This window comes from Schistocerca americana, chromosome 4 (genome assembly GCF_021461395.2).
Source record: "Schistocerca americana isolate TAMUIC-IGC-003095 chromosome 4, iqSchAmer2.1, whole genome shotgun sequence".
NCBI classification, from domain to species: domain Eukaryota; kingdom Metazoa; phylum Arthropoda; class Insecta; order Orthoptera; family Acrididae; genus Schistocerca; species Schistocerca americana.
The window spans coordinates 518,829,783-518,973,961 of record NC_060122.1 but is presented as its reverse complement, the minus strand read 5'-3'; the positions used below and the strand labels follow the sequence as shown (position 1 = coordinate 518,973,961).

Below are 144,179 nucleotides of genomic sequence, written 5' to 3'. Positions count from 1 at the left end.
TTAGCGCATCTGTGTGCTATCATCTAGCAGGACTTTTAATGTAGAGCGAATGGAGATAAAAGTCTGCTGCAGTGTGCTACCACCTGGTGGCACTGACGTAAACTTCTAGCTGAGTGCCCAGAGCTAGCTGTGCGCACCGTGAACTGTGCACATTGCTTGTCAGATCCGTGTGTATTTGGCCCGTAAGGGAGTTACCTCACGCTGGTTGGGCATACGCAAAGGCTCCTTAAAAAGTGCACAACTGAAGGTGTACTCGCTGCCCTGATGCAAAGTTTCACGAAGTGTAGCGGCGCAGATTTAAGTGCCGCGTCTTTCAGATTCAGCATATTTGTTATGTTTAACAGCATACAAAGAAACATAACCAATAAATACGCAAGGTGCCGAAAGTTAGGGTGTTCATGTTCTCCTGTGCTCTTACACAGCAGCCGCCACTGAGAGCAACTACCAGTTCGTATTGCCAACCAAGGCGCTAGAACTTTCACAACAAACCACTATTCTCTATTTCTAATGGTCTCGGATTTGTAATTTTTTTAAACGACAGCGGAGCTTTATGGACGTCTTACGTGACAGAGGACAGGTAGAGGCGGCGCTAGCTCGAGGCCAGCCCGTAACGAGCAGTGCGCGCCAGCGGCATGAAATCCGGTGCCCGGCGCCGCCCGCGCCAGCGCTAGCGCCAGCGTTCATTTGTCTGTCAGCTGCGATTTCGGCGGCACTTCATTAAGCCGTCCGTCAGGGCCCAGCGACGGGCCGCCATTTGTCAGAAACGTCACGGCTGAATCACGGCCGTAGCCTTTGTCAGCCTCTGCGTGTAGCCTCAGCCTCGTAGGTGATTAAGGCGGGCCGCTTGACAGATGATCGCCAACGCGTGTCCTCCAGCGCGGGCGCCGTCGCGGCCCACGCCACGCGTATTGCGAGCCGGCAGGAGCCCGCTCTCAGACCTCTCGTCCGCAGGCCGTACCGGATTCTTCATGATGGTGCGAGGAGCCGGGGTGTAGAAGAGTTTGTACCTCTTTATTTCTGGCGAATTTTGCATGACAACTAGAAATGCACTCGGCCCTCTCCTTACCTGCCACCTAACTCATTATGCGCACAATGGTAACGGAAGGAATTGATGGAGGACCCTGCTTGTTGGTAAAATAAGGGGAGCACACTCACAATAAGTTAATAAAAATTATAATCTACTCAGTATAAATAGGGACGTTTATTATAAAAAACGACAGTGAGCCGCGCACGGCTCGTGTTCATGCCATTTAATGTCGTCAGCTACTATCACGGTACCGCCACCTCGCTTTCTTATTCCATTTACTGGCGTCACTACTTTCCTGCCTCACTTGCCCGTGAGCGGCAGCAGCAGCGCGTATTGATAAGTGCACTGTCGCACCATCTCTGGAGCGATCGATAGTATTTCCGGGTCGTCGCGTGTCTGGCAGTCAGTTCGGAATGGACCAGCAGGCAGTCGGGACGCAGCAGCAGTGAAGTCGGGGACGGAGCGCCGGTGAGGCGCCGACAGCCAGTGCTCGCCGACCGCGGGCGACACACGTGAACTGTCCGACGGAGGGAGATTGAAACGGGACGACCGTTGGTTGGTCGTTCGGTTGGTCGTCTCATCGGCCGACGTATATTTGGTCCTTTCAACGTTTCTGGGCCTGGCAGTTGGTCGGTTGGCGTGGAGCAGCGAGCAAATCGCCGCAGCGCGTTATTTGGCCGGGCCTGCTGGCGGCCTCTATGCACTGTCAGAGTGTGTGGTGCTGTTCCCATTGCTACGAGGTTCGTGGCTCACCGATCCTGGACATGAAAGTTGAGATTTGACTTAATCCACCAGCAAGTCACGGCTGTTCACATTGTGTCTTTTGGAATCCATTGTCGGCTGTTGAGATATCCCCGTAAGCAACAACGTATGATTTAAAGTTGGCAAATTCTAGCCATCCTTTGGTGGCAAATTTTAGCCATCCTCCGATGGAGTTTCACTGTACTTGGTGATTTGAATTGAAGTGCACCAGCGGAATCTTCTGCCTTGTGGCCATTAACGTTCCGGTTACCTGCCGTGGCCGTTGACATAAACTCAGGTAGTGTATTTGCCTCATTGTGTTGTCGCTGTCCAGCATGGTGTGTAGTTTGACAGCTCAATGTATAATTGGCTGTGAGCGCCAATACCTTCTACTTTGTGTAAGTAGGCTGTTTAGGTTTTTATGTTGGTAACGCCACGTAGCGCTCTGTATGAAAATCACTGACTGTGCTGTGTGCAGTCTGTGGCTGATTTGCATTGTTGGAATATTGCTATTGTAGTGTTGGGCAGTTAGATGTGAACAGTGCGTAGCGTTGCGTAGTTGGAGGTGAGCCGCCAGCAGTGGTGGATGTGGGGAGAGAGATGGTGGAGTTTGGAGAGCGGATGATCTGGATGTGTGTCCATCAGAGACGGTAAATTTGTAAGATTGGATGTCATGAACTGATATATATATATATATATATATATATATATATATATATATATATATATATATATATATATATATATAAAAGACTTTTGAACACTATTAAGGTAACTACATTCTTTGTTCTCTATCAAAATCTTTCAGTTGCTAACTGTTCCTGTCAGTAGTTACTGACTTCAGTAGTTAGAATCTTTTATTTAGCTGGCAGTATTGGCGCTCGCTGTTCTGCAGTAGTTTGAGTAACGAAGATTTTTGTGAGGTAAGTGATTCATGAAAGGTATAGGTTATTGTTAGTCAGGGCCATTCTTTTGTAGGGATTATTGAAAGTCAGATTGCGTTGCGCTAAAAATATTGTGTGTCAGTCTAGTGTTGATCAGAATAAGTAAAAAGAGAAATGTCTGCGCACGTTCAGTTCTGCTCAGATGTTTGAAAATCAAATAACGTAAGGGCTTTATCAGCCCAATCATTCATAAATTTTTCTGAGGGGCGTTTCAGTTGTTCCATTGAACTCCCTGTTGTGTGTTGGTCGGGTGAAACAGAGGTTATCTTATAGGTGGGCCCGTTGACTGTCTGTCGGTTGGGTTGTCGTCATATCGACAATGGTTCGGCCAACTGTCTGTCTCACCTAGGAGAGCATCAGTGTTTGAATTCCAGGCTGACCCTGGGAATTTCTGAGCGCCCTTAGGTGTACTGCCTTTTCTTGTTTGTACTTGTATGGCTTCTAGCCGATTTTTACATTAAGGTTTTTTCGCCATTAAGGCGTCAGATGATTTGAGCCTCCAGTCTAATTAAAGAACTGTTTTACGTAAAGCCTTTGGCATTTTTAAAATTAATGTTATTGAGTCTTAAGTTTTGGGCCTTCAGGCGATTTTGAATTTGTTTGCTTTTGCAGTGTCAGATTCCTTGGTCTTCAGCCTAACTAAGGAACTGGTTTTAAGATAAGGCCTTGCCTTTAAATTTCTGATTTTGAATGAGCTTTAAGTTACTGGCTTTCACCCGTTTTTAAATTAAAGTAGTCTTGTCCTTAAGGCATGAGATTGTACGGCGCATTCAGCCGCTAATTAAGTTCCAAAACTAAAGCTGTGTTTTTTTTTAAAATATTTTTGACTTCTGTAAGGTTTGATTAAATAAAAGGTTGTATTTTCGAGTGAAACTGATAGCCGCTTATTTTGGCCCCTTTTCACAACTTAGACTACCTGACCTGTCCTGCAGGTTTAGTAGGGCGTCTCAGACAGGAAATGGGATTCTGCATCTATGTACGAAATGATATGCGGATTAAATATTACACTCAGATTTGTTAAGTCAGAACACAAAGGCACTTGATTGTCAATACAAAAATTAGGCTAAAGGGTAAGGTATACTGAACCATTATGAGAATCAGAATTGGTTCGAGAACAAGGAGCTCCTGCTCTCTGTGATGCAATAGATTGAAGATAATGACTGGAGGTCTTAATGAATCAATTGTTACTCCCCCGCCTGTAATGCAGTATCGCGATTAGTAGTGAGACCTCAAATGGCAACACATGGAGAAACAAACAAGGTGGACTTGTAGAAAAGCGAGCTCGCGTGCTGCTGAGGACTTCAGTATAAGGATGATATATCCTACATTGTCGGAGCCGCAAAATACTGTACCAGTCCTGAAACCTGCACCACATCGTCTGTAGGCAGCGTTCTGATGTTGTAGGCACCGACTCCTGCTGTGCAGTAACTCTGTTTCAACCTGTGTCCTCGAATGCTGCCCGAGAATTTTAAGTTCCGCTCGCGTGCCCAAAGCAGAGAAACTCCTCGGTGCACGAGGATGTATCTCCAAAGAGAGGCACAGCAAAACCGCCTAAACTCGCCCTATCGGTACAGGTGCGAAAACACGGAGTAAGAATCTGGGTCTTAAGTCACTGGAGTTTGGCCGAAGCCATGCAACACAACAATTGCGAAAGAGTTCGACGAAGTCGCAAGGTCGTCCGATTCCGACGAAGATCAGATGCCGAATGCACGTTGGTCGCGCAACGCAAGAGCGAAGCCGACGTTTTTGAACTCCTCACTACCCTCGAAAAACCGAGAAACGGCATTCAGCGCTGATTTCAAAATTCCCCCACTCTATCTCAGAACATCATTCGCGCCAGTTTCGTCCAGGGCTTTATGATGTCAGCTGGCCTCAGTTTAAGTTGACCAATCTTGCGTCTGCTGTTTGGGTAGGGGCACTGGACTTGCGGTTTGACTGGCTATGAAAACAGCATGCCTCAACCACCGGCCGTCTGACGCCATACAGTCGCACCCAGCAGGCAAGAATTCTCAGAATCATGAAGACAGGACAGTGAGTCGGCGCCATCAGTCTTTGTTCCAGACGCACGGGATCGGTAAACACATAAACTGTGGCGACACTCAGACAGCTTGCAGGCCGTTTTACCCTCCATACAGTAGGCAAAACTCGACCGAGGTCAGTCGTCCAGCCAGGCCCTCAAGCCCGTAGTGTACGACCCTCTCCGTGTTCGCAGAAGTGCAGGCCTCCAACGAAAACGCAGTGTGCCGTGTCCTCCAGTGCTTGCCTCACAACAAGCCACACAGGGAAGTAATAAAGAAAAAGCAAGGCCACATACAGTTCCGAGCATGCATAGCAATCAAGTGGAAAGTAATTTGAGCTCTCAGTACAAATACTGTCATCGGAATAACCTTACTCGGCCCGTTCCCACCGTGAAATGACATAAAACATTAATCAGATTGATGAAAATGAGAGGTTACATACAAAAAAAGGCATGGAACTTCTCAATGGTTATTTCAGCTACACTCGTTTTTAACAAGGAGTGATGAACTCTTGTCGCATTATCAACTAAGTAGCACTACAGAAATTATCTTTTCGTCGTCTGATGCGATTTCGCCAGACATTACTGTTAGAACATGAAACTGATTATCCGTGCCAGACACAACACCCTCAAGAAGCCCACAGTGTCCTCCTGGGACGTTAACTTTCACCCATTCCGATTCTTCTTCTACTTTTTTCCGCTTCTCTGCGTGATCGGCGCTGTTATACCAGTTTCAACAGTGTTAACGGCTCGATTCCTCACCTGAGCCATCGCCTTCCTCTTCCCTCTGCCCTCCCTCACTTACCAGGATATCTCTGCACCCTATCTGACTAGTGTATTTCTCATGTTCAAGTGTGAGAACGTTTCCTAAGTGTTTGGGTAGCATGTACCTCCGGCGGGACTTGGATACTAGCCTGGTATTTACCTAGTAGGATGTGCTCGACCAGCTAAAAATAATTTCCAGGCTGTCCAACTCACAGAGCATCGCGGATTCAACCCGGAGTTGGCTCGCCTCCCCATGTACTGAGAGCGTGCACTTCGGTGTTCTCGGCTATTCAGGCAGGTGGGCTTTCACTCACCGCTACTTCCAATATTATCTCCAGATATTTGAAATGAATCTTACATCATCTCTCTTCTCCTTTCATCACACATATAAACTGTATTTTAAAGGAAATAAGTTATTCAAAACTGCAACCAGTCACTTTTTTGAATAACTGTGTTTTATCCCATGAACCGCTTTTCGAACCTTTTCAGGATCATCTTCAGATGGTTTCAGGAAGTTACATCATTATCGCCAGCATACTGCTGGGTGCTGGCTCTATGACAAAAAGATGGAACACCCTTTAATGTATTGCCATGACTATGACTTATCTGTCGATATGGATGGAAATTTAGTTTCTTAATTATTGCGACAGTATAGGTGGATTTTTTCGGTTAGTCTCCATCTAGATGGACACTAACCGATAAACGCCGCCTATACTATCGCAGTAAGTAAAAAACTAAATTGACATCCATATTGACAGGTAAGCAATAAGACAAATATTACAATCGGAGCCATAATATGGCGTTGGTTTTTTGTTGCTAGGTGGGGTCGCGTCAGAGATTTGAAGGTCAACTTTGTTTTTTAAATGGGATGCTATAGTTTGATAATTATTTTTCTGATGGCGGCTACCTAGACGAATCCAATTATGTGTAACAGTAAGTTCTTTGAAGGTCAACGAAGAGCACAAAGGTGGCATGAACGTCCATTTACAGAAGGTGTTCCAAGTGATGGCCATTGGTATCAATGCAGTGCTGCAATCTTTTTATCACTTATTGAGTGGTATTCCTTATCACTTCGGCACTTATCGAAGCACATCCTCTGACAATTCTCTCTCATATATCGTGCAATTAGTAAATATTCGCCGAATACTGCCATTCTGTCTAACGTGCCATTGACATGTAAACACCATTCGATGGTTTCGCAAAGCAACACTAAAAGGAACGGTAAGACTACTATCGTCGAATCAGGCGAATGTGAATGATGTATTCCTTCGAAGAACAAGTCGATACGCTTCTTGTTTACGGAGAATGCCAACGAGATTCGGTGAGAGCACTCCGTCTTCAGGCCACAAAATGGTTCAAATGGCTCTGAGCACTATGGGACTCAACATCTTAGGTCATAAGTCCCCTAGAACTTAGAACTACTTAAACCTAACTAACCTAAGGACATCACACACACCCATGCCCGAGGCAGGATTCGAACCTGCGACCGTAGCAGTCCCGCGGTTCCGGACTGCAGCGCCAGAACCGCTAGACCACCGCGGCCGGCTTTCAGGCCACAAGTGGCCCATCGGGACCATCAGACCGCCGTGTCATCCTCAGGGGAGGATGCGGTTGGGAGGGGCGTGTGGTCAGCACACCGCTCTCCCGGTCGTTATGATGGTTTTCTTTGACCGGAGCCGCTACTATTCGGTCGAGTAGCTTCTCAATTGGCATCAAGAGGCTGAGTGCACCACGAAAAATGGCAACAGCGCATGGCTGCCGGATGGTCACCCGTCCAAGCGCCGCCCACGCCCGACAGTGCTTAACTTCGATGATCTCACGGGAACCGGTGTATCCACTGCGGCAAGGCCGTTGCCAAATTCGGTGAGAGGTAGAGACTTATACGCTGAAAAATATTCTCAACGTACTCACCCTGTAGGTCGTACATTTAAACATGTGTATGATAAATTGAGAACAACTGGATTTTTAAAGCATCGGAAACATATCCGGCAACGGAAAGTTACTAACGAGGAAACGGAAACTGGTACTCTTGCCACTGTGATTCGAGATCCTTGTGTTAGTTTGCGTCAAATCGCAAGACAATCTGACAGGAGCGTCGCATAGAATTCTGCCGATGGGCTCAACTTCAGATTTAGAGGGATGACACATATGTTAATTTGATTTTATCAACTGACGAGGCTACATTCACGAACCATGCAAATGCTAATTTGCATAACATGCATTTTTGGGCAACTGAAAATCCATGTTGGCTGCGACAAGTTGCACACCAAAAACCATGGTCGTTGAATGTGTGGTGTGGGATTCTGGAGGACAGAATTGGAGACCACTATTTCATGGAAGGAACTCTTAGTGGTAGGAAGTACACCACATTCCTGCAGGAAACATTAGGTCTGCGTTTGGAAGAAATACCTTTGGGAACAAGGAACACAATGTGGTATCACATCTTTCGCTGATGGCTAGAAATGAGTTGCAGAGACAGTTCCCAAATCGTTGGATTGGACGAGGAGGAGATGTATCATGGCCGGCTCGTTCACCAGACTTGACGCCTCTGGGTTTTTTCTTGTGAGGATTCGTAAAAGACAGTGTTTACAAAGACGTTCCAACTACATCTGAAGACATGCGAGAGAGAATTGTCAGGGCACGTGCTTCGATAAGTGCCGATATGATAAGGAATACCACTCAATCCATGATAAAAAGATCGCAGCACTGCATTGATACCAATGGTTATCAGTTCGAACACTTTGTGTAAATGGACGTTCATGCCACCTTTGTGATCTTTGTTGACCTATAAAGATCTTACTGTCACAAAAAATGTGCAAATGTGTGTGAAATCTTATGGGACTTAACTGCTAAGGTCATTAGTCCCTAAGCTTACACACTACTTAACCTAAATTATCCTTAGGACAAACACACACACCCATGCCCGAGGGAGGACTCGAACCTCCACCGGGACCAGCCGCACAGTACATGACTGCAGCGTAATAGACCGCTCGGCTAATCTCGCGCGGCTTACTGTTACGCACCACTGGATTCGTCTCGATAGCCGCTATCAGAAAATAAGCACCAAACTATAGCATCCCATTTAAAAAAGTTGACCTTCATATCTCTGAAGCTACCACACCTATCAACAAAAAACTAACGTCATATTATGGCCACCGCTGACCCATGCAACTTTTGTCCCCCAAACTTTTCAGTTCCTATCATACTTTCAGTGTTATTCTTGGTGGCAATAGTGAGTGACTCAGCGTGTATGCTGATAAAATTTCCTCGAGCTTCCAGCTTCCTCATACCGTCCAATATCCACGTACTTTCAGTCAAGTGCTTTCCGACCATAGTCAAATGATGACTGTGCTTCCATAGGGACAGCAGCAGCAATTACTCAACAGTCAGGACATGACAATGATCGAGGAGCAATCGGCATAAGCTCGAAAATTTTTTGTCAGTATTCATACTTGTTAGTTCCAACCTTCTTTGGAATTGGATTTGTTACATTCATTACTGGATACAGAACAGTTATTACTTCTTTCATAATACGGCTTGGAGCGCCTGGCAAATAAACACATCAACAACAGTTTTGCATTGCCCACCTACCTAGAAATTCATGGCATAGAACGCAAAAATTGACTGTGAAGCAGGTGTATATATTCATTTTCAGTGTCACCATACCGAGCGAGGTGGCGCAGTGGTTAGCACACTGGACTCGCATTCGGGAGGACGACGGTTCAATCCCGTCTCCGGCCATCCTGATTTAGGTTTTCCGTGATTTCCCTAAATCGTTTCAGGCAAATGCCGGGATGGTTCCTTTGAAAGGGCACGGCCGATTTCCTTCCCAATCCTTCCCTAACCCGAGCTTGCGCTCCGTCTCTAATGACCTCGTTGTCGACGGGACGTTAAACACTAACCACCACTAACCACCACCAGTGTCACCATGTGATCAGATCAAACAAATAAACATGTGTGTAAAGACAAAATCGTCTTTTTTCCTTGGGAGAAGACGGAGGGGGAGGGGAGGGGGGGGGGGGAGCTATTCACGGTACTCTGGGCAACGTCAGTAGGTGATGGAACGCCTCCTTGCTTGGATGCAGGCTTCAATCTGTCTTGGCATACTATCTATGAGATCATCAAGCCAGTAATGGTACAAATCGGCCGACCTTTCAAAGGCGATTGTGTGTAAGCCACATAAAGTACGCAGTCGTCGTCGACTTCCAATAACAGCTCGTTTCAATCGATCCCACAAATATTCGATTGAATTCAGGTCCAGAATACAGGCAGGCTACTCTATGCTGGTGATCCTAGCATGGTGAAGGAACGTGTTCACAATAACAGCATGCGAGGTGCCGGGGCTAGCAGTGTATTTAACACTAAATTATTCTAGAATATTCATATGTAAGTGATGCTCTAAGCCCCCCATTTCTAAGTCCGACTTTTGCTGTTGCACATGGATTAAGAAGAAACGCGAATTGACTGTAATCGACCCTACAAGTGGAGCATAAAAGTGTTTGGCACCTGCAATAATTTAATTTGATAGAAATTAATTAAACAAAGGAAAGTTTCATTAACATAGTGAGAAATGAAAGGGTTGCTCTACCGATTAACAGAATGAAAGTTCTGTCCAAAATAACGATTTGATTTATTATGGCTAAACTCAAAATAATAAACAAAGCACATGAAACATTTACAATACATCAAATTGGATCAAATTGGATACACAAATAAATGCTGTGACGGTGAAGTTGTCCATAAACAAGACTGTGACATTTATGATGAAGTGCTATGTGGAGCCAATTCCTTGCAACTCAAATCTTAAGAGAAACACCCAGCCAACCCAACATTAATTGCTGCTACAGTAGTGAGAACTCAGACAATGAACACCAAAGACAGAAAAAAAGTTAGAAAAGACGAACAGGTGCGCTCTGCTGAGCTCTGATTATCACAGAGCAAAATTCCCCAATCTGCCGGTGCTGTGGACATACATTACCAAGCTGTCTTCTTAACTGCAAGAACACAATCTGGCGTACCGGAGGCGATGGCTGGTTGCTTCGACGTGCACTCGTGGTGATGATAATGTCGCGAGTATAGCCCAAAACAAATTATCCTGGTCTGGTTGTTCTAGACTAAAGACTTCCTAGCAATACAAATCCGCCTCTGAGGGAGATGAAGAAGGCCCGCCACACAATCACTGACGGTACAGTGATTGATTTTAACAAGCAAAGTCACACAGTAACTCTGATACAATCAGCTTTAGCCAAAACTGCTCAAGACAGACAACATAGGCCGCTTGTACGCAGAATGCTCAATTGCCAACTGTACTCGGAAAGTTACGTTGAAGTCGAAACTTTAGCAACTTCGTCAAACAGTTACAATTAAATAAAAGTATATTAGACAGCCAACGGAAGGCAGGCTGTCCAGAGCAGCGAGAGCTCAGTCTTGTAACCTACTCCGAGCACAAGGCGAGAGCCGACTGTCTCAAGAGTACCTGCACAAGCCGAACACAGATCATTCCCGCCCCCATAACAGTGGCCGTGGTTAAATGTTCCAATCAGCAACTCGAAAACCGGCGGAAAATTCCACTCTATTGCCGACGCACTACTATTCCACCAATGGAGGTACTTGGCGCCAATTCCTGCGCCGATTTTGCTACGTCACAGAGCTATCCCTGAGCCAGCCAATCACAGTCATGATTTTGCAGAAAACGCGGTAATTTGCCCACCAAGACTCCCTGGGAACATAAGTCATTCCCACGCCTCGCTGGTAGCCCGCTAGGAAGTGTGTTCAGTAAATTTCTGCGAAGTAACGGCAACTCTAGCCCAGCCGCTACGTCAGACCCCTGTGGGCATGTCGTTCCCGCTCTTATGACAATGTCGGCGTCTGGAAAGCATCCACTTGACTCCCTCACACCCGTCGGCTTAATCCTTTCAAGTTCAGCAGAACCTGCCTGTCACCAGACCACCTGGGTGACGAGAGACGCTGCGTGGGAACTCCGTGTGTGAAGGAATAGCAACTTTTCACCTCATGCAATTAGAGAGGAAAATCGAATTAGTCAGAGTAAGATAGATATATGAGAGGTGGCTCATGCCACCTCTCAAGCAAGATGAGCAAGCTAGCTATCATCCATCAAGTTAGAACTGTCGCCAAAATGTTGGCGACGTGGTCCCACTATTGGTTACAGTCTCAGAATGGCAGAGCAGTGAGTATGCCCTCAGCAACCAAGAGAGGTGTACAGTGGCCCCATGTAATGCCATCCCAGAACATCAGTTTACCGCCACTTTATTGCACTTGTGGGACTGTGGGACGCAGTGCTGCAGGCGTTCAGTAGTACCTGGTGAGACGCCCTGCTAAACCCACAGGACAGGACAGGTAGTTTAAGTTGTGGAAAGGGGCCAAAATAAGTGGCTCTCAGTTACACACGAATACACAATCTTTTATTTGATCAAACATTACAAGAGCCAAGAATATTTAAAAAAAAACACAGCTTTAGTTTTGGAACTTAATTAGCGGCTGAATGCGCAGTACAATCTCATACCTTAAGGCCAAGACCACTTAAACATTAAAACGGCTGAAAGCCAATAACTTGAAGCTCAACCAAAATCAGAAATTTAAAAGGCAAAGACTTATCTTAAAACAGTTCCTTAATTAGGCTGAAGGCCCAAAGAATCTAACACTTTAAGAGCAAACAACTTAAATTCAAAATCGGCTGAAGGCCCACCACTTAAGACTTAATAACATTAATTTTAAAAATGCCAAATTCTTTATGTAAAATGGTTCTTAAATTAGGGTGAAGGCCCAAACCATCTCACGCCTTAGGGGCAAAACAACCTTAAACTAAAAATCGGCTAGAAGCCATACAAGTACAAATAACAAGAACTAACAAGAAAAGGCAGTGCACCCAAGGGCGCTCAGAAATTCCAAGGGTCAGCCTGGAACTCAAACACTAACGGTCGCTTAGGTGAGACAGGCGGTCGGCCCAACCATTGTCGATCCGACGACAACCCAACCGGCACACAGTCAACGGACCCACAGACAAAATTACTTCCTCTCCACCCGACCAGCACACAACAGGGAGCTCAATGGGAAAACGTAGAAAGTATTGGCGCCCACAGCCAATTATACACGCAGCTCTCAAACTACACACCATGCTGGACAGGGACAACACGATGAGGAAAATACACTGCCTGAATTTAGGTCAACGGCCAGGGCAGGTAACCGGAACGTTAACGGCCACAAGGCAGAAGATTCCGCTGGTGCACTTCAATTCAAATAACCAAGTACAGTTAAACTCCACCGGGGGGTGATTAAAATTTGCCAACTTGAAAACACACGTTGTTCCAAACGACACAATGTGAACAGCAGTTACTTGATGGTAGATTATGTCAAAACTCGACTTTCGTGTCCGGGATCGGTGAGCCACGGACCTCGTAGCAATGAGAATAGCATCACACACTCCGACCGCGCGTGGACGCTGCCAGCGGCATCGGCCAAACTACCGCCGCGGAGATTTCCTCGCTGGTCCGTTCCGAACTGACTGCCAGACACACGACCACCCGGAAATACTATCGGTGGCTCCAGAGATGGTACTACAGTGCACTTATCAATACGCGCTGCTGCTGCCGCTCACGGGCAAGTAAGGCAGGAAGTCAGTGACGCCAGTAAATGAAATAAGAAAACGAGGCGGCAGTACCGTAATAGACGATGACAAACAATAAATGCATGAATACGAACTGTGCACGACTTACCTGGTGTTCTCGGTACATGCTATCTGCGATTATTAGGGTACAACCACATCAGCGTTTCGTTAGTAAACAACACCCGACGCCAGTCATGGGACGTCCATTTTGCAAAATTTCTAGGCCATTAGTAAGAGTGTATTATGTTGTGGTGTACGACGTGTAAGTAGGCTGTTTAGGTTCTTATATTGGTAACGCCAACGCCACCTAGCGCTCTGTATGAAAATCACTGGCTGTGCTGTGTGCAGTCTATGGCTGGGTGGCATTGTTGGAATTTGCTATTTTAGTGTTGCGCAGTTGGCTGTTAACAGCGCGTAGCGTTGCGCAGTTGGAGGTGAGCCGCCAGCAGTGGTGGATGTGGGGAGAGAGATGGCGGAATTTTGAGAGCGGACGATCTGGACGTGTGTCCATCAGAAAGAGTAAATTTGTAATATTGGATATCATGGACTGATATATATATATTATGACTTTTGAACACTATTAAGGTAAATGCATTCTTTTTTCCATCAAAATCTTTCTTTTGCTAACTATGCCTATCAGTAGTTAGTGCCTTCAGTAGTTTGAATCTTTTATTTAGCTGGCAGTAGTGGCGCTCGCTGTACTGCAGTAGTTCGAGTAACGAAGATTTTTGTGAGGTATTAATTTAGTCAGGGCCATTCTCTTGTAGGGATTATTGAAAGTCAGATTGCGTTGCGCTAAAAAATATTGTGTGTCAGTTTAAGCACAATCATGTATAATTTTTCTAAGGGGAAGTTTCATATGGCGAACCTGCCAGGATACCTCACTGGATCTTCTGATTTTTTCTTGTAGTTTGTGTAATTAGTGTAGCTATTGTTTATTGCTAGTGCGTAAGTGTAGAGAGAATCTTCTGTGTAGTTGTAGTTTTTCATTGTTGTACAGTAAAACAGTTGTGGCATGCATGTAGATTTGCACCAATTATTTCGCAGCTGCGCTTGCAATTAACTAGATATTATTTTCAGTGCTATGCTAATGTTTTTTCTTATTTTGCTCTTCAAATTGTGCTTTTCTTTTTTATCGTGTGAAATATTGTGACAATAATGACGTGTGAAAAACGTAACGCTAGGCTCCAAAGTAAACTAAGGAATGACAGTGAAGACGAAGGGAGTGTGTTAGCGCCACCGTGTAATGAATTAACAGACATTCAAAGTAGTAATTTGGTAACTGTGCATAGGGAAATGGAGCGGGCTGCAAATAATGGTGTACACAGTGAAACAATTAGTGAACACGGAAGCATTATCGATCGATCGCTCGGCAACAGCTCCTCTCAGGAATCCGAAATGACAGGACACAATCTTGCAAATACTGTAGATTCAGGTTTTGCGTCCTCACCATTTTCTCAAATAAGTCAAGACACTTTTTCTGCTTTTCAAAATGCGAATATTGCCGGTTCAAATGAACTGCCGAATAGCACTGAGGAACATGTTTCAGACACGAGTGCATTGTTATTACACTTAACGCAACAAATGGAACAAAGGCTACAAAAGTTAGACACAACCCTAGAACAAAATCAGAAACAAATGGGACAAAATCTTCAAAAGTTAGACACGATGGAACAAAATAAGAGCCAAACACAGCAACAGCCTCAAAAGTTACACTCATTGGAACAAACGCTTGAAGAAACACGTGAAGGTTTAACTGCTGAGTTACTTAGACTCGAATGGAAATGTCAAAAAGTCTGTAACGACGTAAAAACACAAATTTGTGAGCATTTTCAACCTATTTTTTCACGTCATGTAAATGCATTACAGAATCACGAAGCAGCCATGAAAGAACTGCAAACTATTGTTCATGAAAATCACGACACCTTGAAAGCTAAAATTGACTAAGTTGCATCTACCGATTCGGTTACGCAACTTGCAAAAACTCAGGAAAACTTAAAAGACACAGTAGATACGATTTCAACACAAATGGACACTCTAAAACTTGGTTCAGAAAAACGCACTGAGGAAATCTGTTCACTATCGGAGAAAGTAGCCGAACTTTCGGATCAATTCACTAACTTATCTACAAAGGTAGATGATGATCTGAATGACACAAGACACAATGACAATCATGTATAATTTTTCTAAGGGGAAGTTTCATATGGCGAACCTGCCAGGATACCTCACTGGAATCTTCTGATAACGAGAATTCACTGACACAGAAGAGTATGAACAAATTAGAAAATTCAAACAAAATCAGAATAAAATTAATACGCAACACAAAAAAGAAATCCGGGAAGTACGAGATCAGTTGGCACAAGTAATACAAGAATTACATATTTCAGAGGACACTCGCCCTCCAACAGGGGAAGAGGGACTTATAAATACGGAAAAGCCACAAAATAATAACACAGGGCATTTCGGAAATTATGAAAGAAATTGGCAAGGTGCATCGAATTTTGAAATGGAACCGCCGACACGACGTAACAATGACCGATATGCAACTCGCCGACACGATGATTTTGACTATAAGCCGTTCATTACTACACGTAAATTCAAAACATATAAGAATCCCGGCAACGACATTCATCCTCAAGCATGGCTCCATCAGTTCTCTCATTGTTTTCCTCCCAACTGGTCATTAGAGTATGGATTAGAATTTATGTGTGGCTGTTTGGAGAATGAACCAGCTGAAAGAATGCGATCGGTCATTCACGATTGTCAGAGTGAAGGAGAATTTTATCATGCCTTCCTCTCAGCATATTGGTCTCAAGCTACACAAGACCGAGTAAAACATAGCATCATAATGATGAAACATTTCGAACAATTTGAATTTTCCAGTCTTGTGTTGCACAAGAATCAGTACCTGTCAAACCCATACAGCCCCTGAGAACTCATCCGCATTTGCTTAATCAAATTGCCTGAACATTTACGACATATTACTTTGGCAGGACGTTGCAAAGGCGACATTGAAGCTTTTCAGGGACTGTTATAAGAATTGGAAACTGACACTGACAGTCACGGGACGCGAGAACAGGAACACAACAATTACAGGTAACATCCGTCACAATTCCGCGATGACAGAAATAATAAATGGCCATGACAAGGCTGTTCTTACAACGTAAATCGTGACCAAAACAGACACCACCCATATGACAACCGTTGGAAGAATAATAGTTATGGAGAAAGATCGCATTTCCGTAGTAATGAATATGACAGAGATAACCATAGAAACAAACAATATGGGAACCAAACCAATTATTATAAAGGGAGACAGAATAACTTCAGACGCAACAGTTCAGATTCAGGGAGAAGTTCTCCACCACGTGACTGGCAAGAAAGAAACTATAGAATCTGCCGACATGACGACAGACGATATAATCGTAACGACAGACCTGAATTTCATCAGGACTTGAGGGATTCAAACAGGGCAGGGCCCTCTTGACAAAGTGAATTTGTAGAAGTTAGGTCTCCTTATCCCAATAACGACGTGTGCCAACAAAGAGACAGACAATGACTCACACCACAGGCAGCCACGTGCGCCGGCTGACTCAGAGAAAAATAACATAGCCGCTAACCTTGAGAAAAATTTAGCATTCCTTACTGATGTGTACAACATGATAATTGGTTTAAAGTTGAAGCTCTGCGCACTAGAAAGGGTAAAAGATTGCACCACATTTCACATGTAATACCGTTTATTGTGAGATAATCTTCTTTTTAACTTAGTCTTTCTCATAAAATTTTTCACTTCACGCTACTAGTACAATTTGTCACACTGAGAAACTGTTAAAATGCAACAATGTTTTGAAGTTAACTATCCAGTCTAGAACCTAGGGAACATATTTAGACAGTATTTACTAGTGCATTGTTATAGTGAACAGATGACACAGTGTTATTGTGTGTGTACATTCTTGCTTGTTAGTTGCACTATTACGTAACGACTCACATGCTTAGAACATGTACTGGTACTGCTAATGAGATTTTAATGCAACATTTTGGTTTACTTGAAAATACATTCAGAATTTAAAGTACTTTCTGAGAGATACCAGATGACACAGTGGTTAGTTTATTTGACAACTACACGATTATATCACGACGCTACTAATGAGTGACACGATTTATATTATTGCTTTTGCGCTGTATCTGTTTTATATCTGCACAGTTTTTCTGAGTTCTTCTGGAAAGTAATACACGTTTTAGTAGTAACTTTTGTGGTATAGCTACAATGAGACAGCCTTTTCCGTAGCACAACAATACGTTACAGTACAGTACTTTCTTCATCATGGCAGTAAGCGTAATAACTACGATATCTATACGCAAAGCATTTCACTTTTGTTTGTGAGGAGGTGAGTACACTGACTACAACAGAACTTTGCTTACAGAGGACGATGACTACGACAGTTCCACAGAATTATCTTACAGCAAAATGCACATTTAGCGCTACAGGACACGCATTTGAGTGATTAATTTTGTACTTAAGACATTTATTTTTAAAGATTTTTGAATAACAATGATACAAAGGTTTTCCGTGATACATTTCATTCCATTGCTGTAATCTGTGACACCTGAGGTTATAATTACATTAATCCTCAGGGGGGTACACGCTTACTTTGTGTACCATGTGTTTGGCAAGCACAAGGAGCCCTAGCTAATATGGTATTCGCTTATACAACTATACACATAGGTAACATCTTTCTCTAACACTGAATTACACAGCTATCTGATTATTTAACAGAGAAACAAAAATTTTTTTACTATGTCAGTGACACATGTTTACGCAATTACACATTTGGATAATTTCACACTTATGAAAATGTATTTTGTCTGTACTTTGTGAACTGTTCATATTTTTTTTAACCATTGTGATACTATGACAGCTTTGAAAGATGTATTTGGTGTGGGATCATGATTTTTAAAGTATGTTTGCGGTAGATGACACTATTGCAATGAGCAGAGAATTTTTTTTAGGTTTTGAAATTATTGGAGGAAGCAATGTCGATTCTGAGATTTGACTGAGGTGCTATGATGTTATTATTACGATGACAATGCGTAATATGCTGCTGAGGTATGTTTATGATCAATAAGCTGATGCTATATGAGGAATTATTATGCTACGTATTCATTATGATGAAATATTGAAGAAGTGTCGATGAATATGTATATGTGTAATAAGGTAAGGAACAATGAGTAGTGGTTACGGACTCTGGTTTGTGAAAAAGGATGTTTGAAACCAAGAATTGTACTTTAAGAGTTATGAAATGTGTGTAAATGCATGAATATATTACAATGCCGACGAAAATTTTTGGACACTTTTATATTTATAGGATTTTGTTTCTACACATTTGTAACGCAAATTCTCGACCTGTGTAATTTTTTATATGAGACTGTCGCTGTAGTGCAAACTGCTGTCATAAATATTTCGGTAAGAAAGCCAAGTGACCTTGACGTAATGTTTTGTGAGCAGCCAGCTGTGCCAGCCACCTGGAGAAAGCCATTAGGTGGAAAAAAAGAGGCCATTAACCTTGCTATTGACATTCCTTTGTAGAAAGCATCGCAAATATGACACGCTATTACTTGGAAACATATGATTATACTGTGGAGCATGTGCTTTGTGCTACTTGCTGATATGCTTATGAGTTGATGGAAAATATTCTTACTTCTGCATACCTGATTATGACAAGTGTCTTTGTACAAGACTTGAGAGAATCTCTACTGACTTATGAAATGCCACATGGCTATTGAATGATGTTTTTAAGCTTTGCTTTACATAGCTGCTTATTTCATTTGATATCTGGTTTCCAGCTGTGTTGCAGCATTGGTTATATAAAATAAAATTAAATGCAATTGCTAATGTGAACACTTTCTGTCAACAGATGTATTAAATAATAATTTTATGATCCACATTCTTCGAAAAAGAAGCACTTGGAAACGAAAGAACAACAAGAAGGGACTAATAACAGTAACTGCATGTATAATTTTCTTTTCAAGTACTTGGTAATTTTTTGTACAATAAGTTTTGGGGTGCACCACTTTAATTACATAGACATTACGATGTGAATATACGTTTCCCTTATCTGCATTGTTGTCTTTAGTGTACTATTTTTTCTGCTTGTGGGTTTGTCATGTTTAGATATAAGTTATTACATTTGCTGCTGCTGTGTGCCAGGCATAGTGCTACTGAATTTCACCTTGTATTACTCTGTTAAGCCAGTTTTACTACTGATTTATTTTTCTTATTTGCTGCACATTGCCTTGTCTTAGTTGTAATGTTGCATTTCCTTTGCTAATTTAGATATACTGCTGCTTGTTTTGCCAATTTCCATTATTTTGTCATTGCTGTTTGTGTTAATTGTTTTGTGCTGCTGCATTGCCTCGTCCCTTAGTTTAGCATCTGAGCTCAATAGATTTAAGTTAGCTTAAGATGGTGTAGGCTACATAAGAGAACGAGTTGTGATGAATTGGAAGAAATGCATTGAGAAGCTATACGAATATGGTTTGGCCAAAAAAAGTATTTTGAAAGAGGATATGAACAAAAAAGTAGGGTTTAGGGACAACGGGTTTAGGTAGGATTTTCTTGGAAATAAATGATGAGGTAAGATAATGGAAAATAAATAATGAGGTAAGAAATATGTGAACATATAAATACAGAAATCATGCTTGGATAGGATTTTTTTGGTGGAAACTAGTGTTGAAATATGACAAAAGATCTATGGAATGAAGTTTTGGGTTGGACAGCAGTACCAAATGATACACTGAAAACAAACCCTGTCCTTTCCTCCTGTGTTATTCTGCTATGTGTTTGTGTACTCTTGTGTATTTGTGTTTCTCCTGTCTTTATGTGTTTAGCTGATAAGATTTATGTTGTAGAATTTTTCTGGTACTAAGCTACACTCACTATGATGAGGAATACTGTTATTCTCAAATATAATTTGCATTAATAATATGTTATTTACTTTGTAAAGATGTTTAGACATTATTAATTCTGTTCTGTTTCAATGCTCATGTGTGAAATTAATGTTTCGAAAACTATTCTCATTATTTTATGTATTTACTTATGTCATAATTCCTGTAACACTGATGTATATGTTTATTTCTATTCTTTTGTGAAGCCTGTGTTACTACAAATGTTATCTGTACTGTTATATTCTTTAATGATGTATTTTGTACCTTTGTAATTGTATTCTTATGTTGTAAATTTATAATTGTATAGACACCAGTTCTTCAAATTAAGTATCATTTCACTGCACACGTTTCTGTTGGTCACAATATATGCACAGTATGTGAGAAGTTGGGACTGTTAGTGGTTGCACGTGTGTTGATAATTCAGCAAGGGACTGGTTAACACCATTGCTGGTTCTAAGGACAATTCCAAAAACTTTGTGAGTGCACAAGTGGTGATTTATGGACTTGCTATATTCTCCGCAAGACTCTTCGATGGTGATTGTGCACCTGCACAGTCGCAACAGATGCCTGCTGGCCGTCTCTACAAGGACTACAGTGGGTCTGAATCTTTGATGGCCCACCAATACCATTATTTCTACAAGGACTGCAGTGGGTCTGCACCTCTGGTGCCCCACCAATACCATAATCTCTACCAGGACTACAGTGGGTCAGCTCTGCGATGAACTACCTACCAGTATTCTTCACAACTTCGACTGACTCTGCTGTGGGTTTGCTCTGTTGTGGCCCATTATCTGTCTGCATGTCAAGAGTCAGCACTGTCTTTCCGCAGGGAGCATGGAGGCTATGTAAGTAGGCTGTTTAGGTTCTTATATTAGTAACGCCACCGCCACCTAGCGCTCAGTATGAAAATCACTGGCTGTGCTGTGTGCAGTCTGTGGCTGGGTGGCATTGTTGGAATTTGCTATTTCAGTGTTGGGCAGTTGGCTGTTAACAGCGCATAGCGTTGCGCAGTTGGAGGTGAGCCGCCAGCAGTGGTGGATATGGGGAGAGAGATGGCGGAATTTTGAGAGCGGACGATCTGGACGTGTGTCCATCAGAAAGAGTAAATTTGTAATATTGGATATCATGGACTGATACATATATTATGACTTTTCAACACTATTAAGGTAAATACATTCTTTTTTTCTATCAAAATCTTTCTTTTGCTAACTATGCCTATCAGTAGTTAGTGCCTTCAGTAGTTTGAATCTTTTATTTAGCTGGCAGTAGTGGCGCTCGCTGTATTGCAGTAGTTTGAGTAACGAAGATTTTTGTGAGGTAAGTGATTTGTGAAACGTATAGGCTAATTTAGTCTGGGTCATTCTCTTGTAGGGATTATTGAAAGTCAGATTGCGTTGCGCTAAAAAAATATTGTGTGACAGTGTAAGCACAGTCACGTATAATTTTTCTAAGGGGATGACGTTTCAGACGTTGTGCTCGCCATGATCGGCGGAAATGGAGATATGCGTCATGTAATCGTATCCTAACTGTTTGATGCATTACATGACGCCCAGAAGTCTCTCCGAATGAATGCTGAATTCCCACAGTTCGTTTGACACAAAAGTCGTAGATATCGATCATCCTGTGCACCTGTCTAACATAGATGACCTATGTGGTGTAACTTGTCAAAACTACCTGTCAGCTTTCTGCACTTAACGTGATGATGAGGACCCGACCACTGCACGTGACTGTTGTTCGTGGGATGATGGGTGTTCACTCTACTGCAATCTATTCGAGTGCGGTGTTGTACCAGTAGATATTGTTTGTATGTTTACAAACAGCGTCAGGGATGACCTTCCGATCGGTGCAGTAACAGCCACAATACGACATGTCAGGAGGTTGCAAAACTTTTGTTAATATGTGTATAATCTCTGTTGAAAAAAAAATGGTTCAAATGGCTCTGAGCACTATGGGATCTGAGATCACCAGTCCCCTAGAACTTAGAACTACTTAAACCTAACTAACCTAAGGACATCACACACGTCCATCCCCGAAGCAGGATTCGAACCTCCGACCGTAGCGGTCGCGCAGTTCCAGACTGTAGCGGTCGCGCAGTTCCAGACTGTAGCGCCTAGAACCGCTCAGCCACTCCGACCGGCAATCTCTGTTGAAACTTGAGTTTCTCTCGACGTATAAAATTTTAAAATACTTACACGGATGCAGCCGGGTAACGTTTTCGATAAACGCAAGACACTATCGAGAGCCTAAATTATATCGCTTTCGAATTGTAGGGCCTATATACAGAAATAAGTCAGTTTTTGCACAACATGAACTCGACAGATTTCTTACGTCAATTAGAGGGAATTTATTATCAACGGTTCTGTTATTTTAGTAAGTTTTAATGTGGTTTCTCTCTTGACTCTCGTTTCACTATCTAATTCGTTACGGTTAATTGAGATTTGTTTTTGTGTTGACTTAACGAATCTATTTCCACCTAGTTTTTCTTCAATGACCAGTACTATAAGCAGACAGATGTAGTTCGATGGACGGCTCGTTGTCATCTATTACTGACTGTTTGTGGAAGTTCTCGAGGAACATATCTTGGAGTCGGCAGCATTGAAACGTGCAGGCTTTTTCCAGACATGTAGACGATACTTTTGTTGTTTGGACCCATGGCAGTGAGAAATTAAATGGTTTTCTAGAAAACCTGAATTCAGTCCAACCGAATATCCAGCCGTTTACATGGAAGCCAACATCGATCTGTATCTACAGGGTGATGGTTCACTGGGCAAACATCATATCGGACCCTAGAAGTTTGTCAGCTGAGTTAGTGCATCTCGAAGTCGCCTTTCGTCAGTATGGTTATTGTGAAAGACAGATCAAAAGCACGTTGGTCACTGGAATTCTGTGATAATGTGACGTGCAATGTGTTTTTAGGCCACCATATAAGATAATGAAGAGTTAATAAAGTACGATCTTGATTTGCGTAAGCCGGGTGTCTGGGTGTCTACAGTATCTCTTGCAATTGTGCTTGTCATATGTTGATCGTACCATCGGGAACAGGGAGAAACGGTGTGTCGACGGTAAGTGTCACGCACAGTTCCAACAGCCGAGGATATTTGCTACTGCCGAACATTGACTGGGCACCGGTTGTGCTGTGAATTGAAACGTCATAGAGCTTTTGGCATGCACTTCTAGATATTGGGATAGTTCTATTAGAAAGCAGTTGAAATTAAATGAACAAATGATCCTGTAAACAGAGATAGAGGTTTTACTCAAATTCTTTGTTTAATCTTTCACTCTCCATGGTTATGTAAACTGAAGGTAGAGGGGGAAAAAGAAGAAAACGGAAGGAATTGTTGATATGAGCTGCATCGGGACTTTATGCGAATGAAGATACTGTCATTTACCGTCTTTTAAAGTCATCTGATGATAAAAACAACTTGGAAAATGATTTAGATAAGATATCTGTATGGTGCGAAAAGTGGCAATTAACCCTGAATAAGGAAAAGTGTAAAGTTATTCACGTGAGTACTAAAAGAAATCAGCTTAATTTCGATTATGCGGTGAGTCACACAAATCTGAAGGCTGTAAATTCAACTAAATACCTAGGGATTACAATTACAAATAACCTAAACTGTAACGATCACGTAGATAATGTTGTGGGTAGAGCAAACCAAAGACTACAATTCATTGGCAGAACACTTAAAAGGTTCAACAGGTCTACTAAAGAGACTGCTTACACCACGCTTGTCCGCCCTATTCTGGAGTATTGCTGTGCGGTGTGGTATCCGCATCAGGTGAGACTGACGGATGACATGGAAAAAGTACAAATAAGGGCAGCTTGTTTTGTATTATAGCGAAATAGGGGAGATAGTGTCACAGATGTGACACGTGAATTGGAGTGGCAATCATTAAAACAAAGGCGTTTTTCGTTGCGACGGGATCTTATCATAAAATTTCAATCACCAGTTTTCTCATTCTGTTGCCTCCCACCTACATAGGGAGAAATGATCATCACAATAAAATAACAGAAATCAGGGCTCGCACAGAAAAATTTAAGTGCTCGTTTTTTCCGCGTGCCGTTCTACAGTGGAACGGTAGAGAGACAGCTTGAAGGCGGTTCATTGAACCTTCTGCCAGGCAGTTTATTGTGAACAGTAGAGTAATCACGTAGATGGAGATGTAGACGAGTGAAAAATGTGCGACGGTCGAGGATTCAAATTCTGAATCTCGTGATTACAAGGCACTTGCGTGAAGCACTGCGCCACCCGGACACAATATTTATCGCAATTTCGCCGACTATCTCGGCACGCATCCCGGCCGTCAAAGATTCCCACACAGCAATGCTTATCCGCAGTCCCCATCCGTATCCTCCATGCTCGCTACTTTGTGACTCCGGCAAGTACTCGAACGTAATTGCGCATCCGCACTGAAGGTGGTGTATTTACACTACTGGCCATTAAAATTGCTGCACCAAGAAGAAATGCAGATCATAAACGGGTATTCATTGGACAAATGTATTATACTAAAACTGACATGTGATTACATTTTCACGCAATTTGGGTGCATAGATCCTGAGAAATCAGTCCCCAGAACAACCACCTCTGGCCGTAACAACGGCCTTGATACGCCTGGGCATTGAGTCAAACCGCGCTTGGATGGCGTGTACAAATACAGCTGCCCGTGCAGCTTCAAAACGATACCACAGTTCCTCAAGAGTAGTGACTGGCGTATTGTGACGAGCCACTTACTCGGCCACCATTGAGCAGACGTTTTCAATTGGTGAGAGATGTGGAGAATGTGCTGGCCAGGGCAGCAGTTGAACATTTTCTGTATCCAGAAAGGCCCGTACAGGACCTGCAACATGCGGTCGTGCATTATCCTGCTGAAATGTAGGGTTTCGTAGGGATCGAATGAAGGGTTGAGCGACCGGTCGTAACACATCTGAAATGTAACGTCCACTGTTCGAAGTGCCGTCAATGCGATCAATAGGTGACCGAGATGTGTAACCAATGGTACCTCATACCATCACGCCGGGTGATACGCCAGTACGGCGATGACGAATACACGCTTCCAATGTGCTTTCACCGCGATGTTGCCAAACACGGAAGCGACCATCATGATGCTGTAAACAGAACCTGGATTCATCCGAAAAAATGACGTTTTGCCATTCGTGCACACAGGTTCGTCGTTGAGTGCACCACCGCAGGCGCTCCTGTCTGTGATGTAGCGTCAAGGGCAACAGCAGCCACGGTATCCGAGCTGATACTCCATGCTGTTGCAAACGTCGTCGAACTCTTCGTGCAGATGGTTCTTGTCTTGCAAACGTCCGCATCTGTTGACTCAGGGATCGATACGTGGCTGCACGATCCGTTACAGCCATGCGGATAAGATGCCTGTCATCTTGACTGCTAGTGATACGAGGCCGTTGGGGTCCAGCAGGGCGTTCCGTATTATCCTCCTGAATCCACCGATTCCATATTCTGCTAACAGTCATTGGATCTCGACCAATGCGAGCAGCAATGTCGCTAAACGACAAACCGCAACGGCGATAGGCTACAATCGCACCTTTATCAAAGTCGGAAACGTGATGGTACGCATTTCTCCTCCTTACACGAGGCATCACAACAATGTTTCACCAGGCAACGCCGGTCAGTTGCTGTTTGTGTATGAGGAATCGGTTGGAAACTTTCCTCATGTGAGCACGATGTAGGTATCGCCACCGGCGCCAACCTTGTGTGAATGCTCTGAAAAGCTAATCATTTGCATATCACAGCATCTACTTCCTCTCGGTTGAATTTCGCATCTGTAGTACGTCATCTTCGTGGTGTAGCAATTTTAATGGCCAGTAGTATATTGCCCATCTAGATGAATCAATAATTATATGAAAGCGTGGTGTCTGTTCTTTGGAACATGTCCGTAAGAAGAGACACCACGCATTTGTACAAACAATTGAAGCGCACAGTTAACGTTGGCCCACTCGTTGGTTATTAATATTCAACGTTGATAACTTATTACGTCGGCCAGCCTTAGTTACGTGATGGCGCTAGTGTTTACAGTGTGTGTGTGTGTGTGTGTGTGTGTGTGTGTGTGTAGCCGGCCGGGTGGCCGAGCGGTTCTAGGCGCTACAGTCTGGAACCGCACGACCGCTACGGACGCAGGTTCGAATCCTGCCTCGGGCATGGATGTGTGTGATGTCCTTAGGTTAATTAGGTTAAAGTAGTTGTAAGTTATAGGGGACTGATGACCTCAACAGTTAAGTCCTATAGTGCTCAGAGTCATTTGAACCTTTGTGTGTGTGTGTGTTTCCTTGAAAATAACAGGTGTTCATTTGTCGAAGTATGTGTGGTTGTCGAAGACGTCAGCCGGAAGTATAATCTGAATTTCTTGTATTTAAGGCAAGTAAGCAAGCTCTCCTGCTAGGTCGCAAAAGCGATTTCGAGTCCAGGAGCGACGATCTCTAGGGTGAAATGCGAGGCAGTTGGAGAGCCCTCGTCGGTACGGCTCGATCTCAAGGCGATGACAGCGCCACGTGGTGGTGGCAGGGTCGCCACCGCCACCGCCGCCGCCGCTGCTGCCGCCGCCAGGTGTCGAGGGCGTGGGCGTCTGCCGGCGTGTATAAAATACGCTTCAATTAGGCATCCCCGCTGGTTAATGAGCACGCAGCGCCGCTAATGAACCCATAAAGCATCGGCGCGCCGCGATCGGCGCCCAGATTGGCCCGGCCAGCCGTACGGCGGCGGCGGTCACTCGGCAGATAGCAGCACGCGAGCCCAGAGCGGGGCGCCGCTACGTTTTTGTCGTGTCGCCCCGCACTGTTAATGCGCCGGTTCTTACACGCCTCCGACTAACGAGTACAGATTGCAGCGCGCGTACTGGCCGCTCCGATGGGAGGCCGCGATGCCCGCGCCCGCCAGGTACCGACCGCATAGTATTTCTTCTTGACTCCTGAGCACTCCTGCTACAGATTATCTCTGCTCTCCCTCTCGCTCTGCCTTGCCCCCCCCCTCTTCCCGCCACCAAAAGCACCCACTACCTGCCCCTCCCCCTCCTACCCAGCGTATGTGTTAGCGTGTGTCGAGGCAGGTGTGTGGGGGCTGAACGTCACGCCAGCCGCGGCGATCCCAGATAAGGACGGCACATTACGCGGCGGCTTCTCGGCTGGCGGCTTACGAGCTGAGCCGGCAGATACGGCTCGCCGAGCAGCGCGTCACCGCCGCCTGTCCGCTGGTCGGTGTCGCGGCCGTATCTGACAGCCCGCCGCGGGTAATGGTCAGCGCAGATGAACAGCCGCGGCGGCCGACGGCCGGATTAGTATGTAGAGAGCCGCCACGTCCCGCGCTGCGATAGAAAAGACTTAATCCAGAGCTCTCACTCCCGGGTGTCTTCTTTTGTGTCTCTCTGGCAGCCTCGTGTCCGGTATATCAAAAGCTCGGACGTTTCTTAAACACCGAGTGACGCAAGACTGTAGGTTTGGCTTAGGTACACATTAACAGGATTTGGGTGGGTGCAGTTGACAAGTCAGACGTGTGTGTCACTGGAGATCAGTGTTGCTCTGTCAGACACGTTAGTTTGACCTCAGAAATGCGTATAATCCTAATCTACATGAATACTGAAGTGGACGTTTCCAGCGTTGCTCTCTCCTCACATATGTACTCAACCGGGCAGCAACGATGTTATCATCAACGAATAACATCCACTGCTGTACAGAAAAGAGTCTCATAACTTTGTCATGTAACATTTTCTTCCACCTTCGCCATCGACGTTCCTTGCGCGTTACTCAATGTCATTTACTCACCTCGCATTCGGTCGTCGTCTTAGAATTCACTAAAAACTTAATTCTGCATAAATCTGGCTACGCGACACTCGAAACTCCTTTCCATTTTAATTATACGCTGAGGTGACAAATTTCGTGAGATACCTCCCACGACGTAGTGCAGCAACTCGATGTAGCATGCACCTAACAAGTGACCTGCAAAAATAATTAGCCATGCTGCCTCTACAGCCGTCCATTCGCGCGAAAGTGTTTTCAGTGCAGCATTTTGTGCAGTAACTGACCTCTCGGTTATGTCCCGTAGATGTTCGACAGTATTCACGTGGCGCGATCTGGGTGGCCATATCATTCTTTTAAATAGTCCGGAATGTTTTCCAAACCAATCGCGAACAGTTGTGGCCCAGTGTCATGGCGCATTGTCATCCATAAAAATTCCATCACTGTTTTTCTCCAAATGGTCTCCAAGTCTCCATACATTTACGGTCAATGGCGGGTACAGATAGACCAGAGCAGTCAGTTCATTCTACAAACAGCAAAAAAAGTTTTGCTTAGCCCCGCTTCACAGAACTACTGAAGACAGACGTTGACTGTGGATATTGCATCCCAGACACTGTCACTTGACTGTTCAAAACTGTCACTAAAACCGGCCAAAGATGTAAACAACCATGAATGAGCAGCGCCTATTAGACGGAGGAACCGGCCGCGGTGGTCGAGTGGTTCTAGGCGCTTAAGTGTGGAACCACGCGGCTGCCACGGTCGCAGGTTCGAATCCTGCCTCGGGCATGGATGTGTGTTATGTCCTTAGCTAGGTTTAAGTCTACGGGACTGATGACCTCAGATATTAAGTCCCATAGTGCTTAGCCATTTGTGCCATTTGAAGACGGAGGGAGTCCGACAGCCGATCAGTTCCAGCCTTTCCACCAAGAAGGAGGTACACGGCTCGTGTTGTCTGTAGATACCTAGACGATCAGTACCGCGGTTCGATCGCATGCTCGTTGTTACTTTGTGCCAGGAAGGGCTTACAAGAAGGGAAGTGTTCAAGCGTCTCGGAGCGAACCAAACCAATGTTGTTCGGACATGGAGGAGATACAGAGAGACAGGAACTGTCGATGACATGGCACGCTCAGGCCGCCCAAGGGCTACTACTGCAGTGGATGGCCGCAACCTACGGATTATGGCTCATAGGAACCCTGACAGCAACGCCACCATGTTGAATAATGCTTTTCGTGCAGCTACAAGACGTCGTGTTACGACTCAAACTATGCGTCGTGGGCTGCATGATGCGCAAGTTCACTCCCGACATCCATGGCGAGGTATATCTTTGCAACCACCATACCATGCTGAGCGGTACAGATGGCCAAACAACATGCCGAATGGACCGCTCAGGATTGGCATCGCGTTCTCTTCACCGATGAGTGTCGCATATGCCTTCAACCAGACAATCGTCGGAGACGTGTTTGGAGGCAACCCGGTCAGGCCGAACGCCTTAGACACACTGTATAGCGAGGGCAGCAAGGTGAAGGTTCCCTGCAGTTTTGGGGTGGCATTATGTGCGGCCGACGTACGACGCTGACGGTCATGAAAGGCTCCGCAACGATACGTGAATGCCATTCTCCGACCGATAGTGCCACCATATCGGCAGCGTATTGGCGAGGCATTCGTCTTTGTGGACTTCAATTCGCGCCTCCATCGTGCGCATCTTGTGAATGACTTTCTTCAGGATAACGACATCGCTCGACTAAAGTGGCCAGCATGTTCTCCAGACATGAACCCTGTCTAACATGCCTGGGATAGATTGAAAATGACTGTTTATGGACGACGTGACCCACCAACCACTCTGAGGGATTTACGCCGAATCGCCGTTGAGGAGTGGGACAATCTGGACCAACAGTGCCTTGATGAACTTGTGGATAGTATTCCACGACGAATGCAGGCATGCATCAAAGCAAGAGGACGTGCTACTGGGTATTACAGGTACCGGTGTGTACAGCAATCTGGACCACCACGTCTGAAGGTCTCGCTGTATGGTGGTACAACACGCGATGTGTGATTTTCATCAGCAATAAAAAGGGCGGAAATGATATTTCTGTTGACCTCTATTCTAATTTTCTACACAGGCTCCGGAACTCTCTGAACCGAAGTGATGCAAAACTTTTTTTGATGTGTGTATGTTAACACAGCCCATATTGCTATGGAGGCACCACCAGCTTGGACAATGTCTTGTAGACAGTTGGGTCGTGGGGTCGGCGCCACAGTCGAACCCTACAATCACCTGTTACCAATTGAAATCGGTATTCAACTGTGGAGGTCACGGTTTTCCAGTCTTCTGGGACGCAACCGATACGGTCACGAGCCCAGGTGAGGCGCCACGGGCGATGTCGTGCTGTTAGTAGAGGCACTCGCGTCGGTCGTCTGCTGCCATAGCCCATTAACTTCAAATTTCCCCGCACTGTCCCTACGGATACGATCGTCTAGATCCCACATTGATTTTCGCGGTATTTCACGCTGTGTTTCTTGTAAGTTAGTACTAACAGTTCGATGCAAACACTGCTGCACTTGAGCTTTAAGTGAAGGCCGTCGATTACTGCGTTTCCGTGATGCGAGGTAACACGTGAAATTTGTTATTCTCGGCACACTGCTGAGAGTGTGTATCTCGGAATGTTGAATCGCCTAACGATTTCCGAAATGGAATGTCCCATGCGTCTAGCCCCAACTACCATTCCACGTTCGAAGACTGTTGATTCCCGTCATGGGGCTACAATCACGTTGAACAATTTTTCACGTGAATCACGTGAGTACAAATGACAGTTCTCAACGCACTGCTATTTTACACCTTGTGTATGCAATACTATCGCCAGGTCCATATATGCAATTCTTGTCGTCTCATTGTATACCGGTGGCCATTAAAAATACAATATAATGAAGGCGACATACAACAAAAGTCAAACTGGCATGAAGTGCACTACACCCTGGAATTGCAAGGAGTCAGCATGTCAGTGCACCGCAAAAAGCTGGCAGGTGTAGCGCCACCTACATTCTGTATATACAGAAACATTACACCGTAGGTTGTTCATTCAGAAATGGTGTTTTAATGTTGGTTGTTTGAGTGTTACGCCTCCTAAAAGAAGGAGAAGCGTTTATCAGGAAGTGTAGGAGATCGACAACGAGGATCGTAGCCTATCATGACTGCGTGTTATGGTTTCGCGATATTGCTGCATGTGTTGATCAGGATTCCAAAACTGTCTTGTGAATATGGAATCGATGGATTCATGAGGATCATTCTTACTACCAGGCAGGAGGTCAACGACCTCACGCGACTATCGCCCGAGAGGACAGACACATTATTCGCTGGACATGCAGGATTAAACAGTCACGTCACGCACCTTGGGTCAAAATGGTGATGTTTCCAGCAAGGCAAGAATCCACAAGGACAATTCGGCGACGTCTGGAGAACTACGGTCTGTCAGCACGGTGACAATCGTTGCTTTCCTTGAGGCGCCACCCTAGATAGATGCGCTGACGGTGGTGTGTCAGACGACACCATTGGACACAGCACTGGCACCACGTCACCTTTCAGACGAATTCCATTTCTGCAGACAGCACCACAATGGATGTAGAAGGGACGTTTAATAAGTAATACAACAAATTTTTTTCTGAAAGCAGGTTTGTTTTATTCACGATTCCAATACACTACGTTATTGTTTTGGCTCAAAAACGCTATTTTTCATCAGAAGGTACGTTCAATATGACGGCCTTACGCCACCTTACTGGGAGGGCCTATATGCCTAGATGGTACCACTCCACTGGTCGACGTCGGATCCAACGTCTTGCTGCATCAGTAATGTCCCCATCATCCAAGTACTGCTCCCTTCGTTGGACCAAACCGATGGAAACCGGAATGTGCAAGATCCGGGCTTTGAATTGGATGAGGAAGATGAGACCAGTGAGTTTTGTGAGCTCCTCTTGGATGTACAGACATGTGTGTGTCTTGCATTGTCTTGGAGAAGAGGAAGTTAGTTTGAGTGTTTCTGGCGACGAACAAGCTGAAGTCGTTTCTCCAGTTTCTTGAGTGTAGCGCAGAACATTTCAGAGTTAATCTTTGCACCATAAGGGAACTACCAACAGAGACGCTTAGTTGAATAGTCAGGTGTTTGGTTGTGATCCGTCGATCATCTCGAAGGAGAATGTCCGCAAGTTCCAACATTGCGGAAGCTACAACCGTTTGCAGATGGCCGGCACGCGGGAGACCGAACGGGTTTACGTGACCTTGTTGCGGTGTTGACAGACGCCTCACTCACTGTGGTTTTGTTCACTGCCAAGGCTTCGTAGACATTCTGCAAGCGCTTATGAGTATCTGTAATGCTGTGGTTTTACACCAGAAAACACTCAATGACAGCCCTCTGCTTGGAACGCACCTCCGTTACAGACGCCGTTTTGAAGGCTACGTACAGACTCGCCATCAGTCGGAATTTCATGAAACTATAAGTACTGAAGCGAGATTATTCCTAGATGTACCTAAAAAAACTGGACATTTTTTCAACCGAAAGTGGCTGAAAAAATGTGTTGCTTTACTTATTGAATGCCTCTTGTATCTTTCTCGAACGTTCGAGAATAGAAACGTTGCCAGATACCATTCGTCATTGTCATACTGCACCAGTCTTTATCAATGGCACAGATATGAAGAAGATTGGAATGACCTACACGTGTCATCCACGGTTAGATCGATTTGATGCCAAGCTGGATTCGATCCATTTATGTAGCCAGAAGTGAAAGTTTCGTGCACTAAATTTCGCAATGTACACACCCACAAGTTTAATCATGTATTATTCCTGCTGTAAAGTATACACACAGTAAGAAAAATTTCATTATAGCTTCTCTTTCCTGGTGTTGCAGATTGACTGGCCAGCTGTGTATACATTCCATTAACGATATATATTTGAATCAGTTTCGTTTTCCTCATAACACTGTAATGTGTTCGGCTCTTCTGCAAGTGAACTTAAATGATGAATGAAAAAATTAATAGAGACAGTTGAAAAATACATTTCAAAGTCAAGCTCGATAAGACTGTGTGGGCTGAACAAGAAGATAAACTAGCAAAACCTAAATTATGTTTTCAAACCAAGGAATCAGACTGATCTAAACCTGAGTTCACAATCAGTGTGTTTTACGAGTGTCAACTAATAGTAGGGGCCATAGGATTTTAAAACGAAAACCATTCCAGAAGTTAGAACGGCTAAATGAAAAATGGAGAAAAACATGTTGAGAATTGCTACAATCGAGAAACAGAAAAGAGAAGAATTTGGAGAAGTAAATGGAATTGTAACATCAATGAAGATGAAACTGAGTAGGACATGTAGCCAAGTGAAGTGGTGACAGATACACCAGACACGATCCTCGCTGTATTCCAGATGATAAAGAAAGACCGAAGCCGCGACCTACTGAAAGAACGTTAGACACTGCGCGAGAACACTCCCAGAAGAGACATGAATGTGTACGGCTGAACACCGCGAATCATGGAAAAGTCTTGAGAAGTCTTTGTTCAGAAATGGATATCAAATGGCTGATACTAGTAAAGATAACAAAATGTTGTTCGAATTATAACTACACGTGTTCTGGTGACGGAACGACATTTGAGTTTAATGGTATACGATATTTGTTTCAGAATTATTAATGACATACAACCCAAGGAGAAAAATTAGTTTCAGAGGAAAGATTGAGTACAACAACTACTTCGATCTGTCCATCGTCCCAACGCAAAGTGTTTACAACCTGGAAACATTTGACGAAGTACTGCCTCTATCTGAACTCATTGTCAGTAAATATTTCAGTTATACTCGTTGTTAACTGAACCAACTTCATTGCTTTGGTTTTCCTGCAGACATGGAAGATAGCAAGGTAAGTATGTAACAAGAACACTAAACCAGAATAAGAGTTTCCAGTATGTAGAAAATTCCAGGTATCAAGTGCGAGATAAGAATTACAACCGCTGTATCTTTAGAGGAAGATTTATCTTTTATGTATTTATCTTTCCTTCTTCTTATTGTGGTATCTGCTTCATTGACGCAGTCTTTCTTTCTCCCTACCAGGACAAGAAATACGGCATGAGACAATGAATGAATATGCACTTCCACATTGCCTTCAAATTACACATGACTGAGTCAATATGTTGTGCTATGTATAATAATATCGTATGTCTCTACAACTCGGCTCGGGTAATCTCGCGCGGCAGAACATCTTCACTTGCAAGTGCTTCGTGTGTATAATGACTGTTCCTTTTGACCCTCTCCGTTCTGAAACAACCAAACTCCACAAAATTCGTGTTTACGCTGGACTACATAGCACCTTACTGAATCTTGTTGCAAGATACGCTGATTGATTGTGTGTAATGTTTTTTTTATTCCTTTCTTTGTCTTCCGTATCGTAAGTTATGTGCTAATGGCGACTTATCAGGTGATATGGATTTGTTATTGAGCATACTTTCAATTTTCACTATGCGAACCTCAGTATGAAACACTTTTTCTGCAGAGAGATCATGACCCATATTCCTTTTTATTTTTACGCTGCATTGCTATGTCCGTTTTATATTTATGGAAAGTGTCTAAAATACACTGACGAGAAAAAAATCGCAGTACGAAGAAGGAGTTGTGTGACACAGACGAAAGTTGGCTGGTGCGTTCCTATATCTGCAAGATTATTTCTGTTCAAATTTCGCGTAGTATCGCCACTATGAAGGTGCAAATCAGATTTGTTTTAAATAAACGCTGTATTGGTCGTGAGCGTTAGTTACCTTTGAGACTGGAGGTGGTTAGTTGATGTTAGTCAAGTCTTTAATGCGACAAACACGCCATCAATCAATACCTCACTGAGTTTGAAAGAAGTCGTGTAATAGGTTTGCGAGAAGCTGAATGTTCCTACTGCAGATATACTTGGCAGGAATTTAGCTACTGTACATAAATGGGCGCAGCTGTAGTTACGACAATGTCGGTCGTAAGAAGACTGGACTCGGGTCGACCACGTGTCACTGCCGAGAGGTAAGGCCATCGTGTTCGGCTTATGGCTGTGGCGCATCGTACTGTATCTGCAGTAGCAATTTGAGGAGTAGTTCACACCACAGTGATACAACAAACTGTTGCAAATCGGCTACGTCAAGACATCTCCGAGGCAGACATGCATTCCACTGACCCTAAACAATCATCATTTATGACGTAAGTGGCGTCAAGCAAGAGCTCATTGGGAGCAGGTGTTTTCTACCTCGGCGCCAGTCATGGCCGTCTGTTGACGTAGTAAGGTCAGGCAGTTTCCTGAAGAATCCACTAAGGACGAAATTTGACTAGCACTCTTGAATAATGTGCTAAACACATTGGAGTTTTGGTCTGGCGTGCGATTTCGTATGAGAGCAGGAGCAGTCTCGTGGTTATCCCACGTATCCTCCCTGAAAATTTGTATGTCAGTCTGGTGGTTCAATCTGTTGTGCTGCCATCATAGCATTCCAAGGGCTGTTTTCCAACACAATAATGCTCGTTCACACACCACTGTTGTAACTCAGCATGCTCTCCAGAGTGTCGACATGTTGCCTTGGCCTGCTCGATCACCGGATTTGCCTCCAGTCGCACACATGGAGGGACACAATCGGACGACAGTTCCAACGTCATTCCAAACAGCATTAACCGTACCTGTATTGACCGACCAAGTCCAACAGGCACTGAACTATCCGACAAACTGACATACGGAATCTGTACAACACAACACGTCTGCCATTCTTGCGTTCAACATTCTGACTTTTAAACCGTTATTAATGTACCAGCATTTCACTTTTGCAATGGCATATCTCGCGCTTAGATTAAAAACATGTGATCTTGCAATGTTAGTCACTTTAATATGTTACCTACACAAATTTATTCCAGTAATTTCATTACCGACATTAATTATTTTTTGGTGTTGCGAATTTTTTTTCCGTCTGTGTCGGTAAGCCACGAGAACATACTCGCTATCCGAGTGAAGATTTTTCAGATTTTGGTTTTCCATGTTTTCCTTAAAACATTTACGTCAAATGTCGGGATGGAACCTCCGATTTCGTTTCCCATTTTTGCTCAAGCCGAGCTTATGCACCGACTATGATAATCTCCACGACAGCGGTGCTTTGAACCGCAATCTTAATTTAAGTATATCAATTGTGGTTGAGTTCCGTGAGTGTGAACTTAATTACTTGAAGATATACAGCAACCCATTGGTCGAATGAAGTGCAGTCTTCCTTTCTACCTTCATTGTTCGAGATTACTATTTAGTGTAATTATGAAATCGTCAATTGGCGGAAGATCTAAAGCTTGGCCTCACTTGTATGTCACTGTAACTGCTTCCTTGTGTAATCGACTTCTCAGTTAGCCGGTATCTGAGTGAGCGACTCAGTCCTTTCCACACTTTTCCTTCACAGTATCCTAACGCCCACAACTAATCGATCTTGATCGTCCACGTCACTAGGCTACGCTGTTAATCACGAGATCACGGAGATGATAACCTTGTTTTGCGAACTAACATAAAATAGAAGCGGGATGACCAGCAGAGAACTCTTATTTCTTTTTTATGCAAGTCTGTAAGTAGCAACTTACCAATTTGAATATTTCGTCAGTTAATTAATTCGATAAATTAACTTGGACTTTGAAACCCTTTGCTTTCTGTACTACTATATAAAGACAAGTCGTTGTTTAACGTTTTTCCAAAGTATTCGAAAAGTTCTCGACCGATTAATTTCAGATTTTTACGATAGTTTAATAATCGTTCGGACGTACATAAACTATAATATTATGAAAAGGGTAGATTGCTACACACCACATAGTGGAAATGTTGGATCCCGGAGACGTGCGTCAAAAAGATTGCCGAACAAGTAAGCATTCCGTCAAAAAGCCTTCTTCCAAATCAAACACACACACACACACACACACACATACACACAGAGGGGAAACGTCACCAAAATATCTCGAAAGTTCTTAGCCGATTTACTCAAAATTTGTAGGTGAAACTCTATTGAATATTTGGACAGACGTAGGCCCTATATTTTTAAATAAATCAATGTACATGTTTTATATGAAGGCGTAAAAAGCTCGAAAAGTACGTTACAAATTTATTTCAAATCTTACTCTAGTAAACACTTGGACAGACATAGGCTATGTATTTTTAAATATATATAATACAGAAATATATATGCAATATATAATACGGAAATGTTGTCAGCAAAAAATCTCGAAAATTTCTTGAACAATTGACTTCAAATTTTCGCACCGTAGTCTATCACACGTTCAGACGCACAGTGGCTTCGTAGTTTTGAATATCTGTGGTAGGGAAATGTCGTTAGATCTCAAAAACTGCATGATCTCTTCACTTCAAATTTTCGAACGCTAAGAAAATTTCAGACGGACATAGGTTACATTTTTTTTCCAGACAACTGTATACAGGTTTTCTATTAAAACCGGCTCGACAAAGAAAATGATCAGGTGTGCTCTGAGGTTTTGTTTTCTTCCTCGCAGTCAGTTTTAACTACGATACCAGGACATTTAAACTATTAGACAAAGTGTGTATCCCACATATATTCTCTATGCATGGTGTTGTGTTTTCTTCCACGTACTCGGTTTAGTGAGAAAACAGGAAAGTTGTATATACGGCTTATCAGCTTACGATTAAAATAGTACTACGGAATTTGAATTTGTAATAACAATAAACGAGCCTAAACTCAGAGAGGAGGAGAAGAGATGAAGAAAGGGGGCAGAGGGAAACGAACATAGTGTCGTCGGGGGAGCAGGTGATAGAGAGAGAAGGCCGGGGGGGGGGGGGGGAGGGGGGGGAGAAGGAGACTGGGACGTACATTCATTCCCTGTCACATTTAGTAACTGTGAGAAGCAATCCTAGGTTCGGTAACGAACAAATATATACAGCACGCATTTGGCGAATGTGATGTGCCAGCAGTACAACGATGAGCACTTTTTCCGATTTAGGAGGATGGATTACCGTTAAGGGTTTCACAGCCGCCAACGGTACGCGGTTTCCCTTCAAGTGTACACAAAAGCCATTTAATGGCTCAACAAGTCCCGCTTATCAGCAGGTATACATCTTGACAAATGAGATTCTAATGTGTGTGTCCAGTTGACGACTTCGGTATCTGTAGATCTGAAAGTGGACGTGTATGACGAGTCAACAAGGAAGCTAAAGTGTTCTTCGCGACAGTTCTGAGTACAGGCACATAATGTACCTGCTTAATGGCATCAAGGGAAATTCCAATGGTAAGCGCAATAACCTTCTGTGAGCAGTGGGTTACTGGACAGGTTGGAAAGATAAGAGACAACGCATGTTTTATAGCTGGTGAATTTAAGTGCCTAGTACTTTCAGGAAAAGTGGGTACAATGGCGAGTGGCACAAATCTATTGATTACGTTATTCACTTACAAATATTTGATTCGAATGAAATGTGAAACATTTTGTATTGTTTTGGTGAACACAGACAGTTTGAAAATTACCTCAAAATAACTGCCTAAAATGAGCTGTGATTAACATATGTGCTGATTTGCAACTATGAAACGTAACTACAAAAAGAAAACTTCTCCGTATGAGTAGATTTCTACTATAAAACTTCTCCCATTATTCATTAAAGATTAGCTACATTATGCAGATCTGAAGTAAGACGAACTAAAATATTTCTCTTCGTTTCAATTCTTATGCTGTACAACAAGCACCTGCGCTTGTCGAAATATGAAGTACATTTTACGATACGTTTCTCCCCTGGAATCCAGTAATAGCAACAGTACAATTACTTTCAAGAGGATATTCGCAGTTTTTATTGGTTAAGCTACTCATTTACGTAGTAAGGTCAGGCAGTTTCCTGAAGAATCCACTAAGGACGAAATTTGACCAGCACTCTTGAATAACTGTAGCCTGAAAGTGTGGTGACAAAGCTTAACAAGTTTTCAGTTAATATTAGAAACAGTAACTAATGAGGCAAGTAGCTGAGCAACAGTGGTATCCAGTTAATCAGGACGCACGAATAACTGTTGATTTAGCAATCAGGAATGCCTGGTCTACTTTTTAAACCATTTTCCAGAATTGTATATTTAACACTGATAGTCGTTTCCTTTTCTTATTTCATGTTAACAAAGCACAAGTACACAAAATCGAATTCAATCTGCAGAGGTTAAGCGATTCTCTGTCACCTGACACATACAGCTTCCGTCCAAATCTTTATTCAGCTTACGGCACAGCGGCGGAACCGTACAAGGTCAGAGAATGAAGAAATGTTATTATTAGTCAACTCCCAGTCGAACAGTGAGGTCATTGGCGACGAAACACAGGCTCCAACTGGACAAGAATGGGGAAGGAAATCATCAGTGTGCATATCATGTGAACCACCCGTCATTTGTCTCAAGCATTTCGGGAAACCAACTGAAAATACAAATCTTTGTGGCCGGGACAAATTATTGAACTCTAGTCTTGCTGAATACAAATCCTAGTCTTCCTACTGCGAAGCGTCAGTGGATTCCAGCCGCAGCAGATCATGACGAATCAACTACACATGAAAAAATTAAGTGCTAAGAAGGGGGAACGGACCCTTGCTTTAAAATTCGTTATAAGATTTATACGTAAAATTATAATCAGTCTTCATGTTACAGGAGGCTGTTTAGTCTGCTGGAAATGATGATTTCACGTACCTTACTTCAGTGATTTGTAGAATATCCAGAAGTACTATAAACACATATTGAATAGTAAAGTGAAATAGTAAAAGTAATGAATGAACAAATATCATCAGATTATACTACATTTCGCAGCTAAGCTCTAGATCCAGACTGGGATAGAACAACTTATAGCAATCTCAATGTATCAATTTTCATCGCGATTGTGGACTTACCTTCACTTCGTTACACAGAAGGAGCTATAAAGAAAAATTGTTTAAAGTGTTCGTGTTTTCAGTAACTACGAGTCAATAGCTCATGGAAACGCTGCGTTATGACAACGACGTTCTTTAGCAACACTTTTCAGAAATGTTGGTCGGATTCATTTAAAGCAAATGGTCATGTCAGCTATTATTTCCGTTCAATTTCATATGAAGTACACTACATCACTAAAGCCTTGGCGTGGACTGAAGAGACTTTTTTTCCTAGTCAGCTGTAAGAGCAAACAAATTCTTACCGTTATGTCATGCTTTCAAATTTACAAAAAATTGAATGGGCAGCCATAATCTGTTGTTAGCGAACATCGTTGTCTTGAAGTCTTGAACTTCAACTTACATACTGTATTAATAATTGACGCGACAATAAACAAAGAGTTGTAGCTGAAACATATATGCACACACGTTTTTATCTTTCACCGTCCATATTATTTTTTCCCTAGTTCCAAACACTGCTTAATTAATGTTCCAAGCTGGTTTGGAACGTGTTTTATTAACCCATCTGCTCTTCTAGTAAATATTTTCTACAGATTTATTTCTCCCCCTGGCCATAGTGATCAAAGGGATACAAAGTAAGAAGCCGCAGGCACAAACTACGCAAAATAAATTGTTTGGAGGACAGAAAACATGGTGAGAAAACCAAAATTTCTGAGTCCTTAACACGACGATGGAGAAAATGAATAAGGCTTTTCGCCCTAGCGATGCATTGTTATTTACGAACTGCGCTCTTGGTTAACTTGGGGCGGATGAAGAAAGGAAAATGTCTTGGCCTATTTCCATATGTCATGATTAGGTAATGCACCTATACTTAATGCAATTGTCATTAAATTTGCAGTCATAGAATAATTTGGAATGATATTTTGTACAGCTACTGATCACTAAATCATATTTAAGTATCATAAGCCGAGACGGGGCATACCACAATAAAATTGGTCTCGATTCCTTCTGACAGTGTCATTCTCGTTCAGGGGGAATCAATGTTAGAAGCTTAAAGGGAGACTTGTCTAACACTACGATATAAGGTAGTGCACAGTGACAGATGGAGGTTTGGATGGAGCTGGAGAGCGGAAATAGATAAAGTGACGTCTCGCGATAGACGGGATATCTATGTTCGAGTCCCGGCTGTGCACAAATTGGGTAATACATATACAACCATTGCTGCTGATGTCACGAAATTCGCATTGCTCAACCCGAAGATAGGTCTGAATATCAGTTGTTTACTATGCATGGTCCTGTTGGAGTTGGTATGCTCCAGTATGCCTCTGACCGCCTTACACATTCAGTTACACAGAGGCCTACAGTACAGCACGATCTCCAAACCATTGTGTAACGTTTACATTTTTCGTATGGAAAAATCATGGCCAGACGTGAAAGAAGCGATAAGTACTAGGGACGAGTGCGTGCTGAACCACATCTTGTCGATTCCTACGCTACATTTATCCACTTAACATTGTTTCATCTCAGTTTCACTTATTCAACGACTGATTGTGACCTTTATGCAATTCACTGACAACAGAATGATAATACATTTTATACGTTTAAGTGTGTCTATTGCCACAGGATGCGGAATTTTTCAGCTGACATTTATCATAAGCCACACAAAACGGATTCGCAACTACAAAACTAGCAAAGGACTCAAAGCTCCCTGTTTGCTGTGACAGAGGTTTCTAGTCTTCAAGGTAACCACAGAGTAAGGATATAATTAATATTTTCACTTAGTTTACGATACCCCTAAAAAGCGATGTCTGCTTCCTCCAGTCCTTCACATTCTTTTAACGAAAAGCTCGCAGTTATCTCTCGTTTTTGTAGGTAAGTACGGGAAGCTGTTTTCGGATCTCGTCTAGTTCTTCGGTCAGATCTGAAACTTTCTCCTACAACAACCCCAGTCCCTTCACATCATCTCCCGATGCATTAATTTTTGGAGGAGTACCTCGGACACGGTGGGCTGCTGTTCAGATGATGGCAGTTCATAGCATACCTTTCGAATTTCCTTCCCTAGATCATTCAGTTCCTTATTCACGTATTCATCTTCGCCCATTTGCTGAACAGCTTTTCTATCCAATATATTTTCCCCTTTCTCAGTTTCTCGAGTGTTTTTCGTACAGCATTCTTTCCAAATTGTTTATGGAGATTAGTAAGAAATATCTTTTGCGTTATACGAACAATTTTGATGGCTTAAATATTTCAGCTTAAGGCTTCGATAGGGCTCCTTTTCAGAACTTCTGATATAAAACCGCACTGACAGCTACGAATTAAAGAGAACTGGTGTTGGTTGTAGCTAGTGTTGCACCAGTATGAAGACCTATCTGTAAGAAATAAATCATGCATTATGCAACCAAAACGCCGACTGGCTAAAAGTCCCAAATGCTTATCTAATACGGATTGATCTCTGTATCTCTTGTGGATGAAGAACTGCAACTGTCATTTAAATTGGCGATTTATGTGGTGGAAATATGCAACAAGTTGTTTTGTTGTATATTGACACACTGCATGGTATCATTAACCAGTTTTCAAGCTACTGGAATTCCATCAGATGAAAGTGTTACAGGTACATTATGTGGACCATGTGAGGCTGAACGCTGGTGTCATGATGAATGCTCTGTCTCTCTATATCCATGACAAATTCGTTCTGATAATGCACATTTTGACAGCTTACACACGCGCACACTCACCCACCCACCCACCCACCCACCCACACACACACACACACACACACACACACACACACACACACACACACACACACACACATTATGTAGCTATTCAGACACAAAACTCTTCGTAAGACAAAAATAAAAAAAGAGCATAGAAACTGTTATCAGATTTCATCGTTTAAACTATTATGAAGATGAAAATTGCAATGTCCCTTACATGGTTGATCTAGAAGCATTCACCAGCCTGAGACATAACTTCAGTATTATGTTGTATTGGGGCTCCCCAGTAGTTAAATTACATTATTTTTACTTTACGTATCTCGGCAATAACGCAATTTTAAGTTTCTGTTTCGTCTTCAACTTGTCACTCATTTACAATGTGTCTGTTTTTTACAATTTATGGCACACTCAGGCAAAAGGAAAGAGATTTCCGCATCTTTTCCCGATGACGCTGGTTGGCGATATACCCGAATGTCGTGCGGAGAGGATTAGTTGCATCATTTTGAAAAACAAAAAGATTAAATTTGATCCCGCTCAGGCCTATTTAAGATACAATCCGTCGTTCGAATCGTGCTACGGATAAAGGAGCTATAAACAGAAGCTGGACTCTCTTTTTCAATATTTATGGTCGGGATTAGTGCGAGGCCAAATACGATACGTGCCTCAGCTGTGTACTAGTCACTTTTTGAAAACTGAAATTCGGGTTAACCCACGTGAATAACACATGTTCCGCTTATCAGTACCGCAAGGGTGAACTCTCAGTATGTGATAAGCTAGAAACTAAAGGGCCAGATAATAGTCTCTCGATTATTAAGTGCTCTCAATTAAGTATGTATTCGAACCATACCGATTAAATACTCGTTCCTGATAGAGAATTTCTTGACATTCAGGACAAATACACTATCCCAGATGGAGAGATTACATCCTAGGCGTTACCAAAGGAAGTAGTGTAGAGAGCAGTTACCATGTCTTTCATGTCTTGTTGTTAAGTTAGTTCTCAGAGTTTAGGAGATGATGCAGTTTCCTTTAACGTTTCGACATGGAGAAACCCAATAAACATATTAAATAAATTCTTGGGTAAGTTTGTTATTAACACAAACGCTGGAAAACATCCTTAACCCTACTAGCATTTGTGAAGTCAGTACGGCTCCATAAGCACAGTGGAAATACATATACCCCGTGTTTTCAAAACTATTATTTTCATAATATATGACTTTCTCCCCCTGAGTCAGTCGTATCCAATTATGTTTTCCTCGGTTTTAAATTTACAACAAATTAAAATTTATTCATTGTCTTTTGCATTGAGAACCACTGGGGTTCGGTCTAAATTTCATTTGTTTTCTTGAATGTAACATTTATGCAAATGGAATGATGACCTCAAACATTCTAATCCATTATGTCTCTAGCATCTCAATGTACACATTATAGTTCACTCTGGTGTTCACCCAAGCAGGGCCTGACTTACCTTTAGAATCATATTGAAACCTATCAGGGCCATCTAAATTAAATTTCTTCTCATAACTGAAAATCACTTTACCCCATTCTGCAGTCCATTACTTACGTTTATCAGTAAAATCCTATCCGACCTGTTTATGTTTGGGTGTTAGAGCAAGTTTCTGCAGTAGTTTCTTGAATGGAAGATTTCATTTGACAAAATTTGTCGTACATGTCTTGCAGATACCGGGAACTGTAAATCAGCAAAAATGTTGAGAAGGATAACGGTTTGTGGCCCTTGCTTTGCGCAAAGCTAACCATTTAGATGCCTCAGATAATTTTCTGCTTCACCGTATTTTGCGTTCTGTCCACATCGAGCGCGAATCTAACTAAATTATAAACCACTGTACTTGAACGGTTCAACTTCTAGGGGATTTGACGCTGCAGAATCGCATTTCCTTCTACGCACCGAATTTTGCTTTTTCATCACATGATAACGGTTTTCCTCGTGGCTATGACACAATCTTGGTTTATGTACACAATAAACACTTTCACTAATGGTGTCCGTTTCTTATCTGCAGAAAAGGCACGTACACACACACTAACGCCACACAGAGCCAACTGCCTTTATACCGAGTTCCACTGTCTCCCACCTGCATCGTTGATGTCTTGCTATATACTGTACTACTGACATCAAATGCGATACTACTTGAATACATTTGTCACTATACTAGATCTCATACTATTGCATATACACTTTGCGCAACTATTCCGACCGACAATGTTAATTTTCCTACAAATATCCACACCTTTATACTGGTTTTTACTACTTTACTGTGGTGCTTGAATTTAAACGTGTATGGGAACTACAGACACATACCTGCAAACAACCGAGAAATTAATTTCGCGCATTTATTCTCTCAATGTAATAACTGAAACTTTATGACTAAAGCTTAACGGGTAAATTACATTTTCAACAGGCACTTGCGCGGTGTTTCCACCGATGTTTTAACAGCTAAGGAAATTCATTGAATTCGTTATTACGAAGAAGACACACAGAGTACAGGAGAAAGTGTTGTAGAACAAATGGAAGAAAATATATATGTAGACAGTTTGTAGTAATTATGAGCGTCTAAAGCGACGCAGTTTTCATGTCTAAATTTCCAATGAACCGGGCGAGATAGTGAAGTAATGACAATGAAATAGTTTCCGTAATGCCTGGGATTCAAACCCCATGGGACCACCTTGACTTGTCTTCCCTTGCTTCCCTTATAAGTTACATCCGCCACAAGCTCCTGGATAATGCGTGGCGGAGTGTCCTTAGTATCAGTATTAGTGACATTTTCTCCCTATTCCATTCGTGAACGGAGCCACAGAACAATGGCAGTCCTCACGTCTCAGTACGTTCCCTGACCTCCCTTACGTTCTCTTACGATCCCTACACAGAGTACACAGCGGAAACAGCAAAACTGCAGCACGAACTTCTTCCAATACGTACCTATTCTCTAATTTACCACCTGAATGTGCGAAAACAGAGTCGACTGTCATGCAGAGAATCTCGTTTACGTTCCCTGAGCATCTCAATTACTCTTTCGCGCGGAATTATACAGGACTGTCAACATTCTAGCAGTGCTTTTTTGTGTTCCTTCGTTGTCTCCTGTCATATCTTCTTGGGTACTATTCTAAACGTTCGAAGGGTACTTCATAATATTACAGTCTTGCCGGTTCCTTTATAGATACCCCGTACTTTCCCAGGACACTTCCCAATGCCCTGGCCCTAATGATGTTAAGTACCCGTCCAATTTAGCCTTTACACTAACTGTAAATTTTTGCGTTTTGGCACCCAGGGGAGGTACGGCCCTGTTGGCCACTGGTTCTCAAACCATTTTCGACTCAACACCATCTTGTCGCCTTGGAATGGTAGCCTGATAACCTTCCCCCCCCCCCCCCCCCCCATCCCCTCTGCACGTCGGGATAATCTCAAATCAGCTGAGTTTAAACGCAGTTAACTGTTACCATTCATATGAATCCACCTATGTACAAAATCTTGTAATACTCACAGCTATAAAAATGTGTACAAATTTTTATACGTAATAGATTTACATTAAGGATACAGTGTACTTTTCCTGCTCAATACTATTTAAAAATCTACACCTATTTCTTTCAGGCACGGTTTTACAGATTTTTTGTTGATATGAGGTAAAGAAGCACACTTTCTAAACAAATAAGAAGTATTTTGAATATTTTCAAACCTGCTTAGTGTTACTGAAAAAATTACAAAGAAACTGAAGCAATATTTTTTTTTCCAAAATGCTTCCTCAAATTGAGGTACCATTTAATCCAATGTTATACATTTGAAGGAGACCAAATTTTTACCAGATGTGCATGACATGATGGCTGAGGTACTACACCTATTTAATTTCACCTATTATGAATATTACAAGAATAAAAAAGTATCACATCTTATATTTTGATTTTTATAGTTTTTTCCTAATAAAAATGATATTTTTTTATAATTTAGTTGATTCTGCAATAAAGCTTAGGTGTACTACGTAAGTATGGACTGTTGCAAGCTACAGAAAAAACTTAGAGCAATGCTTTATGAACTTTAGGAAATATTTGTACCTGAATTCTGAAAAATACAACTTCCGGGAAACTGCAAATGAAGATATGAGTCCTATTAAACTGTGCCTCAGAACATTCCTGATGCATATTCTTCATCCTCCACCATTTCGTCAGCTTCAATCTCCCTCTTGGCGTCCCTTTTAGCACTTCTTGCTTCATTAGTAACTTGAAGAGCGAATCTTTCAGCTTCATGCACCCGTTATCTGTCACATGCAAGCAACTGATCTTCCATATTAGAGCCACATTTCATGTCTAAATTTTTCAGGACTTTCAACTTTCCTATAATTTCAACATTGAAACATATCACTGCATCTAGTACAACAACTTTTAATGTATTTAGTTCTACAAAAAAATTCTTGGGTAATCTTTCCCATACGCAATGGTTGAAACTTTCATTTGTATTCTGAGTGTCCCCGTGAAGCCATTTACTAAGCAAAGCAGGGTCACTCAGGCCTCTAAAAATTGGTTTTATTTCATTCATAACAGGCTCAGGAAGGGAATGGTTATGATGGTATATTTGACCACGTTCTTTTGATTTTTGGTAACCACATCAAGAATCTGCTCCTTTAAGGCAAAGTCCGTGAACAGGGTGGTCATCTGTGGACAACTTATGAAAATAAGTGGCCCATACAGCTTTTCTCATTTCTGTAACGTCATTCAGAGGTGCAGTTCGTCTAATGGCCAGTCCATAATAACTCTGAAGAAGGTCTATTTCATTTTCTGTCAGTCTGCCTCGGCCAGACAGAGATTTTCCATCTTATAGCATCTTTCCTTTCAGTTCTCTTCGTAGCCTCCTCAATCTAGCACCCATCCTCTTTTGCACATGTCCACAACACTCCAGTTTTGTTACCAATGTATCACCATAAACATTGAACTAATTAATTTTATTGAAGGTCTAAAGTCCCCTTCACCTGTGTACTTTGTGTAACTAACGTTATAAACGGGCACCGCCTTCTGAAATATTTTTAGAGGCACATCTCACTCCATACTTCCACTGTAACCATCATAATTCTTAAAACACTGATGTTCAATATGTCCTTCATTGTTACCATGACACGTGTGGCTGTACTTAGATAAGCACTCAACATCAACAACTTTTCCATTCTCCAGAGACATAGCACTTACAACACCATTCAAGAAACTAAGTCTTTGACGTTGCCGTGCCCCATCAACTGCAACAGCAATGTCCCTGGTTCCTCTATTTACAGTTTCTTCTACTGCAAGTTTCATTGATGCTTTAGACACAACCGTCAAGGCTCCTAAAAATATTTTTATGTACTTGATCAACCTACTGGGTGGAAGAGGAAAGTCTATCAAACCACAAAACGTCTGAGCAGCCTTTTTTCCTTTTCCTGTTACACGCACTGCATACACGAACTTCAAATTGCCATCATATGAATCATGCACAATGTTCGGTCTCATTTTCGAGGTAGATATATCGCAGTATCTACACAGAACAACTAATTTTGACGCTAAACCCTTCCTGCTACTTCATTGTTCAGTTATTTCCAGACAGCCTACACCATCACATTGTTTACATTTCGCCACTTCCTTTATCAAAGAAGATAAGATGCCCACACCAACAACAACAAATCCACTAACAAACAGCGTCATTGTTAACACAAAAATTTGAATCACCAGGAGGCGTTCCACGTGGGAGTTTCTTCCCTGAAGAACTGATACATAGGTTACTTTCAACAGTGCGGCTTGCATTGTTTGTGAAGTGGTTACCACGGAATTTCCTTTTATAGCATTTCTTGTTGCGTGGCATAGTTCCTATATATTGCACACTAAAGGATATATACTTCCACAAATATATGTATCACTTGGGTAACAAACATTCAGCAACACATGAACAAACTGCTTCAGCGAAACAAAAGTAAATACCAGCAAAGATAATCATTTACAGACACTAAAAACCTGCACTATTACCTCCATTACAATGTATCATACGTATAATCGCTGGAAACAGAAAGTTCACAGTTCTTTTCGAAATAATACTGGTTTTAGTAACAGAAATAAAGGAAGTGTGGAGGCATATATGACCGTAACTTTAAAATTTGGTATACAGGCTGGTCCATTGATAGTGACCAGGCCAAATATCTCACGAAATAAGTGACAGACGAAAAAACTACAAAGAACGAAACTCGTCTAGCTTGAAGGGGGAAATCAGATGGCGCTATGGTTGGTCTGCTAGATGGCGCTGCCATAGATCAAACGTATATTAACTACATCTTTTTTTTAAATGGGAACCCCAATTTTTTATTACACATTCCTGTAGTACGCAAAGAAATATGAATGTTTTGTGTGACTTCTGAAATTTTGCCGGCGTATTTCTTCTTCTAATAATTTCCGGGTATGCAGCCGGATCCCGTCGACATTCTGCCACGATATTTCGGCCCAGAGACGTCCGGCCATCATCAGGTGAGTACACAACTACTGAAGAGCCCAGGTGCAGTCGCGGTATTTATGCCGAACCTCGCGCATGTGAAATGTACTGGCATCCTACAGCGCATGCGTCAGGTGTTGACATGCGCAGCATAGCCGAGTTGTACGTGCTGCCCTCGGTGGTGGAAATAAAGGTTCATCTAGTCATTGAGTATCGAATGACACTGTCGATTCCGCTGTGATTGTATAATTTTAATAACAGGATTCCAATTTTTATCCAGCTGAAAGCCGTTGTCACGATTTATAAGATTATTGGCAAGACGTATTTCCACTGATTCCTTGATTACGGAATCCCAAAAACCGGAAACCGGGGATAAAAGTTTTGTTGCATTGTATTCCATTGAATGTCCCAAAGAAATATAGTGCTCTGCTACTGCCGATTTTGACGGTTGCCGCAGACGGGTGTATCTTTCATGTTCTATACATCGTTCATGGACAGTTCTTGTCGTCTGGCCAATATACGCAGCGCCACATTCACAGGGAATTTTGTAGACGCCTGCCTTCTTCAGTTGTAAATCGTCTTTAACGGATCCAACCAGGGCCAGGTTCTTTGCTGGTGGACGGAAGATAACCTTGATTTTATTTTTCTTCAGTAATCGGCCTATTTTCGACGACACATTCCCGGCGTATGGAAGGAACGCAGTTGATTTAAATACCGCGACTGCACCTGGGCTCTTCAGTAGTTGTGTACTCACCTGATGATGGCCGGACGTCTCTGGGCCGAAATATCGTGGCAGAATGTCGACGGGATCCGGCTGCATACCCGGAAATTATTAGAAGATGAATGTTTTAGTCGGACCACATTTTCGCTTTGTGATAGATGGCGCTGTAATAGTCACAAACGTATAAGTACGTGGTATCACGTAACATTCCGCCAGCGGGGACGGTATTTGCTTCGTGATACATTACCCGTGTTAAAATGGACCGTTTACCAATTGCGGAAAAGGTCGATATCGTGTTGATGTATGGCTATAGTGATCAAAATGCCCACGAGCGTGTGCAATGTATGCTCCTCGGTATCCTACACGACATCATCCAAGTGTCTAGACCGTTCGCCGGATAGATACGTTATTTAAGGAAACAGGAAGAGTTCAACCACATGTGAAACGTCAACCACGACCTGCAACAAATGATGATGCCCAAGTAGGTGTTTTAGCTGCTGTCGCGGCTAATCTGCACATCAGTAGCAAACAAATTGTGTGAGAATCAGGAATCTCAAAAACGTCGGTGTTGAGAATGCTACATCAAGATCGATAGCAGCCGTCCCATATTTCTATGCACCAGAATTTGCATGGCGACGACTTTGAACGTCGTGTACAGTTCTGCCACTGGGCACAAGGGAAATTACGGAACGATGACAGATATTTTGCACGCGTTCTATTTAGCGACGAAGCGTCATTCACCAACAGCAGTAATGTAAACTGGCATAATACGCACTATTCGTCAACGGAAAATCCACGCTGGCTGCGACAAGTGGAACATCAGCGACCTTGGGGGGTAAATGTATGATGCGTCATTATGGGAGGAAGGATAATTGGCTCCCATTTTATCGATGTCAATCTAATTGGTGCAGTGTATGCAATGTATGCTGATTTCCTACGTAATGTTCCACCGATGTTACTACGTTTCGCTGCATGACAGAATGGTGATGTACTTCCAACATGATGGGTGTCCGGCACATAGCTCGCGCGAGGTTGAAGCGGTATTGAATAGTATATTTCATGACACGTGGATTGGTCGTCGAAGCACCATACCATGGCCCGCACGCTCACCGGATCTGACGTCCCCGGATTTCTTTCTGTGGGAAAAGTCGAAGGGTATTTGCTATCGTGATCCACCGACAACGCCTGACAACATGCGTCAGCGCATTGTAAATGCATGCGCGAACATTACGGAAGGCGGACTACTCGCTGTTGAGAGGAATGTCGTTACACGTATTGCCAAATGCATTGAGGTTGACGGACATCATTTTGAACATTTATTGCATTAATGTGGTATTTACAGGTAATCACGCTGTAACAGCATGCGTTCTCAGAAATGATAAGTTCACAAAGGTACATGTATCACATTCGAACAACCGAAATAAAATGTACCTACGTTCTGTATTTTATATTTAAAAACACTATCTGTTACCAACTGTTTATCTAAAATCGTGAGCCATATGTTTGTGACTAGTACAGCGTCATCTATCACAAAGCGAAAAAGTGGTACAACTAAAACATTCATATTTCTTTACGTACTACACGAATATGTAATAAAAAGGGGGGGTCCTATTTAAGAAAACACAGTTGATATCCGTTTGACCTATGGCAGCGCCATTTAGCGGGCCAACCATAGCGCCATCTGATTTCCTCCTTCAAGCTAGACAAGTTTCGTTCTTTGTAGTTTTTTTCGTTTGACGCTTATTTCGTAAGATATTTTGCCCAGTCACGATCGATTTTTCATTTGAAACCCTATAATGTGTATATCAATGTAGTCAGGAAAGACTACATAGAATTTAGTTAAGCCATAAAAAATTTCGATTTTTCCACCATTTATAAGTACACTGTATCCTTAAGATAAACTTACCATCATCCGAAAAATATATCCTTTAAGCATTTTGTTGAAATTTTTCAGCATGCTTTTAAGTATACATTTGTGTCTACAGTCACAGTTAATTTATCTTGCCTACTGGCTACGCTATCCCTTAGCACGGAGTCGCTACGCTTGCTTCCCAAGTAAGTGTGGCAAAATAAATAAACTGCGACTGTAGACACATGTACTTTTACAGTTCTGTATTGGTCGCCGTTCCACCGGCAGTATGTCGGGAATATGTAATACTTTTTAAGACGATGTCATAGATTTCATAACACCTTTTGTAAAAAGACATCAGCGTTAATATCGGAAATGAACAAGGAAATATTTTAATCAACTGAGTAATTAAAAATAGGTCTGTCTGGGACACAATAATAATTAAATTTGGATGGAGGAGACGTTGTCTGAAAAGATTGGGTAATTCAAACTTTAGTTACTACCTAATAGGAACGTGAGACGAAAGAGGAAGTAGACGGTACAGATTAATCTTTAATTGTCAACAGAATTTTACAAGATGTGAGAGTAGTAATAATTATAGTTACAATAACCACTTGAACCTATGCTAATAGCAGTTCCCTTGAGCCTGACGAGCAGATGCCAGTTTCGCGGTATCTGTTTCAATCTTTGTGAATCATAGTATCAGGTCCTTCCTTTCACAGACTCTCATTCTCATTTGCTTAGTGTTGAACCCTCCCTAGTCGCCGAATATGGGATGTCTAGGAAACCTGGTTTCTCGGATCGCTTGACAACAACTCAAGCAAATCGTATTAATGAATTTTATTACAAAAGGAAAAGATTGCAATACTTAACTTTGTATTTACACAAATGCGTCACAAGCAAAGAGCGACATGCAAAATAAGAAATATACACAATTCTTAAGTCGCTTGTCTGAAAGTACCTAATGTTGATGCAGGAGCAGAGCTGGGCCGCGGCTAGTCGGGAGCGGCGCTTAATGTTCCCTTCGCATAGAGGCCGCTGCTGTCGCGTTGTCGTCCTGGGGAGGGGTCGGTCAGCGCGTACTTGGCTCACGTCTTCTTCACATCCCTCTCTGCTCTCTCGTCCCCGACTGGCGTGCCGGCGCTTGACTTTACGCCGTAACACTTATGTTAGGAGGTGGTGCATTACACTTGAAACGTCCCCTTAGCAAAATTGTGTATGACTGTGCTTAAACTGACACACAATATTTTTTTTTAGTGCAACGGAATCTGACTTTCAATAATCCCTACAAAGGAATGGCCCTGACTAATATTAACCTATACCTTTCACAAATCACTTACCTCACAAAAAATCTTCGTTACTCGAACTACTGCAATACAGCGAGCGCCACTACTGCCAGCTAAATAAAAGATTCAAACTACTGAAGGCACTAACTACTGATAGGCATAGATAGGAAATGAAAGATTTTGATAGAGAACAAACAATGTATTTACTTTAATAGTCACAATATATATAGCAGTTCATGACATCCATTCTTACAAATGTACTGTTTCTGATGGACACACCTCCAGATTATCCATTCTCAAAAATCCGCCATCTCACTTCCCCACATCCACCACTGCTGGCGGCTCACCTCCAACTGCGCAACGCTACGTGCTGTTTACATCCAGCTGCCGCTGCCCAACACTACAATGGCAGACAACAATACAAACTAGCCACAGACTGCACACAGCACAGCCAGTGATTTTCATACAGAGCGCTACGTGGCGTTACCAATATAAAAACCTAAACAGCCTACTTACATAGCCCCCATGCTCCCCACAAAAAATTTTACAAATAGTCTTGGGCAGTGGCCAATACAGATTTGAAAAAAAATTTTCATAATTACAATAACAAAGAAATCAAATGCACAAACTTATCGATACAATGTTGGTAAAAAGCTGAAATTTTCTCACAGTCGATAAAGACAGTCCTGATCATTCATCACACTAAAATTGCAGTGTTTTTCTCAAAGTCTGAGCAGTAAAAGAAAATGCACATGGAAGTAGTGGATTTTCATGCAGTCTTGAAGAAGTAGTCTTGTCCTTCCAATGGAAAGACGGTGCTGACTCTTGACATGCAGACAGGTAATGGGCCATAACAGAGCAAACCCACCGCAGAGTCAGTCGAAGTTTTGAAGAATATCGGTAGGTAGGTCATCACAGAGTAGTCGCGCTGTAGTCGTAGTAGAGAGTATGGTATTGGTGGGCCATCAAAGGTGCAGACCCACTGCAGTCCTTCTAGAAATAATGCTATTGGTGGGCCATCAAAGGTGCAGACCCACGGCAGTCCTTGTAGAGATGACTAGCAGCCATCCGTTGTGACTGTGCGGGTGCACAGTCACCATTAAAAAGTCTTGCGGAGAATATAGCAAGTCCATAAAACACCACTTGTGCACTCACGAAGTTTTTTTTCTACCTAAACCTGTTGTCCCTAAACCCTACTTATTTGTTCATATCCTCTTTCAAAATACCTTTTTGGCCAAACCATTTTCTTATAGCTTCTCAATGCATTTCTTCCAATTCGCCCAACTCGTTCTCTTATATAGCCTACCCCATCTTAAGCTAACTTAAATCTACTGAGCTCAGATGCATAAACAATGGACGAGGCAATGCAGCAACACATAACATATTAACACAAACAGCAATGACCATACAATGTAAGCTTAAGTGAAGATAAACAGCAATGACAAAAAATGCAAATTGGCAAAGCAAGCAGCAGGAAATCTAAATTAGCAAAGCAATTGCCATATTACAACTAATATAAGGCACTGTGCAGCAAACAAGCAAAATAAATCAGTAGTAAAACTGGCTTAACAAAGTGAAATTTAGTAGCACTATGCCTGGCAAACAGCAGTAGCAAATGCAATAACTTATATCTAAACATGACAAACCTCAAGCTGAAAAAATATTTCACTAAAGACAACAATGCAGATAAGGGAAATGTATATTCACATCTTAATGTCTATGTAATTAAAGTGGTGCACCACAACTTATTCTACAAAATAAATTACCAAGTACTTGAAAACAAAATTATGTACACAGTTCCTGTGAAGGGAAATGTCTTTTTGTGCTGCCTCGTTTTTTTTGGAAGTATATCATAAAATTATTATTTACTGGATCTGTAGACAGAAAATATTTACATTAATACATTTATTAAATTTTATTTTAACCAATGCTGCAGTGGAGCTAGAAACTAGATATTAAACAAATTGAGCAATCTCTCAACTAGAAAGACAATAGATGTAAAAATGTTTCTCACCATTTCATTAGGCATTTTAGTAAATATCATAAATTAAGAGCTCCACAGTGTAATCATATGTTTTCAAGTTTGAGCATGTCGTATTTGCGATGCTTTCTACACAGAAATGTTAATAGCGAGGATAATGGCCTCCTTTTTTCTCCACCTGCACCTCTGAAAGGCACACACTAATGGCTTTTTTCCAGGCGACTGTCGCGCAGCTGGGTGCCCACAAAGCATTACGCGAAGGTGGTCACTTAACTTTCTTACCGAAATATTTACGACACCTGTTTGCACTACAGTGACAGTCTCATATAAAAATTTCACAGGTCGAGAATTTGTGTTACAAATGTGTAGAAACAAAATCCTTTAAATATAATAGTGTCCAAAAAATTTTCGTCGGCATTGTGATACATTCACGCATTTACATACATTTCATAACTCTTAAAGTACGCTTCTTGGTTTCGAACAACCTTTTTCACAAACCAGAGTCCCTAACCACTACTTATTATTCCGTACCTTATTACACATATACACTTCTTCAATATTTCATCATAATAAATACATATCATAATAAACATTCCTCAACAGCATAATACACATCGTCGTTGTAATAATAACATCATAACACCTCAGTCAAATCTCAAAAACGTCGTAGCTTTCTGTAATAATTTCAAAACCTAAAAAAATTCTCTGCTCATTTGAATAGTGTCATCTACCTGAAATGCACTTTAAAAACCATGATCCCATACCAAATACATCATTCAAAGCTCTCATAGTATCACAATGATTACGAAAAAAATATGAACAGCTCACAAAGTACAGACAAAATACAATTTCATAAGTGTGAAGTTTTCCAACTGTGTAATTACGTAAACATCTGTCACTGATGTAGTAAAATAAATATTTGTCTCTCTCAGTTAAAATGATCAGATAGCTGTGTAATTCTGTTAGAGAAATATGGTACTAATGTGTAAAGTTGTATAAGCAAATACCATATTAGCTAGGGCTCCTTGTGCTTGCCACACACATGGTACACAAAGTAAGCGCATACCCCCCTAATCATTAATGTAATTATACCCTCAGGTGTTACAGATTACAGCAATGGAATGAAATGTATCATGGAAAACTTTCTTTGTAATTCAAAAATCTTGAAAAACAAATGGTTTTAGTACAAAATTAATCTCTCAAATGCGTGTCCTGTAGGGCTAAATGTGCGTCTTGCTGTAAGATAATTCTGTGGAAGTGTCGTAGTTATTGTCCTCTGTAAGCATAGTTCTACTGAAGTCAATGTACCTACCTCATCATAAACGAAAGTGAAATGCTTTGTGTATAGAAATTGTAGTTATTACGTACCTTACTGTGATCAAGAAAGTACTATAATGTAACGTATCGTTGTGCTACGGAAAAGGCTGTCTCATTGTAGCTATACCACAAAAGTTACTACTAACACATGTTTTACTTTCCAGAATAATACAGAAAAACTGTGCAGATATAAAACAAATACACGGCAAAAGCAACAATGTAAATTGTGTCACATATTAGTAGCATTGTGATATAATCGTGTAGCTATCAAAGAAACCGAATGCTAAGTCATCTTTAATCTCACAGAAAGTATTTCAAATCCAGAATGTATTCTCAAGTAAACCAAAATGTTGCATTAAAATCTCGTAAGCAGTACTGGTATATGCTCTGAGTATGTGAGCCTTATAGTCGTTACATAATCATACAACTAACAAGCAAGAATTTACACACACAATAACACTGTGTCATCTGTTCACTATAACAATGCATTCGTAATTACAGTCTAAATATGTTCCCTAGGTTCTTGACTGGATAGTTAGCTTTAAACATTGTTGCATGTTAACAGATTCTAAGTCTGACAAAGCATACTAGTAATGTAAAGTGAAAAATTTTATAGCAAAGACTAAGTTAAAAAGCAGATTACCTCTCAACAAACGATTTTACATGTGAAATGTGGTGCAATCCTTTACTCTTCCTACTATGCAGAGCTCCAGCTTCAAAGGAATTATGAGGTATGTGGTAGATTGGTAAAGAATGCTCAAATTTTTCTCAAGGTTAGCATCTATGTTATTATTCTCTGAGCCAGCTGGCGCACGTGGCTGCCTGCGGTGCGAGTCATTGTCAGCTATCTCTTTGTTGGCGTGCGTCGATATTGGGATTAGGAGACCTAACTTCTACAAATTCATTGTGCCGACAGGGCCATGTTTGCAATTCAGGTCTGTCCTTACGATCATATTGTCTGTCATCATGTCGGTAGATTCTATGGTTTCTTTCTTGTCGGTCACATGGTGGAGAATTTCTCCCTGAATCGTAACTGCGCGCTGGACCATTGTGTCTACAGTTATTCTGTCTCCCCTGATAATAATTATTTTGGTTCCCATATTGTCTGTTTCTCTGATTGTCTCTGTGATAGTCACTACCGTGGGGAGGTGATATTTCCCTGTAATTATTACTACTCTGCCAACGGTTGTCATACGGGTGGTGTCTGTTTTGGTCACGATTTGTGTTGTGAGAATAGCCTTGTCGTGTCCAGTTATTATTTCTTGCATCGCGGAATTGCGACAGATATGACCTGTAAATGTTGTGTTCCTGTTTTCGCGTTCTGCGATTGTCAGTGTCAGTTTCTAATTCTTGTAACAGTCCCTGAAAAGCTTCAATGTCGTCTTTGCAACGTCCTGCCAAAATAATATGTCGTAAATGTTCAGGTAATTTGATTAAGCAAATGCGGATGAGTTCTGAGGGGCTGTATGGGTTTGACAGGTACTGATTCTTGTGCAACATGTCTTCAAAATATTTCACAAGACTGGAAAATTCAGATTGTTCGAAATGTTTCATCATTATGATGCTATGTTTTACTAGGTCTTGTGTAGCTTGAGACCAATAAGCTGAGAGGAAGGCATGATAAAATTCTCCTTCACTGTGGCAATCGTGAATGACCGAGCGCATTCTTACAGCTGGTTCATTGTCTAAATAGCCACACATAAATTCTAATCTGTGCTCTAATGACCAGTTGGGAGGAAAACAATGAGAGAATTGATGAAGCCACGCTTGTGGATGAATGTCGTTGCCGGAATTCTTAAATGTTTTGAATTTACGTGTAGTAATGAACAGCTTATAGTCAAAATCATCATGTCGGCGAGTCGCATATCGGTCATTGTTACTTCGTTTCGGCCGTTCCATCTCAAAATTCGGTGCACCTTGCCAATTTCTTGCATAATTTCCGAAGTACCCCGTGTTATTATTTTGTGGCTGTTCCGTATTTCTATGTCCCTCCTGCCGTATTGGAGCGCGAGTGTCCTCTGAAATACGTAATTCTTGTATTACCTGTGTCAGCTAATCTTGTACTTCCCGGATTTCTCTTTGGTGTTGCGTATTAATTTGATTCTGATTTTGTTTGAATTTCCTAATTTGTTCACACTCTTCTGTGTCATTAAAGACTACCGGTTTTGTGTCATTCAGATTATCATCTACCTTCGTAGATAAATTATTTCGCTGATCCGAAAGTTCAACTACTTTCTCTGATAATGAACTAATTTCCTCCATGTGTCTTTCTGAACCAATTTTCAGAGTATCTACTGTGTCCTTTAAGTTTTCCTGAGTTTTTGCAAGTTGCGCAACTGAATCGGTAGATGCAACTGAGGCAATTTTAGCTTGCAATGTCTCATGATTTTCATGAACAATAGTTTGCAGTTTTTTTATGGCTGCTTCGTGATTCTGTAAAGCATTTTCATGCCGCGAAAAAATACGTTGAAAATGCTCACAAATTTGTGTTTTTATGTCATTATAGACATTTTGACATTTCGATTCAATGTTATGTAACTCAGTAGTTTAATCTTCATGTGTTTGTTCAAGCATGGTGTCTAACTTTTGAAGCTTTTGCTGTGTTTGTCTCTGATTTTGTTCCATTATGTCTAACTTTTGAAGCTTTTGCTGTGTTTGTCTCTGATTTTGTTCCATTGTGTCTAACTTTTGAAGTTTTTGCTGTGTTTGCCTCTGATTTTGTTCCATTATGTCTAACTTTTGAAGCTTTTCCTGTGTTTGTCTCTGATTTTGTTCCATTGTGTCTAACTTTTGAAGCTTTTGCTGTGTTTGTCTCTGATTTTGTCCGATTTGTTGCGTTAATTGCAATAATAATGTATTAGTGTCTGGAGTGTGTTTCTCTATGCCTTTTGGCAGTGCATTTTCACCGGCAACATTCACATTTTGACAAGCATAAAATGTGTCTTAACTCATTTGAGAAAACGGTGAGAACCCAAAACCTGAGTCTACGGTATTTGCAATATTGTGTTCTGTCATTCCCGATTCCTGAGGCGAGCTGTTGCCGACCGATCGATCGATATTGCTTCCCTGTTCACTAATTGTTTCACTGTCTACACCATTATTTGCCGCCCGCTCCATTTCCCTATGCACAATTACCAAATTAATACTTCAAATGTCTGTTAATTCACTACACAGTGGAGCTGATAAGCTACGCTCGTCGTTACTATTATTTCTCAGTTTACTTTGGAGCCTAGTGTTACGTTTTTCACACGTCATTATTGTCACAATATTTCACACGATAACACGGAAAAGCACAATTTGACGAGCAAAAGTAAGAGAACACATTAACATGGCACTGGAAATAATATCTAATTAATTGCAAGCGTAGCTGCGAAATACTTGGTGCAAATCTACGTGCATGCCACAACTGTTTTACTGTACAACAATGTAAGACAGCAACTACAAAGGAGATTCTCTCTTCAATTACGCGCTAGCAATAAACAATAGCTACAATAATTACACAAACTACAAGAAAAAAATCAGAAGATTCCAGTGAGGTATCCTCGACTAAGGGTCGACATATGAAACGTCCCCTTAGAAAAATTATGCACGACTGTGCTTAAACTGACACACAATAATTTTTTTTAGCGCAACGCAATCTGACTTTCAATAATCCCTACAAAAGAATGGCCCTGGCTAACATTATCCTATACCTTTCACAAATCACTTTCCTCACAAAAAATCTTCGTTACTCGAACAACTGCAATACAGCGAGCGCCACTACTGCCAGCTAAATAAAAGATTCAAACTATTGAAGGCACTAACTACTAATAGGCATAGTTAGGAAATGAAAGATTTTGATAGAGAACAAACAATGTATTTACCTTAACAGTCATAATATATATAGCAGTTCATGACATCCATTCTTACAAATGTACTGTTTCTGATGGACACACCTCCAGATTATGCAATCTCAAAAATCCGCCATCTCACTTCCCCACATCCACCACTGCTGGCGGCTCACCTCCAACTGCGCAACGCTACGCGCTGTTCACATCCAGCTGCCGCTGCCCAACACTACAATGGCAGACAACAATGCAAACCAGCCACAGACTGCTCGCAGCACAGCCAGTGATTTTCATACAGGGCGCTACGTGGCTTTTCCAATATAAAAACCTAAACAGCCTACTTACACACTGAAACCCTTTCTAATAGTTAGGTAGATATGCAACCTAAAATGAGTGACTTAACAGCCTGCCACAAAAGACGACAGAGTTTCTTCGCTTTCAACCAGAAACATTAGTAGTTACATAGATGAATGTGTGCTCGGCCTTCGCAGTCATATTTCAAGTGAATAAACTGCCTTACAGTCCCTGATTAAGCTCTCCAGCGTCTAATAAAACCCGTTTAAGTTCTCTCTTTGATATACCAGAATACATATATCATGAAGTGCCATTTACATGTTCTATGATTTGTACAGTGAAAGAGAGAAAATTATCTAAGTTCTGCAAGCCCTCGATTGGTTTGAATCACAAATAAATGTATGAGTGATGTTAAATGTTACTATCTTTAGACGAAAAATTATCTTCTCAGGAACCTTCAAATCAATTAATTTTTATATGTGATTTAGTGCATTTACTCGTGTCACTTTTGTTATCTGTACTTGCTGTCACTTTCATTATTCAAATTAATAAATTAATTAACATAATAAGAATGAACCTTGAATTGCTGTGTACCCATGCACTCTACAACAAAATAAAAACACTGAACCGATGAGGGAGTATGAATGAGAACAGTGACGTGTTTAAGTTTACAAAAATAACGAGAGGTTTTATTAATCATTTTACAACTACAATGAGCTGATAAACCTTACACAAAGAAATGACTGACACAAATCAGAATAGGGATTTTTCTTGACTGGCAAAACACTCATTTAGGGTGGAAGCTACACAAATTCTCCCCTGAATTAAACAATTTTACAATGCAAACTGACGTTGCTTACATAAATCCAGTGTGAGGCCCAACTCTTTTCAAATGAAATCAACTACGACCAAGTATACCAGAAAGTATGGTTCACCGGAACACAGAGCGCTGTGAATCTCAAACTAGGCCAGCGCAACAATATTTTTCCCTTTCGCCTTGATTCCGGCGGCGACAGAAAACGGCACGCTGTGGGCAAGGCGCGGCGCGCTGCGACAGCTGTAATGTTCTGACGCCTCCACGAAAATTTACAAACTACGCGGACTGCCGTTCTGATTATCAGAACGTGGGGAACTTCCCTATCGTAGCCCTCAATCCCCAACAGATTTCAGATTGGGGCCCTCAAGCCCCAGTAGACTTCAGAGTGAGGTGCACAAGTTTGTCGATCTATCCAAACCAACTTGACTCACAGGAACAACGGTGCGTACTGGAATTGTCAAACGTCAGATGGTCGACTCAAGACAAATAAGTTCATCCTCGTGACACACGATGTCTCCGAGATGATACGCAGTTCCACTGTCAGTACAGTTGGAAACTGCCTCTATCTCTTAGTCCACCATAAGATACAGGCCACAAGTCTCACCCACTAGGGAAAGACCTGAAGTTCCCACCATAGGAGGGCCTGAAGACGAAGAAGGCTTTCCACTAAGCCTCGGTATGGCAGCCGAATTAGTAAAAACAAAACTGCCCCCATCTTGTACAAACCAATCGAACTATCCTTAACTCACTTGAATCTTACCTCTTGACTGTTCTGTTGGCCTGGTAGCCAATCCAGAAACAACATCGGGGTTCCCACACTGGTGAAACAAGTCTCTACTTTGCATATTCTGAGAGGAATCAGTGACTCAAAATCTCTCTTATCTGAAAAAAAGGAGATTTTAGACTAGGTGGCGTCGTTCTCATGGTAAGCATGGCCACGTTTCTGACAAAAAGAGAAATCTAGCTAGATGGGGCCACACTCTCTCATTTACGGAGACATCTAATCCTGTCCAGTCTGATCATTTCAAATTTCTGAAATAAGGCTGATAAACTTCCAAGACAGTTGTGCCATTAAATATATGTATTTTGCCAATTGTTAAAAGAACCTGGCTACTTCCTGGCATCAGAGGTGTTACAGTTTTACTTCCACTAAACACATGCACCAGCTGCTGTCACGTATCTTACCAGTTTCTAACATGAGAATGCATGGAGTTTTATGACCTTCTCACCATTTTCACGAAGGTTCAGTTTGCAGCAGTCTCACTTAAATGGCTTCTTCCACTCACTTTCCACCAACTCACTGCTTTTGTGACAGATTGCTCCCTGGCTAAGGTAAAATGTTTTGCGAGCCGGCGCCCTCCTGCTCTAACACTAACAAGGGGAGGCCGTCAATTGTGAAATTCAGATTCGATTCATACTGCGCATAATAAAAGCTCATGGCCAGAGGTGTAATGTGGCAAAGCACCAAGATGCACTTCTCAGCCGTTGTCGAGAAAATCGACAGTTAAAAGAAACCGTTGCTGTGAAATACTCTCTACGATTAATAATTTTCTACAGCGTCGTGGCGCAACGGTAACCGCTCGGGTTCGTAATCAGAAGGTCGCCGGATCGAATCTAGCGCCATGCAACCATTTTTTTGTATTTGTTTTTTGTAATTTTTATATATATATATATATATATATATATATATATATATATATATATATATAATTCCCGGCAATCAGTTGCGACAATTATGCATATAATAAGTTGTTGAAAGTCGTTTGTCGTGGAAAATCTGGCGACTTCGAACATCATTATGTTTTCCGCAAAGAAAGTTGTATTTCACAAATGTTATTAATTGTCTTCATAATGTTAACCACGTATAGTTAACGGAAGACGTAGAAACGATATTCCGAAACGAATACGTATAGCGTAAGTCGAACGTTCGAATTAGAATAGAGACCCCACGAACACAAATTTGCTGTGGCAGGTATGAAATATAAACTCCGTTACTCGCTCGTTACACTTGAAGAACAGACGTTGAATGGGCCGAAACGAGCCGCTGCATAACAGTGTAGTTGCCTGCTAACTTCGAAAGAAGGTAGATGCGGTCCCTAGCGCAACTTATAACATCGTCGAAAATCAGTGCGGACGGGAGAGCTTTGGTACACCCTGTTAAAAAAACGGAAAAATGGAGGCGGTACAATTGGAGAGCGATCCGCCTTCACCAGTATGCATAAGCAATTCATTAATAGTATATATATATATATATATATATATATATATATTTGAATTACAAAAACTAATAATAAAAAAAATTACATGGCGCGAGATTCGATCCGGCGACCTTCCGATTACGAACCCGAGCGCTTACCGCTGCGCCACGACGCTGGAGAAAATTATTAATCGTAGAGAGTATTTCACGGCAACGGTTTCTTTTAACTGTCGATTTTCTCGACAACGGCTGAGAAGTGCATCTTGGTGCTTTGCCACATTACACCTCTGGCCATGAGCTTTTCTTATGCGCAGTGTGAATCGAATCTGAATTTCACAATTGGCGGCCTCCCCTTGTAAGTGGAAAGAGGGGAGTGCAATGGCCAGAAGTTCCTCTGCAGGTACCATCCATAGAAAGCTGCTTCCCAGAATCACTCGCACAGCCAGGTAGCTGCCATCAGCATTTATGGCCTGCAGTCCAACTCTCTCCCAATTCTCTGTCCCCTCAATTGTGGCCTCTCAGGTACAACTTCTCCACAGCCTACGCATGCAGTTATATGAACATTACGCTCACAATTTCTTCATGTTAAAAGTAATTAACTACATATAGCAAATGTAATAGTGGGGAACACTGAGATCATGGTAAAATTTAAACTTCCACAGCCGGAAATGTCGCAGTTAATAATATGTTAATTAATATAATGTTCTGGGCTATTATAACATAGTGGAATGGATTTCACTTTAAAAATCGACGTTTCGTCCGTACCTGCGAAGGTCATTTTCAAGGAGGATTGTAGCTTTGTTGAATGTCCGGTTCACATCTTGGCTCGCTACTGACTACAGGAAAATCCCGATTCCGCGAGTTTCCCCGCAGTGGTGTGACATCACATATTTTCGATATGCGAGGGCAATTGGCCGTTGTCTACTGCCATCGCCTGTTGTCGCTATCATCCCATAGTGGAAGACTATGCACTTCTTCAGCACTAGAATCTACATGTTATTCAGTTTCCCGCTCTCCTCCCTCCTCTTTAAACTCCTCGAGTGCTTTGTGATCTTTACGGCCTCTCTGTATAGTCTTTCATGGTACCGCCTTGGCCGGGATGTGTGGTCGCTTAATCCTCGAAACCTTCACAACAACACTGACCGCTCAGCAACGAGACAGAACTGTGAGGGAATATAAAAGCTACACTCTCTTCTTCTGGAGACGTTCGATGCGTCGCACATTTCTTGACATCTCCTCCCCACAGAGTCGTCTCATTGTAAAATGTAAGCTTTCACGGCCAGAAATGTCACACTTAATAAAATGTTATGGGCTGCTATACTGTGATTCAATGGATTTCACTTTAAAACCCGAGTTGCGACCCCATATACGGAGGACATTTTCAAGGAGGATCGTAGCTTGCCAAGGGTGGAAATTTGGCCTTTAGCCAGCGAGTTGTGCCCACGGAAGAAAGAACACACAATGTAGAAGCAGGCATTCGTGATGTGGACAAGTTTACTGCGTAGTGGCGGAGGACATATTAGTTAGTTTTGATGTGGTGTCGCTATTCACAGTGGTTCCACTCAATGAAGTGTTGCAACAGCTGAATCGGATTTTTCCTTCCGTTATCCTGAGACGTGTTTAAATTTTGCATCACAACCACGTATTTCGAGTGGATCAAAGAGTTCTGTGAGCGGACGGATGGTGTCGCTCTGGGGAGCCTCTCACGCCCGGTCATAGCGAACTTTTTTACAGAAAAATTCGAGGAGCAGACATTGGAAATGGCGAAGAAGAAATCTAATATCTTGTTCCGTTGCGTGGATGATACGTTTGCTCTGTGGCGACGTGGAAGGGAGGAACTGGGTCGTTTCCACAAACATCTGAAATGGATCAATCTGAAGATTCAGTTTACCACCGCACACGACCGCTACCTACACCAGAATTCGAACCACCAACCAGAACAGAAACGAGGCGCCATAAATACGTTTGTGGACGGAGCAAAAAAAAAAAAAAACTGCGAACCAGAGGTGCTTGACGCGGAATTAAAACATCTCAAATGCATTGCTCAAGAATAGTAATTAGTTTACTGAGGTGAAGAGAGCGTTAAGGTCACCGCGTAGAAAATATAGCAATGCTCAAGCGCCGGTGAAATCGTTAGTTTTCTTGCCATTCATTAAGGACGTGACTGACTGCATAGGAAAAAACTTGAAAAAGCGGAGCACCGCGGTAATCTACACACCTACACGGCAGATACAATATCACCTAAAATTGGCCAAGGATGCTCACCAACTGCTAGAAAAAGTTGGAATTTATAGGATTCCGTGTAGTTTTGGGGAGGCGTACGTGGTTACTACAAAAAGAAATGTCAAAAAACGACTGGAAGAGCACAAGGGCAACTGCAGAAGAGGAGAGACTGGCAGATCAGCTGTTGGGGAATATGCCTTACGGCCAGGAGACCACCACATTCATTTTGATAGGACTCAGGTACTGGCAGCCACAAGGGGGTACCATGAAAGGCTACACAGAGAGGCCACAGAGTTTGAAAAACACCCCAGATTTTTCAGTAGGAAGAAGGAGGGCGTGAAACTGAATGACATTTGGATTCTGGTGCTGAAAGAAGATGTGTACCAGTCTTCTATCATGTGATGATAGCAACAGCAGACGACGGCAGTCGACAGTGACCAATTGCGCTTACGTATTCAAAACATATGAGTCGTGCCACTGCGCGGAAGCTCGCGGAATTTTGCTGTAGTCAGTAGCGAGCTAGGGTGTGAATCGGGTATTCGTCCTCATCTGTGGAGGACATTTTCAAGGGGGACTGCAGCTTTGTTGAATGTCCACTTGACACCCTGGCTCGCTACTGACTACAGGAAAATTTCAATTGCGCTAGTTTCCCCGCGTTGGTGTGACGTCACATGTTTTGAAAATGTCCTCCACAGATGGGGACGAAACGTCGAGTTATAAAGTGAAATCCATTCGACCACGGTATAATAGCCCCGAAACATTTTCTTAATCGCGACTGAAATTATGACCTAAAATATGAATATTAATTTTACTGACAGTGCTGGTAAAGTATGGGTAGCTTGCCGCCTCTCAGTCTGCGTCTGAAATTTTATCTCCGTCTTTGCGTGCCACTTGTTGAACGTTTGATAGTGACAGAGTTCAGACTGATTCAACGTCCAGTTCGGCAATGAATGAAGAATATTGTACCTGTAGCTTTAATGAAATCAATGTCGTCTCCCAGTAGATTTGTTTGACCTTGGTGAATTTGTCAATTATATTTGCGGGCCGGCCGCGGTGGCTGAGTGGTTCTAGGCGCTTCAGTCCGGAACCACGAGGCTGCTACGGCAGCAGGTTCGAATCCTGGCTCGGGCATGGATGTGCGTGGTGGTGATCTGCAGTTTTCAGTTATTGAAAGTGAAATGGTTACCATGTTGTCGTGAGTGATTTTCCTGGCTTATTCAATCTTACTTTGATGTCTTACGATGTTATTGTGTATAAAAGTAATCTGATGTTCCACCTCAGTTTCGCAGTATTTTGCTATTTCGCTTTTCTTTCTTTTAAATAGATCATCTGATGACGTTATAGGAATTAAGCTCCACCTATTATGTAAACACCTATTATTATTCTCATGTTCAATCTTGATTCAGCATCTCTGTGCCATCGTCAGTGGGTTTATTTTTTGCAGTCTATGAAATGCAAACATGCCATAAGTAATAATTATCTTAACAAATTACGCCTGTTAACACTTTAAATCTATTCTGATTTTCATCATTCTCCATATACTGTTAGGGACTGTTAGACCATGTTTCCATTAATCTATAGCCTTCGAGCGTATACAACAAAATAATGTTATTGTGAAGTTAGTTGGTGAATTTATAGACGTAATTTTGTTTCGCGAAAATATATTGTGATTACTTAGTGTTATAATTATGACTATTGTCCTCGCGTGCATGCTCATCTGCTGTAGAAACACAAACATAAACCGGCACATACTTGTACCAAATGAATCTCACAAGTTCTAGCTTCGAAAATTTACACAGACTGAAATTTGATTTGATGCTCTACGTTTGGCCCCTCTTAAGTTTCACCTGTTTTCATGCACCTCCCGGCACCTCATTTGAATTATCTTTACGTTATCTCACTATCTCTGTCTCTCTCTCTTTCATGCCCTATGTGTATGTACGTGTGTGTGTGTGTGTGTGTGTGTGTGTGTGTGTGTGTGTGTGTGTGTGTGTGTGGCTTCACTTTTCTCTTTTCTTTGTTTTTTTTTCGGTTGTTTGTAGCTCCTTAAATTGCCCAATAGTATGTCATTAGGTAGGGAAGTGTAGTCGTTTGCAGTCTATTTTTCTTCTACTATTGTGAGTTATTACTTTACAGACCTGTGAGATCTTCGAAGTATCTTGTTACAAAATTTCTGCATATTTGCCATACGAATACTGACTGACATGAGTTCCATGTAAGTTGGTGTATGACTGATCAACTTAACTTGTCTGTAGATGTGTCTTGTGTGCTACATTTTTCTGTACCATGAATTACGTACGGTAACCTCTTTGAAGTTTCCGTTTCTTTAAAATGGTTCCCATTTTGAGGACTATTTTGTTATTTTAAGTGAACATGTGCCATTTTGTTTCTCAGCCAATCTGAATGCAGCTCGAGGTTGCAGAATTATGACTCCAAACTTGCTGAGCGTGAGTGAGGACCACAGATATCAACCACAGTCTCATGACCTACACTTAGCAATACAAGGCCAAAACTAAACCTGTTGGCAGTTAGGGAATCAACAAACACACGAAAGGTACCAGAAGTTAAATTTACTTTAATAAATTTGAATTAACGTTTGATTAATGTATTTCTTTATCTAATTGTGATTTCCTATGTACTTCATCTATTCTCTTGTTACAACTTCAATTCTGTGTTTTAGTTTGTTTTTGTACCATTTTCCATGTGTAATACCTATTCTAGGTGTTCTTTATTATTACTCATGTCAAGCAGTAATTTTATTTAAATGGGTTTTTAATTTAATTTATTATATAGGCACTGTTCATCGAGTTTAGTGTTAATCTTTTTCTTGATTTGCTCCCTTTATATTTCTTTACTGTTCAACTTTTTATCATTTCAACTGCGTTACCACAGCATTGTTAAAAGGTGACACTTTCTGTCTTAGTCTATATGAGCAACATGTTTCTCAGTGTTGTTTACGAATACTGTAACGTCTCTGACGACGGAAATCAGTTAAAGTCTGATGATTCTACAAGAAGCGACGCAAGAATCTGCTAACAGAAGAATCTCTTAAACTATGGAAAACATATTCACTCACTTAGAAGTTCAGTGAGCTGAACATAAAACTCTTCTGTGCGAAACAACTTCTGTAGCTTGTAATGAACTGTGAGCCATACCCTAGGTACTGACGTATTTATTCTTTGGATAGTTTCTCTTCTTCCACTATTGAGCACATTTTTAATCGAACGTACTGTCATAAACTGGTGACAGTCACTTTTCAGCGTTGCTCATGTGGTCTATTTACAAACTTATTTTAATCGAAAGCTTTAACAGAGACCAAATTACGTTTATAGTCTGAAATTGCATCTAAGATCAGTTTCAATGCTGAATTTACATAAGCAGTGTCAAGTCACCACAAATAGGTGTATGAACGCGAAAAGGACGCTGTATGTGGATCCATTTTCTTTTATCACCTTTCTGTTGTCCATTTTTCTTTTTTTCGATCATCTGAGAAGTATCACTCAGAATAGCACTTGCATGCAAAGTTGTCAGTTATTTATTGGATACATTCCAGTCTCTTCCTTCTCCTACAGTTCTTACCCTCTCCAGCTCTCTCTAATGCCATAGAAGGTATTCCCTACATGTTGTATCATCCTGTGTCTTCTTCTTGTCAGTGTTCTATAGATGTTCCTTTCCTCGCCGGTTTTGAGGAGAACCTCTTCGTTTCTTTTCTTATCTGTTCACCTAATTTTCAAAATACTTTCATGGGATCACATCTCAAATGCTTCCCTTTGTCTTCCTTATTTCACACAGACTATAAGACGAAGTCTTACTCATTTTCGTACATTCATCTTCAGACAGGTAGTGGGACAGCAGGTGGTGAACAATGAATACCACTGTCAGCAGTGTATCTTCGTATTTATTCAATTGTGACCGGTTCCGATGGTCCACTTCACAACCATCAGGCCCCTAGATACGTAAAACATAACGTTAGCGTCAACTATCTAAAACATGCAGCATCGTAATGTCTATGACAACGTTTATGAACCAAAGTTGAGTTAGTTAATATTATACTGAACCAAATTAAATTATACCTGTTTGTGTTACCAGCAAAACTCAAAACTATAAAAGAACCTGAAATACAAATGTTGTTCCATTGTAACACTCATATTCACTGTTGAAGCAAAACGGCTAAAACAATAGCTGTACTGTTCGATAAAAGCAGACTATCACATATATTGAGTAAGGCACAAACGCATAATAAAACTTGTACAGGTCAGTTAGGCGAATTGAATTACACGGTGGAAACATCCTAATAGGGTACAATTAATACGATAAAGGTATGTTACACCTGCCTATCTACGACATTCCATCCGTTCAATATACGCAAAAACATCAATTGGCTAAGGAATACCATCCATACTATAGTATGTCCTGGGCTCATGACGAAAACACAGAGCTACCGAAGCTAGGCTCTACCTCTATAATTGTGTATGAAGCATAACATTGCAACTCTTTTTATGTGCTGCAATAATTAGGTCCAGATGGATTTCAGTTTAGTTTTGCTCTGACTATTTAGGAATAATGGATAGTACACTACAAATCACTTCACCCATCAACATTTTTTTCTTAATATTTGCTATAATTTATAGTGGAGAGATTAGTGAATATAGCTTCTTAGGCAGCTACCCGTTTTGGCATCCAATCAGTACCACCTATTTCCCTAAAGCAATTATGAACTACACTCCTGGTAATGGAAAAAAGAACACATTGACACCGGTGTGTCAGACCCACCATACTTGCTCCGGACACTGCGAGAGGGCTGTACAAGCAATGATCACACGCACGGCACAGCGGACACACCAGGAACCGCGGTGTTGGCCGTCGAATGGCGCTAGCTGCGCAGCATCTGTGCATCGCCGCCGTCAGTGTCAGCCAGTTTGCCGTGGCATACGGAGCTCCATCGCAGTCTTTAACACTGGTAGCATGCCGCGACAGCGTGGACGTGAACCGTATGTGCAGTTGACGGACTTTGAGCGAGGGCGTATAGTGGGCATGCGGGAGGCCGGGTGGACGTACCGCCGAATTGCTCAACACGTGGGGCATGAGGTCTCTACAGTACATCGATGTTGTCGCCAGTGGTCGGCGGAAGGTGCACGTGCCCGTCGACCTGGGACCGGACCGCAGCGACGCACGGATGCACGCCAAGACCGTAGGATCCTACGCAGTGCCGTAGGGGACCGCACCGCCACTTCCCAGCAAATTAGGGACACTGTTGCTCCTGGGGTATCGGCGAGGACCATTCGCAACCGTCTCCATGAAGCTGGGCTACGGTCCCGCACACCGTTAGGCCGTCTTCCGCTCACGCCCCAACATCGTGCAGCCCGCCTCCAGTGGTGTCGCGACAAGCGTGAATGGAGGGACGAATGGAGACGTGTCGTCTTCAGCGATGAGAGTCGCTTCTGCCTTGGTGCCAATGATGGTCGTATGCGTGTTTGGCGCCGTGCAGGTGAGCGCCACAATCAGGACTGCATACGACCGAGGCACACAGGGCCAACAACCGGCATCATGGTGTGGGGAGCGATCTCCTACACTGGCCATACACCAATGGTGATCGTCGAGGGGACACTGAATAGTGCACGGTACATCCAAACCGTCATCGAACCCATCGTTCTACCATTCCTAGACCGGCAAGGGAACTTACTGTTCCAACAGGACAATGAACGTCCGCATGTATCCCGTGCCACCCAACGTGCTCTAGAAGGTGTAAGTCAACTACCCTGGCCAGCAAGATCTCCGGATCTGTCCCCCATTGAGCATGTTTGGGACTGGATGAAGCGTCGTCTCACGCGGTCTGCACGTCCAGCACGAACGCTGGTCCAACTGAGGCGCCAGGTGGAAATGGCATGGCAAGCCGTTCCACAGGGCTACATCCAGCATCTCTACGATCGTCTCTATGGGAGACCTGCGAAAGGTGGATATACACTGTACTAGTGCCGACATTGTGGATGCTCTGTTGCCTGTGTCTATGTCCCTGTGGTTCTGTCAGTGTGATCATGTGATGTATCTGACCCCAGGAATGTGTCAATAAAGTTTCCCCTTCCTGGGACAATGAATTCACGGTGTTCTTATTTCAATTTCCAGGAGTGTATTTCTAACTCACTTATGTGTACGATTATTTGTCATTTCCTTAGGTGATGCGCCCACATTGTATGAAGCATAACATATCAACACTTTTTATGTGCTGCTATGAACAGCCGTTAATGTAACTGGCCTTATGCCAAAAAGGACTGAAAGCAAGACTGCAAATTACTGTTCTTTTTGATGACTCACAAACCCCTCCCCCCCACGCACACACACACTACCGGTCTCTCCACTTCTTTACGTAGAGCTATCGTCTTCATCCGAAACAAAAGACTGACAAGCATGCAAATGGATTCACCTAAAGCAGACCTTGACAAGGATATCTTAAGCTCGGTTTTCATATTCTATCTATGCAGATAAAAGTTTGACACAATGATTAACTTTCACACAGAAGGCAGCAAAATAAATTTAAGAACAGAATTCAGTTGTAATTAGGTAACCATCATGAAATTAACGTTTCGAGTTTTCCTTCGCTGTTGCCAGGTGCGAAAAAAAGTGTTAAACTACACGACTTTTGAATATCATTCCACTTTGTATCTGTGGCATAGCGACGGCACAATTCTGGACATTTTACTAAAACACGCTTTTTAAAGCATCATAGAATCGATAGCGAACTGTTGACGACTAGATTACTAGAGACAAAGTACGAACTAAAACTGGGGCATAGAAAAGAAATCGTTTGTATGATACTCATACCAAAAAATCACAGCATTTGGCGTAAGTCATTAAGGAAAACAGTAGGAAACCTAAATGTCAGGGCTGGACGTGGATTAAAACCGCCGCCCTCATTACCTCTAAATTGGAATAATTTTTTCAGAAACAAAAGCAAAGTATAATTATGAAATGTCTTTATATTACTCTTCTGTAGTAACTGCTTGATAGTGCTTAAGAACGTTTACTGGTACTTTTACTGGATTAACATAGCCACTTGAAATGTTTTGAAATTTGGGTGCTATTTCACCTCCGTTCATTATTTAGCAAAATTTTCATATATGTGTGCACGGGCTGGTCCTCGGTAGGCTTTGTGGAACAATCTTTGGGATGACCCATGGCAGGGTGACAATTGCGTCTTACAGACTCCTTTGTGTGGCATCACATATCAATACCACCCCAAGGGCGTCTCTCAGTTGGTAACGGAATGGCAATTTTCCGTCTGATGCCAATGGTCGCACAGTGCCTGGCGTATCCAATGATGCGTATCTGCTGAGCCACAGTTCCAGCAGCTCTGTACTATGAGCTCCCTGTGCCGCCGCAATAAAGGACGGCCAGTGGCAGCCGGTCATCCGACTTGCGCTTGGAGCCACTTCGTTACGGGGTTCTATGGAGCCGCCGCTAGTCGCAGCACTGACATCAACGATTGTGCTTCAGTACAGCGAGCCTTTTCCTTGCTGACAATGTGATAGCTGGACTCTGTTTCCTGCTGCAGTATTTGGAACGAGTCTTCATACACTTGGAGAAACACAAGTGAAGGTAAATCTTCTAATTACTGTGTCAATTTGATCGCTAATAATCTTTGCTCCTGTCGAGCTTTCATACGATCACAGCCACTGCACCAGTCTGTAGCCCACCTCTCCTTACCGCTGTGTACTAAGCAGAACACAACACCTTCTAGCGGCAGGGGACCGTGGCGGAAGTTTGGAAGGGAGACACATGAAAGAGCACTCTCTGAAATATGCAGCCAACCAGAAATCTTTGGAATCTGCATCGAGTTTTCTCGGAAACTACCTGCCTATTACGTCACGGTCTACCCGCATCCTGAGTCCTCGTCCACTAGACAGGCTCCGCATGACCGCTTCGGGGCGTTGTGCTGCCATGTCCGAGCCGCGTCGGCGCTCCCATCCATTATCAGCAACGTAAACAAAACTTCGTGCTGGCAGAAGAAGAGCAAGAGAGCCACCAATTGTTGACTTAACGTTCTACGATATGTCTTCTAACATAAGCATATGACACACGTCGTATTTGTTTTAACATTTAAATCGTGCTTTTTGCTCTTTTATAATGCACACTCTAACCTAATATGGATAATCGTTACCCTTTGTCACCTTAATTTTTTTGTTTAGTAGTTACGTACGTTGTTTTGTGATAAATTAAGGTATTCATCGAGGTGACAAAAGTCGTGGGGTACCTCCGAATATCGTTTCGAACTTCCTTTTGCCGGTTGTAGTGCTGTAACTCGACGTGACGTGAACTCAACAAGTCGTTGTAAGTTACCTGTAGAAATATTGAGCCTTTCTGCCTCTATAACCATTCTTAATTGCGAGTATAGATTTAAGCGTCAGGAAGTCGTTTCTGAAAGTATTTGTATGGAGTGTAGCCATGTATGGAAGTGAAACATGGACGATAACTAGTTTGGACAAGAAGAGAATAGAAGCTTTCGAAATGTGGTGCTACAGAAGAATGCTGAAGATAAGGTGGGTAGATCACGTAACTAATGAGGAGGTATTGAATAGAATTGGGGAGAAGAGAAGTTTGTGGCACAACATGACTAGAAGAAGGGATCGGTTGGTCGGACATGTTTTGAGGCATCAAGGGATCACAAATTTAGCATTGGAGGGCAGCGTGGTGGGTAAAAATCGTAGAGGGAGACCAAGAGATGAATACACTAAGCAGATTCAGAAGGATGTAAGTTGCAGTAGGTACTGGGAGATGAAGGAGTTTGCACAGGATAGAGTTGCATGGAGAGCTGCATCAAACCAGTCTCAGGACTGAAGACCACAACAACAACAACAATTGCGAAAGTGTTGGCGGTGCAGGATATTGTGTACGAACTAGCCTCTCGATTATGTCCCTTAAATGTTCGACGGGATTCATGTATGACGGTCAGACTAATGAAATCATTTGTTCGAAATGTCAAGGATTTTCTTCTAACTAATCGTGAGCAGTTGTGGCCTCGTGACACAGCAAACTGACATCTATGAAAATTCCGTCGTTGTTTGGGAATCTGATGTCCTTGAATGGCTGCAGATGGTCTCCAAGTAGCTGAACATAACCATTTCCAGTCAATGATTGGTTCATTTGGACCGGAGGACCCAATTCATTCCATGTAAACATATCTCACACCACTATGGGCCCAGCAACAGCTTGTACAGTGTCTTGTTGACGACTTGGGTCCATAGCTTCGTGGGATCTGTGCCACACCAGAACACTACCATCAGCTCTTACCAACTGAAGTCGAGACTCATCCGACGAGGCGATGGTTTTCCAGTCGTTTAGGATCCAACCGATATGATCACGAGCCGGCGATGTTAGCAAAGGCACTCTCATCTGTCGTCTGCTGCCATATCCCATTAACGCCAAATTACGCCGCAGTATGTAACGGATACGTTCCTTGTACGTCACACATCTATTTGTGCGGTTATCTCACGCAGTGTTGTTCGTTCGTTGGCACTGACAACTCTACGCAGTAGCCGCTGGTCTCATACTTTACGTGAAGGCCGTCAGCCACATCGTTGTCCGTTGTGAGAGCTAATACCTGAAATCTGGTATTCTCAGCACGTTCTTGAGAGTGTAGATCTCGGAATAGTGAATTCCCTAATTATTTCCGAAATTGAGTGTCTCATGCTTCTAGTTCCATCTACCATTCCATCTTCAAACTCTGTTAATTCTCGACGTGCGGCCATAATCACAGCGGAAATGTCTTCACGTGAACAGAACAGGGAATCAGTGATCATAAGGCCGTTGCAGCATCCCTGAATATGGAAGTTAATAGGAATATAAAAAAAGGGAGGAAGGTTTATCTGTTTAGCAAGAGTAATAGAAGGCAGATTTCAGACTACCTAACAGATCAAAACGAAATTTTCTGTTCCGACACTGACAATGTTGAGTGTTTATGGAAAAAGTTCAAGGCAATCGTAAAATGCGTTTTAGACAGGTACGTGCCGAGTAAAACTGTGAGGGACGGGAAAAACCCACCGTGGTACAACAACAAAGTTAGGAAACTACTGCGAAAGCAAAGAGAGCTCCACTCCAAGTTTAAACGCAGCCAAAACCTCTCAGACAAATAGAAGCTAAACGATGTCAAAGTTAGCGTAAGGAGGGCTATGCGTGAAGCGTTCATTGAATTCGAAAGTAAAATTCTATGTACCGACTTGACAGAAAATCCTAGGAAGTTCTGGTCTTACGTTAAATCAGTAAATGGCTCGAAACAGCATATCCAGACACTACGGGATGATGATGGCATTGAAACAGAGGATGACATGCGTAAAGCTGAAATACTAAACACCTTTTTCCAAAGCTGTTTCACAGAGGAAGACCGCACTGCAGTTCCTTCTCTAAATCCTCGCACAAACGAAAAAATGGCTGACATCGAAATAAGTGTCCAAGGAATAGAAAAGCAACTGGAATCACTCAATAGAGGAAAGTCCACTGGACCTGACGGGATACCAATTCGATTCTACACAGAGTACGCGAAAGAACTTGCCCCCCTTCTAACAGCCGTGTACCGCAAGTCTCTAGAGGAACGGAGGGTTCCAAATGATTGGAAAAGTGCACAGATAGTCCCAGTCTTCAAGAAGGGTCGTCGAGCAGATGCGCAAAACTATAGACCTATATCTCTGACGTCGATCTCTTGTAGAATTTTAGAACATGTTTTCTGCTCGCGTATCATGTCATTTCTGGAAACCCAGAATCTACTATGTAGGAATCAACATGGATTCCGGAAACAGCGATCGTGTGAGACCCAACTCGCCTTATTTGTTCATGAGACCCAGAAAATATTAGATACAGGCTCCCAGGTAGATGCTATTTTTCTTGACTTCCGGAAGGCGTTCGATACAGTTCCGCACTGTCGCCTGATAAACAAAGTAAGAGCCTACGGAATATCAGACCAGCTGTGTGGCTGGATTGAGGAGTTTTTAGCAAACAGAACACAGCATGTTGTTATCAATGGAGAGACGTCTACAGAGATTAAAGTAACCTCTGGCGTGCCACAGGGGAGTGTTATGGGACCATTGCTTTTCACAATATATATAAATGACTTAGTAGATAGTGTCGGAAGTTCCATGCGGCTTTTCGCGGATGATGCTGTAGTATACAGAGAAGTTGCAGCACTAGAAAATTGTAGCGAAATGCAGGAAGATCTGCAGCGGATAGGCACTTGGTGCAGGGAGTGGCAACTGACCCTTAACATAGACAAATGTAATGTATTGCGAATACATAGAAAGAAGGATCCTTTATTGTATGATTATATGATAGCGGAACAAACACTGGTAGCAGTTACTTCTGTAAAATATCTGGGAGTATGCGTACGGAACGATTTGAAGTGGAATGATCATATAAAATTAATTGTTGGTAAGGCGGGTACCAGGTTGAGATTCATTGGGAGAGTGCTTAGAAAATGTAGTCCATCAACAAAGGAGGTGGCTTACAAAACACTCGTTCGACCTATACTTGAGTATTGCTCATCAGTGTGGGATCCGTACCAGGTCGGGTTGACGGAGGAGATAGAAAAGATCCAAAGAAGAGCGGCGCGTTTCGTCACCGGGTTATTTGGTAACCGTGATAGCGTTACGGAGATGTTTAATAAACTCAAGTGGCAGACTCTGCAAGAGAGGCGCTCTGCATCGCGGTGTAGCTTGCTCGCCAGGTTTCGAGAGGGTGCGTTTCTGGATGAGGTATCGAATATATTGCTTCCCCCTACTTATACCTCCCGAGGAGATCACGAATGTAAAATTAGAGAGATTAGAGCGCGCACGGAGGCTTTCAGACAGTCGTTCTTCCCGCGAACCATACGCGACTGGAACAGGAAAGGGAGGTAATGACAGTGGCACGTAAAGTGCCCTCCGCCACACACCGTTGGGTGGCTTGCGGAGTATCAATGTAGATGTAGATGTAGATGTAGCATCACCTGAGTAGAAATGAGAGCTGCCCCGACGCGCTGCCCTTTTATACCTCGGGTAGGCGATACTACCGCCATCTGTATACCTGCATATCTCTATACCGTGACTTCCTGTCACCTCACCGTAATCCTCATTTGTTTCACGTGGCAACAATTACAATGACAAGCCGAATCATCGAGGAGGATTGCTCCTATTTAATTATCGCATCACTGCAAGGACGAATAATATAGATATTTGTGCCAAAGGTGTTGAAACCGCTAAAACCGATGAACACCGTAACAGATTCTACACCGGTCTTGTAAGTGAGTCAGCTTTTTATCTTTATCTACAGTAGATCCCTTCAACAAAAGCTCTTAACCAGTCGTTGGAAGGAAGCAGTGGTCACACCCATCTACAACAAGGATATAAGAAGTGAACCACAAAACTGACGTCCAAGATCCTTGAGATCCATTTGTTGTAGAATCTTAATAGCACATTCTGGGCTGAAATGTAATGACAGATTCGAGCAGAGTGATCCCCTCCATGCCGAATAACACTAATTTCAAAAACATTGAAGATCTGGCATATGACATTCTGAAAGCTGTGGATAAATGCACGTAGATGCAGTATTTCTTGGTTTCCGAAACCCTTTTAACTATGTCCCGCACCTTCACTTATTATCTAAAGTACGATCGTACGGCGTACGAAGCGAATTTTGTGACTGGCCTGAGGTTTGCTTGGAAGGAAGGACGGAGTATCTTATCTCTGATGGAGAGTCATCATCAGATGTGGAAGTAGCTGCGAGTGCATCCCAGGGAAGTTTGTTGGGACTCTTATTGTTGATGGTGTGTAATTACCTTGCAGACAATATTCTTGTAATCTCAGATTTTTCGCAGATGTTGTAATCATCTGTAACGAGGTAATATCTGAAAAGAGCCGCACAAATGTTCAGTCGGATCTGATAAGATTCTAAAGTCGTAAAAAACTGGTAACTTGCTTTAAATTTTCAGAAATGTAAAACTGTGCACATTACAGAAGAAGACAACGTAGTATCCTGTGGCTACAGTACCATCTAATCGCAACTGGAATCGGTCAAGTCATACAAAGACATGGGCGTAACAATTTTTAAGGATATGTAATGGAAAGATCACACAGCCTCTGTCGCAGGTCAGATTGCAGACTTGGGTCCGATGGTAGAATACTACTAAAATGCACTTAGTCTACAAAGGAGATTGTTTCCAAAACAAATATGTGATCCATTGTAGAATATTGCTCAAGTACGTGGGATCCATACCAAATAGGACTAACAGTGGGCCTTCAACACACAGAAAAGGACAGCACTAATAGTCTCAGGTTTGTTTGACCCTTGGTAGGTTGCTCAGGAGATACTAAAGAGACTGAACCGGCAGACACTTGAAGACCGAGGCAATCTATCCAGTGAAATCCTAATCATTAAGTGTCAAGAACAAGCTTTAAATAACGAATCCAGAAGCATACTACAACCCCCTACTTATCGGCTCCGTAGGCATCTTGAGGATAAACTAAAACTAATTACAGCGCCCAATAAAGTTTTCAAGCACTCACTTTTCTCGCGCTCCATACCTGAATGGAAGGGCAAGGAACCTAATAACTATACAATGGGAAGTACCCTCTCTCATACACTTCACAGTGGAAATAGATGTAGATATAGAGGTAGAATTATTGCTATGAAGAAAGTTGTTTTTATGTTTTTAGAGGACACGCTCACGCAGTGCTAGGACTGGTACGATAAGCTAAGCACAAATCATGTCACCTATACTGTACATGCACAGTGACGTTTTAATTAGTATGATAACGCATCTTATGTACATTACTTACACCATATGTTAATCCACGGGTATAGACCGTATTTTATCCTAAAGTTTGTTTTGTCAAGTAGAAGAGGTACGTTTTTTTAAATCCAGTTTCATAATTAGATTTAAATGTCTTCCAGAGTATTTTCTGAAGATCTGATCGTAAGTAAAAAGAAAAACAAATGTTATTGCGTGCGACAGGAAAATTATCGCTTCCGATTGTAAACATGTAGGCAGTCCTTGTTCAAGCATCTCCAGCCCTTTCCATCGGCACATCACATGGGTTCCCTCGACTCTTCTAATCGCTAGGTAAGTCGTGGATTTAGGACGGTGGGATTATGGACACATCCTCAATCTTTTCTTGGCACAAATTTCATTGGGGCAGATGTCACTGTATGCATCTCATAGGAAATGTTGAAAGGGCTGGTTTTTGTTTTGGTTCTCGTGGTGGAATACCTGAACTGGGCTGAGGCAGATCTACACGGAGCCGCATGCTACTTAAATTGACGAGTTCGCAAAATAATATTGGGCGTAGCGAACGTTATGATATTATAATTTCCAGCAATAAATTACAATTCATTCTACTTGCGATGTTGATTTCACTCGCCCATGTAGATACTATGATCAGATCTACACGCAATTCACCTAGCCCTGGCTCGCTTGAACCAGAATTCGTGATTTGCTAACGGATTTGATCTTCGTGTCTACATGGGCGACGACATTTGCTCACTCATCACCCGTTCTTGTATAGCATGCCCTCGAGAATTGTCTTACAGTATTGTGAATAATGTTATCGGAGCTCAGCTATATTAATAATGGATGCGACTACTTCCTTGCAACTTACTACGCTTTCCACCTGTTAATATCTCCACTGCTAGCCAACTTTCGGATTCAGTTTGTGGGTTATTTTGTGCTGTTACTTAGCGAGTCCATCTTATATGTCAGTCTTGTTTGTAAAACAGACTGAAGCACCTGGAACCGCTCGGTCACAGCGGCCGGCAAACCTGCAAGAAGCGGCTTCGTGCAAAATGTCCTAATTAAGCACACTTTCCAGCACCTTTGCAATACTAGCTGCGCAGCTGATTCTATTTACAATCTGTAATTTTCAGTGTCACAAGGAAAGTTGGCGAGCAGAGCATCGAGTGATAACGTGCAGTACCTTCCTTTGAATTAAACCACGTAGCCTCTTAACAAATGACGAATCAGCATGCTTATACCTTGAAGTTAGTGGCAAGACTCTTCGATGGTGATTGTGCACCTGCACAGTCGCAACAGATGGCTGCTGGCTGTCTCTACAAGGACTACGGTGGGTCTACACCTTTGATGACTCACCAATACCATTATTTCTACAAGGACTACAGTGAAATGAAATGAAATGTCGTGTGACGAGGGCCTCCCGTCGGGTAGACCGCTCGCCTGGTGCAAGTCTTTCGATTTGACGCCACTTCGGCGACTTGCGCGTCGATGGGGATGAAATGATGATGATTACGACAACACAACATCCAGTCCCTGAGCGGAGAAAATCTCCGACCCAGCCGGGAATCGAACCCGGGCCCTTTGGATTGACAGTCTGTCGCGCTGACAACTCAACTACCGGGGGCGGACTAGGACTGCAGCGGGTCTGCACCTCTGGTGGCCCACCAATACCGTAATCTCTACCAGGACTACAGTTGGTCTGCTCTGTGATGACCTGCCTACCAATATTCTTCAAAGCTTCGATTGACTCTGCGGTGGGTTTGCTCTGTTGTCGCCCATTACCTGTCTGCATGTCAAGAGTCACCACTGTCTTTCTGTTGAAAGGACAACACTACTTCTTCAAGAGTGCATGGAAATCCACTACTTCCGTGTGCTTTTTCTTCTACTGCTCAGACTTTGAGAAGAACACTGCTATTTTACTGTGATGAACGGTCAGGACTGTCTTTATGGACTGTGAGAAACTTTCAGCTTTTGACCAACATTGTATCAATAAGTGTGTGCATTTCATTTCTTTGTTATTGTAATTATGAGTATGAAAAATTTTTTCAAATCTGTATCGGCCACTGCCAAAAACAATTTGTAAAATTTTTTGAGGGGAGTGTGGTGTCACCGCCAGACACCACACTTGCTAGGTGGTAGTTTTAAATTGGCCGCGGTCCATTAGTACATGTCGGACCCGCGTGTCGCCACTATGTGATCGCAGACCGAGCGCCACCACAAGGCAGGTCTCGAGATACCGACTAGCACTCGCCCCAGTTGTACGGACGACGTAGCTAGCGACTACACTGACGAAGCCTCGCTCCTTTGCCGAGCAGATAGTTAGAATAGCCTTCAGCTAAGTCCATGGCTACGACCTAGCAAGGCGCCATTAGCCTTACATAGCTTGTATCTAAAGAGTCTCACTTGTATCGTCAAGAGCGATGTATACAACAAGGATGGATTAAAGTTAAGTATTCCAGAAGCTACGTCCTTTTCTTTATAGCATTCATTATGTATCCTGTTACAGACCTATCTCTTGCCTGCGTGAACTAAACGCGTGCCTTTCGGTTACTCCGTGGCGTGGCTGTCTTGCGTGCTACGCCACAACAGGGAGCATGGGGGCTATGTAAGTAGGCTGTTTAGGTTTTCTTATTGGTAACGCCACGAAGTGCTCTGTATGAAAATCACTGGCCGTGCTGTGTGCAGTCTGTTGCTTGTTTGCATTGTTGTCTGCCATTGTAGTGTTGGGCAGTTGGCCGTTAACAGCGCGTAGCGTTGCGCAGTTGGAGGTGAGCCGCCAGCAGTGGTGGATGTGGGGAGAGAAATGGCGGAGTTTTGAAATTTGTAAGACTGGATGTCATGAACTGCTATATATATATTATGACTTTTGAACACTATTAAGGTAAATACATTGTATGTTCTCTATCAAAATCTTTCTTTTGCTAACTGTGCGTATCAGTAGTTAGTGCCTTCAGTAGTTTGAATCTTTTATTTAGCTGGCAGTAGTGGCGCTCGCTGTATTGCAGCAGTTCGAGTAACGAATATTTTTGTGAGGTAAGTGATTTGTGAAACGTATAGGTTAATGTTAGTCAGGGCCATTTTTTTGTACGGCTTACTGAAAGTCAGATTGCGTTGCGCTAAAAAAATATTGTGTGTCAGTTTAAGCACAGTCATGTATAATTTTTCTAAGGGGACGTTTCAGTCTTTTATTTGTTTTCAGTATATTCAAGCAGGTTTACAGGCTATACAGACAGCACTCACCTTGCACGAATAGTTCCTATAAGGGAAAATCCAGATACATTAAGGCTTTCAGTTGCGTGTTGTAAACTTTCAGGGCCTAACTATTAGCGTGTGTGCCAGACTGAGATCAGTTTGATCCATCACAGCACAAGGAGAGGCAGTTGGATGCAAAAAGGCTTTTAGTAGTAGTTCCTCTGAAAATTAGTTGTCAAGGATTAACTCTTGTCAAATGAGTAGTAACTGGGCTTAGAACTCAAAGAATTCACTATAAACTTAGCCATAAGTACCTTTACTTTAAATCTTCTTCGCCTTTTTTCCTCATCAAGCACGTCTTCGACTAACAATGTGTCTTGCAGGCTTACGGCCTCGAGTCCACCCACGTTGTGCATGGAATTCATTGACAGTGGGCTCGTCAAAAGAGGGAGCAGGAGAAAGAGCGAGTCAGGATACCATCCGGCCTTTGGGGTTGAAAACTGCCGGAAGAAGGAAGAATTAGCAATATTCAACAGCATAGGGATGCACAAGACAATGGAAATCACTTAATTACAGATAGATGAACAGTATATCGTGAACAAGCAGCTGTAGCGATGATGATTCTCGGAGAGATGTAACTAGCTAATCGTCTGCCCTGAATGTTCCAATTTTCTTGCAAGCAAGTAAAAGAAAATCTACCTGCAGTTCTTCTATGCACTGACGTGGAGACATCTGACTTCTCTTGCTCCAGGTTAATATATTGCCAGAATAAATTATGTTAAATACGAGACAGAGGGAAAATAGCTACAAATCATCAAAGCTAAATCAAGTACGTTGTTGCCTTGTTACGCTATGGAAGAAATCAACCATTAATTCTGGATTTTTCACCTGTTTTATTTATTGAGAAGAGATAAAGTATTGGAGGTAAACATCAAGGGCGATGTGACTCACAGTGAGAATTATCGAATATTGACGCCAAAGGGGTGGGGTGACAGTTCTTACCACGTCAGCATCGTTGAATATGTGACGCCAGCAGTTTCTAGTACAAGCCACGTAATCCATACATATTATAAAAGTGGATATATGGATGTACGAATGTCCGACATTTCTTCGTAAATCACCTAATGAATCAAACTTGGCACACATATCACTTACAATCTGAAAATACCACCGCGGAGGGAAGAACTATTACCGTCTCAATGGAAGGAGGGGGTGGGGGGAAGGAAGTATGCAGCCCACGACGCACATATAGTCAGACTATATTCATCTAGTACTTGAGAATGAGAGCTCTTAGTGACATGCAACAAACAAAACATGAAACTTTTACGAGACTTCTCCTGGCTGACACCTCCCCCCCCCGCCGAGCCACGTAATGATGAACGGAAGATAGTTTATTGCTTACTACGCTTTAATTGTTCATGAAGTAAGAGTGCCACATGAGGCATGACTTATAATTTATTGCTTGTTTACTACTAATTCCGTTCGCAACTTACTTTGCAGAAAGTATCCACAAATACCGCAAAATTATATGATTGGAGGGCAAGTAGATCTGTGGAAACTATCGCATCATACCACTGGATGTACCTGCAAAATTAAATAATTGTACGATACATAATTTAGGAGATAAGATGTCGTACACATTGAGCTGTCGAAAACGAAACTGCAAGGCGAAATTCACTACAGATTCAGGTCAAACATATGCACATCAAAAAAGTTTTGCATCACCTCAGTTCCGAGGGTTCCGGAACCTGTACAGAAAATTGGAATAGAGATCGACATAAACATCACTGCCACCCTTTTTATTGCTCATGAGAACCATACATTGTATGTTGTACCACCACACAGCGAGACCTTCAGAGGTGGTGGTCCAGATTGCTGTACACACCTCTACCTCAATGGTGATTCGGCGTAGATCCCTCAGAGTGGTTGGTGGGTCACGTCGTTCATTAACAGCCCTTTTGAATCTATTCCAGGCATGTTCGATGGCGTTCATGCCTGGAGAACATGCTGGCCACTCTAGTCGAGTGATATCGTTATCCTCCCGGGTTCGATTCCCCGCGGGGTCAGGGATTTTCTCTGCCTCGTGATGACTGGGTGTTGTGTGATGTCCTTAGGTTAGTTAGGTTTAAGTAGTTCTAAGTTCTAGTGGACTGATGACCATAGATGCTAAGTTCCATAGTGCTCAGAGCCATTTGAAGCATTTGATATCGTTATCTTGAAGTAAGACATGCACAAGATGTGCACGATGGGGGCGTGAATTGTCGCCCATGAAGACGAATGCCTCGCCAGTACGTTGCCCAAATGGTTGCACTGTCGGTCGGAGGATGGCATTCACGTATCGTACAGCTGTTATGGCACCTTCCATGACCACCAGCGGCGTTCGTCGGCCACACATAAACCCACCCCAAAACAGCAGGGAACCTCCACCTTGCTGCATTCGCTGGACAGTGTACGGCCCGACCGGGTTGCCTCCAGACAAGTCTGGTTGAAGGCATATGCCAATCCTGAGCGGTCCACTCGGTTTTGTTGGGCCCATCTGTACCGCGCTACATGGTGTCGTGGTAGCAAAGATGGACCTCGCCATGGACGTCGGGAGTGAAGTTACGCATCATGCAGCCTTCGAGCCATAATCCGTAGGTAGCGGTCCTCTGCTGCAATAGTAACGCTTGGGCGGCCTGAGTGAGGCATGTTACCGACAGTTCCTGTCTCTCTGTAGCTCTTTCATTTCCGAACAACAAAGTAACAACGCGGACGCGATCGAACTGCGGTGTTGATCACCTAGGCGCTGTTGAACTACAGACAACATGAGCCGTGTACCTCCTTCCTTGTGGAATGACTGCAACTGATCGGCTGTTGGACCCTCTTCGTCTAATAGGCGCTGCTCATGCGTGGTTGATTGCATCCATGGGTGGGTTTAGTGACATCTCTGAACAGTTAAAGTTACTGTGTCTGTGATACAATATCCACAGTCAACGTCTGTCTTCAGGAAATCTGGGTACTAGGGTGATGCAAAACTTTTTTTCATGTGTGTAAATACAAATACGTGTGAAATATTTTAAACATACGTCAAAAATATCTGGCAAATGCATATCTGTTTATAAAGCTACTTCTAATCCGCTGGATCGATTTGAACCAGACTTGGTATATATATTACTTAATATCTGGAAAGAAATAATACTGTGGACTTCCCGTGGGGGAGGGGAGGGGGGTATAAAGTGAAGAGAAAAGGGGGAGAGGGGGAGGAGGTGATGGACAGATAGAGAGTGGAAAAGGGGAGACTGACATAGATACAGGTGGAGGAGTTGGACAAAGAGATGGGGAAGGAGAAATGGACAGAGAAAGGGAAGAGAAGGTGACTGACAGGGAGATGGAGAAAGAAAAGATAAACGGAAGAGGAGGAGATAGATAGAGGGCAGAAGAAAACAGAGTGATGGAGAAGGAGGAGATGGACAGAAAGTGGGGGATGGAGGAAGTGGACAGGGAGGAGGGAAGGGAGGAGATGGAGGACAGAGAGTGCAAGAAGAAGATATTGAGTGCGAGAGAGTGAAGGAAGAGAAGGACAGAGTGGATGAGGAAAGGGGTATAGGGGGCAGGTGGAGATAGAGGGGAAGGATGAGATGGACAGAGGGGGACGGAGCAGAGGGACAAAGGGAAAGGATGAGATGGACAGAGGGGAATGGAGAAGAGGGACAGAGTAGGGAGAGGGAGACAGCAGGAGAGAGGGGGTAGATGCGTATGAAGAGAGAGTGGGGAAGAAGGAGATGGACAGAGAGTGGAGGATGGAGAAGGTGAACAGAGTGTGTGGAGAGAAGATAGAGAACACAGAGAGAGGGGGAAGAGGTGACAGACTAATAGAGTGGAATAAATACATACTTGGACAAAGCCATGCACTCAACTAGTTGCTTAATAAAAGTGGTCGAAGTAGCCACGAGCAGACTATCGCGAAGCGACGTACCTGCAACTTTTCTGAATTTGCACAAGACTGCTTCCAAGCTGATGGAAGCCAGTTCGAGTCAAATAAATATGACTGCGGCCTTGTACGATCTGTCACAGAATGGTGTCGAGAGAGCGTCTCTCCTTAGTTTTATGGATTCGGATACAGAAAAACACAGTGCCTACCCCGAAAGAATGTAATTCCTGTAGCCATCTTTAAAGCAGATGGTGGTGAGATCAATTCCAGCGGCTCTGGGAAGGCCGGGCGGCGAAACCTCCTGGCGTTACGGTTGGGTAACCTGTCGTGGCACTAGGACCGGATGATATTAAAAATGATCCGCCCCCAAAATCAGATGGTCCTTTACCTGGAGAACACATCCATGGGTCCAGATAGTTGAGGAAAATTCTTATTAATTTTCCAATTAAGTTTATCGACTTATCACGTAATTATGCAACATCACTGGATTAGTAATTAAGTGTAGGAAACACTCTTTGACTGCATTGCTGCTGAGGCTTCTCGACGAGCGTTGTGTCTCAGAAAAGTCTCTGGTTTAGGCATTCTTCTAAAAATAATCTCAGCGTGACTGCTTCCGGAGGTAAACTTGATACCTGTACGAACAGCACTTTTTTTCCTTACTTGTGATTCCATTAATTTAACGAACGTCAAGGCAGACAAGCTGTATGAGACCTGGAATACGCCGAACAGGACCAGTGCGCCCGTAACGAGCGCTGCCGCAGGGGAGGGACGTGGTCACGACGCGACGCGGCGGGCCACCATTCCAGGAAACGTGTCCCGCACGGACGGCCGCGTTCCAGCCGGCGGCAGCTCCTGGAAGACTGGACGCCGGAGGCTGGAGGCGACGCTTTTACGCGGCTGGCTGCGCTTAATTGGCTGTCGGCACGCCCGGCAGCGGCGCAGACGTCCCGACCACAGCCGTACGGCGCTGCCGGTCTCGCCTCGTCTGGCTTCGCCGCGTCGCGGGCTTCACAGCTGCGCGGCGGCAAAAAGCGCGAGGGCAGAGCGCCGAGAGCGCCGACACGCTCCAGGAATTCCCGGGGGCTGCGCCACTTGCCGGGGCAGCGGCCAGTGGGCAGCTGTGGCGAAAGGCCGCGATGAGGTCTGCTAGCGCAGGCGGTAGGTAGGCAGACGCTGATTTACTGGTCGTCCCCTGCCGGCTTACACCGTGAAAACGCTCACATCGGCAGCCGAAGATCCAAAGAAGAGCGGCGCGTTTCGTCACAGGGTTATTTGGTAACCGTGATAGCGTTACGGAGATGTTTAATAAACTCAAGTGGCAGACTCTGCAAGAGAGGCGCTCTGCATCGCGGTGTAGCTTGCTCGCCAGGTTTCGAGAGGGTGCGTTTCTGGATGAGGTATCGAATATATTGCTTCCCCCTACTTATACCTCCCGAGGAGATCACGAATGTAAAATTAGAGAGATTAGAGCGCGCACGGAGGCTTTCAGACAGTCGTTCTTCCCGCGAACCATACGCGACTGGAACAGGAAAGGGAGGTAATGACAGTGGCACGTAAAGTGCCCTCCGCCACACACCGTTGGGTGGCTTGCGGAGTATCAATGTAGATGTAGATGTAGACAGCGTTCTCAGGTGTTTCAGGAAAATCCGATATCGTATATCGTGGTCTGATGAACTCTGGAGAGAATATCGTCGAGCGAGAGGGCTCGCCGGCCGTGGTGGCACAGCGGTTCTAGGCGTTTCAGGCCGGAACCGCGCGTTTGCTACGGTCGGATGTTTATGATGTCCTTAGGTTAGTTAGGTTTAAGTAGTTCTAAGTTCTAGGGGACTGATGAACACAGATGTTAAGTCGCATGGTGCTCAGAGCCATTTGAACCATTTGAATCGAGAGGGCTCAGTGGTAAGTCACAGGAGTCGCTTTGCTCCCTGGCCACCCCAGTCAATCCCCGTCTGCTCATCCGGATTTAGGTCTTCAGTGTCTTCCCTAAATCGCTTAAGGGCAGATGTATGCCAAAATACATGCTGACTTCTAAACATTTATATATCCTAGAATACTACAGGTGAACCGTTAAAAACTGAGGCTGTTATTACAACATAGTGCACGATAATGTGTACAGTTTTTGTTTGATAATCTTCAGGTCTCTCTCTCTTCTCTTCTCAGCGATCACAGGCCCTGTAGACCACGCGCTGCATCAACGATCTGCTTCCACCGCCTTATATCTCTTGCAGCCTCTCTCCACCCTGCGGAAATTCGTAATGCTGCAATGTCCTTCTCTATGTGATCTTTCCACCTTGTACGAGGTCGGCCCAATGGGCTTGTTGCCTGGAGAGTTCCTTCAAATGCTTTCTTGGTGATTCTGTTGTTTTCCATTCTGGCCACATGTCCAGCCCATTGCAGTCTCCTACTTTTTAATTTCTGGATGATAGTGGGTTGCTTCATTAACTGATAAATTTCACGGTTCTTTCGAATTCTCCATACGCCATTCTCCAACGCAGGTCACCAGATTTTTCTCATTACTTTTCTTTCAAAAACATTCAGTTTTTCTCAGTCTTCAGATACATTCATTTTAAAAGAGTTTGAATATTTGATTAGCAGTTTACATATAATGTACCTTTTCCCATAAACTAAAGAATCATTAGAGCTAAAACTTTACGATTTCCATCCGCATCCCTGGTGAAACCCATTTTTGTTTAAGCTCACAGTTACTTTCAAACTAATCTTTCAGTTTTATTTTAACCGAGACGGCTCTATTTTTCTCGTACAATAAAATACTTCTTTCCTCGGACACAAGATTAAGTGCTGCACTTGGTTGTTTAGTAAATGATTCTTGAGAAGTCAAATTTCAGGAACTTAGCTTTCATAGTTTCTAAGAAAAGGTACATTACACCTCAAAAAATCGCTTAGCCTACAGCATATCTCAATTAAAGTTTTATTTCAATTTTATCAACATTGCCATCGTCAGGGTGAATAATAATTACTCTGTTTCTGTTCTACTGATTTTCGTTTATTTCAAACTAGCCAGCCAATTGTTTCCTGAACATGGCCCAATAACCTGAAAACTAGTTTGAAATAAACAAAAATCAGCAGAACAGAAAGAGCGCACTTGTTATTCAACCATAAATATGGAATTGTTCTACCAAGAATTAACGGAATTATTTATAAACAGTATTGCCATTCTTACAGTTACCAACGTTGTCCATATCTATAATCACCATTCTCTACCTTGTCTTTCTGGAGTGTTCTCTCTCTTTCCACGCCTCCTTTGCCTAGCCAACTTTTTCATACATTCTTCTGCTGCCTGGGCTTTATCAAGTTGTGCTTCACCGTTGCTTCTGGGTATCTTCACTGTGAAAGAAAACGGACTTCGAACGTGGCTAGGTGACTGGGTGTCACTTGTGTCATACGTCTGTACCCAAGATTTCCACACACCTAATCATCCCTAGGTCCACTTTTTCCGATGTGATAGTGAAATGGAAACGTGAAGGGACACGTACTTACAGTACAAAAACGTACAGGCCGACCTCGTCTGTTGACTGACAAATACCGCCGAAATTTGAAGAGGATCGTAATGCGTAATAGGCAGACATCTATCCAGGCCACCACACAGGAATTCCAAACTGCATCAGGATCCAATGCAAGTACTATGACAGTCGGGCTTGGATTTCATGGTCGAGCGGCTGCTCATAGGCTATCCATCACGCCGGTAAATGCCGAATGACGCCTCGCTTGGTGTAAGGAGCGTAAACACTGGACGATTGAACAGTGGAAAAATGTTGTGTGGAATGACGAATCACTGTACACAATGTGGCGATCCGATGGTAGGATGTTGGTATGGTGAATGCCCGGTGAACGTCATCTGGCAAGGTGTGTAGCTCCAATAGTAAAATTCGGAGACGGTGGTGCTATGGTGTAGTCGTGTTTTTCATGTAGGGGGTTGGCACCCCATGTTGTTCTGCGTGGTACTATCACAGTACAGGCTTACATTGATGTTCTAAGCAACTTCCTGCTTCCCACTGTTGAAAAGCAATTCGGGGTGGCGACTACATCTTTAAACACGATAGAGCACCTGTTCATAATGCACAGCCTGTGGCGGAGTGGTTACACGACAATGACATCCCTGTAATTGACTGGCCTACACAGAGTCCTGACCTGAACCATATAGAACAGCTTTGGGATGTTTTGGAACGCCGACATCGTACCAGGCCGCACCAATCGACATCGATACCTCTCCTCAGTGCAGCACTGCGTGAAGAATGGGCTGCCATTCCCCAAGAGACCTTCCAGCATCTGATTGAACGTATGCCTACAAGATTGGAAGCTGTCATCAAGGCTAAGGGTGGGCGAACACCATATTGAATTCAAGCATTACCGATGGAGGGTGCCACGAATCTTTAAGTGATTTTCAGCCAGATGCCCGGATACTTTTGATCACATAGTGTATCTGAAAGTTGGCTTTACAACATTTAAAACAAAAAACGACAAAACATGCTTATGGGTGTATGGCTTACAACTGATTTCTTCCAGAAAATATTTGCACCACTGTATGTCACAAAGAAAGTCCTAAGGTTCTCATGTGTGGAAAGATCGTGGAAGAATGTTGCTCACACTCCTATCAGCAATTTTCGGGGTTACAGCCGGATCCTATCAACATTCTGCCACGATATTTCGACCCAGAGACGTCCGGCCATCCTCAGGTGAGTAGACGAAGTACTGAAGAGGCCTGATGTAGTCATGGTATTTATAGCGAATTCTGCGCATGCGAATCGTGCTGGCGGTTTACAGGTATGTGTTAGGAGGTGTTAGGAGGCAGCCAAGTTGCGTGTGGTGCCCTCAGTGGTGAAGGAAGAACAATGTAATCACTGAGTATCGACTGAGCATGTCGATTCCGTTGTGACCGCATAATTTTAACAATCGGATTTCAATTTTTATGCAGCTGAAAGCTGTTATCACGATTCATTAAATTATAAGCAAGAAGTATTTCCCTGGATTCTTTAATTACAGAGTCCCAGAAGCTGGAAACCGGTGCTAAAATTTTGGTATTATTGTATGCCAATGGATGTCACATGGAAATGCAGTGTTCTGCTACTGCTGATTTTAAAGGCTGCCCCAGACGGGTGTGTGTTTCGTGTTCTACACAGCGTTCCTGGACCGTTCGTGTCGTCTGACCTATACATGCAGAGCCACACTCATAGGGAATCTTACAAACACCCGCCATTCTCATTTGTAAATCGACTTTAATGGATCCGACTAAGGCCCTGCTCTTTTCTGGCGGACGGAAGATGACATTAATACTATTCTTCCTAAGCAATCTGCCTATTTTAGAAGACACGTTCCCGACACATGGAAGGAACACAGTGGATTTATAGTCGTCATCAGTCTCCTCAGGGAGTTGCTTCTTGTTATCATAAATGTGCATGTCCTTCCGGATCTGACGCGAAGTATACCCATGCTTTTTGAAAACCTACTCCAGATGCTCTAATTCTTCGTGAAGGCTATCAGCATCCGATATTACGGGCGCCCGATGAATTAAAGTACTACGGACACCGGCGGGTTGTGCGGGGTGATGACAGCTGGACGTCTGAAGATATAGACCTGTATGTGTGGATACATCGAATGCCCCAAACACACATCATTATTACAGCGTACTAACACATCTAGAAAGGGTAAAGTCCCATCTTTCTCAATCTCCATAGTAAACTTGATGTTCTCATGCAAAAAGTTTAAATGACGAAGGAATTTTTCCAGTTCTTGTCTACCATGAGGCCATAAAACGAAAGTATCATCTACGTAACGCCAGAAAATCGTAGGCTTTAAGACGGCAGACTCAAGAGCTGTCTCCTCAGTGTCTTCCATAAAAAGATTAGCTACCACAGGGGACAATGGACTCCCAACGGCGACACCGTCAGTTCCTTAAAAAAATTCGTTATTAAATAAAAAATAAGTTGAGGAGAGAGTATGTTCAAACAAAGCCGTCAAATCTTTACTGAACAAGTTACCAATAAGATGTAGCGAGTCAAATAAAGGCACTTTGGTAAAAAGTGAGACCACATCGAAGCTAGCTAGTAAATCCGAGCTGCTCAGCTTAACAGTCTTCAAACGATTGATAAAATCCTTGGAATGACGGATATGGTGGCAGCACTTGCCCACATACGGCTTGAGTAAGGAGGGCAGATGTTTTCCAGTCGAATATTCAGAAGCACCACCGAGCGAGGTGGCGCAGTGGTTAGCACACTGGACTCGCATTCGGGAGGACGACGGTTCAATCCCGTCTCCGGCCATCCTGATTTAGGTTTTCCGTGATTTCCCTAAATCGCTTCAGGCAAATGCCGGGATGGTTCCTTTGAAAGGGCACGGCCGATTTCCTTCCCCATCCTTCCCTCACCCGAGCTTGCGCTCCGTCTCTAATGACCACGTTGTCGACGGGACGTTAAACACTAATATCCTCCTCCTCAGAAACACCAATATTGCTCATTATCAGTCGTAGGAACGCCATCCTTGCGAATCTTGGGCAGCCCATACAGTCTTGGTGGAATTCCATTGTGTGCTCTCAGCATCTTGATAACTTGTTCAGGTAAAGAAATATCATTCAAAAGAGTGTCAGTTTTTCTGGATATACGGCTCGTTGGATCCTTTTCGATATTACGGTACAAAGAATCACAAAGTTGACTATATATTTTCTCGTTGTAGGCTTCCCTTGCCAAAAGGACCGAAGAATTACCCTAATTTTAGCACCGGTTTCCACCTTCCGGGACTCTGTAATTACGGAATCAGTGGAAATACGTTTCCTGATAATTTAATAAATCGTGACAACAGCTTCCAGCTGGATAAAACTTGGAATTCGATTATTAAAATTATGTGGTCACAACGGAATTGACATGCGCAACCGATAGTCAGTGATTAGATTGTTCTTACTTCACCACTGAGGGCAGCACACACAACTTAGCTGCCTCGCTTATGTCACCTCCTACGCATGCGCCGTAAACTGCCAGTACGATTCGCATGCGGAGTTCGCTATAAATACCATGAATGCATCAGGTCTCTTCAGTATTCGTCTACTCACCTGAGGATGGCCGGACGTCTCTGGGCCGAAATATCGTGGCAGAATGTTGATGGGATCCGGCTGCAAACCCGAAAATTACTGGAAGAAGAACTACGCCGGGAAAATTTCAGAACTCACATTGCTCACACTGCTCGTAGCATTGTTTTAACATTATGTACATGGTCCTGATGGATTCTTCATAGCATATTTATAATATGTGAATTTATTTGCCTGTCCCTGTGTTATCTCTTTCCAGAGGCTTTCCATAATTTAATTTCTTGGCGTACAGTTCTTTCACAGCCGTCTGTATATATCTGCAGTTTGTTTAGATTGTGTAACCGTAAAATTAACACAAAAAGGTGTAGCGTAAAGAAGGTGTGGATCATAGCACGGAAGGCGTTTTAAAACATATTTCTGGTCAGATTTAGCTTATGAAACTTTGAGATGTCATTCTGAAAGCTTCAATCTAAGAAATGAAGCAATAATAAGACTATCGAAGACTATCGAAGAGAAACGCCAGGTTGGTTCCTTTGGAATAGGCACAGCCGCCTTCCTTCTCTATCCTTCATCAGTCAGAGTTCGTGCACCGTTTCTGATGACCTTGGCACCGTTAGCACCCAGATCTTTCTTCTAAATAGAGTGCCGCAACCTTACACTTACTCATGCTGGTATCACTTAATGCAGGAGGAAAATTCTTTCTTCAGGAAAAATATCAACTTCGAAAGCTTCAGGAAAGGTGAAATACGTAACAATCAGGCGAGGATCTAGGGTTCGGCTCTGGATCTGGAGAGGGGGGGGGGGGGGGGGGGGGAGATACAGATTTTTTCTGCCCTCCTCGTTCCCCGTCCAAAATATAAAAATGTAGCTTGTTATCACTATCACATTTCATGTCTCGTAGATGTCTAGGATTTTGATATTGGTACTCGTAACAATAAAATACCTTGTACGTGTGGTGCCGTGGAGCTAGTAGAAACTGTAAATATAACATATTAATAATTAGTTTTTTGACAGACGCTATTTGTTGGTAGTACTTTTATTTTACAGGGTTAGTTTCTGGCATTGCCCATCATCGGGAGTATCTACATTGTAAAAGACACGTTTTCTTATAGTATGCTACTTATAATAAATATATACTAAAGAGCCAAAGAAAGTAGTACAGCTTCCTAATATCGTGTAGGTCCCCCGCGAGCACACAGAAGTGCCGCAACACGACGTGCCATGGACGCGAGTAATGTCTGAAGCAGTGCTGGAGGGAATTGACACCATGAATCCTGCAGGGCTGTCCATAAACCTTTAAGATTACGAGTGGGTTTAGATCTCTTCTGAACAGTATGTTGGAAGGCATCCCAGGTATGCTCAATAATGTTCATGTCAGTGAAGTTTGGTGGCCAACGGAAATGTTCAATCTCAGAAGAGTGTTCCTGGAGCCATATGTAGCAATTCTGGATGTGTGTCCTCCTGGAATTGCCCAAGTCGGTCGGAATGCACAATGGATATGATTGGATGCAGGTGATCAGACACGATGCTTACGTACATGTCACCTTCCAGAGTCATACCTAGATGTACCAGGGGTCCTAACTGCATTTGCGCACACCATTGCAGAGCCTCTACCAGCTCGAACAGTCTCCTGCTAACATACAAGGTCGATGGAGTCACGAGATCATAACAGTACACATCCATCCGCCCGATACAATTTGAAAAGACACTCGTCCGACCAGGCAACACGTTTCCAGTCATTCACGGTCCAATTTCGGTGTTGACGGCCCCAGGCGAGGTGTAAAGCTTTATGTCATGCAGTCGTTAGGGGTACACGAGTGGGCCTTCGGCTCCGAAAGTTCATATCGATGATGTTTAGTTGAATGGTTCGCACGCTAAGCTTGTCGATGGCCCAGCATTGAAATATGCAGCAATTTGCGGAAGGATTGCACTTCTGTCACCTTGAACGATTCTCTGTAGTCGTCGTCGGACCCGTTCTTTCAGGATCTTTTTCCGGCCACAGCGATACGGAGATTTGATCTTTTAACGGATTCCTGATATTCACGGTACACTGGTGAAATTGTCGTACGGTAAAATCCCCACTTCATCGCTATCTTGAAGATGCTGTGTCCCAGCACTCGTGAGCCGACTATAACACCACGTTCAGACTGACTTAAATCTTGAGAACCTTCCATTGTAGCAGCAGTAACCGATCTAATAAATGCGCCAGATAGTTGTCTTATATAGGCGTTCACAACTGCAGCACCGTGTTCTGCCTGTTTACATATCTCTGTACCTCAATACGCATGTCTGTACCGGTTTCTTTGGGGCTTGAGTGTACGATACAATATCGTCGTTCAGCAGACCACAAAAATGTTTTCTACTTCTTTTTTAGAGCCCATATATTACTTTTAGGACAATCGTTGCTGCTTCTGAATTATAGTTACCATTCCGTCACCGCGGAGCAGCAGGTCACATAATATTGTGCGCACAAAAGCATCTGCCTTCGCAGTCGATCAGAGGTTGCTAATTCAAAGTAGTACAGGGCGGCTCGTCCTGCAAATAGCTGCCTTTTTCGACAATATGCACGACTGATAGACGTTTTGTCATGTCACCCACTATGTGATTTTATTCTTTTAAATGTGTATTAACTGAACATAAGTTCAGGATAGTCACACTCAGATGTTCTTTAAACCTTTTTTTAAAATTTCGTTTTGTTTGTCGTATGTAAAACTATTCACAGCTATCGCATTTAAATTCATAAACACCTAAAAGTGTAAATTTAAAGCGCTGTACTATAACACGGTAAACTTGTGAAGATAATGTGTTGTGTGTCCGAGGCCTGTTTTTAGAATGGTTCTCTGAAGTGCAAGTCGATTTTGTCCAAAAATTTTCTCCAGCGTGGTATGATGTCGAGTTGAATATTTTTGCTATAATCGGCCATAATCAAGGTAATGCCTTTTATTTTATTTTCGTTTGTGTGTCTATTCCGGGTATAAATTTTGTCGACTGTGGTGGGCTTGTGACCATTATTTTTTGCTATTCTTCATAGTGTCTGCCAACAAACGGTTTCAGCCGAACAGTTATCTATTAACATGATGCACTTACCATAAAATATGTAAAATGTTTAAATATAATCATAATAACCAGCGTGACTTTAAGTTATCCCGAGGGACCAACTGTTTGTATTGTTCTCGGGTATGCAGCCGCGTGCTGTCGTTTACATAACAAGGTGTCTCTATGGTGTACCTTGCCATCATTTGCTGACCATAATAACTCCTTAAAAAATAACATTTATTTGTTGTGTGCGGTATATTAGCATACTTACGTGACTAAATATGTAGGAGACTGGAGAGTGCATACAGGCTGCAAAAATATGACTGGAAGTTACGCAGGCGAAACATCGTGTCACGTAAACGACTGCAGCTGCCTGGGCAATACAAACAAATATTAATAACTGGTTTCCACCAATGATGCTTACAGTGATTTTTCTTTTTTCTTTTTGATGGGGGAGAGGTGTTCGCCACAATCATGGCACACGCCTGATAATAATCAATAATTTATGCACTGACTCAGCTGCCCCCTCCATAACCCTCATCACCTACGCACACCTGTGAGATAACGCTCTGTTCAAAGGTGACACGGTTTGAATCCCGATGGTGCAAGAAATTTTCACCACCAATATTTTACCGTCAATGGAGGAGAGCTGATGGCGGTAAATTCATGATCAACAATCTTCACGCCAGTGTCCCGAACTAAATTACAAACCTCTCTGGAGTGTCTCATGAAGTGAACGCATTTGACACTGTTGATGATAATCCGTCCGACGGCTGAGTGTGTTAAGCTTGGTCGGCCCCCTGGTGCTATGTGTCGGCAGTGGGTTTCACCATCTCGCTTCTTTCATTATCTTCATACAGCACAAATTCTATACAAGTATCCATTACACTTTACTAATACAGTTATTACACAGGTCTCAAACATGAGCAAGGCAAGGAGCCAATGTGCGTACAGGAGAACACAACTTCCTGTGTGGTTGAATGCATCTCCTGGGATATCCCAGCCAACAATGCCAGATGTTATTTAATTACTCACCAACTTTCGAACAGGACGAATCACTCACAAAGGATCTTTTTTTTTTTCTAAAGGAGCATGTCGATTTCAGCTGCGTAAATATAGAGTTACCTGCAAGAGTACGGCATATTTGTCTGGTACGCAACTCGTCGTAATTAACTGTCAATTATTTGCTCTTCTGCTTCCAAGCATTCGTTGTCCCTTTACCAGTTGTCATAGTTTGTATAAGAGGCAGTGATTCGAGCTCACTGACATGACTGTGTGCTATGGTGAAGCGAGTAACTGTGCTAAAATGACACAGTCGAAGTCTTCACTGTGATCTTGTTGTTGGTGGGAGATGTTATGTGACGACCCCATATTTTGAGGGCGATTCGTAGAGAGCTGTACTTAATTAGGTATTATCAGCATGCATGCGGTTGCATGTACGCTCATTACTATTACAGTAGCAACTCCAGGAAATAAATAAACTTTGCTTCTTGTGCGTGGACAGTATGTGGAAGCAAATATAAATTTACGAGTGACTTTAGGCACATACAAAGCGAGAGATTTACTACACTACCTCTAGCAGGAACAACAGCGACAACCCACCAAGGCACCGAGTCGAATAAACCTTGGATGGCAGAGATGGACAAATCATTCCATGCTGATTTAACTCAAATCTAGCGGTCAACAAATTTAATAATTAACGAGTGGTGGTATGGCAGTCTCTCGGCAACTCACGACCAGGTGATTTCAGCTGGTGAACTATATGGGGAACTTACTGGTCAAGGCGACAGTCGAACACCATCTTGCAGCGAGGAAAGTCAGGACAGCACGATTAACATGTGGTCTTAGGTTAACTTGTTGTAAGAAGATCTCGAAGATGGGGCACAGACACACGACCGCTACGGTCGCAGGTTCGAATCCTGCCTCGGGCATGGATGTGTGTGATATCCTTAGGTTAGTTAGGTTTAAGTAGTTCTAAGTTCTAGGGGACTTATGACCACAGCAGTTGAGTCCCATAGTGCTCAGAGCCATGTTTTGGGGCACAGACACCAACCTTAACATGTCTACTATCAAAACTGCCGACTATAGGAACCAGAGATAATGCTGTTGTATACACAGTGCCATCCTATGCTATCACGCCAGGCGATGAGCACATTTGCTATGCAGTCCGCAATCGTTGGGTGTTCTACGAGGCGTCATACAAGGATGCGTCCATAGTGATGGTGTACGCAGAAATGAGACTCGTTCGAAAAGACAACGAAATGCCGCTCTTATATCTACTTTTGTCGTTGGGTGAACCAGCGACAGTGCTGTTACGTCAAGGGAAGCTGCAACAGTGGTTGCCGTACAGCCAGTACACGATTGCTCCAGACCTCACCGCTATAGTCTTGTCGATACTTGTCTTGCTGAATACATTTCTGATCCAAGACGTGTGGCATTGCTGTACGATCCTGCGTGTCAGAACGAAAATCTTTGTCGTCTCACCCGCTATTCGCGTGGGGCCGCATGGCCTTGAGTGCGCTATCCCTAAACCCAACGATTCCGCAATTGTACAACAGTCGTGAACTCGTGAAATCATAATCAGCAGCAGAAAATTCGGTAAACAGCTGCTGTTGAGTTCCGACACGACGTGCTGATAGATATTCCTCCTCCTGACACGAGGGGCTTAACACGATCTGCTCACAAACAAACAACATGCAAATGGGATTTCGGAATGAGATACCCGCCGCGTAATCTTTCTGGTATACGGAATGGAGAATGCGTTAATCCAACCTATTTTGGGCGGTTGCTTGGAATGCTACTCTTTTGAATACTGAAGAATGAAGCACACATCACGCCAGTTTCACGTTCGTTCCCTGCTGTATTCATGGTGTTGCAGCTGTAATGGCCAACAGTGTACAGTGGGCTCAACCGAAGTAACCGTTAGGATGGTATGAAAACCTTTACCCAGACACCCTTCATAATATATAGATACAAGGACCGGAAGATTTCGCACTTGGAATTTATTGGTTATTTCTCTCTTTAAAATGCTAATGATGCTGGCTTCCATATATACAAGAGCTATTCGCAGATAAGGCCGGCATTATGAGTGTTAGACGTTTTAATAATGGGAATAATCAAATTTGGTACTAGGAAAACCTTGCTGTTAGATCTGATCAATAAAGTTTTCCCGTGAAAGCTTTTTCGGGAAACATTTGTAATTATTATCTATATCTGGCACACACGTGTCACTGGGATTCTTTACTAGCAGTTTCTGCATTTCAGACATAAGAGACTGTTGGAAACAGCAAAGATTATTGTTGGTAGATATACTCTAAGATACAAAGGTAAGAACAGGGCGACGCACCACGGAGGAATTATCCGAATGGGTCAAAAATTGATAGATGTACATGATGAGCCAAACAAACGATTACATTTGAGAAAAATTGGATTACTTATTCAACAGCAAGAGCTTCACAAATTGAGCAAGAAAGTAACACGTTCGTCCACTTCTGGTCCTTATGCAAGCAATTACTCGGCTTGGCATTGATTGACAGAGTTGTTGGATATCGTGCCAAATTTGTGAATAGAAGTTAAAATCAATGTGTAAATTGATTGGAATCATTACTACACTCCATACATAATAGGTTCCTCTATAAAAGAGTTATCCGTAGGCTGAAGTCCATGTGATGGTTCTTCACATATTAACTCCACAAGAAAACTCAAACGGTTTGCAACTCCTCCATCCATGGTCCATTACTCACAGCTGCTAACTTAATAATCTGACGTATGCTACAGAAAACTGTCATCAATAATACTAGTCGTGTTTTGCTTTCTGGAATGCTAATACATCTGCAGAACCGAGGAACTAGTGAGTTTCTGTCGCTGATGCCAAATAAGTAAGCGTTTCGTTCCGGTCTGAATTTCTTGTTCCATATTTTTGCCCACAAAATAAACGGTAAGCAGACTCATATATCAAGACAGCTGCTCCATATGGGGCACGGTCTAAGTATCGAGTGAGTCGTTTGAATGCAGTGGGCGGAACACAGCGACTGCGCAGCTACGTTTCGTATTTTGCAACGGTTACAGGAACTGTGATTTGTGGCAACTGTACTTCTGTCGAACAAAATTTCGCAAACTATGAGTAAATCCTTGTTGTCATATTCTTACGGCTCCCATTCAACTGAATTCACAATTGATTGATCGTGCGCTTAGCGAGAAATTATTTCTCGTGACTTCCATCCATCACAGTAGATCTAAGACAAATCTGATATCGCCGGTTCTCTTGTAACCGGGCATACGTTTTGCCTAATCCTGTTCTGCCTGCTGAGGCTCAACCAGTAACGGCTGAACATTCTCGCAAATGTTAAACCAGTTTCCGGTGTAACTCATTCATGTCTTCGCACGTTTAAAATCTCCAAAGTTATTAATAGATGTCACACTTCGAGTGACGAATTCACTTCTCAGTATTTACGCACGTAACTGTTTGTGTAACAAAGAGTGTCGAAGATTAAGCGACCTCTACGACTATTTATATATAGCATCGAGATAAGTAACCGTGGTTTATTCATTCACTGAGTTTTAGTTGTCAGCGTGACAGTTTTCCAAGAAAGAAAGATTACATCTTTTCCTACGACTCATGATATCGTGAAAAGAGAAGGCGCAGTGGCTTTATGGTAACTTCAAAGCTTCTGGCAAAACATTACCGGTTAAGTAAGATAAGTATATAAGCGCGCAACAGTCATCATCTTCGGAGGGCTACGGTAACAGTAACGGGATGTCGTCCGTTTGTAACTTTCCAGATTGGGAACCAGTATAGTCAAAAATCGAAAACACCCTTGAAAAATGCTGGAGGGAGAACGATATTCCGGTATATTTATAGTGCAATTTCTTAATCAAATGGTTCAAATGGCTCTGAGCACTATGGGACATAACTTCTGAGGTCATCAGTCCCACAGAACTCAGAACTACTGAAACCTAACCAACCTAAAGACATCACACACATCCATGCCCGAGGCAGGATTCGAACCTGCGACCGTAGCGGTCACGCGGTTCCAGATTGTAGGGCCTAGAACCGCTCGGCCACTCCGGCCGGCGCAATTTCTTAATCGTCTTGCCGCGTGTACCTCCAACACCAATTATGCTACATAAAACAAGAAATGGCTCTGAGCACTATGCGACTTAACTTCTGAGGTCATCAGTCGCCTAGAACTTAGAACTAATTAAACCTAACTAACCTAAGGACATCACACACATCCATGCCCGAGGCAGGATTCGAACCTGCGACCGTAGCGGTCACGTGGTTCCAGACTGAAGCGCCTTTAACCGCACGGCCACACCGGCCGGCCATAAAACAAGATTCATTAACCATGTTTGACCTGAGGGCATAGTAACTTTATCTTGTTTATATTCCGATTTTTGACATTTCTCTCAGATTTTACATGCGTACATGTAAATCAGTATCGCGCTGCAGAATTGTGTTAATGCACAGCTTGATGAACACATCATTTGTTGAAGTCTACCGATTTCTTTAAACTCAGGCTTGGCAGCCAAGAGACGAAGAAACAGTGTACAATGCGCTGCTTGTAGCTCAGTTGGCACTTTTAAGGTTGGGTTGGGTTGTTTGGGGAAGGAGACCAGACAGCGAGGTCATCGGTCTCATCGGATTACGGAAGGATGGGGAAGGAAGTCGGCCGTGCCCTTTCAAAGGAAGCATCCCGGCATTTGCCTGGAGCGATTTAGGGAAATCACGGAAAACCTAAATCAGGATGGCGGGACGCGGGATTGTACCGTCGTCCTCCCGAATGCGAGTCCAGTGTCTAACCACTGCGCCGCCTCGCTCGGTCACACTTTTAAGGTCTTAAGACAGGTAGGACACGAATTAGTTTTCGCTTAAGAACGTTATCGTTTACCACCATTGCAAGTCTTGTAAATTTACCAAACAGGTCGAACGGCGATTAATTGATTATCACCATTTTACTACCTACTTCTTGTACAATATATTTAACTTTTACTTACAACCACTGCTTGCTGATCAGATAATCTTGACTAGAAATAAAGCTCTTTTCACTTGCTTGAAGTCATTGTGAAGCTCTCTTCTCCTGAGTCCAAGTACGCATTATCACGCTATACTGTTTTTGGCAGAAAATACGTACTTCATGTGATAATCACAACAGATATAAATTTTTAGGCATGTTTTCTTATAATTATTATTCCTTAAAACATATTTGTATTTTGCAGACCTGAATAATAGTACCTACTGATGACAGCGCATTATTAGTAAGATTCGTTTGCATAAAAGACGGATCTGAATAACAATAATTGAAGTTCTGTTTTCACTTTCCCGCTGCAGTGTCAGTAACACTCTCTTTAATGCCTCCACATTCGACAATGAATCTCAAGACATCCGTGCTGCTACATCCAGGTGTTTGGCATAATTCTGACTTTATAGTAGCATCCTGTCCAAATATCCCTCCTTGTTCATTCGTAGACTACAATGATGGCACTCATAAAGAAAAAAAGAACACCCTCGGGATTACTCGAATCAAATTTCGTACACAACCCGAAGAACCATCCGAAACTCCTTGGAAAATTACGTCTTCCAAGAAATGAATAATTTATGAGAAGCATATATATCTTCCAAATGGAAATTTCGTTAGTATTGTCAGTTTAAAAATGATGAAGAAATACTTATTAATTCAAGGAGTACTCTTAACGCCATAGAAAATCACCAGTAGCAATTAAACACCTCATTAGTGAAGACCAGTGAGGTATAGCTGATTCATCGAAGGAAGTGTCGTTCTTGCGTGTAACACAGTGAAAATGTTTTTGGTACTAATCCATAGATGTGTCAGGATTTTCCAAGAGGTTTCTGGGGTTAATTCCGGTAGCAGTATCGACAAAAACACATTTGGTAGTTTGAGGTTGCTACGAATCATGTAACCAACACTACAGCCGAAGAACCTTTTACTAAGGAGTGTTCGAACCTCCTGTTCCCTGTGCTGTTATGGGAATCACCATCTACGATTGCTGGTGTTGGTATAAATCAATGGAAGGAATGAAAAATGTCACAATTATTGATACTGGCCTATCTCTCAAGAACACTAAGCGGAAACTAGTTGCACCTTTGCTCTAAATATTTAACCTGTGTCGTATCACTGTAACGCATGCACTATCTTGTGCAACCCTCTGTGGTATCTTACAGTTTTTCCTCGAATGCCTATCGCTACAGAAATATCGCAGCTGCTTGTTGCAAGGTGTTCTCACTTTTCCTTAACGGATCCCTCAAAACCCAGTTCCACGAAAACGAGATAAACATGCCGCGTTATTTGTGGTGAACAGAGTCTGTCCACATTGAGTTTCAGTTCACGAGCTTATTCACAAACTTTTTCTAGCGCAGCACTCCTCGGAATATATTGCACAGTACTGCAATCCATAACGTACAAGCATATCTGACGAAGAACGTAATAATAGAATTCTTGCATAAATATAATACTGCAAATCTCTTGCTACGGCTTTCCGGCAATGGTGTTACAAAATATTTCTGGAGAGGTAAGGGAATTTATTTACCGTACATCGGGAGACCCTCGTCACACCAAATTTCATTTTTATTAAGAAGAAATGCGAACTGACTCTAATGGACCCTGCAAGTGGAGTAGAAAAGGGTTTGCCACCGCAATAATTTAATTTGATATAAATAAATTTGATAAAGGAAAGTTTCATTAACGTAGCGAGAAATGAAATGGCTGCTTTACCGGTCCACAGAATGAAAGTTCTGTCCAAAATAACAATTTGATTTATTACGAATAAACTCAAAATAATAAAGAAAACACATGGAACATTTACAATACGTCAAATTGGATACTCAAATAAATGCTGTGAAGGTGAATTTGTCCATAAACTAGATTGGGACATTTATGACCAAGTGGTATGTGGAGCCAATTCCTTGCAACTCAAATCTTAAGAGAAACACTCAGCTGACCCTACATTAATTGCTGCTACAGTAGCGATAACTCAGACAATGAACACCCAAGACAGAACAAAGTTAGAAAAGACGAACAGGCGTGCTCTGAGCATCACCTAGCAAAATTGCCTGATTTGCCGGTGCTGCGGACGTACATTACCAAGCTGTCTTCTTAACTGCAAGGACACGATCTGGCATACCGGAGGCGATGGCTGGTTGGTTCGACGTCCCGTCGTGGTGACGATAATGTCACGAGTATAGCCTGAAACAAATTCTCCTGGTTTGGTTGTTCCAGACTAAAGACTTCCTAGCAACACAAATGCGCCTCTGAGGGAGACAAAGAAGGTTCGGTACACAATCACGGATGGTACAATGAGTGATTTTAACAAGAGAAGTCACACAGTAACTCTGGTACAGTCAACTTTAGCCAAAACTGCTCAAGACGGACAACAGAACGGTCAGTTGCCAACTGTACTCGGAAAGTTACTTTGAAGTACAATCTTCAGCAACTTCAGCAAACAGTTACAATTAAATGAAAGTATATTAGACAGCCAACGGAAGGCAGGCTGTCCAGAGCAGCGAGATCTCAGTCTTGTAACCTACTCCGACCGAAAGCCGAGAGCCGACACTCGCAAGAGCACCGGTACAAACCGAACACAGAACATTGCCGCCCCCACGACAGTGGTCGTGGTTAAACGTTCCTATCAGCAACTCTAAAATCGGCGGAAAATTCCCCTCTATTGCCGACGCACTACTATTCCACCAATGGAGATACTTGGCGCCAATTTCTGCGCTGATTTTGCTACGTCACGGAGCTATTCCCTGAGCAAGCCAACCACAGCCATTATTTTGCAGAAAACGCGGTAATTTGCCCGCCAAGACTCCCTGGGAACACAAGTCATTCCCACGCCTCGCTGGTAGCCCGCCAGAAAGTGTTTTCACTAAGTTTCTGCGAAGTAACGGAATCTCTAGCTCAGCCCCTCTGTCAGGCCCCTGCGGGCGTGTCGCCGCCGCTCTTATGACAATGTCGGCGTCTGGAAAGCATCCACTCGACTCCCTCACACCCGTCGGCTTAACCCTTTCAAGAAACAGCAGAACCCGCCTGTCACCGGACCACCAGGGTGACGAGAGACGCTGCGTGGGAAGTCCGCGTGTGAAAAAATCGCGGCTTTTCACCGCATGCAATTAGTCTAGGAAAATCGAATTACTGAGAGTAAGATAGAAATATGAGAGGTGGCTCATACCGCCTCTCAATGGTTGTCTTTCCTTCAGGCTTTAATTTAACTGTAGCCTTAGCTTTCGTCAAATAATTTTACTACCTTATAGGACTGAACACATTTATTCGGCAATCGTGACAGACAGTTGTTTGTGAGATGACTAAAATCTTTAGTCTGATCTTTCGCAGATTGTTTAAACTAATTGCCTCGTCCAATCTATTTCTCCATAGGGGCAAGATTCACTTCACCCACTGTGACACAACGGAGAAATACTCGCTTCCTTGAACTGTTCTAACCATTTTCTCGTCACTTTTCTGAAGTGGAGACATGTGACACTGCTGATGACAGTGTGATCCCGTAACAAGACGAGTAAGATATATGTTGGCTCTGGTTTTTACTCTCTCCATTTTACATCGACGTCAGCAATAATCGAAATATGACGTAAAACGCCACACACTTCCGTCAGTCAGCTTCATTCAGGTGTTCCACATACGACACAACAGTCACACTTCATGAGTCAAAGAGCTCGTATTGTATCATGGGATACAATCTTCCCTGTTCGACAGATGAACCTGTCAACCTCTTGGAGCGTCGCAGTCATCAGCACCATCTTTACCGATGGCACCAAATGTAAAAAAATACCGTGGAGTACGTATATAGGCAGGTGGTGACGCAAGGCGCAATGGTATAATACATTCCGTGAGATGCAATGAATATACTCCAACAGATTTTGATAAATTTATTAATCTAAATCCAAAATACAGCCTTTTCATTGCAACAGATATTTCGAAAGTTTACTTTGAATGCAATAAAAGAGTTGGCTATAAATATATATATATCTGTGGTATGCTGCAGCATCAAAACATTGGAATACTTTATCTGCATGTTGACCATTTTAGGTTTGACAAGTGAAATGGAGTAGACTTGTGTCTGCAGTCTCTCAGTGACTGTATCAGTTCTGTTACCTTATGGCCGGCCTTTGTGGCCGAGTGGTTCTAGGCGCGTCATTTTGGAGCCACGCGATCGCTACGGTCGCAGGTTCGAATAGTGCCTCGGGCATGGATGTGTGTGATGTTCATAGGTTAGTTAGGTTTAAGTAGTTCTAAGTTCTAGGGGACTGATGACCTGAGATGTTAAGTCCCATAGTGCTCAGAGCCATTTGAACCATTTTTTTGTTGAATATATTCCAGTCTCCGTGTTCCCCTACTGTTTTTAGGATCTGCGGCACCCTCTAGTGAAATGGAAGTCATTTTCTGATACCTAAACACGTAACCTATCACTGTTGTCCATTTTTTACGGAGTGTTTTCCATATACCGAGTGATTCAAAAAGAACAAACAAATTTGGACTGTTCATTAGAGTCAAATTATAAAATGATGAAACACATTGCATGTGTCACTGGATGAACAAAGGTCCAGCGTTTTCGCACTGCAGTACTGCTGTTCGTTTCTAGTAACACAGCGAGTACACCACCAGATAAATCAATTTGTATGTTACAAATTGCGTGAAATCAGTCCATTCTTCAAGTGCAACGTGCATTCCGCCGTGGATCCAACTAGAGGCCGCCTCTGTACGGGCACGTATAAAATATTCTAGGAAGATGGTTCCACATGCAAAGGGAAGGTCATTGGACGGCCACTCAGGTCTGATGAAAATGTCGACTGTATTTGAGATGTGTTCAGACGAAGCCGTCAGAAGTCCAAAAAAGGGAAAGGCCAGGAGCTTCGACTTCGACAAACAACAGTGTGGGCTGTTCTGGAACGACACCTGCAGCAGTTGATTCCCGGCGACTGTAACAGAAGATACGAATATTACATTTCAGTTCTCCGGAATATGGAAGAGGACATATTTTCCGAACTACTCATCTTTTCGGACGGATCGACGTTTTATCTGTGGCCTAACTAAACCGCCATAATGTAAGAATTTGGGGGTCACAAAATCCTGGCGTTGTCGACGAAAATGAAAGAGGCTCACTGTAGCTGAAAGCGTTTCATGCTGCTTATGAACCTATCTTTATTGCGGGAAAAACTGTGACAAGACTGTCATACCTGGACATACTGCAACATCGGTTGTTTCCTCAACTTCACAAAGATTCCAATGACTTCTATTTTATTCATGACTGCTCCTCGCGTCACTTTCACCTTGACCTGCGGCGTTATCTTAACAACACCATCCCACAACTCTCGATAAGAAGAGGTGGACAACAAGATCTTATTCATCTCTTATTCAGCCTCCAAAGTCACCATATCTCCCACCTTGCAATTCTTTTCGGCGGGGGTACATTAAAGACAGAACCTCATCCCACTTATGGCAGCTGTCCTTCAAGAGCTGAGAAATCGAATTGTTGATGCTGCCGACTCAATAAACAGGGACCTGTTGATTCTATTTTTCTGAAGCAACGCATGGTTCTCATGTTCAACGTATGTTACAGTGTCAGTGCGAACGCCAGACTTTAAACCTTCCTCTATCCAGGGACATGAGCAATGCATTTCTATCTTTCATAGTTTGTCCGTAACAAACAAATGAAATGTCCCCTCTTTTTGAATCACCCTTTATAGGTTTAACCGATTTTATTTAGAACCTCCTCATTTTTTACCTTATCAAACAATGTAATTTTCAACATCCTTCTATAGCGCCACGTCTTAAAAGTTTAGATTCTCTTCTTTTCCGGTTTTTACATAGTCCATGATACACTTCCAAACAGTGCCGTCCTCCTGATGCACACTGTCAGAAATTTATTCCTGAAATCAAGGCCGATGTGTGATACTGATAGGCTTAAAAAATGGTTCAAATGGCTCTGAGCACTATGGGACTCAACTGCTGTGGTCATAAGTCCCCTAGAACTTAGAACTACTTAAACCTAACTAACCCAAGGACATCACACACATCCATGCCCGAGGCAGAATTCGAACCTGCGACCGTAGCGGTCGTGCGGTTCCAGACTGTAGCGCCTTTAACCGCTCGGCCACACCGGCCGGCTGATAGGCTTCCTTTCGGCAGAAATTACCGGGTGATCAAAAAGTCAGTATAAATTTGAAAACTGAATAAATCACGGAATAATGTAGATAGAGAGATACAAATTGACACACATGCTTGGAATGACATGGGGTTTTATTAGAACCAAAAAAATACAAAAGTTCAAAAAATGTCCGACAGATGGCGCTTCATCTGATCAGAATAGCAATAATTAGCATAACAAAGTAAGACAAAGCAAAGATGATGTTCTTTACAGGAAATGCTCAATATGTCGACCACCATTCCTTAACAATAGCTGTAGTCGAGGAATAATGTTGTGAACAGCACTGTAAAGCATGTCTGGAGTTATGGTGAGGCATTGGTGTCGGATGTTGTCTTTCAGCATCCCTAGAGACGTCGGTCGATCCCGATACACTTGCTACTTCAGGTCAACCCAAAGCCAATAATCGCACGGACTGAGGTCTGGGGACCTGGGAGGCCAAGCATCACGGAAGCGGCGGCTGAGCACACGATCATTAGCAAACGACGCGCGCAATAGCTCTGTCGGACATTTTGTGAACTTTTTTTTTTTTTTGTTCTAATAAAACCCCATGTCATTCCAAGCATGTTAGTCAACTTTTACCTCTCTATCTACATTATTCCGTGGTTTATTAAGTTTTCAAATTTGTACTGACTTTTTGACCAACCGGTACATCTTTGCCTATACTAGTATGCTTCTTATGTACTCCTTTCTTCGTTTGTAGGGGTTTTTTTTTTCGAAAGTAGCTGAATTACTTCAATTCGTCTATTACGTTGTACGCAATTTATCGCTAATCTCATATGTGCTTCACCTCCATAATTTCTATTTCTTTGGCGTTCTCTCAATCCATATTCTGTGGTCGATAGGCCGTACACTACACTCCGTTCGAAAACCGCTGATTAAAATAGAAGTGAGAGCTAACACTGTAAAGTAGCTGAAGGTCTCGAAAGGCGGTAAACACCGCTTAAGCCTGTCTTTCACTCTCAATAAGGTAGTGAAGCATGGCGACAGGAATGTTAAGAGGCTTCACACAATACGAACTCCTGGAAAGCTGGCAGCAGGTAGCAAATGGCAGAGCGGGCTAATCCCGCCACAGGGGGGGCCACACAAGGGGCAGCGGCCTTTGTTCCGGCGGCCAAATGGCGGGCAGATGCTATCTGGCTGTTTGTCAGCACCGCTGATGGATCCTGCCGGCTGATACGGCCGCCGCCATGTGAGCGGTGACACTATCTGGCGGCGCATCGCCGGTCGTCCCCTGGCCAGCCGCCGCTAACGGCTGCGCACTGTCCAGTCCAGCCCCGCCTCACCACACCTCATCTCACTCCCCTGTCTGCCTACCACTCACCTCTGACGGGTCCCATGCGGGAGGCGCCGCTCTAGGCTAGGCTAGGCACCACACAAGTTTCTCGCGTTCTCCTCTTAGGTTTTGTTTTGAGTTTTGCTGCAGATTGAGGTTTGGGCTCCAGGAGGGCGGTGGGGGTCAAAGTTACTTTTCCCATCCCACTCTAAAAATAACTTCCTGTCACCATCGTGTACTACGATTACCTCGGATTTTAGTAATAATGTCCAAGAGACAACCCAGAAAAGGCTTTTCAACGTCGTTGAGTGACTGTAGGAGGATACAAGATGACTTGGACAGGATTTGTGACTGGTGTAAAGAATGGCAGCAAACTCTAAATATAGATAAATGTAAATTAATGCAGATGAATAGGAAAAAGAATCCTGTAATGTTTGAATACCCCATTAGTAATGTAGCGCTTGACACAGTCACTTCGATTAAATATTTGGGCGTAACATTGCAGAGCTATGTAAAGTGGGACAAGCATGTAATGGCAGTTGTGGGGAGGGCGGATGGTCGTCTTCGGTTTATTGTTAGAATTTTGGGAAGATGTGCTTCATCTGTAAAGGAGACCGCTTATAAATCACTAACTAATACGACCTATTCTTGAGTACTGCTCGAGCGTTTGGGATCCCTATCAGATCGGATTGAGGGAGGACATAGAAGCAATTCAGAGGCTGGCTGCTAGATTTGTTACTGGTAGGTCTGATCATCACGCGAGTGTCACGGAAATGATTCAGGAACTCGGGTGGGAGTCTCTAGAGGAAAGGAGGCGTTCTTCTCGTGAATCGCTACTGAGGAAATATAGAGAACCAGCATTTGAGGCTGACTGCAGTACAATTTTACTGCCGCCAACTTACATTTCGCGGAAAGACCACAAAGATAAGATAAGAGAGATTAGGGCTCGTACAGAGGCATATAGGCAGTCATTTTTCCCTCGTTCTGTTTGGGAGTGGAACAGGGAGAGAAGATGTTAGTTGTGGTACGAGGTACCCTCCGCCACGCGCCGTATGGTGGATAGCGGAGTATGTATGTAGATGTAGATGTTGACATTTACAATATAAAAATCCTTCTTAGTAGAAACAAAAATCCAGCGCTACAATACTGACATAAAAACCGTGTGCCATTATGCAGCGTAATGTTCAAACCTCAACAAAGCGATTGAAATTCAAGAAACAGAGAAAAAGGAACGAAGGTACTAATGAAAATACTCGGTCCAATAAAAGTTTGGAATACGTCGATGAGAAAATGTAATGAAGAAATATATACCCAAACAGAAAAAGCTGTCTGATGCTCTCAGAAAAATGGGAATTTCGTTTTATGGTCACTTTGTTCGAATGAACTCTGCAAGATTCATACACAAATCTTTCACCATTTCGACAAAAATTCCAAAAAGCAAATCAGCTAGTTCAGGGACCTGGAGAAGCAGTTACGAGAAATTAACGTAAGGAAAGCAGAAATTTTAGACAGGCCAACTTTTCGAAAGAAGAATAGGAGGTTAGAATGTTTTCAGGAAAAGATTACGTATGGACAAACAAGAAATACAGGAAAGAACCAAAAGCAGGAAAAAAAGAAACAAATTCATGAGGAGATTGTTTCACATAATTCATAGACGGCCGAAATGGAAGAAGGAATAAGAACAATGAAACACTTAAAAACTCCATTGAAATATCTACTACATAAAAAGGAGAACAGAACTGATGTACCTGTACAGGGATTTCCTTTCTTCTATCCCATTCAGTATTCTGTCTGAATGTACCGTTTACCGAGTTCAACAACTTGAAGGCAAAACTGGTGAACATCAAGCACATTACTGACCAGATAGATATTTCCCACAGCAGTTTGTTGTTCTGGAACTAATTATCAGGCATCAGAAACTTGATAATAATAAGAAAGTAGCTCGCACGTTCGTAGATTTTAAAGAAGCTTATAAGTCAGTGGACCTTAAGTCTCTCATTCAACATTTAAAAAAGAAAGTGTGGCCCTCAAAGCCACTGCACTTTTCGGTGAAACACTAAATGGTACAAAATCTAAGGTAAAATTCAGGGCAAAAAATTTCGGAAAATTTTGAAACTAAAACAGCAGTGAGGCACGGTGATAGTCTCTCTCCACTATTTTTCACATATGTTTCAGAAAAATAATCGAAAAGTGCCGAAAACTGACATCAGGGCTTTATATTCAGAAATCACTGTCATTTGGAAGAAACAGCATTTTGATAGACTCTCAGCTTAAGTAGACGACGTGGTGATTTTATGTCAGGACACTGAAACAGCGTAAAAACCAACAGCAGTTCTTAAAGAAACTGAAAGGGCAAGACTCCATATACCACATGAAAAATACACATATGTATTACAACGGGCGCGCACGAGAAAACCGAGAGAATTTCTCAGAGTAAATATTTAGAGCCCAGAGCCCCCCCCCCCCCCCCCCCCCCAAGAACCATGGACCTTGCCGTTGGTGGGGAGGCATGCGTGCCTCAGCGATACAGATAGCCGTACCGTAGGTGCAACCACAACGGAGGGGTATCTGTTGCCAGGCCAGGCAAAGGTGTGGTTCCTGAAGAGGGGCAGCAGCCTTTTCAGTAGTTGCAGCGGCAACAGTCTGGATGATTAACTGATCTGGCCTTGTAACACTAACCAAAACGACCTTGCTGTGCTGGTACTGCGAACAGCTGAAAGCAAGGGGAAACTACAGCCGTAATTTTTCCCGATGGCATGTAGCTTTACTGTATGGTTAAATGATGATGGCGTCCTCTTAGGTAAAATATTCCGGAGGTAAAATAGTCCTCCATTCGGATCTCCGTGCGGGGACTACTCAGGAGGACGTCGTTCTCAGGAGAAAGAAAACTGGCGTTCTATGGATCGGAGCGTGGAATGTCAGATCCCTTAATCGGGCAGGTAGGTTAGAAAATTTAAAAAGGGAAATGGATAGGTCAATTAGTGAAGTTCGCTGGCAGGCGGAACAAGACTTTTGGATAAGCGAATACAGGGTTATAAATATAAAATCAAATAGGGGTAATTCAGGAGTCGTTTTAATAACAGATAACAAAATAGAAGTGCGGGTAAGCTACTACAAACAGCATAGTGAACGCATTATTGTGTCCGAGATAGACACGAAGCCCACACCTACTACAGTAGTGCAAGTTTATATGCCAACTAGGTCTGCAGATGACGAAGAAATTGAAGAAATGTATGATGAAATAAAATAAATTATTCAGATAGTGAAGGGAGACGAAAATTTAATATTCATTGGCGACTGGAATTCGGTAGTAGGAAAAGGGAGAGAAGGAAACGTAGTGGGTGAATATGCACTGGGGGTAAGAAATGAAAGAGGAAGCCGCCTGGTAAAATTTTGCACAGAGCACAACTTAATCATAGCTAACACTTGGTTCCAGAATCATAAAAGAAGATTGTATACATGGCAGAAGCCTGGAGATACTGACAGGTTTCAGATAGATTATATAATGGTAAGACAGAGATTTAGGAACTAGGTTTTAAATTGTTAAGACATTTCCAGGGGCAGATGTGGACTCTGACCACAATTTACTGGTTATGAACTGTAGATTAAAACTGAAGAAACTGCAAAAAGGTGGGAATTTAAGGAGATGGGACTTGGATAAACCGACTAAACCAGAGGTTGTACAGAGTTTCAGGGAGAGTATAAGGGAACAATTGACAGGAATGGGGGAAAGAAATACAGTAGAAGAAGAATGGATAGCTTTGAGAGATGAAGTAGTGAAGGCAGCAGAGGATCAAGTAGGTAAAAACACGTGGGCTAGTAGAAGCCCTTGGGTAACAGAAGAAATATTGAACTTATTGATGAAAGGAGAAAATATAAAAATGCAGTAAATGAAGCAGGCAAAAAGGGGTACAAACGTCTCAAAAATGAGATCGACAGGAAGTGCAAAATGGCTAAGCAGGGATGGCTGGAGAACAAATGTAAAGATGTAGAGGCTTATCTCACTAGGGGTAAGATATACTGCCTACAGGAAAATTAAAGAGAGCTTTGGAGAAAAGAGAACCACTTGTATGAATATCAACAGCTCAGATGGAAACCGAGTTCTAAGCAAAGAAGGGAAAGCGGAAAGGTGGAACGAGTATATAGAGGGACTATACATGGGTGACGTACTTGAGGACAATGTTATGGAAATGGAAGAGGATGTAGATGAAGATGAAATGGTAGGTATGACACTGTGTGAAGAGCTTGACAGAGCACTGAAAGACCTAAGTCGAAACAAGGACCCGTTAGTAGACAACATTCCGTTAGAACTACTGACGGCCTTGGGAGAGCCATTCTTGACAAAACTCTACTATATGGTGAGCAAGATGTATGATACAGGCGAAATTCCCTCAGACTTCAAGAAGAATATAATAATTCCAATCCCAAAGAAAGCAAGTGCTGACAGACGTGAAAATTACCGGACAATCAGTTTAATAAGTCACGGATGCAATATACTAACGCGAATTCTTTATAGACGAATGGAAAAACTGGTAGAAGCCGACCTCGGGAAAGATCAGTTTGGATTCTGTAGAAATATTGGAACACGTGAGGCAATACTGACCCTACGACTTATCTTAGAAGCTAGATTAAGGAAAGGCAAACCTACGTTTCTAGCATTTGTAGACTTAGAGAAAGCTTTTGACAATTTTGACTGGAATACTCTCTTTCAAATTCTGAAGGTGGCAGCGGTAAAATACAGGGAGCGAAAGGCTATTTACAATTTATACAGAAACCAGATGACAGTTGCAAGAGTTGAGGGACATGAATGGGAAGCAGTGGTTGGGAAGGGAGTGTTGAAGCCTCTCCCCAATGTTACTCAATCTGTATATTGAGCAAGCAGTAAAGGAAACAAAATAAGAATTCAGAGTAGGTATTAAAATCCATGGAGAAGAAATAAAAACCTTGAGGTTCGCTGATGACATTGTAATTCTGTCAGAGACGGCGGGGGACCTGTAGGAGTAGTTGAGTGGAATGGATAGTGTCTTCAAAGGAGGATATAAGATGAACATCAACAAAAGCAAAACGAGGATAATGGAATGTAGTCGAATTAAGTCGGGTGATGCTGAAGGAATTAGATTAGGAAATGAGACAGTTAAAGTAATAAAGGAGTTTTGCTATTTGGGGAGCAAAATAACTGATGATGGTCAAAGTAGAGAGAATATAAAATGTAGACTGGCAATGACAAGGAAAGCGTTTCTGAAGAAGAGAAATTTGTTAACATCGAGTATAGATTTAAGTGTCAGAAAATCGTTTCTGAAAGTATCTGTATGGAGCGTAGCCATGTATGGAAGTGAAACATGGACGATAACTAGTTTGGACAAGAAGAGAATAGAAGCTTTCGAAATGTGGTGCTACAGAAGAATGCTGAAGATTAGATGGGTAGATCACATAACGAATGAGGAGGTACTGAATAGGATTGGGGAGAAGAGGAGTTTGTGGCACAACTTGACCAGAAGAAGGGATCGGTTGGTAGGACATGTTCTGAGGCATCAAGGGATCACCAATTTAGAATTGGAGGGCAGCGCGGAGGGTTAAAATCGTAGAGGGAGACCAAGAGATGAATACACCAAGCAGATTCAGAAAGATGTAGGTTGCAGTAGGTACTGGGAGATGAAGAAGCTTGCACAGTATAGAGTAGCATGGAGAGCTGCATCAAACCAGTCTCAGGAGTGAAGACCACAACAACAACAACAAATATTTAGACGAAAACATTCAGGTAACTAGCAAGGAAAAGACGGGGGAACAGATTTGCTATCACGAAATGGAAACTGGCTTCAGGCTTACAGAAGACACCTACAGCAAAAACCGTATCTCAAAATACACAAAACACGAACACTACAACACCGTCTTCAGACCAGTGAATCTTATTTTAATCAGGAAAAGGGACATTGAAGAACTTCAAAACTGAGATCGAACAGTAATCAGGATCATTTATGTACGAATTACACTGAAGAAGGAACGTACAGACAAAGAACAAATGAAATGAAAAGTGTATCAACAATTATTCGAATATTTAAAGAAAGAAGTTTTCTATCACTCTCCATGCGCATTAAACAGTTCAGACTAACTAGACACGCTGTAGAACTCTACGATATCCGCAGCAAAGTCAAAACTGAAACAACAGAGCAGATCGGTGGAGTAAAAGAAGACGTGAAGGAAGCAGGAATAACACAACTTCAGAAAAGAGCGCATTTTGAGAAAGTGAAAGTGATATGGGCTCGCAAATGATATAACAAAACCGAGAAAGGTCCCATTTTGTACATCACGTGGTCCAGTATGGCCTAAACGTGAATAGTAACAAATAATTTGCTTACATTAGTGTCTAGTACATCGTCTTACCTTAACTTTCAAGAAATTGCAGTTTTACGAAATACATAATATTGAAATTATTTGTCCGAAAATCTGAGAAATGTGTCATGCAACGAATTTAAGGACAGCAACAAACTCTCCCAACTTTCGCAACGTTGTAATGTTTTCATCTTCTTCATGTTCTTCTTCTGATTATTCCTTTATTTCTAGGCTAAAGTCGATTTCCCTCAGTAGCCCTGAGGTTATCATTCCTTCTTTCCTCGGACGGCCAGTAGCTCTTTTACCAGCTGGTAATTTAGTTCTTACGACTTTCGCAGTCTTCCTTTCATCCATTCTGTCTACGTGTTCGTTCTATTCACGCTTTCTGTTATGCATCCACTCATTAATGAAGTTCGCTTTCATCCTTTTCTAATGTTTTTAGTTTTCTCTCTCTCTCTCTCTCTCTCTCTCTCTCTCTATCTCTGTCTTCCCTGTAATCCTTTGCAGAATTTTTATATCCGTGGTTTCCAAAAGTCTTTTTTTTACGTTTTTCTTTAAGTTTCTGGTCTTGTCTCGTCTGTATATGTCATAACTGGTCTCACTTTTGTTTTGTATAGTTTTTCCTTTGCACCTCTTCCCACATGCTTGTTTTTCCAAATAGTATTTAAACACTTTCTTTGCTTTAACGTCATTACCTGTTGAATAATTTTTTCATACACTTAAAATTTGCATCTTCTTGGTTCCACAGATATGGACATTCATTTGGTTTATTGAGCGGATATGACCATATTTAGGTTTTTGGCTGCCATATTAAACATATGTAAAAGTTTCTGCAGGTTATCTTCATTGTCTGCCAGCAGAACTGCATTGTCAGCATAACGAATGATTTTTATTTTTTCGTTCCCTATTCTATAAGCGCTACAAGCCAGTGCCGTCTTTATTACCTTGCCATGCGAGTATTAAAAAGCAGTGAGCGTACAAAATATTAAATCAAAGTATGCACTCACCATCATCAATGTTTCACTTGCCGATTGTTCAAATGGTTCAAATGGCTCTGAGCACTATGGGACTTAACTTCTGAGGTCATCAGTCCCCTAGAACTTAGAACTACTTAAACCTAACTAACCTAAGGACATCACACACATTCATGCCCGAGGCAGGATTCGAACCTGCTGCAGTAGCGGTCGCGCGGTTCCAGACTGTAGTGCCTAGAACCGCTTGGCCACTCTGGCCGGCTGCCGATTGTAAATACTGATCTTCAGACTATGGCTATGTGAATATGCGAATTTGACTTTAGCGCGAATTGTGCCCTGCGCCACACACCGCTTGGTGGTAAGCGGAGTATATATGTAGATGTACATGTAGACAAACATGAAATGTAAGTTGTAGTCATGTTTCAGTAAGTAAATAAAAAAATATTTTGTTAACTCTTATATATCTTAGTTGCAAACGCCATAAGAAATTTCCACTCGAAGGTAATGGATACAGTTTATGTATCAGATGTCAAGAGAAGCGGTTGGCACTCAGCATCCAGTCGGAAGAAAACGTGTAAGTGGTTCATGTAATGTTCACTCGAAGTCCTCAGAAATCATGAAGATGGGCAGCTCGCGAAGATGGTTTAACCCGACGGAAAATGCGAACTGTTTTGAAGAAAGCATTGAATTTTTGCACATGGATACCACATTACTGCTACGAATTATCGCCGGAAAACTGTGATCATCGTTTGGAATACGGTGAGATAATGCTTGCTTGATATAGAGACTGGTCCAATATTTTCGGTACTGTCCTGCGGGCCGGCCGGAGTGGCCGAGCGGCTCTAGGCAGCTGCGGTCGCAGGTTCGAAACCTGCCCCGGACATGGATGTTTGTGATGTCCTTAGATTAGTTAGGTTTCAGTAGTTCTAAGTGCTAGGGGACTAATGACCTCACAAGTCTCATAGTGCTCAGAGCCATTTGAACCATTTTTGAAATGTCCTGTGGTCAGGAGGGAGGGTGGTTGTTAATCGTCACAGTTATTATTATAGGAGAACAGAGGATACGAGCGGTTGTGGAACAAAACCAAGGCGCCCAGAGGTCACAGTGTGGTGCAGTATGGTGTACGAACGTTGTGGGTCGAAATTATCTTCACTGTACTGTATCCGCATGGGACCATTACAGTGGCCTAATATTTATGGAAGATGGGGTCACGTCTTACTTCGCATCACCTGTCCCTGCTTGGCTCGACATCCATTTTCCTGCACTCTGGTTAGGACGTCGTGGCCCCATTGAATGGCAAAAAAGAGTCTTTACCCTGTGATTTCGTCCCCTTGGGGAGGCGAAACAGCAAGTTTATCACCCAAAACCAAAGGCTCTTGATGAATTGGAGTAGAGAATTGCCAAAATCTTGGAAAAGTACCGCTGGAATTTCTGCGGAAGTCTGATACAAACATCAGTGTTCGTTTACGTTAACTCGTATAATATGGTAGTGATTATGTTGAATTTTCGCATTGCATAACAATTCTACCAGTCTAAGGAACAAAATGTTTTTTGTTTCATGAAAATGGCAAAAAAGAGTCTTTACCCTGTGATTTCGTCCCCTTGGGGAGGCGAAACAGCAAGTTTATCACCCAAAACCAAAGGCTCTTGATGAATTGGAGTAGAGAATTGCCAAAATCTTGGAAAAGTACCGCTGGAATTTCTGCGGAAGTCTGATACAAACATCAGTGTTCGTTTACGTTAACTCGTATAATATGGTAGTGATTATGTTGAATTTTCGCATTGCATAACAATTCTACCAGTCTAAGGAACAAAATGTTTTTTGTTTCATGAAAATTAGTTGAGTGTTTTAAAAGCTCTAAGCATTTTGTTATAGGGAGCTAATTCTCCCCCACGCAGTAAATCAGTGCTTGGTTCATCTACACGTTAGGGTTTGTCCCGAATAATTCAACGTACGTTCGCTCACGCCGATATGGCAATAACCATAACTTATTTCCACGCTGAGAGGCAGGCGAGGGAAGAAGAAGAAATCAAGTGAAGTGAAATTAATCTTACTCCTCTACATAACAAAAAATTCTTTGTAAATGGTGGATTTCACCTTACAAAACAATACAGGTTAAATAAATTATTTTCCTCTTTTCTTTGCTTATTCTTAGACGAAGATTCATTTGGAGAATGATTTTATTTTATAGTAATTCCCTCTCGTAGCAAGTCTTAAAAGATGGCACAGTCTGTTGGCCGTCTGGCGTCTCTCACGTCCCATACAAAGACGTTGGCACAGAAAGGCATTTTCTCGTAACGAATAAGGGCTATAGTACTGAGAAAAGAGAAAACAAACTGTTAATTACGTTTCAACCGACTGTGTATATGTTTTAAGACCGTATGATACTGCCTAAAGAAATGAAACAGCTTGCTGCTAGGTATTCATTCGAATGATTTCACCAGCTCTCGCAACAACAACGAAATGGCAATTTCATGAACCATACTAAATAAATAAATACACATATCGGTGAAAAGGTAAAGGAAAACGTCAAAAATATTCCTAAGTTGAGTTAGAATAAGTTTAAGCTCCTGCTACCAGAGCGGATCATTTCATACTATAACAATTACGATTTGTGCATAGCTATAAAGCTGCATCTTTTAAATCCAGAATTTACATTGTGACCGAATCGGAGTTTAATACAAACTATATAATTTAAATTTCTGTCTTCTAACATGTGAATATGAAGCACTGCTCTAAAATTCTAACCATATGGTCAACAACTCTGCCTCCTTTTCCTTGTCCGTCTGTGGTTTTGAAGCTACTGTGTATCGCCTAGCGGCCAGACCTCTAATGCTTATTTGTACCCTCAGCACTTGCTTAGCGAATCTATACTCTCTGATCAGCCATTGGGTCCAAATTCTCTCCAAAGTCCAGTAGGACTAAAAACAAATGTAATTTTCCACAGTATGTAAATTTTCCTCCTAGCTCTTAATAACGCCCGTTCACGTAGACTACATCCAGATTCAGAATACTAAAATTGTGACAAACATCTATATTCGACATCCAGTACCACACAATTTTCGTTTATGATATTCAATTGAACCAGTTCTCCAGTCGTTATTTACACTGACGGCTGTGTTAGTATTAGATCACATTTTCGCTTGATCATACTAAATAAAAATTGTTAAAAACTGTTCTTTACATATATCGGTACATAGCACACAGAAAAAGAAAGCTAAATTCTTTCGAACAAGGTATGCTTTTGCTATAATTGCGTAAGAAGAAGAACAATGATGGCATTCGGATGTCCTTAAAATAAAGTGGCGTGGAAAAAAACCGAAGGCGTTGTCAGTCATCTTGATATAATAAGCAGCAGTAATGGCGTTGCGGCAGCACCCGAGCTCGACCGTGAAGGAAATTAATACAACTTATTCTGATGAGGACCCTTCTCCGTCTTTTTTTTTAAGGCGAGGCCCGTGTGAGTTTAATTGGTGACTTTTAATATAACATTCCTAATTAAGCGGCCTGCTTTGAATAATACAACGGACCTAATTAGAGTCTGAAGTGTATGTTTTTTGACGCGTCCGGCATCAGGCGGAAATCCCGAGAAAGCTAAGACCGAGAAGCGTGGCTTGTCAGTGTACACGGTGCGAAATTGTGTGTTCTACTGTACATAAACCGTGACTGTGCGGCTACACTTTGGCGCAAATGTCCAGGAACGATATTACTATATATATATATATATAGAAGGTTGTATACATGGAAGAACCGTGGAGATACTAAAAGGTATCAGATAGATTATATAATGGTAAGACAGAGATTTAGGAACCAGGTTTTAAATTGTAAGACATTTCCAGGGGCAGATGCGGACTCTGACCACAATCTATTGGTTATGACCTGTAGATTAAAACTGAAGAAACTGCAAAAAGGTGGGAATTTAAGGAGATGGGACCTGGATAAACTTAAAGAACCAGAGGTTGTACAGAGTTTCAGGGAGAGCATAAGGGAACAATTGACAGGAATGGGGGAAAGAAATACAGTAGAAGAAGAATGGGTAGCTATGAGGGATGAAGTAGTGAAGGCAGCAGAGGATCAAGTAGGTAAAAAGACGAGGGCTAGTAGAAATCCTTAGGTAACAGAAGAAATATTGAATTTAATGGATGAAAGGAGAAAATATAAAAATGCAGTAAATGAAGCAGGCAAAAAGGAATACAAACGTCTCAAAAATGAGATCAACAGGAAGTGCAAAATGGCTAAGCAGGGATGGCTAGAGGACAAATGTAAGGATGTAGAGGCTTATCTCACTAGGGGTAAGATAGATACTGCCTACAGGAAAATTAAAGAGACCTTTGGAGATAAGAGAACCACTTGTATGAACATCAAGAGCTCAGATGGAAACCCAGTTCTAAGCAAAGAAGGGAAAACAGAAAGGTGGAAGCAGTATATAGAGGGTCTATACAAGGGCGATGTGCTTGAGGACAATATTATGGAAATGGAAGAGGATGTAGATGAAGATGAAATGGGAGATACGATACTGCGTGAAGAGTTTGACAGAGCACTGAAAGACCTGAGTCGAAACAAGGCCCCCGGAGTAGACAACATTCCATTGGAACTACTGACGGCCTTGGGAGAGCCAGTCCTGACAAAACTCTACCATCTGGTGAACAAGATGTATGAAACAGGCGAAATACCCTCAGACTTCAAGAAGAATATAATAATTCCAATCCCAAAGAAAGCAGGTGTTGATAGATGTGAGAATTACCGAACAATCAGTTTAATAAGCCACAGCTGCAAAATTCTAACACGAATTCTTTATAGACGAATGGAAAAACTAGTAGAAGCCGACCTCGGGGAAGGTCAGTTTGGATTCCGTAGAAATACTGGAACACGTGAGGCAATACTGGCCTTACGACTTATCTTAGAAGCTAGATTAAGGAAAGGCAAACCTACGTTTCTAGCATTTGTAAACTTAGAGAAAGCTTTTGACAATTTTGACTGGAATACTCTCTTTCAAATTCTAAAGGTGGCAGGGGTAAAATACAGGGAGCGAAAGGCTATTTACAATTTGTACAGAAACCAGATGGCAGTTATAAGAGTCGAGGGACATGAAAGGGAAGCAGTGGTTGGGAAGGGAGTAAGACAGGGTTGTAGCCTCTCCCCGATGTTATTCAATCTGTATATTGAGCAAGCAGTAAAGGAAACGGAAGAAAAATTCGGAGTAGGTATTAAAATCCATGGAGAAGAAATAAAAACTTTGAGGTTCGCCGATGACATTATAATTCTGTCAGAGACAGCAAAGGACTTGGAAGAGCAGTTGAACGGAATGGATGGTGTCTTGAAGGGAGGATATAAGATGAACATCATCAAAAGCAAAACGAGGATAATGGAATGTAGTCGAATTAAGTCGGGTGATGTTGAGGGTATTAGATTAGGAAATGAGACACTTAAAGTAGTAAAGGAGTTTTACTATTTGGGGAGCAAAATAACTGATGATGGTCGAAGTAGAGAGGATATAAAATGTAGACTGGCAATGACAAGGAAAGCGTTTCTGAAGAAGAGAAATTTGTTAACATCGAGTATAGATCTAAGTGTCAGGAAGTCATTTCTGAAAGTATTTGTATGGAGTGTAGCCATGTATGGAAGTGAAACATAGATGGTAAATAGTTTGGACAAGAAGAGAATAGAAGCTTTTGAAATGTGGTGCTACAGAAGAATGCTGATGATTAGATGGGTAGATCACATAACTAATGAGGAGGTACTGAATAGGATTGGGGAGAAGAGGAGTTTGTGGCACAACTTGACCAGAAGAAGGGATCGGTTTGTAGGACATGTTCTGAGGCATCAAGGGATCACCAATTTAGTATTGGAGGGCAGCGTGGAGGGTAAAAATCGTAGGGGTAGACCAAGAGATGAATACACTAAGCAGATTCAGAAGCATGTAGGTTGCAGTAGGTACTGGGAGATGAAGAAGCTTGCACAGGATAGAGTAGCATGGAGAGCTGCATCAAACCAGTCTCAGGATTGAAGACCACAACAACATATATATATATATATATATATATATATATATATATATATATATATATATATATATATACAGGGTGTTTCAAAAATGACCGGTATATTTGAAACGGCTATAAAATCTAAACGAGCAGCGATAGAAATACACCGTTTGTTGCAATATGCTTGGGACAACAGTACATTTTCAGGCAGACAAACTTTCGAAATTACGGTAGTTACAATTTTCAACAACAGATGGCGCTGCGGTCTGGGAAACTCTATAGTACGATATTTTCCACATATCCACCATGCGTAGCAATAATATGGCGTAGTCTCTGAATGAAATTACCCGAAACCTTTGACAACGTGTCTGGCAGAATGGCTCCACATGCAGATGAGATGCACTGCTTCAGCTGTTCAATTGTTTCTGGATTCTGGCGGTACACCTGGTCTTTCAAGTGTCCCCACAGAAAGAAGTCACAGGGGTTCATGTCTGGCGAATAGGAGGCCAATCCACGCCGCCTCCTGTATGTTTCGGATAGCCCAAAGCAATCACACGATCATCGAAATATTCATTCAGGAAATTAAAGACGTCGGCCGTGCGATGTGGCCGGGCACCATCTTGCATAAACCACGAGGTGTTCGCAGTGTCGTCTAAGGCAGTTTGTACCGCCGCAAATTCACGAAGAATGTCCAGATAGCGTGATGCAGTAATCGTTTCGGATCTGAAAAATGGGCCAATGATTCCTTTGGAAGAAATGGCGGCCCAGACCAGTACTTTTTGAGGATGCAGGGACGATGGGACTGCAACATGGGGCTTTTCGGTTCCCCATGTGCGCCAGTTCTGTTTATTGACGAAGCCGTCCAGGTAAAAGTAAGCTTCATCAGTAAACCAAATGCTGCCCACATGCATATCGTCGTCATCAATCCTGTGCACTATATCGTTAGCGAATGTCTCTCGTGCAGCAATGGTAGCGGCGCTGGGGGGTTGCCGCGTTTGAATTTTGTATGGATAGAGGTGTAAACTCTGGCGCATGAGACGATACGTGGACGTTGGCGTCATTTGGACCGCAGCTGCAACACGGCGAACGGAAACCTGAGGCCGCTGTTGGATCACCTGCTGCACTAGCTGCGCGTTGCCCTCTGTGGTTGCCGTACGTGGTCGCCCTACCTTTCCAGCACGTTCATCCGTCACGTTCCCAGTCCGTTGAAATTTTTCAAACAGATCCTTTATTGTATCGCTTTTCGGTCCTTTGGTTACATTAAACCTCCGTTGAAAACTTCGTCTTGTTGCAACAACACTGTGTTCTAGGCAGTGGAATTCCAACACCAGAAAAATCCTCTGTTCTAAGGAATAAACCATGTTGTCTACAGCACACTTGCACGTTGTGAACAGCACACGCCTACAGCAGAAAGACGACGTACAGCATGGCGCACCCACAGACTGCGTTGTCTTCTATATCTTTCACATCACTTGCAGCGCCATCTGTTGTTGAAAATTGTAACTACTGTAATTTCGAAAGTTTGTCCGCCTGAAAATGTACTCTTGTCCCAAGCATATTGCAACAAACGGTGTATTTCTATCGCTGCTCGTTTAGTTTTTATTGCCGTTTCAAATATACCGGTCAATTTTGAAACACCCTGTACATATATATCGTTGGCAAAGAAGGGCTGTATGTTCTGTGGTTGGAACATCAGATGTCACGAAATTTCTTACTCAGAGAGAGAGGAAAACGCAGTCTTTTTCAGTATGCAGCCGCAGAAGAAGCCCATCAACAAAATATTGGGTTATATTGCCCTCTTAGCTCTAGTTTTTCATCGAAGTGTTGTCTGTGTGCTATTAATTTGGTATGTAACATACCACTGGAGGTCTAATAACAGTAATTAACTAACGCATAACTCGGTAATGAAATGTCGTGTGGCTAGGACCTCCCGTCGGGTAGACCGTTCGCCTGGTGCAAGTCTTTTCAGTTAACGCCACTTCGGCGACTTTCGTGCTGATGATGATGAGATGACGATGCTTAGGGCAATACAACACCCAGTGCCTGAGCCGAGGAAATCTCCGACTCCTCCGGGAATCGAACCCGGGCTCCTTTGCATGACTGTCCGTTGCGCTGACCACTCAGCTACCGGGGAGGACACGCGTAACCCGTAAATTATGGCTTCGTTTGAATAAAATTTGGAGTGGTAAACGTAACGATGGTTTAATAGTAATGTAACATCTCCCCCCTTCCCTTTAGTGATCTAGTGTTAAAGCGGTCTGAAGATCTGGATGAGATCTTCTAGCCGATGTCCTGTCTCTGAAATTCCCCAGGTGTTAGGCCTGTCGTACTCACTGAGATCACTTTCAGCACCATCTGAGAAACTACAGATCACCATCCAGTTATTCATAGAAGATGTTGGATTTCCGAGTACGTACGTTACCATCTACCTTCCACCACTCACCTATGACTTCAAACACACATAATCGTTTCTCAATATATCAGTAACCCACTTCTTTTCACACTGATTCTTCCTGACGATTCCCTTCAATTTCAGTCCACTATTCATCATTACCAAATTGTGATCTTGATTCGATAACTGCTCTTGGACACGTCTTACATCCCATTATCTGATTTTGGAATCTCTGTTTGGCCGTGATATAATCCAAGTTTACTTCATCCTCTTGTGGTATTTGAACAGTGCCATCGCTATTACTAGTTGAAATTTTTTGCAGAACTCAATTAGGCTCTCTCCTCCCCTGTTTCTATTACACAGCCCATAATCTGTCCTAATTCTGTCTTCTGTTCCTTTCCCTGCTACCTCATTCCAATCTCTTGTGCTAATTGGGTACTATTGGAAATTTCGTAGCACTATATATAAACAATAGGGGTAATGCAGTGTTTAAGACATTCTGTCTAACTGTCCATAATTACACGATACGTGGTTTCCCTAAACCACCTTCGAGAAATGCAGGTGTGACTCTGATTTAGACATACCATCCGAGCGAGTTCTCTGTCTGTAAAGACCAGTACGACGACGGAACGGAAACTCTCAACTTTCCTGCCGTCATTCTGAGCAGTATTGAGGGCACCACTCTTCATAAAAGCAGCGAAAGCAACATGTATCTTTGTGCAATTTCAATTCGCCTTGTCGGTTTGCCGAAAGATGAGATGCATCAGAAGCTTCAAATATAGGTTGCAAACGATAATTGCTTGTGTAACACAAATGCTATCGATACTGTACGCAGCCGGCCGCTGTGAACGAGCGGTTCTAAGCGCTTTAGTGCGACTGCTAAGGACGCAGGTTCGAAGCCTGCCTCGGGCGTGGATGTGTGTGATGTCTTCGGTTAGTTAGGTTTAAGCAGTTCTAAGATCTAGGGGACTGATGACCTCAGATGTTAAGTCCCATACTGCTCAGAGCCATTTGAACCATTTGATACTGTTCTCATAAAGAGAGAAGTAGTGTTCTCAAAGCGTCTTAGGAGACAGTGTATAAAAGTGTACGTCCATCTGTAGATTTGCCTACAGACAAATGATGGACCTGCTGTAATAAATCCTAGCCTCTCTCGCCAAAGATTATATGAGGCCAGAATATGGAGGTTCTTATGATCCCTAAAAATACACTCCTGGAAATTGAAATAAGAACACCGTGAATTCATTGTCCCAGGAAGGGGAAACTTTATTGACACATTCCTGGGGTCAGATACATCACATGATCACACTGACAGAACCACAGGCACATAGACACAGGCAACAGAGCATGCACAATGTCGGCACTAGTACAGTGTATATCTACCTTTCGCAGCAATGCAGGCTGCTATTCTCCCATGGAGACGATCGTAGAGATGCTGGATGTAGTCCTGTGGAACGGCTTGCCATGCTATTTCCACCTGGCGCCTCAGTTGGACCAGCGTTCGTGCTGGACGTGCAGACCGCGTGAGACGACGCTTCATCCAGTCCCAAACATGCTCAGTGGGGGACAGATCCGGAGATCTTGCTGGCCAGGGTAGTTGACTTACACCTTCTAGAGTACGTTGGGTGGCACGGGATACATGCGGACGTGCATTGTCCTGTTGGAACAGCAAGTTCCCTTGCCGGTCTAGGAATGGTAGAACGATGGGTTCGATGACGGTTTGGATGTACCGTGCACTATTCAGTGTCCCCTCGACGATCACCAGTGGTGTACGGCCAGTGTAGGAGATCACTCCCCACACCATGATGCCGGGTGTTGGCCCTGTGTGCCTCGGTCGTATGCAGTCCTGATTGTGGCGCTCACCTGCACGGCGCCAAACACGCATACGACCATCATTGGCACCAAGGCAGAAGCGACTCTCATCGCTGAAGACGACACGTCTCCATTCGTCCCTCCATTCACGCCTGTCGCGACACCACTGGAGGCGGGCTGCACGATGTTGGGGCGTGAGCGGAAGACGGCCTAACGGTGTGCGGGACCGTAGCCCAGCTTCATGGAGACGGTTGCGAATGGTCCTCGCCGATACCCCAGGAGCAACAGTGTCCCTAATTTGCTGGGAAGTGGCGGTGCGGTCCCCTACGGCACTGCGTAGGATCCTACGGTCTTGGCGTGCATCCGTGCGTCGCTGCGGTCCGGTCCCAGGTCGACGGGCACGTGCACCTTCCGCCGACCACTGGCGAACACATCGATGTACTGTGGAGACCTGACGCCCCACGTGTTGAGCAATTCGGCGGTACGTCCACACGGCCTCCCGCATGCCCACTATACGCCCTCGCTCAAAGTCCGTCAATTGCACATACGGTTCACGTCCACGCTGTCGCGGCATGCTACCACTGTTAAAGACTGCGATGGAGCTCCGTATGCCACGGCAAACTGGCTGACACTGACGGCGGCGGTGCACAAATGCTGCGCAGCTAGCGCCATTCGACGGCCAACACCGCGGTTCCTGGTGTGTCCGCTGTGTCGTGCGTGTGATCATTGCTTGTACAGCCCTCTCGCAGTGTCTGGAGCAAGTATGGTGGGTCTGACACACCGGTGTCAATGTGTTCTTTTTTCCATTTCCAGGAGTGTATATGTGAATGTCTTCCACTGTCCATGTTTTACAACAATACTCGAGCACACGGGCATTGTTTTGTGAGTGAATATACCAAACTGCACCCACTTAGTGCACGAAGAAGGCAGTTAGATCTGCTGACCTATTTTCCACAGGGGATGTTTGTGACGATCTGGCGAGGCGTGCTTGAGCATGCTCTGTTCTTTCCTAAGATTCTGGTCACATTGTGAAGAGCAGCCTTCTATAACCAATGATATTCATTATTTTGGATCTCATAGAGATAATAATTAACGGCATTACATGCCACTGAATGTGCTGTATCGTTACTTACAGTAATCACATTGACGTTACTTAGGTCAAACTAACACATCAGCTTTCAGTAGGCTGCTTCTAACATGATCTAAATCCCGAAAAACACTTACCATGTCTGGAACTGTGTTCTTCTTATGTGATGTGTTTCGCAGTTCCAAATATCCTCATAATTTTCAGCTGCTTGTCGTTATATGTTGATGCGTTGAAATCGTTGTTCGCGTACAAGTAAGTTTGAAGAACTATGCCGACGTGCCACACATTGTTCGTTTTAAAAGCACTCGAGCTGTGTTTTATCTTTTCCTAGCCCTCTCCGAGTCTGAGCTGGATCTCAAATGACCCCGTCGTCAACGGGAATCTTAACCTTAATCTTCCTTACGCTTCCTTTCAGGTACTGCAGGCAGCAAGGGAATCGTTACAAAGATGCGGGATTCACAAAATTGTACATATAGCCCCTAGCATTGCTGAAGCAGGTTCCAGGCTTTTACTGACTCCGAATTCTAATTTTTACCTGATAAAGCTTTGCTAACATTGTCACGTATTTCAAAACGCCTTTCACAACACGAACATGTGTCGAAAATCCTTCCTAATCTTGTTTACATTCGTGTGGCGTTAATCATCTTGCTCTCACTTGCCTGGTTCTATTTTTGACGCTGATAACCGTACTGAAATAAGTGTGTAATCTCGCACGTACATTGCTTCTCAGTCTACAGTGACGCATTTTTGCAGCGACATGCACAGATCGGTTTGGACGTGTGCTGTGCGATGTTTGTCGAACATCTTATGCAATAGACGGAGGTTTTCCTAGAAAGTTAAAATGAAGCTTTCTGTCTGACGTACTCATCAAAGATACTACGAATCGTTCTGAAAGTATCTTAATGTGAACTTTAATTAAGGAACGAGTTCTTTCTTAACCAACTGCCATATAATTGTTTCTGTACAGACATTTATTTGAGCCCTTATCTGCGTCGCTACTTTAAATATCGTTTAAACTGTTGTTGTTGTTGTGGTCTTCAGTCTAGAGACTGGTTTGATGCAGCTCTCCATGCTACTCTATCCTGTGCAAGCTTCTTCATCTCCCAGTACCTACTGCAACCTACATCCTTCTGAATCTGTTTAGTGTATTCATCTATTGGTCTCGCTCTACGATTTTTACCCTCCACGCTGCCCTCCAGTACTAAATTGGTGATCCCTTGATGCCTCATAATATGCCCTACCAACCGATCCCTTCTAGTCAAGTTGTGCCAAAAATTTCTCTTCTCTCCAATTCTATTCAATACCTCCTCATTAGTTATGTGATTACCCATCCAATCTTCAGCATTCTTCTATCTAATAAAAATAGTTGCTCTTAATCTGCGACTCTTGATCACTTTAGACACCATAACACTTGTATGAAATGTTATTTTCTGAGATTTGATATTATCTTTATCTTGAAACTTTCTCGTTGCTGTACTTTGCCGTGTAAAGTCTTGCAAATATACTGAACACTATAAAAATAATGGATGCAGAGAGCTGAAGATGGGCGGTGTAGTCAGTGTCTGAACAATTACGTTTTTTATTCTTTTTTCCTATTTCTGGTAGCCTCCGAATATGATTTTTTAACTTTCCCCTTCTCTCGGATACGCTGTTCAATAACATCCTTTTTTGCCAATGCCGTATGGAAGTAAAACATTGTTAATCCACTTGCTCTGGTGCCTGCAGCACGATGATAAACTTTATTTTTGGAAAACCAGTGATACGACTCACGCTTCATAAATGTTACCAAACACCTAGCTCCAATTGAGAGCTGTGTCTCTCCTCTAGCTGACTTGATGGGAAGGATATCCGACTGCATTACTGAATCATTCATCTCCGTTACGGTGCTCGCCTGCTCCGCCTATAATTTTTCGATATATTCATTTTATTTACCCATCCCGGCTTGTACGTAATAGTGCGCTAAACGTTTTCACTTGTTTGTTGTTTCTGATATGCGAGTTTCTTATCGTTTCCTGAATTCGAGTTTACTGTTATGTGTGACTTTCTCCTTAGAAGCACTACTAACACGAAGACCGACATAACAGCCTTATGAATGACTCGTCTATGTCTGCAGATAATTATCTGCCGTATCCCGCTTCGCCGTGCAGAAGTATCGCAAGATGATAGGAGTCTTCCATTCGCGACCACTTGGAACGTAGCACTACAGTAAACAAAGACTCTCGGGTTCTTGATTTCCGTTTCCACCAACGACAATAGCAGTCTTTATGTTACTTCAGCAATGCTCCAGAGCTTTTAAGTCAGCTCGTTAGCCTGTAGTTAATGTTCAGAACATTAGAATGGTAGTCGAGACGGCACAGTGTTCTCAGAATTCCTGTTTGATGGTCTGCAGCGGATAATTAAAGCAGACTGTTCCATAACCTTTCTAGCATTTTATTATCGTTGTTGTTATTGAACCATATTCTACCCACTAGGGTGGTGATGATTTGCATCAAATCATATGATAAGATGATATTTCCAAATATGCATATCTACTATAGCCAATGTACTCTACAATACGTAATAAACATTCTGATCTTTCTCTGCCTCTGTTATTTCTTTTCAGTCCCAAACTAATTATTTCTGAAAGCATTTGAACATGTGATGCCGACATGTTTCATTGTCATACCTATTTCCTATACAACTGTTTTTCGGTGCTTGCTGTATATTGTCTTCTTCATGATCTAAAAACTTTGCCAGTGAACGCATTAAATAAATGTGGGGTTGGGGGATATCCTTGTATTATATTTGATGATGATGATGATGATGTTTGGTTTTGTGAGGCGCTCAACTGCGCGGTTATCAGAACCCGTGCAAATTCCCAACCTTTGCAGAGTCCAATCTCGCCACTTTCATGTATGGTGATGATATGATAAGGACAACGCAAACTCCCAGTCATCTCGAGGCTCGTGAAAATCCCTCACCCCGGCGGCACTATATTTGCTGATGATATCGTGATAGTTGCAGACTCCGAGAAAGAGATGAACAGAATGTTGCAAGTACTACAAGACACACTTAAACTACGGACATTAAAAGTGAGAAAACGGAAAACAAAAGAAATGGAAGCACGGAAAACTTGGGAGAAATTGAAACCAACATAAACATCAATGGCGTCAGAGTTGTTCAGGTGAAGACATTTTTTTCATCTCTGTATTATAGTCACAGAGGACAACGGATCTTTAATAGAAGTGATGAGAAGGACCGCATAGGAAAACAGTGATTTATGATGAAGAACAACATTTTAACAGGAAACACATGAATATAAATGTCAGAATATCCTTTGCAAAATAATTTTTATTGAGTACACTGCCCTATGGAAATGAAAATTGGACCTTGGGTAAATTGCAAAAGAATCGACCTAAAGCTGCTGAAATCGAGATCGACGGAACGAAAAACGAATGTGTAAGTCTTGAGGGGAGGCAACGAAGAGATTATTAAAGAAAATGGAAAAAAAGAAACATAAAATTCGTTTTATCACACACATGGCACTTTTTGGGTGAGGACGTCAAAACCCTTAACTAATTGTTTAATCATAAATTTATATTGCAGTACTGCTTTTGGTGCCATACTGCAATACTTTTCATAATTAATTTATGTTACATGGAGGACTTAGTCTAACAACTTCGTCATCATCTGTTGAATGTTGTTCAGAAGAACTTCTGTTCACATGAATGTAAATGTCAGAATATCCTTTGCAAAATAATTTTTATTGAGTACACTGCCCTATGGAAATGAAAGTTGGACCTTGGGTAAATTGCAAAAGAATCGACCTGAAGCTGCTGAAATATGGATGTGGCGAAAAATGACAAGATCGAGATCGACGGAACGAAAAACGAATGTGTAAGTCTTGAGGGAAGGCAACGAAGAGATTATTAAAGAAAATGGAAAAAAAGAAACATAAAATTCGTTTTATCACACACAAGACCTATATCATTAATATTTTGAAAGGTACGTGCTGGGAAGAAGAGCAAGAGGGTGGCCAAGCGTGAAGTATTTGTAAGATATTGAGAAGAGGAAGGGATATAACAATTACATAGACCAGAAACGAACAAACAGTGACAAAAGAGAGTAGCTGCATCGACAAGACATTAGAATATCTACGTATGCTTTCTATCGTGGTACTGAATGTGTTAATTTTATTAACGTAATGCAATACGCCAATGTCAACTTCTCTGATTTCTTTTCTTTTCTTTCCTTTTTTTCCAATCTCGTTTCCTCATATGTCAAGTTTCATTTTAAAGATTAATATGCTTCTGTTTCAAGAATTATTTTATCAGTTCCTCGCCAGTGCTTTTTTAGCTTTGACAGCCTGCATATTTCTTCCTACGATTGCTCCCTTGCGTCTACTGTTCTATATTTTTCGTTTTTTTTGCTGCGTATAACCCAGTTCTATTACTTAGCAAGTCATTGTTCTCGTTGTGCAACTCTTCATAGTTTTCTTTTTCAGGCGTTTACATAGGTTAAACCTACTAACAGAAGACTATTTTGTATGCTTTGCTCTGCGCATTGTAAGCGTAGAATCGGTCACGAGAGCATGATGTTTGCTTGTAGATCGACGGATTCTGTAATAGGTTTACCATTCAGTTCACCTTTCATTAATTTTTTTTATTTAGCGGTGGAATATCATATCTGTTATTTGCAAGGAGATCCGAAGTATCAAACTTTGTATGGACATCATTCCTGACATCCTCATAAATAGTTGGAGTTCAATGCTTTAGATGAAGCTATCGGTGTCTGTGTAGCATTATTTTACATGATATGTCGGAAATCTGTAAGTCGATAACAAGGGTTTTCCAAACATACAAAGTGGTCATTGCTGCTGCAACGGGCTTATCAAAGACTACATCAAATCTGTTCAGTTCTATGACGATTAAATTTTCGTTAAAAATAATACTCCTATGAAAATTCGGCTAGGTGTTTAACGCAGCTGTTCTGTATCTGACTTCCCACGACGTCGCTATCTTATGTCCTGCATCTTTCGCCCATTTTAAGTGACTTTTCCAAACATACTATTATTTGTCAGTTTGACATAATTTTTCTCGACCTCTCTGCTTGCATTCGTGAATTTTTGCGCTTTAATCTCATTGTTTGTCTTCAACCAGGGATCTTGCCTAAGTGCCAAAATTCGATGAATCTTTTTCTTAAAAGCAATGTAGGACACGAATATTGTTTCAGATTCCTGCAGTGCATAACACAGATTTTATTATCATGTAAGGTCAGAAATAACTTTTCTTCTTTACTATCGGGAGCTAATATCATTTTTTTCTGGACATAAGGGCGAATCCGAATAAAACTCGTCAATACTCTCGGGATATTCGAGATACACTTCTAAAATGTACCTTTTGGAATGTCTGGTATGTTTTCCACCACAAAAATTTCAACACTCTTTGAAGAAAGCAACACATAATGTGATATTAGAAGATACAGCACCATCGCTCGGCTCTACAGACTATTCACATTAAGTTATACCCGTCAACTTTGTCATCATGTTTGACCAAGAATCTGTTCTTGGCACCGGCATGTCTGACAGAACAGTGGACAATAACAACAAATCGGAGAGTTTTGTTACTGGTAATGAGCTGTAATTCCGCTTTAGTAATTTTATGCAGAGCATCCTCGTATCTTGAATTAATCTATGAGTTCAGGTTCGATGGCACTTTTTGGGTGAGGACGTCAAAACCCTTAACTAATTGTTTAATCATAAATTTATATTGCAGTACTGCTTTTGGTGCCATACTGCAATACTTTTCATAATTAATTTATATTACATGAAGGACTTAATCTAACAACTTCGTCATCATCTGTTGCATGTTGTTCAGAAGAATTTCTGTTCTTGGAAACGTGAGATGAGGCAATCAAGAAACGTCTTGATTCTCTAAAACCAACCCTATTATAAATAAAACTCGTACATATTCAACTTATGAATGCAGACTCGACAGCAACCCATTCATGAGCATAGGTTACATCTGATTTAATGCAATTTGGTGCTGTTTCACACATTATTATTTCTAATACAATAATATTGCTTGGTTAGTCTCAAAGTCGTCGATGTTCGTAATATTCAGTCTATCAAGAGAACTTTTAGACGGGCATCTTCATCGGACTACTTTAGTTGCTGATCCCAGATAGCGTATTCAATGACAGCTTGACAGCCGCTGCAGTCCGACCACTGTTCGATCAGTGTGTACTAGAAAACACCAATAGTGAAAGAGAAAATGACTGTCTGAGTTAGAGGTGAATTTAACTGGATTCACTGCATGACAATGATTGTGTTACGTGTCACAAATTTCTGATACGTAGGCTACAAAAGAAGAAACGTCTTAGGAAGAAAACGAAGACATTTTTCCAGAGAGTTGTCACGTGTGTCGATCTTTGGTGTATTTTTCTGGCAGACGAGCGACAGTCACTGTACTCTCTCAACTGCTTGCAGAAACTACAGTAGTGAATGAGAAAAGTAAACATGCACAGCTTACAGCAAGTAATCAGTAGTTAAAGACATTACACTGTTAACAGTAACGCCAACTTATCAGACTTACATTTTTGGGTTGCATACACGCCCTTAAAAGAAAAATTGTTAAACGATATTCACAGTTATGAAGATATGACATCAGTAGCTTCCTCGAGTAGACACTTTTATAACTCGTCCTCCCCCCTACGCCAACAAGTGGTGGGAAGGATATTCCCCGGAGTTTCTTATCTGCTGTGAATTCCTGCTCAACGAGCGATGTATTGGAGAGCGAATGAGTCTGCACATGCGCACTGCAGAATTTGTCTCGTGAAATGCCTACTGATAATATTCCCCTCTAATTTCAGTGTGTGTTCTGACAGGCAAAAGACTCATAAGTCGTCCTTTTGTCAACATGTACGTCATCTTTCTCTTTCTTATTACCAAGAAATGTGTCGTCACTTCCTCATCTTTGTGTCGCATGCATTATGTTATTTGGCAATAAATATAATTTCACAGTTCGTTTCACTCAAGTGCTTACTCTCTCCATCGCATGAGCGAATCTCCGATACGAGAATTTTATCTTGTACAGTTGCTGCTCACAAGAACACCAACACCCGTCAGCTGCCGCTTCTAGCCATGAGCAGTCTCTCAGAGGAAGCATGGTTCCTTAAATTCCGTGTTATGGAAAAATAATGCTTTGAAATCCTGATGTACCTGCAAAAAACTTGATTGGAAACATCAACATGCGTTTTGTAGAAAAAATGTATTGCACAAAAACCTCAATGTGTTGTGAAATCCTTTATTATAAGACGAGTCAGTCTGTTAAATGATGTATCATATGTTATGACAACATGAGATTCCAAAGAATATCTTGAAAGGAAGATGGACTACCACTAGTAGGTGGCTTGGAGAGACAAATAAATAATGATCTTTTCCTAGACAATGTGGACCACCTGAAAAGAGCCTGCTCCAGCCCTCATTCATGTAGCTGCCATTTGTAATACCTAGCTTTTCTGAATTAGTTTTGTAGACTGGTCGTCTGCTGTTTTTTGCTATTATATTCCTGTACTGGGAGAAGTACTGCGTAGATGTCCATTTTTATTGATTATCAATTTTTTGTTTCACATCAGACGCAGTTTTACCATTCTTCCAGAAATCTCATCATGAATAAGGTCTGCAATGTGTGAATTGCGAGTAAATTGGTTTGCATTGGACCAGTAGTTACCAACACAGTTTTTCTTGCTTCTCTTTGTACAGCACTGCTCACTTCCTTTGAACCTTGTTCGTAAGTGGTTTGGCGCCTGATGAGGCTGAGGGCAATGGATGTCCTGCCTCTTTATTTAACGTTTGTGGTTGATCAGCCAAGTGAAAGTGTGAAGTCGTGGAAATTTTCGATCCAACTTTGTTCAAAACTTTGTGTGGTAAAGTGATGTTGGTGCAGAACAACGAGTTTCCACTATTTTAGCATCCTCATTGGCTGTTTTTACGATTGGTCCGCCATCCTCCACTCTTGAAACATGTACTGGGCAATGGTGGCTAAGGAGGGAATCTAGATGGGATCTCTGAGGACATTGGTCCTGCTCATTGCCTGGTAACTGGATCATGCTCTTCAGATCATGCTGCTGGGTATAGGTAACTATAGCATTTATTTAAATGAACAGCCAAGATAGTCTGAGATCCTTAGTGTCGTGTGTAGTGAATATTTACTTAAATTTCTTGTTTTCTTCTTATAAAGTCTTAATATATTTTTGACAGATTGGCTTTGAAGCTATGACCACCCACAATAGGAACATATAATCATATTCTCTATTTTCTGATCAGAAGGAATTCTCAAAAGCTAGAGAAAACGTTGACTAGTCAGGATTTACTGGGATTATTAGACCTGCAGTCAGTATCGTAGACTTAGCTTCTTGCTTCCTTTGAGATCCACCTGTTAAGATAGTGCATGCTAATATACAAATCTTGTTCAACCTCCTCCCATAGGATTTTCTTTTCCCACTCGTATGAGTGTTGTGTGTAGCGTTGTTCATAGCTTACTGCGATCCGAAGAGCATCCATATTTTGTCTTCCTCGAACAAACACCCCTTGTAAATGTAAAGAAGTAAGTTACATCCTCGTGTGTAAGATGTAAGTTACATCCACATCCCTTCCTAAGAAGTCATATTAATAAGACTTCTTGTTAAACGATTTTCGAGTCCAGAGGGAAGATTTGTTCAGCTAAAAAAGTATATTTCAAGTAATACAATTCACTCTTTGGTTCCTCCCCCCCCCCCCCCCCTCCCTCCCACACACACACCCCTCATTTACAAGTCACCGTTTTCCTAGATCCCCTATGAATCCACAGATGCAAAGAGCCCAGCTTAAGAAATGGAATAAGTAACCCATTCCCCTGAATCGTCATGCTGAACGCTCAATATTTATTTTAATTACACTTTTCAAATAATTCATTGGGTCAAACGTAAGTAAAGATTAATAGGACGAATATTTCGTCCGTAAGAGACGGCTTTATGAGGGCTGCTACGGTTGATAAATACAAATAAAATGGTTTCAGTTTCAGTCACTTGGTTACTTTGCCACTACCCATTTCATTGTTTCACACCATCATCTTGAGAAGAATAGTTATTTGCATGTCTGATGTAGGTGAGGAGTACAGACGGGTCACACTACTAAACCGAGGGCAGTGGAGGTTATTTTGCGTCTTTCGTTTTATGATAAAAATTGTTTATTTAAAAAAGGTATTTTAGATGTTATGAACATGAATTTCTGACTGTGAATTGTACTTACATGGAAGGTGGAGTTGTAAAAAGTCTGCGTACTGTTGCGTGACAGACGTCCTCTCCACTCCCCGTTACATTTTAACTGCCACTTCAAAGATATTGTACATTTTACATTGCATTGTACATTGCATACAGAAATAAAAGATTAAATAGTTTTTACATAAATATATTTTTATTTTTTTAAAATATGAATGGACTGCACCAAAGTATTAAGGTGCGCATAAGTCAGGTATTGTATTTGGTAGCCATAAACACATTTTTCTAAAACATAAAGAGGCTGCAGTATTGGATACAAAAATAATTATTAAATCGTTATGTACATCAGTATGTGTTCATTTTGTTTTTAAAAAAATGTTAATGGACTGCTCCTGAATATGGATCTGTGCACACTTTGAGAGGTGCCGGCGCTAGCAGTGTATTTAACACTAAATTCTTCTAGAATCTTCATATGGAAATGATCCTCTATGCCCACTCCGACTTTTGTTGTTGCACATGGATTAAGAAGAAATGCGAACTGACTCTAATCGACCCTGCAAGTGGAGTAGAAAAGAGTTTGGCACCTGCAGTAATTTAATTGGATAGAAATTAAGGAAAGTTTCATTAACGTAGTGAGAAATGAAAGGGTTGCTCTACCGATTAACAGAATGAAAGTTCTGTCCAAAATAACAATTGGATTTATTATGACTAAACTCAAAATAATAAACAAAACACACGAAACATTTACAATACATCACATTGGATACTCAAATAAATGCTGTGAAGGTGAAGTTGTCCATAAACTGGATTGGGACATTTATGACCAAGTGGTATGTGGAGCCAATTCCTTGCAACTCAAATCTTAAGAGAAACACTCAGCCAACCCAACTTTAATTGCTGCTACAGTAGTGATAACTCAGACAATGAACACCCAAGACAGAACAAAGTTAGAAAAGATGAACAGGCGCGTTCAGCTGAGCTCTGATGATCACCTAGCAAGATTCCCTGATTTGCCAGTGCTGCAGACATACATTACCAAGCTGTCTTCTTAACTGCAGGGACACGATCTGGCATACCGGAGGCGATGGCTGGTTGCTTCGACGTCCCATCGCCTTGATGATAATGTCGCGAGTATAGCTCGAAACAAATTATCCTGGTCTGGTTGTTCCACACTAAAGACTTCCTAGCAACACAAATACGCCTCTGAGGGAGACGAATAAGGCTCGCTACACAATCACAGACGGTACAGTGAGTGATATTAACAAGAGAAGTCACACAGTAACTACAGTACAGTCATCTTTAGCCAAAACTGTTCAAAACGGACAACATAGGACGCTTGTACGCAGAACACTCAATTGCCAACTGTACTCGGAAAGTTATGTTGAAGTCAAAACTTCAGCAATTTCGTCAAACAGTTACAATTAAATGAAAGTATATTAGACATCCAACAGAAGGCAGGCTGTCCAGAGCAGCGAGGGCTCAGTCTTGTAACCTACCCCGATCGAAAGGCAAGAGCCGACTCCCTCAAGAGCACCCGTACAAGCCAAACACAGAACATTCCTGCTCCCACGACAGTGGCCGTGGTTAAACGTTCCAATCAGCAACTCGAAAACCGGCGGAAAATTCCACTCTACTGCCGAAGCACTACCATTCCACCGATGGAGATTCTTGGCGACAATTTCTGCGCTGATTTTGCTACGTCACGGAGCTATGCCCTCAGCAAGCCATCACAGTTATGATTTTGTAGAGAACGCGGGAATTATCCCGCCAAGACTGCCTGGGAACACAAGTCATTCCCACGCCTCGCTGGTAGCCCGTCAGAAAGTGTTTTCACTAAGTTTCTGTGAAGTAACGGAATCTCTAGCCCAGCCGCTCCTTCAGGACCCTGTGGGCGTGTCGCTCCTGCTCTTATGACAATGTCAGCGTCTGAAAAGCATCCACTGAACTCCCTCACACCCGTCGGCTTAACCCTTTCAAGGTCAGCAGAACCCGCCTGTCACTGGGCCACCCGGGTGACGAGAGACGCTGCATGGGAAGTCCGCGTGTGAAGGAATAGCAATATTTCACCACATGCAATTAGAGAGGAAAATCGACTTACTCAGAGTAAGATAGAAATATGAGAGGGGGCTCATGCCATGTCTCAACTTCAGTAATTGTATTATTTTGTTCTATGAAAAAAGATTACAACAGATCATGTAGATGTGTTGTAGGTTGAAGTTATTGAGAGATGGATGGGAGTGGCTACATTAATTGCTCTGCATTGAAATAGAAAATTATGAGAAAGCTTTAAGTACTTTGTTAAAGCTTTATCAAAAGTTAGCTGCGCGTGTTTCACTGTTGTTTGAGTCAATGTTCCACAAGTTTCTTTCTGTGTATATAGATTTCTAGTTCTCCATAGAGAGACATACTGTGTCCTTTGTTCAGTGTATGTAGTATCTCAAGTTTGCTTTCTATGTTCTCAAATGGATGTCGTGTATCGTTTATATGGGAGTCTATTGCAGGTTTGTGTATTCTATCAGAAGACACTTATGTGTTCTTTGAATCTGTTGTGAACGTTAAAGGCTGTTTCACCTGTGTATTGAGCTGGACATTTTCTGCATATGATTTTGTATATGTCAGAGGATGAAAATTTACCTTGATTGACTTTTATGGTATGAGGACGTCTTTGGCAAATTTTATTGTTTGTTGGGAACGCAATTCTCATTTTGTCTCACTTGAAGATATTTGCAATTTCTTGGGCGATGTTACCAAGGTAGTGAAAGCATGTTGTTAATGTATTTTTCTTGGTTCTTGGTGTTTATTTTGTTCATTTTCGGTTTTGTTTTTTAACTAAATAGTCTGGTAGGGTGGGTTTGAACCCATTTGCTTCAGCTGCTTGTTTTATATTTTTTTTTCATCCTGGAGTCTCCCACACTCAGTGGGATTCACAGAGCTCTATGACTCAATTATCGGTAAGCTGCTTGTTTGCTCGTGTTTGGTTGGCAGAAGAGAGCACGTATGCTGTGTCTGTGGTCGTTGGTTTCCTGCAAATCTGGAAGACAACTTTGTTATAGTGATTGCAGATGGATAAATCTAGGAACATAACGCTACTTTTTATTTCCTGTCAGCAGGTAAATTTAATATCCTCGTGCATTTTGTAGAATGTGTGGAGACTGTTTTTGGACATCATTTTTGTATTCCTCATCAATCATAGGAAATGTAACATCCAACTATCTTCAATAGAACTGAAATTTTAGAATGCATGTTGGCTTTTTTGTGAAAAATTCGTGCTCTTGGTGACTGAGGAATATTTGGGCTATAGTTCCTTATATGGTGGCACCCATAACTAGAGAGAAGTAATTTCATCTCAATACAACTTCCAGAAAGCGAATGAATTCTGTGGCTTTTCCTCTGGAGAACTTCTGGTCCTTTATTAGTTTTTGCTTAATAACAGCTAAAGCATCATAAATAGGGATGTTAGTATACAGATTTGTTACTAGGGAGATCATGTGACATTTGTTAGTGAAAGGGTACAGTACCACCCGACATTGAAAATAGGTACAACATACTTCATTATTTTTGTCAGAACAACACATTTTTTTTGTAAAATAACTCAATTTCAATTAATACAGTGAAGCCTGAAACCAGTGTAGGAAAGAATGACAATTTGTTTATTTAATTGATCACATGTGCACTCCCACCAAATAAATCCCTACATCCAGTTTGGTGAGATCTGTGAAATGAATGATTGTTTGGTCGTCTGCTAACCGCAGATAGTGAATGTGAATATATGATCATCTTTGAGACGATCCTTTGGCCACCTTTGGTGGGACCAAAGAGATGAAATTTACCTGAGCTTTGAGCACCTGAAATGTGGCTGACCAATACGGTAGCAAGGTGCTCCCCCACTTCGACAGAGGTGCGAGAGAACCTGAAGAACGGCCATGTTTCAGCACTCTGCCGCTGGATCTTGTGCTGTTAAGACCTGTCTTAGTTGTGCTCCGTAAAGGCAAAAGAGTGGAGACATGGTATGCATGTGGAATATTTAACAGTAGTTTGAAATAATAATTTCTCTATTTCAGGAACTTTTGTGGGGAGAATTAAATGTCAGGCAGGTAATATTAATGCGATCGTAGTAATCTTCGGAAGGGACCAACGGTCACAATGAAACCAAGTGTAGCAATAAGTTGAAATAGTTCCGTGTGCTTAAGTTAAGCTGAATTACTAGCGTGTGTACTATATGTTGAAATATTTAAGAAATAGCGTGTGCAGGACTTGAAATTAGTGGCGAGTACTTCCACGTGGTGAGTACTGTGTGAGTCTCAATCTGTGTATGAGACAAAGGATAAAGAGAAGTACTCGTTCATGGTATCAGTTGAGGACTCGCGTGTGTGATGAATATGTTCTTAATATTACTTTGCGTGATATGATTCCGTGTGACGCTAGCTTCAAACTCTGAGAGAGAAGCAAGGTGAATCGGCCGTCTATCCAGCAACGCCACTTGGCTTGGATTGCACAGGAAGACGTGCATATATCTCCAGAGTTCATACTAGGAAAGTAGAATTACAAAGTGGGGCAGTATCGTGTGAAACTGGGATAAACACTAATTGAAGTGGGAAAGCTGAAAGTGGTAGTGTTGTGACTATTTATTGTATTGAATTCCATGTTGTAGTGTGGTGTAGGTCATGTAATTTGGGTATGTGTGGTTTGCATGGGACAGTGGCAAGGTAGTTTCAAAAGATTAGTGGGTTATGCTTGTTCCTTCGGTACCGCTCGATCTGGAGGAATATTTCGTGATAATGATTGTGAGAGTCGAAGTGTGAGGTATAATAAAAGATCCACCATCCTACCCAGAAAGTGCACTGTAGTGTTAAATAATTACGAGACCATAAGGTAGAGAATCACCAATGTAAAGCCATGCCATTGAGTGAACACTAGGGCTGAACAAAAATGACTGACAAGGTACAAGGCTTCTTGTAGAGGGTACAGAATGGACGTATTGGAATAATTAATGTTGGGTGACGGTTTTTAATGTAATTCACACGACATGAAAACTTTGTGGAGACGCGTCGGTTTACTGGAGGCTAGTTTATGCCAAGGAAGTATTCAGACTTGACCGCAGCCGGACTGAGGAGCAGTCAAGGGAATAGACAATAGGCAGCCTAGGACGGCTCAAACTCTGAGAAAGCGGTAACGGGGCGCGGTCTCCAGCTGCCTTAAGATGAGTGACACTGAGGGGGTCGTTGACCCCATGCTGGTGTACCGGTAAGCAGATGGAGAACTTGTATGCCTGTTGATAAATGTCCGTTGTCCCGTTTTCAGTGAAAAACGCGAGAAAGCCGCGCAAAGCTACGGTGGAGCGGTCAACAGAGGCCGAAATATGCGTGTTCGTGACTATAGCAACTTCACGCTGAATTCATGGTCCTCAGAGTCTGAAGTATATCAGAAGAAGAGCGACAGAATAGGTTCGTTTGAGCAGTTACCAGAAAGTGCCAGGCAGGAGGCTGTACTGCGCATGCGCAGCTCTGATGACGTAGGCAGCCTGTGCTTGGTGCTTGCTCTGCTCACATTTTTTCGTCGAATTTCCTGTGGAATTTCGTGCGTGGTGGGGCATCACGTGACCATGTGCAGCCCTGCGGCATGTTGTTGAGAGGACATACTGAGTTGTACTTAGAGCAATTGTTTTATCATATCCCACTCAGAAAAAGGATGCAAATAAGGAAGTAGTTCCTGGCAAAATATCATTTCAAAATTAGACTCCACAGCTCGAAGAACCGTAAAATATTGCTAATGGGTGACTTTGACAGATTTTTTTTTTTTTTAATTCGTCCTCTGTAATATTGTAAGGTAGCATTTCCAACAGGTTTCCATCTATAGAGCACTGCAAAAAGCTAGTAGGATGGAACACAAATTTCTTGCAAAAAAAAAAAAAAAAAAAAAAAAAAAAGAGACAGTTTCTTGTGTAGCTTACAATGGAATAAAGGACAATAAATTTCATGACTATTTCAAAATGTGGAAAAATTAACATGGTTGTCTGTGAGGCAAAGAAACTGTACAACTGACAGTTTATATTCCACTCTAGGCAGAAATATGAAGCCATGTGGGGACTTAAAACACGGTATGTGGCCAGTCTAAAATTTGGCATAGAATGGCATTCTATAAATTTAGGACATAAACACAAATGAAGAAATAACTTCAGGCCTAGAGGAAGTATTAGACAAGTGCCTAGTGATCGAAAAACACTGTTTCACAGAAGGCAGATTTGTGAAATTCTGCTGTAGCTGTCATTATGTTTGAAACAAAATATTTAGTTCAAAACTACTGACCAAATTTGCCTACTTAGTCAGCTTCAAGTCAGTGTTTATGTATAGCATTAAGAGATCTTACAGTGTCATAAAAGGAACAGGACATCAGAGACTACTCCAGCAGCATCAGAATTTCGTAAACCATACTAAAATGCTTCATTCCACTCTAATTGCAAAAAGAATGGCTCTGAGCACTATGGGACTCAACAATTGTGGTCATCAGTCCCCTAGAACTTACAACTACTTAAACCTAACTAACCTAAGGACATCACACACATCCATGCCCGAGGCAGGATTCAAACCTGTGACCGTAGCAGTCGCACGGTTCCGGACTGCACGCCTAGCTCTA

General features: G+C 42.4%; 1 protein-coding gene and 1 pseudogene across 1 annotated transcript; one reads left to right on the top strand and one right to left on the bottom strand.

Annotated features, from left to right (window-relative positions):
* Positions 1-7,233: 7,233 nt before the first annotated feature.
* On the bottom strand, positions 7,234-7,350 carry LOC124614676 (annotated as a pseudogene).
* Positions 7,351-26,564: 19,214 nt separating this feature from the next.
* On the top strand, positions 26,565-87,347 carry LOC124613591. Its single transcript, XM_047142307.1, has 4 exons — positions 26,565-26,632; positions 26,712-26,874; positions 27,174-27,359; positions 86,937-87,347. The coding sequence occupies exons 1-4, from the start codon at positions 26,565-26,567 to the stop codon at positions 87,345-87,347; spliced, it is 828 nt and encodes a 275-aa protein (XP_046998263.1).
* Positions 87,348-144,179: the final 56,832 nt, after the last annotated feature.

Coding starts and splice junctions, on each gene's coding strand:
- LOC124613591 (XM_047142307.1), top strand. CDS start 26,565: ATGACAGCGCCACGTGGTGGTGGCAGGGTCGCCACCGCCACCGCCGCC. Junction 26,633..26,711: donor GCCGCTGCTGCCGCCGCCAG/GTGTCGAGGGCG, acceptor ATGAGCACGCAG/CGCCGCTAATGAACCCATAA. Junction 27,360..86,936: donor GGCGGCCGACGGCCGGATTA/GTATGTAGAGAG, acceptor TACGCCGAACAG/GACCAGTGCGCCCGTAACGA.